The following is a 129,129-nucleotide window of genomic DNA, read 5'->3' as shown; positions in this document are numbered from 1 at the left end:
ATATGTGATATTTAAGCAACATGGCATTTTTGACCTAATTTTACTATAACCAAAGGTCTATAGAAACTTTTGGTTTATTATATATTAAGCACTTGTAACAGTGGCTGAAAGTTGGTCTATGAGCAATTAATACTATTAACTAAAACAGTTTCAAATATTCAGTAAAAATGCCATACACTTAAATCTGAGGCAACTGAATACAATGCCTGTTAAGAGGTAACGTGTGTGCTGTCAATCAGGATAGACAGTTGTAGATAATAGTACCGCGAACACCTACCTGCCAAATCAAGTTCATTTTCCTCCCCTGCACCTTTCAATGACATCTTTAATACACTTAAACATAGTAATGTGTCAAGTAAAATGTTAAGATTCATTTAGAGCTTATTTCCTGTTGCAGAACATAATTGTGATTGTAATATTTGCCTCGTGTTATAAGTCATCTCAAGATTCAATTAGTTTTAAAGGCAAAAGACTGAACATGGTAAAAATGTAATATTAACCCTAAAAAGTTAGCAAGGTCGCCTAACCAAAATGCAGATTCCTGGTCCTCGTCTGCCAAATCCAGATTTAGTAAGAAATTGCTATTCTTATGCATCCTGTGAAATTCAGATGTGTACCAATTGAAGAACCACCTGATGAGGTTACTGCCATAGTCCTTTGTAGCTCTAATATTCTGTGTCTGACAGAAAGGAATAGATATACCTGACCAAACCATGTAAAGGTAGCTCCTGGGATCTGAATGCTGATACTCCCTATAAATTGGCAATTAAAATGACCATGCAAACTTACATGATAAAACAGAAATCTCTGGATCAAATATGAACTATACCCTCAGACTTATAGCAAAAGAAATAAAACAGCATTTATTGAGTACCTGTTAGAGGCAAAAGCCATGCTAAATAAGAATAATGACCTTTGTCAAACTGAATCAGAATTAGCAGATTTCCTAAGTCAATGCTCACTTAATAATCACTTAATCATCATCAGAGTAAGACAACTGAAAATAGTCAAATAAATAATGATACACCTAATGGATTACAATGAGGAAACAAATTATGGTATATCCAGCAAACAACAATGAGGAAACAAATTACAGTATATCTAATAGATAACGATAGGATGAATAGTGAAATAAATTTTGGTATCCCAGTAATATTTATGAGGATGATTGAACAAAAGAAAAACTTCTTAGAATTTTCAGTCTTGAAAATCTAATATTCAAGAACACTGTCATAATTAGATATTTTAAACATACATGTAAAAAAATGCTGAGAGTAGGCGCATTTGTATAGAAGTTTAAGGATGATTTTTAGGCCTAAAATTTTCAAATTTGCAACAATGTAGCTATATTACATTATTATTTACAACAAATTTACTCTTAAAATATTATGAAAGAAGATAAGCAGTCAAAACTGAAAAGAATCTGGTTCAGGAGTAGCCATCTCCAGGGAAGGAGTGGTCAACCTCCCACCCACCTGTTTCCTGAAGAGAAGGACAAGTCTGGCCTAAGGGTCATCATCCACCATGGACCAGCCACCCTGAGAGGAGCTTGGGAGGGTGTGCAAAGCTCTACCAGGCCACAGCATCTTCAGGGAGCTCAGGGAGCTTATAGTGCAGTTCCAGCGGCAGAATAAAATAATGTGTGAACAGAATTTTAAATTACATATCCTCTGAGGATAACAGAAGACACTATTAATTAATTACAGGGAGTCTCGGGAAATTAACCTTTGTCTCTCACACAGTAACTGATACTTGGATTGAACTGGCCTCTTTCGATAGAGATCTCATTTCACCTTCAAGCTCTCTGTCTAGCTCAAGGCTTCTTCTCTGGAAGTCACATACTAGAACAGCCTGGTACTTACCAAGCCAGGAGGTCCACTGTGAGTGTTCCCAGGGCCTAGGCTCAAATGTGGACATACAGCAATGGACTGAAGACTTGGCCATTCCACAACCAGCCCACTCTTTAGAGGCTGATCACCAGGCCCAAAGCACACTCCTCACAACACTTCTTGACCCTTGGTCGAGTGAAGGTCAGCCACCTCTGACTTGTCGGAGTGTGAAAGGGAAGAAAATTGCACATGAAAGAGAGAAGAAGCAGGTAGCCAAGATCTGGGGAGGGGACATTAATCAAGTCTAGTAAAAAGGGTCATTTAAAATTCTAAAATCAATACAGCTAATGCACTGGCAAAGAGCAAAGATACCTGAGCAATGCTGAACACATTTATTATCTTTAATGCCAAAAGACTTTTTTATGCTATTCCACTTAATATCACTGAAAAGGAAGTTCAGAAATTGGATTATATATAAGAAAAGTTGGAAATGTCATTCTGGGTCAGAACAAAAATCCATCTAGATGAGTACTTTGCCTTTGACAGTGGCACCAGGGGAAATTTGGGAGAAAGAGCAGTTGGCACTTCTCGTGAAGCCAGCCTCAGAACTCCTATTTAATAACCCATTGTAAATCTTTTTTGCACATAGATGTATCTAAACCCTTCCAGAGTCCTCTATCTGTTTTGAAATATGTTGGTATTACAATACCAACAGGAGAGAGCTAATGCTGAATTGTTAGCTCAGCTTCCTAACCCTCTGATCAAGTAGCTAAAATATGTTTTCTATCCTTGTGCCTGGATCAGCCAGGGATTCGACAACTCCATATCCTTAGGGAGCACAGTAAGTGCAACGATGGGGCCATAGACAACCCATAATGATTGACTTATCCCTGCTGTTCAGTGAAATGAGCACATAATTTGTGGTCAGCAGCCAAGGCTATGAGTACCAGCTCTGCCATTGACCAGCCCAGGGCCCTTGGGAAAGTCTCTTAAGTTTTTTGAGAATTTAGTTAACACGCCTGCTCTTAGAGATTTCCATTACCATACCTATCATCTCACAGAACTGCTGGGGGTACCAAAACAGGCATGTGTGAAAGTGCTGAGTAAAGTATGGGCAATAGACTTGTCATCACTAGGTCCAAAATTTCCTGGCCAGTGGTAGTAACCTCTTGATTTATTTTCTGATCACTGGCCCTCTAATTTAGGAAGAAGAGAGTGTAGAATTTACACTTAATTAGCACCACTCTCTAAAGTGGTAGTCTATCGATTTTGAGTTATGCCTCCTTATCAGTAAAAATTTGAGTTCTTACAACAAATTTACTTACTTATATATGTTATGTATACATTATGGTGCTAGTTTATGCAATATAAAACCTCTACAGAAAAAAAATTTGTAAAGACAGAAAATAAATACACACAGAAGGGTCCATAGTCCAGTAGATCATTCTGCACGCCCCTGGGATGCATGCACCACCCCCTCCCATTTTAGAGAGTATTGCACTAAACAAGGATGGTCTTCAGGTGAGGAGGAGCATCAATGAACTCCTGAAATCGCATGTTAAATACATTTTGTGGGTATGTGCATTTTTCTTGGAAGAAAAGTCCACAAATTTCCTGTGATACTCCTAGGGGTCCGTGTCCCAATTAGACTTTATAAGCCACTGCACAAAAGAAGTATATCCACATCATTAAACCTTGGATTATTTTGAACTATGATTTTTTTTTTTTTTTTGACGAAGTTACACTCTTGTTGCACAGGCTGGAGTGCAGTGGTGCGATCTTGGATCACTACAGCTTGAACTCCCAGGTTCAACCTATTCTACTACCTCATCCTCCCTAGTAGCTGGGATTACAGTCATGCACCACCATGCCCAGCTAATCTGATATTTTTAGTAGAGACGGGTTGTACCGTGTTGATCAGGCTGGTCTCGAACTCCTGACCTCAGGTGATCCACCCTTCTTGGCCTCCCAAAGTGCTGGGATTACAGGTGTGAGCCACCGCACCTGGTCTGAACTATGACTTTCATGTCTCATCTTAGGTGTCTTACTCAGAGCATGCTGCTTCTCCTATCCTAAGACCTGAGAGAACCAACAAGCACCAGTCCAAATTTAAATAATGGTTTGTCTTCTATTCTTCCACTTTTCTGGTATGAGCCCTCTGTCCTATGCTTTAACAAGGCTTGACATATACCTTATGAACCTGTACTTTGTAACATAAAAATGCACCAATCTTCAGAACCTTTTTAAAGAAGAGCAAACAAACTCAGTAATGGGGGACAATTAATTGAGCTATGCCTTTTAGGTAAAATGTGCATGTATTAGTTTTTTTAATTTTGAAAAGTGATAGAGTTTAACCTAAAAATTATTGCAATTTCTGGCACTGTAAAACGTCTTGAGGACAATACTGTAATTGTTCTCCAGGGATCCTCAAATCACCTAATAGAACCAAATCTTTTCATCTGATTGCTCCAAAGCAAACCTATTATTCTGAGCTCCAGACATAGGAATAATTCTGGCCAAAATTAACAATCCTACTGGAATCTAGAAAGGTGTCCTTAAAATTGAGATTCACCATAAATTTAAAGACATTTATAAGCAAAGCACACAATGCATTTTTACTATCAAAGTGAACATAATTTTGTAGTGTAGTATTGCTCTTGGTGTCCAATGGCTAATTAACCACAATAATGATGAAATAAAACATAAACAATATCTTAAAAGTGGAATCGATTAATGCTAGGCAGAGTAAGAACACCTACTGCCAAGTGGATGGACCTATCTCTACAGTATGTCAATTCGAGTTCAATGCTCCCCCTGCTGGCTGGATAACAGAACACCTCAGTCCTTTAACAGTGCCACGGGCATACCATTGGAGAATGAAAATTCCAATTTAAGAGGAGAAAATAGAACAGCTTCCTGTGCTTATATCCTGTTAACTCCAGACACACAGCCTTCTCCTCAACTTCCATAGGGGTCTACCTTCATGTTCTCAGTACTCCCTATTTTACTTTCCCTCTCTGATCTATCTTTAATATTTCTCCCATGGAGCCAATAAATGGAAGCCACAAAGAAACAAACATAATCTCAAACAAACAATGAACTTTTGGAGGCGTAGAGCTGTCCGATGCTACAAATATTGACCCAAGATAAAGTGAGCACCTTTAAGGATTTAAGTAAAGGGTGGGTGGATTACATGGAACAGAGACAAGAGGGTGTGATAGAAAAGAACCAGTGTTTAGGAATCCAGAGCTATCTGGATTTGTATGCTGTCCACCATTTCCTAATCTAGTAAATGGGGATAATAATAACACTATCCACGGGACTGTAAGGTTCAGAGATATGAATGCATAGCAGCTTGCAAGGTTGGCGGGACGTAAGCACTCGGGAGCATTAGAACCATCACTATCATTATCCCCTCAAGCCTGAATCCTCCCTAAAAGCCTTTAATTCCATCACCAAGAAAAGTAACCACCTTTTCACAAGTACTATCTTCTCTAACAACAGTGGCCTAAAATGATAGCGCATCTACAATTCAATTATACTGCAATTTCCCTTACCACAGATAGCTTCCAGCAAAGTCTCAAATACTCATAATTTTGGTGAGTCCTTCACCACAACCCAATAGAAAATCATCCAGTTTTTATTAAAAGCATAAAAATCTCTCCAATTTTTTGCAAAAGTAAACCCACAATCCCACCTTCACAGTCATAAAATAAAATTGCTGACAAAAAGAACAAATTTGCATTTAATATTTAACTGGTCTCTGCCCTATGCCTTTAGAAGTGTGTCCAATTTTGGAAAAAAAAAAAGGTTTCTAAGCTTAAAAATGGCTCCTTTGCTTACTTGGAAGCCAGTTCTTCTACACAAATAGACTGTAACACATACATGTTAAATTTGCCAAACCTCTGACACTTAATTTTTACTTGATTTTCTAAAACTTTGTGGCTGGCTGTAAAAATTCAAAGTCAAGAGTTTATCAGCATAAGAAATAATCATAATTATTAATGTCCTCAGAGAAATTTCTTGCCCTATATGAATTTACTAAAGGGCTTTAAACATATTAAATCACCTATTACTGCTAGTGCTTTGAATGTTTATATGAGTCATATTATAAGTGGATCCACTTCAAAGAAACATAGAAGCAGCTTTGATTATAGATATTTTCAAAATGGTTTTTCAACACTGATTATAGATCTACTTTCCCTTATAATACAGAAGTTTTAAATCATTTCTAAAAGTTTATCAGTATAACTAGAGTTTTCAACTGCGACTTTGTTCATCATGATAAGGTTTGTTCCTAATCAAAATAATTTAAAAAAAAAAAACCTTCCTCAGATAGTATCTAGAAAATTGCCCATTTAAAAATTTCTCTGAGTTATTCACAACAAATACGTACTTTTATTTACAACTGGGAATACTTTTTAAAATATAGTGAATTTATGGTCAGTTTTAACCTCCACATGTTTTCTTAGACTTTCTTCCACTAAAATATCACAATAAATGGTCACCTTGACACCATAAATTATAAAAAGCGCTTTGCTTTCCTTCTCTCAAGCTTGGGAGGGCTATGTATCAAAAACAGAACAAAGTCCACTAAATCCTTTGAACCATTGAAGAGAGAAAGACAAATCAATGACAAAAATGATGTGCCTTCTCACCAATACACAAATTAAACTGCATACTTTGTAAGATGTGTAGGGTTATTGGTCTTTTTATTATCACTTTTGTGAGGTATCTGCCAAGTAAGTCTAATTCAGTAAAATAGATTGATACATTGGGAAAAAATCTCTAGTCTGCATTCTGGGTTGGGAAGAAAATCCTGCAGACTGTTTAGTCATCCTATACCACTCATATTTTTATCTAATTGGTCTGAAATATTATTTAAAACTCCCTTGGTGATTGTAATTTGCAGGAAGTCTTGAGGAAAACTGTACGAGACTAAAGCCACAAGGTTCTGAAACCCTCCCTTAAAGTCAGTGGCAAAGTTGAAAGTCTGTGCCTATGTGCCTTTTTCCAGGAAGACAGAGTATATTGTACTTCTCTAAGTTTTTCCAGATCCCACACAATATTTACCAAACCAGAATTGCTAGGGGTGGACCCAAGATATTTCTATATTTAATTAGTACACCAAGGTGGTTCCCATGTACTCTCAGAGTTTGAGAACCACTGGTATATTAACATCATCATATTTTTAGGTGATTCTATATCCCTCTCCCCAAAATGTTTAAGACTACAGCTCTCAAATAGTGGGCTCTTTAAGCTGTTTTAAAAAGAACATGTAATGGCTCATTGAACATGTGAGCAATTAATTTGGGAACAGTTGCAATATTACAAATGTGATTACTTATTGCAAACCCAATTAATCCAGTGAGGAAGAATGTTAATTACAAAGGAGTGTGGAAATTAGCATGAGTGCATGACTAAATGCCTAAAATCTGACCTATTATATTGTCTGTCAGGTAATTTACTTCAAAAATACTTCCACAGTTTTTATGTATATATGTGCATGAGGGCAATGAAGTAACATTAATCCACACTCCAGGGCTGATTGAGTAATCTTGGACATATCCTAATTAGGAAAATCCATAGCTTTAGAATTGGCTATTCTGGCATTTCAAATATCATTATTAAAATCTACACCAGAGGGTGTGTTAATTAGCATAAAAGATGTCAATACTAATTTTTCATAGTTGAAATATGGTCTTGAAGATATATGGAGAACTAATAAATATTTAACATAATGAAACTTAGGCTAAATCGTGCTCTACTTGTGACATGCCACTTGGTAGCAAGATTGACAAGGAAAGATATATAGTCCTATCTATCTTCAATCACCAGAGATGACTTAACATTTACCAAAAACTCTTGAATTACTAAATTAGCTCAGATCACTTCAAAAGATGACTCCAAAAAATGGGAAAATGGTACAAGATGGCCAAGAAAATGACACACAAAGCAAAACTGTACTGAATTGATTTAAAAAGCGAAATGAAATAATGCTCAAAACAATAACTACATTTCTCTAATGAGCAATGGAATATCAATAAAAATGAATCCAGATATAATAGAAAGCAATCGGGAAGGATGCCAAAGTTCCAAAGAAATCATCTCTCTTTCTATGGGAACAGCCAAGATTTACTAGGTGCTTTTATGGCCCTTCCCCTCTGGGCATAACTGAAAAGCTAGAGGAAGAGCCTTAGCCAAGCTGAGCCACTCAACTCCTCTCTTTTGAAAATTTACAAGTTGCAGTGGAGAATGGCAGGGAATAATGGAGGCATGATAATGACAGCACTCTACAGATGACTGTGAACTTTTGCAGATGAGGTCACAAAACAGTACTAGATTTTTGGTTGTTCTTTCAATTATGAAATAATCCAGTATCCTTCTACTAACTTTCCTTTTTGCTTAAGTTAGAGAAAGTTAATTTCTGTTATATAAAACAAAAACAGTTTTAACTAATATACCTAGTAAACAGGACATGGCAAAAATGGAGGAATACAGGACCATCTTAAAGTAGAAATAAGAGTCACAATTTTTAATGGTCTTAAAAAGTACCCAGAGAAAGAACATTGTTGGAACACAATTCATGGATGTTTGGCATTCCTGCATGTTTTGCAAGCAGAGACACTGATGACCTTCGTTCTGAAATATCTGTTCAAGGATGTTTGTATAATGATAGTGTGCAACCTTGGAAGAGAGAGTTAATGTCTCCCTTCAGAGGAGAGGTTACTGTCCACTATAATCAAGATAATAGCTCCCTGCAGGGCAAATGTCCGTCAGGTTTGCTCCCAGCCCATTGTAGTTTTGGGTTCCATATGTTGGTGTTTCTCAATTGCAACACATCCATTTGGATTGCTCTGCATTTTCCCCAAGGGACTTGGGGAAAGGGGGCCTGAGGCAAATATAAAGCTTTTAGTTCCCTGCCTTGCTGGAACAAAGTCTTTAGTCTCTGACCCAGAAGCTGCATGCCTTCCGCCAACATCTATTAACCTGTGGCAGGCTAACATCTTAGCTTTAAAGTAGAGAAAATTCCAGATCCTTCAGAGTTCTTGACAAACATTTCAAAGAAGAATTTATAACAGAATGAAGCTTCATCCGTTCTGTATTCTTGTCTTTCAAGTTGCCTAGCAACTAGTTGGTCACCATTGATCTGACAATCTGCAGTAATGAACGACCACGCTATATAGAAAAGTGTAATTGAACTACATGCTTCTAGATGGCAGATTGTCTGATTCATCTCTGTATCTCTATCACCTAGCCCAGTAATACAGACTCTAGACTTTGTGATTTTATTGTTGCAGGACTTTTCCTTAGTTTAGCTAATGACAGGGTTCTTTGTTTCATGGCCACAAAAATTCAGGCTTGCAGACAGTTTGAATGGTGAGTAAGACAGGGTTTTACTGGGTGAAAAAAGAAGAAAACGGGAAACGGGGACTCTCCCTAGGCCAGAGTCCCTGCTAGAGTACTTCTCGCTTGGCCATTTGAATTCTAGGTTCCACATAGGAAGAGGAGGGGTCAGACTACTCCCCTCTGCAAACAACGTGAACTTCTGTGTCTCCACCCCAATGCACATTCCTCCTAGTGTGCAGGCTGGTTGGAGTTTTTCCAGGGACCCCCTCCCACCTGGCTATCTCATTATGTTGAACAATTGTTAAACAAAAGAGGAAACCATAAAAATGACTGCTGGAATACGTATAGAGTTGTAGTAACTAAGATAGTCCAAAATCTGTAACATAGGTACTTTACCTTATAATCATCTTGTATCTTCAGGTTTATTTAAGCAAAACTAACAGAGATCCATTCAAGGAAGCTCAAGTGACAGGGACATACATAGAGAAATAAGAGCAAGAAAGGTAACAGCCTACTGAAATCGGAGCTGCAACGTGGCTGCCTCTCTATTTATTTATTTTTTTAGAGACAGGGTCTTGCTATGCTGCCCAGGCTGAAATACAGTGGCTATTCATGGTGCCATCATAGCACACTGTGACCTCAAATTCCTGGGCTCAAACAATCCTCCTGCCTCAGCCTCCCAAGTGGCTGAGACTACAGGCTCACACCACCATGACAGGCTTGGCTCTCTATTTAAGGTGGCTTCAGAGACCTCAGGAGCAGGAGTTCGTGACTTTTTCAACTCTTTCCTCTACAGCTTCACCACTAATCTGGTTCATTCACATTCTGCATGTTTTTTTCATATCTGCTGTTAATTGGCTTTCATCATCATCATTATTATTATTTGTCATTCTGATTTCTAAGAGAGAGATTGTGATACAGTTCATAAATCCCTAGACAGCCTAGTAAGTGCTGACATTTGGGTAAGTATCCCATCATGAGAGTTGTGTGATATAAAACATAGCCACCTAGACATCAGAAGCTCTGCGTGGGCAATTTTTAAAGGGGGCAAGTGTATGAAAGACCATAAATAACATCTCTATTACAAACTGCATCACAAAAGTTGTAATGTTTTACAACTTTTCTCAATAAAACAGAAACTTAATTTAATTCAAATACTTTGTATTTGAATTCCTGCTTCGTATCTACCCATCTCACACTCTTCCTAGCACTCCTTTCTCCTTGAAAATGTATATGTTGGTCAGGCCTGGTGGCTCACACCTATAATCCCAGCACTTTGGGAGGCCGAAGCAGAAGGCTCACTTAAGCCCAGGAGCTTGAGACCAGCCTGGGCAACATAGTGAGACCCTGTCTCTACACAAACTTAAAAATTAGCCAGGTATGGTGGTGTGCATCTGTACTCACAGCTACTACAGAGGATGAGGCAGGAGGATTGCTTGAGCCTAGGAGGTAGAGGCTGCAGTGATCATGCCACTGCATCTCAGCCAGGGTGACAGAGTGAGACTCCATCTCAAAAAAAGAAAAGAAAAAAATATATATATATATATGCTTCTTCATGCAATTTGAGCATTTTGTTTTTAGATAAAGACTTTAAAGGGTTCTTAGACATCAATTTTTTTAATGCTTGTACAGAAAAAAAGAGGGGGTGGGGGAGACAAAGAACATGAATAACAAAAAATGAAAGGTCATTAAAATGCACAAAAAATGTCCAATTACTTTAGAAATTAAAGAAACACGAAGTTAAAAAGCTCACTTCATCTCTGGCTATGTTTCTTTTCAAAATAATAGGTTGATAAGAGTTTAGACAAAAGATCACTCTCATCTACAGTTGATGTGGTATAAATTGGTACAAAATTTCTGGAGAGAAATTTATCAGTATATATGAAAAGCCTTAAAAATGTTTATATCTTGGACAAGGAATGAATGCTAATAAATTAATATTTGATTTTTTTAAAGACTTTGACCCAGTAGAGTCCATATGAAGGCTTCTCGTAAAACTGTGAGACTCAAGTTTTCTCTCTACTGCACAAATCAGAACAGCACATAGCTGTCCTCCAATGCAGCTGTCTGGGGCAACCTAAACTTGAAGGGAGAGCTGTGTGGGTCTGAAGAACAAGCACGTGAATCACAGAAGTCTTCTAACTTTGGGAAATGCCATGGCTATTTGCAGCGCAAAGCTGACAGAAGGAACTAGAACACTGCAGCTCTCAAAAAGCCACGCAAATACACTCTTTGAACTGGTTCACATGACTATGTGCAAATCCAACCCTCTGAACAGGTGTCATGCAAAGGAGTCTGCAAAAAACACCAAAAGGTTATTTTTCTAAAATCATGTTTTATTGCCTTCTCTTCCAATGAAGGCAACCCCCAGCTGGGTATTGGGAAGTCACAGCCCCCTTCTTCCTATATCTTAGCATGGGAGTGATAAAATTGCCTGAAAGAAAGACACTACAACAGCATTAAGTCCATGTGCAAATATAATGACTGACTCTCATATCATATCTCAAGCACAACAGTTGTCATGGCCTTATTTATAACAAAACATTGGAAATTAACCAAATGTCTAATAATAGTGGATTGGTTTAAGTAGATATGGTGCATCCATTTGATGGATTGCAATCCAGTATTTTAAATGTTCTCAAAATATACTTATAGAAGAAAATTAATAGCTATTTGCTAAAATAAACAAGTAGATTACAGGGGAGTTGCATCCCATGCAGGAAGTTAGATTTTAAAACCAGCACATAATGGAGAAAAAGTTTTGCATAATCAACATTACCCTTGAAAATCTCTAGGTTGGAGACCAAATACCATAACTTACACGCAGCTATTCTTTTAGTATTAGAATACATGGCTCTTTCTGTGATTGTGCATCAAAGTTGTTGGCTTGAGTATAGACCATGTTATAAGAAAAATATGTATTTTTGCCATCAGAATCATAGTCACTGTAGCAAGTTGCACACACCATGTGAGACACACAGAAGCTGGAATTGACCAAGAAAAAAGCAAATTCCTATCCCCCATTTCATGCTTATTCGAAAGCATATATTCATGAGCTAAATGAAGAGGAATTTTAAAAATTTAATTAAATTAATTGTCTCTCTCACACACAGAGTAAAATTCATCTAAGTGAATGTGTGCAGTGATTATCTGTGTAAATCATTAGATACAAGTTCAAGTTTGTTTAAAAATTTTTATTTTTTACAGACATGCATAAAAATTCAGAAAGGATGTAGTAAAAATATTAATAACCATTATCTCTAGTAAGGTGATGCATATTGCCAGGGTTTTTTCTTTAATCTGTCTGCATTTTTCAAAAAAAAATAAACATATATTACTTTCATTATCAGAAGAAACTAGGATTATTTTTAACTAGCATTCACAAAACATAGATGGTATATTTAAAACTAAGCTTTATTGTGCTACAAATGCAGGCTACATGTAGAACAATATATAGTTTTGATGTACAATTTCTGATTCAAAATAACAAGCACTTTGTTAAATTACTGCTAAACATTATGGAAACATGGGAACACATTATGACGCAGGATGTTTCAATCAACAAAATTTTATTCGTCTCCCTTGGTAAAGCAGTGTTATTAGGGACTATTGAACAGAACACGGAGACAGCCTCCTTATATTGAACTGGATGTTAAAATACACTTGTCAAGGAAAAAAAGATTCTGTCTAGATATGGATTATATAAATATACATACAAAAATCTATAGAAAATTGCCCTAGGGGGTCCTTTCTGAGTGTTTAGACATTCCTAATCTTCCTGTGCTTCCGTGATATATTGTTAAAATATCTATTATAGCAATATTTTCTCTGCTTCATTCTCAAAAGATGCATAGATGCATTCAGGTAATGAGGGAAATTTGTTACTGAAACACATATATCACTCTAGTAAGCCTGTTTTAATGATTGAAAAAAATGTATGTTTCATATAGAAGGATTTAAAAGACAGTTTAGTTGAAATGGTTCTTTGATTATGTAAAATCACTGGTGGTTGATTCATTGTGTCAAATTTGAAATGAGATTAAATTGTAAGAGTAAGTTTTAAATTCTCTGCATTAAACTGAATTAATAAATTGAGCAAAGACATGATTCAAATAGGATTGAAAGGTTCTGTTAAAACCAGACTGTTTAGGTCCATTAGCAACCAGCTAAGAAAGAATATCTTATCAGAAAACAGCGTAGGCTGTGGAAAATTAATAGTGCTAGACCCAGTCTTGGTGTAGAATTACATGGAAGGGATTAGGAAGTGAGGGGAAGGTAATTAAGTAGAAAGAACAGCCGGAAAGAACTGAAAAGCCAAAGATCAGATGGTCCTCAAGTTGAGCCCCTCACCATCTGTTGGCAATCATCAAAATTTATTTGATCTTATTGTATATTTACTTTGTGAAGGAAAGGAATAAAACCTCATTCTAATGAATGAATAGGTGAGATCAAGGAGAATACCCATTATAACAGAGCTCATTATTACAGCAAGTAAAATCATTCCCATTGCAACATAACAAATACAATTAATGTAATCTAATTGTTCCATCTTTGTCCATGTCCCTAATATCAGCTTCATAAAAAGATTTTCATGTTTTCCTGGCCCTTTGTGATTTAGTTGGAGCACTTTGTTTATAATTTTACTGTCATTGTTTATTGTATGTTTGTCTATACAATTGCTCTTATAAAATTTCTGAGTGACTGCATGTATCCATCAGGAAAAGTAGGTCAATCAGCCACTCAATGTTTCCTCTTCTAATCTGCATTAGCACCTGTGATTTCAGTATCGGTTAAGGGGGTTACTACTATTTACCCAGTTATACAAAACAGAAAATACAATTCTTTCCTCTCCCTTACCTCTGGTTCTCACATCCAATCAACTACCATATCCTCCTAAATGTTTTTCTATAGCTTTACTTCTTTAGCCTTTGTTTTCGGGGCTTCCTCCCTTCTTTTTCAGCCGTACTGCAACTTTTCACTTCAGCCTTTCACCTTAATTAGTTACTGCCTGCCTCTTTTCTCGTTCCCCTCAAACCCATCTTCCATTACACAAAGAAAACACAAATCTGACCTTTCAACTCCCTGTTAAAAGATTTCTGTTTCCACAGCACTTGCAGGATAAAGTCCAAAGGCATTTGTGTAATATGGGAAACCCTTAACCACAGTGTCCCCTATTTCAGCTCTCTAACTCTTTTCTCCCATCTCACAGTTTATGCCCTCCAGCAATACCAGAGAGTAATTTATAAAGCAACTACTAATAAATAATTAAGCAAGCAATTTTTATTATAATCAACTCATGACATGCCTCAGGGATGAGTATTTCTATTCATTCTTAGGTCTGTGCTATGCAATAGTATTCAAAAATTAGCTGCTAGGGTTTTAGACTGTGAGCCTTGCAAGGCAGGCAGACCAAACTATACAGCCAGCTATCACATGGGAGCATCTGTGCAAGAGGTCTCCACACAGCTCAGCAAGACAAGCATATACATCATCATATCTCTGAATACATGTTAGTATTGCCCACCAGTCAAGCAATATGCAGCTGCACAGGAGAGCTGTGTATTTTCCTTTATTAAAAAATGATTGAGACTGTCATTCTTTGCCTAGTGTCATCTTTCACATACCTAGCAGCACACTTTTAACGTGCCGGATATTTGAAAGCTTTATCAGAAAAGGCTGGCTGCCTCATATCAAGTGTTTAATTTAGTTCTGAAGTCGCTTGAGAAAAATGAATTGATGTCAGATTTTTAATTTTAAAGTTACATTTGCATTGCAGATGGACTATTTAACAGTTCACATAATCAATAAATTTACTACTTCAGCACAGGACATGTTAACGAGAGACGCTAGGATCTAAATTAGTGGTTTCCTTTGAAAATTCACATCATGCTTGCTTGCTTGCTTACTTAAATCTGTTAATCATAAGAAATCACCGTCTTGTAATGAAAAAATAAATAGCTGAATGTTTCCACAAAGTAGTCAGCTTCTTGGACATGATATTCATTTATTTTTAAGGACTAACATATCTTGATCAGTAGTAATATTCTACCCCACTCACCCCTCCCTACCAACCTTGCAAAGAATGTGCAGATCCAAACTTCTAAAACCTGTTTAAAATGCTATTTCATTACTGTGCCAAATGCTAGCGAACAAATATTTTTAAATGTATTGGGTATTGTATTAAAAGTAATTAATGGCAAAAACCACAATTACTTTTGAACCAACCATACAAATGGGCACTGAGCTAGTAAAAAGTGAGTATTTTGTGTTTTAAAATTATTCATGTTTCTTTTTATAAAGAATAGATAAACTTGTTTTATTGAAGAGCATTATACATTTTTATCAGCTTTATTGAGATATAATTGACATAAACTGCACATATTTAATGTATACAATTTGATATGTGTGATATATATATGTGTAGGCTTTATGATTTCTAGTTAAAAAGTTAGAAAGGAATGAAGAAGAAAACTATCCACTATATTCACAGTACTATAATCACAATTAAAACTTTAGAACATGCCCTTCCAAGTTTTTAAAATCTATTCATATACACATATGAATAAAATAGACATGTGCTTCCATTTCTATCAAATTGTGAACAAGCTGCATATATTAGGTTGTTTTTTTTGTGTGTTTTTAACTAAAGTTTTCATAAGTGTTTTTTCATATTACTAAATATCTTTCTAAAGATCATTTTTAATGTATATATATATCACATACATTTTTGTTTATCTGTAGTAAAATAATCACAAAATGAATGATGAAGAAAATAATCACCTATAGCCACCTATAACCTATAACCACTACTTAAACCATAAAAATATAACCATATAAGTAACCATGCATATAATCACTATTAAAATTCTAAAATATGTTTTAATACACTTATATGAATTTTAAAATATATATAATTATATATAAACACGCTTTTATTTTTACTAAAATATTAATCAAACTATAAGTATTATTTTATACCCTGATTTTAAAGAAAATTTAATAAGCAGTTTATATACTTGCAATTTTTCTTTTACAAAAAAGTTGAAAAAATACAGAAATGAATGAAGCCAATTATCACCAATAACTGAGGTAATACAGACAATCACTATTTAAACTTTGGAATATATCCTTCTGGACAGACATAGAAAAAACCATTTTATTATTAAATTCTATTTTTAATTTAAATTTTATATGAGCATTTTTCCATGTTATTATATGTCTTCTTAAGAAATAATTTTAAGCAGCAGAATAGTTTTATAACATGAAGTACTTTTGATAACATTGGATATAATAAAATATTTTAAATCTTGGCCAATTTTATAGCAAAACTTTTCATTTTTAAAAAACATACAATCTTTTGATTAGTATTGAAGTTAAATGTGTTTTTCAAATGCTCATAGACCATTTTAAATGATGTCTTATTTATTTTGTCCATTCTGTATGCTATAAATAATTTTTCCATTTTATCATTTCCTTTTATGGCAATTTTCATACACATGTTTTCCTTTATATTTTTTCTTCATAATTTTTTTCTTTGCCTTTTTGCTTAAGCTAAATATTCACTTATATGGTTTTTTTGTTTTTTTTTGGTTGTTGTTGTTGTTGTTTTGTAGGGATGGAGTCTTGCTCTGTCACCCAGACTGGAGTGCAGTGGTGCGATCTCTGCTCACTGCAACTTCCACCTCTTGACTTCAAGCAATTCTCCTGCCTCAGCCTCCTGAGTAGCTGGGACTACAAGCTCACACCATCACACCTGGCTAATTTCTTTTGTATTTTAGTAGAGACAGGGCTTCACCATGTTGCCCAGGCTGGTCTCAAACTCCTGAGCTCAGGCAATCCACCCGCCTCGGCCTCCCAAAGTGCTAGGTTTACAGCTGTGAGCCACCATGCCCAGCCTCACTTATACATTTTAAAGTCGATTTAATTTTGAATTTGAATTTTTAGCATCTGGGATTTATTTGTTATATAATGTAAGGTGACCAAGCATGCTTGTACATGGATTTGAAATTACATCTTTATCACATAATAAATTCTTATGTATGCATTTGAATTTAAAATTTGTGCTAGTGAAGTGATGAAAGCTGCAGTTCAATCTCTAAGCTTTTGTTCCTTTTGTATCTGTTTAGTTAAATGTGGCATTGATTTAGGGTGATACTTTTTCTTTTTTAACACTCCACAAAGCACCAAAGATACATTTCAATTTATATACATACATATAACTATTTTTCCTCTTTAGGTTTATATTTTCTTTTAAAGCAATCCAAGCTTTTTGTAGGAAAAATGTAAGTAAAATTGTAAGGAAGCAGAAAAATTATTTTGATCTCTTTTAATCAACAATAACCACTGATAACACTTTGGCATATTTAGTTTTACAATTTTTTTCACTTTTTCTTCTTTGTGGAGGATACAAGAGATGTAAATAAAGGTCTTTAAATGGTTTCATAATGATGATTGTTTTATGCTTCTGGTAGAACATTAACTTGATTTGTAATAATGAAGTTTTTAATCCTCCTAATGGGATGTGAAACATATTTTTTAAAGAACCTAAATGTACAAACTCATATTCTGAAAACAAAAAAACAAATGTTTTTTGAAATTACTCATTAAAATGGAAATTCTCTGTTTTCACCAGCGGGTGGCAATCTCAACATATACACTGTTTGGTATTTTCGACAGAACTGTTTATTGCAAAGGGGAAAACTACCTAAAATGTCTGACAACTGTAACTCCAGCAGCTGTTGTTGCCCTTTAGTTGTTGCGCTTAAAAAAAGAAAAAGAGAAACCCGCAGGAGTAATCACAAGTAAGAACATTACACAACATGGAACAAAATTACCCTGGTTTAACGTGGGCTTGGTGAAAATAAAAGCTCTGTGTTAAAATACTATTCTTCATACGCTTCTAAAAAATCCAGTGTTTTAAATATTTCTAGAAAGGACTGAAATTTACATCAAATTTCCTACAATTACGTGAGTTTTAACTATTCCAGAAAAAAAAAAGGTTATGGAGGATATAACTGTGATGTATAAACAGCAAACTTTAATGGTTAGCAAAGCATCCAAAACACATAGCTAAACCAACATTACAGTTAGGGGCATTCAGGTAGTAGAAAGCTTTAAAGAGTGGGCGCATCCACATGGGAAAGACCTGCAAATAGCTGTCTGAAGTTGCATTATCTCCTATTTGGAAACAAAAACAAACATAAAGCTAAAGTAATTGGTTTTTTAAAGTGCAAAATCCAATAATCTCAAACATCAGATCATGAAAGAAAGCAGTTTGGGGCATTTCACCTATGTTTTGATCTACATATTTATATACTCAGTCCCCCATTTCAAATATAATATAAACATGGCGATTTTTTATTTCGCAGGTAAACCATATACTTTCTTACAGTGGTAATTAAAACCAAATGGCAAAAATCACTTGAGAGTGAGAATCCCCAGAGTGCAGGGCAATCTAAAAAAGAGGGTACAGTTGGCAGTAAAGTTACAGAGTTTATCTTCAAACCAAGAGCATGCTCTCAGACAGCTCAGAGCGTTGAATCCACTCTGTCCAACCCAGTTATCTCCTGGTGATTATAACACCTGGCCTCTTGGCTCTCTGCAGTGTGTTAGTTTCACTTGTTTCTATTCCATTGCTCTAGAGCCTACTGAGTCTGGGGGACAGGGCATAAAGTGAGTTTGATTCAGGATTCAGCAATGCTTATGCCCCCCTGGCAAACTGGTAGGCACTCCCTCAAGAAGCTCAGTTGAGTAAAAACTAAGGAGACTTTAGGAAGAGCTATTTATGCAAAGAAAATTGCAAGGATGACAAAATTGACTTAGAAAAAAAGCCATAGTAGCTGTAAGAGTAAAGATACTAAAGTGTGGTGACTTTTATTGGTAATGACCCCTAAACCAGCCTTGGGAATACGTATTCAAGCCTGACTGTAAACAGAAATCTAAAAACTGCAAACCTCTCCAACAACACCTAACATCAAAGAAAGAGAAATTCTCATCTGCTGTATCATTCAGTTCTTTCAACTATTTCTCATGTAATGCAAGTTTCTAGACCCTCCCATCGTAATTACCCTCCTATGATATCCTCTTGTTATTAGTGCAATTCTTAGGATGTAGATTCCCATAATTAAACCCAATATGCTAGCAATGAGCCACAAAGTAAGGCTTCTATAAGCTGTACACTTATCCGCCATTAACAGAACACAATATTCCTTGAGCTTTTTTAGTATTGACCTAGAGCTTTCAGTAAGTATTTATCAGGGGTCAGTTTAATTGTGAACAGCACTAAAATAGGCAGTCTACTTGCTTACACACTGTTTAAACCATATTCAGCAATCTGCAGGGGATTAAAATCACCTCAATAAATGGAGATGAAGGAATTAATGCACGATCAAGTACCAAAATGAGCATTTCAGATTCCAAGAGCTTTAATAGTTCAGAGTCAAGGAGTAGTTACAAGGCAGACAGGACTTAGCAGCTAACATTCACTGAGTGTTTATTTGGTGCCAGACCTTGTTCCATGTACTCCAGTAGCATGAGCTCATTTAATCCTCACATCGACCCTGTGAGTTAGATACTATTATTATCTCCATTTTACAACGAGGAAACTGAGGCTTAAAGATGTTAAATAACTTGTCCAAAAGTACACAGCAAGTAATTGGGAATATCTGGGTCCTGAACCTAGACAGCCTGACTCCAGAGACACACATAACTGCTCTGCTATGTATTCTCCCTACACAGCTGTGGCACCATCAGTCTCAGTCATGCCTGAAAAATCAGAGGTGTCTCATTTAGCCTGGTTCATGGTCACTGCTTTGTGATCTTCAGGGACTGCCACTTCCCAGCTCCTTCTTTAATGTGAAACCAGGCACACTGGCCGTAATGAAACAGTCTGAAGCTTCATCACATCTGTGTCCACTGCATTCATGAGGATCCAGCCTGTGGTGGCAGGTGAGGGCTTCATGAAAATGAGCAGCATAAACATCAAAATAATCCATAGTAGAAGATTTATGAAAAGAGTTGATATTCCTTCCGATTTTTGATTTGGGGATAGTAACAGATAATTCATAACTATTTACATCTTTTTCACTTAAGTAACAAGCAAAACGATGCAGATTGTCTGCTGGACATTGCAATAGATACCATAACTATTCACTGCAGGGCTTTAGGAGATATTTATGGCTCTTTAGAAGCAGATGCACTTTTTAAGATTTTTCGCTGTGACTTAAATTTTGAATTCTAACCACTCAAGGCTATACTGAGAGAGGTGAGTATGAAAACTACTACACAGAAGCAAAAGGAAATACACGAAAAGCCAAAAGGAAGAAAGACTTTCCCCCAAATTAGTTGAAAATATGTATGCTAATTGAAAGCCAGTAACTCCAGACCTAATGGGATAATATTCATAACCCCAAGGGAAGATGCTTTGAATAATGATAAATTAGAAGGAATTCATTCTACAGATTTAAAATATTTCTGTACTGTTCTTAGGGGGAAAAGCAAAACAAAAAATTTGTCAGCAAGCATATGAATAACCCCTATTAGACTAATGAAAAGTGAAAAAACTACCAAGAAAAGGTGATCTTATGTCCTTTGTGAAACAATTTAAACATTTATCTAGACAAGTACCGTATTTAAGGAGCCAAATTCTGCCTCAAAGGGAACCAGCTGGCCATGAAATATAATCTCTTTAGCTGGATGGAGGATAAACAAAGTTTAGTCCTTCGTGCAGAACATGCAATGAGGATAGAAAACACATTGCCCTGGGATTTGTCCTGAGCAGGTGTCAGCAGCCTCTGTGAGATAGCTGCCAAGTCTTTATTCACTCTCTCAGGAACTGGAAGAGGGAGGGCTTCTGGTATCCTTAGGTCACACACATGCCCAGAAGTGGATGTACTTTGAGGCAGCGAGGTTACACCTATAAGCCAAAACACTGGAAAAATACCTGGATCGTGTTTGCTGCTCCACGGAAAATGTGGGGCTCAGGGGTCCCCCCCTCCCCCAGGAACCTCTCTTCCCACAATCCCAGTTACTGTTCCTGGAGTTTATTTAGAGGCCTCAAGAATTTCCTTTTATAATGCAAGTACCCTTAAGACAGATGGCACCTATATTTATTTTTGCAAAAGATATAGAGAAGCTGTGAGCCAGGTAACACAGTAGACTAATTATGACCTTAAGAGAACAACTCAGTTCTGTGTGTTTCTCCAGTCCTAAGAGTCTGCATGTTGGGGGCACAGTGACAGGTTGAGAGTATTGTTGATTAAGAAAGCTAGTGGAGGCTGGGTGTGGTGGCTTATGCCTGTAGTCCCAGCACTTTGGGAAGCCGAGGTGGGAAGATCGCTTAAGCTCAGGAGTTTGAGACCAGCCTGGGCAAGATGCAAAACCATCTCTACAAAAAATACAAAAATTAGCAAGGTGCGTAGGCCCGTGCCTGTAGTCCCAGTTCTTGGGAGACTTAGGAGAATTGCTTGAGCTCAGGAGGTTTAGGCTGCTGTGAACTATGTTCTCACCACCGTACTCCAGCCTGGATGACAAAGTGAGACAAAAAAAAAAAAAAGAAAGAAAGCAAGAAAGAAAGGAAAGCCAGTGGCCGCTTACATTGCTGTTTTAGTTTTCTATGTTTATCTGTGTTAAGGCCTCAAAGAAAAGGTGTTATACATCAATTCTGAGGCTAGAATACTATATTACAATAATATTTTGCATATATTTATGCTACTGGGTAGGTCTGTAAACAAGAATAATTGAGATCTGACCAGAAGCAGAAGCAGTGCACTGTATCTGGGATTTATGGAATAATAAACAATATGTTTGGTTTACCTCTAGTTTGTGAGCAAACAGAATTTTTTGTAATTATTTACCTATTCACTAAAGCCAAATGGAGCAATGTAATTAAAGTTTTCCAGGTCTTCGTAATAAATAAAAACAGTCTCAAGTGCACTTGGATTAATTAAGGAAACATTTCCTTTTTCCTTTTTCTATTTTACTTTCTATATAATTTTCTTTTTTTAGTTTGATTCTAAATAAGTGTTCTTTAGTCTATACATAAATGAACAGAAATATTATGTGAGATTGACGACAGAAAACTAATTAGAAACTTTTACAAACCTTTATAATTTGATTAGTTCTCTAATAAAAGAGAACTGATAGCCACTTTCAGATTCTATGATTGGAGTTAAAAACCTAAAAGTCTATTCTCTCTGTGTCTTCCGTACTCAACCATAACTATGACATTTTGTTGTTCTTCACTTCCCAATATTCATTTCCTCCTTTTTAAAATTAAATTGCACAAACTTCCTTCCAGAACTATTTCTCCACCCTCAACTATCAATCCATGTGTTTTGGTTGGCACACCGTCCTAGTTCTTATAAAGAACCATAATCAGGCTCCCAAATAGCTGTCAAAAATCTTTGACTAACTTTCAAGAGAAGCTATTTAACTTCCAGAAATAATTCAATTAAAGATAAAAAGAAAGTGTGAATTTAATCAAACATGATATACAGACAAAATATCAGCGTTCTTCCATGGTACAGTATCAATGTTTTGATCCTAAACATGTTAAACAATTTGGTCTCCCAGGAAATGTGATTTCCATATAGTGCTATACATGGATGAGAATGATTCAGAAAAGCCTTCAGGCTCCAAATATGAAGAAGAGTTAGAGTCAATATTTATGAAGCTACAGACATAAAATGTCATTGCTTACATAAATTTATTAACATACAGGTACTAAACATTATTTATAGATTCTGGTTCTAAGATTTATACTAAACCTCCCTACCAAACCAAAGGAGAAGAAAAAAAGAAGGAAGGTAAGGGTAAGGGAAAGGGAAGGGGAAGAGAAAGTGGAAGAGGAAGGGGAGAAAGAAAGAAAAAGAAAAAAGAAAGTAAGAAGGAAGGAAGGAAAGAAAGAAAGAAAGAAAGAAAGGAAGAAAGAGAGAGAGAGAGAGAGAGAAAGAAGGAAGGAAGGGAGGGAGGGAGGGAAAAGAAAGAAAGAAAAGAGGGAGGGAAAGAAAGAAAGGAAGAAAGGAAGGAAGGAAAGAAGGAAGGGAAGGAGGGAGGGAGGGAGGGAGAGAGAAAGAGAGAGACAAAGAAAAAGAAAGAAAGAAAGAAGAAAGAAAGAAAGAAAGAGAAAGGAATGAAAGAAAGAAAAAGAAAGAGAGAAAGAGATAAAGGAAGGAAAGCAAGCAAGCAAGCAGGCAAGAAAGAAGGAAGGAGCCTTAATAAGAGAAGAAACTTAGTGGGCGTGAAGCTGTGCATCGTCACAAAAAGACTGGCAGACATAGAAGTGAACCAAAACTACAGCCATAGACTTAGGAGGCATCCATTGTGTGGAAAGCCATCATAATTGAAAGTCATTATAAGCAGGAAATGTTTGAGGCCTTCACATCTGGAGCATGTCAGAGCTGCTGTGCTGAGAAGTCAAGACAGCCACCCTGAAATAAAATACTAACCTTGCCATAGCCATGTCATGTTCTGTAAGGAGAACTACATTATTCCTACAAGGATTCAAATTGGATCCCATGTGGGAGAATGTTACAGACCAGCACATATCCAGGAGAATTCTGTTATAAACAGCCAAATAAGACTTACCAACCCTTGGCAACAGTGGGAAAGATTGTTAACACACTCAGCCTCTCACCTCACAAGAAAGAACTTACACCTGAGGAAATGAATTAATAAAAAGTATTTCAAAGAATATTTAATACTATAAGAGAATTAAAGCAGAGCATGTAATCAAATAATAAAATAAGAACAAGTGGTTATGAAATAAGAATAAATAGTAATACAAATAATCAGCTAAAGGTTTTAGAAATTAAAAATATTAAGGCGGGATGCGATGGCTGTCACCTGTAATCCCAGTACCTTGGGAGGCCAAGTCAGGCAGATCACTTGAACTCAGGAGTTCAAGACCAGCCTGGCCAACATAGTGAAACCCCACTCTACTAAAATTACAAAAATTAGCTGGGCATGGTGGTGCATGCCTATAATCCTAGCTACTCGGGAGGCTGAGGCAGGAGAATCGCTTGAACCTGGGAGGCCGAGGTTGCAGTAAGCTGAGATCGTGCCACGACACTCCAACCTGGGTGACAGAGTGAGACTCTGTCTCAAAAAAAAAAAAAAATATATATATATATGTATATATATATGTGTATATATATGTGTGTGTGTGTGTGTATATATATATATATATAAACACACAATTTAGTAAACAGACTGAATAACATGGTATTAATGTATCTACTAAAGAGTAAATTGGTAGCTGGAATATGTTGCTGAGGAATTCTTCCAGAGCATAAAACAGAGGTAATGAGATGTAAACAGTGGAGGAAATTGTAAGAGACACAGCAAATAGATCCAGGAGCTCTATCTTGACTTAAGGAATTTTCCTAAGGGGGGACAAAAGACAAAAAGGAATAGCTATATTTGGAGCAATAGAGGCAAAGAATTTTTAAGAACAAAAAGTGATGGGATTCCTCTGTCAAAAGCATTCCTCACGTGCTACCAGAAAGTTAAATTCAATGGGAAAAAAAATCCAAACTGGAAACGTTAGAATAAAATTTCAAAACACAAAGTATAGAGAAGAAAACACTTCTATTCCTCTTTGTTTTAGCCTACCTAATTGGTTTTCTAACACCTCTTTCTTTGGAGTCAGCATCATGACCAAAGGCAGGCATGGAGGTGAAGGGATTGTGGGGCAATGGGGCCAGCAATGGACTTAAGGCAGTAGCGGCGGAGACAGGGGCATAGGGTGGGGAATAAAGGGACCATGAGGAGTAATGAGGGAGCTAATTGCCAAAGAGATACTACTGTGGTCTAGAGATTAGGTACACACAGGAGGCTTGAAGAAAGAAAGAAATATAGTCGTATCCCCCATAACGCAGCTTCTGTCAACAAGGAACAGAATATAGGAAGATAATCCCATAAGATTACAAGAGAGCTGAAAAATTCCTATTACCTTATGATGTCATAGCGGTTGAATTCACATGCTTGTGGTGATGCTGGTGTAAGTAAAGTTACTGTGCTTCCAGTTATAGAAAAGTGTAGCACATACAGTTATGGACAATACATAATATTTGATAATAATAAACGACTGTGTTACTGGTTTATGTATTCACTACATTATACTTTTTCTTGTTATTTTAGAGTGTACTTCTTCTAATAACTTTTTTAAAGTTAACTGTAAAGCAAGTTTAGGCAGGTCCTTCAGGAGGTATTCCAGAAAAAGGCATTGTTATCACAGGAGGTGGCATCTCCTTGTGTGTTACTGCCCCCGAAGACCTTCAAGATGTGGAGGTGGAAGATAGAGATAGTCGTAATTCTTCCCCTGTGCAGGTCTAGGTGAATGTACATGTTTATGTCTTCATTTTTAACAAATAAGTTTAAAAAGTAAAAAAAAAAAAATTTTAAATAGAAAAATCAGATACACGAAGGATAAAAAAATATTTTTGTATCACTATACAATGTGTTTGTGTTTTAAGCTAAGTGTTACGAGTCAAAAGTTAAAAAATTAAAAAGTTTCTGAAGTAAAAAAGTTACAGTATGCTAAAGTTAATTTATAATTAAAGGAAGAAAAATTTTAAAATAAATTTAGTGTGGGCTAAGTGTACAGGGTTTATAAAGTCTACAGTAGTGTGCAGTAATGTCCTAGGCCTTCACATTCACCACTCACTCACTCACTGATTCACCCAGAGCAACTTCCAGTCCTGCAAGCTCCATTCATGGTAAGTGCCCTCTACAGGTGTACCATTTTTTACCTTTTATACCATATTTTTACAACACCTTTCCTATGTTTAGATACATAAACACTTAGCATTGTGTTACAGTTGCCTACAGTATTCAGTACAGTAACATACTGTACATGTTTGTAGCCTGGGAGCGATAGGCTATACCATCTAGCCTGGGTGTGTAGTAGGCTATACCATCTAGATTTGTGTAAGTACACTCTATGATGTTCACACAACAATGAAATTATCTAATGAAGCATTTCTCAGAATGTATCTTTAGGCCAGGTGCAGTAACTCACACCTGTAATCGTAGCACTTTGGGAGGCTGAGGCAGACGGATCACCTGAGGTCAGGAGTTCGAGACCAGCCTTGAACCTGGGAGGCAGAGGCTGCAATGAGCCAAGATTGCACCACTATACTCCAGCCTGGGTGACAGATCAAGATTCTATCTCAAAGCAAACAAACAAAGAAATAAATACGAAAAAGAGGGAGGCTAGAAAGGACCCTGAGCTGTCAAATTGAAAGTGGAGGTATCCACGTGAACATGTTTGTTTCTATATGTTTATAAAGCAATGTGTATATATCCATATATGTGTATATATATGTTTATATACACATATTTTTGTTATTTTTAAATATTTTAACTTTTTACTTTAGGTTTAGGGGTACATGTGCAGGTTTGCTATATAGGTAAACTTGTGACTCAGGGGTTTGGTGTACAGATTATTTTATCACGCAGGTACTAAGCATGGTGCCTGACACTTTTTTTTCTTTTTCTGAGCCTCTCCCTCCACCCACCCTCCACCCTCAAGTAGGCCCCAATATCTGTTGTGCCCCTCTTTCTTTCCAACACATATATGTTTTATTCACTGAAAGGGTCTAGAAGTAGTGACAGTCTTTCAGAACTAACAATGAATATAAGTGAGTGCCTAGATTTTAGTTTCAAAATTTCATCTTCCACTGAAAGGAATTCAAGATTTTTGGGGAAATAGCTGATTCTAAGACGGGAGCAAGAAAAGCACAAAATGAGTCTGAAACATCTTGTTGTACCACAAAGTAAGACAGTACTAAAAGAATAACTAGAGCCAGCTCTGAAGGAACTCATGCTGGCCACACCTTGAAAATTTGAGTATTAAAAAAATAATAAGAATTGATCACAACCCAATGAATAAAATAGAAATCCTTGAGTTGATATATACATACATACATACATACATACATACATACATACATACATACAGGATAAAGAAAAGCTCTTTCTTGGTAGAATTCTGTTAATAAAAGCAGAAAGAAAGAGAAATATAAAATTATCACATAGCAACCATCATAGTGGTTTGATGCCAAGTTTTCTTGATAGAAGTTAGAAGAAGAACAATACATTGGTATAATCTAGTATCTTCCTCCAAAATCTTCAACACTTACAAAGGGAAAAGGGAGACTTTATAATGGAGAAATCTTGCAGAAACCAACATGATTAAGATCAGCATTATCATTCATGGGACAGGTCAATATTACGTACCTCCAGATGGGTGCACTGAGAAGAACACAGCATCATATCTGTGGTATTTCCACCAAGTCAGCTAGGTCTAAGTCTGGACATAAAGAAACATCAACTGGACGCAGAAAAGGGACATTCTATAAAATAGAAGTCCTGTCCTTTAAAACTCTCAAGTTTATAACAAACAAAGACTGAGGAATTTCTCCAGACTGAAGGAAATTAAAGTCACAAAACTAAATACATCTGAACCTGGACAAGTAATGAAAAAAACACATGCACATACACACACTTTTGGAACATCTGATAAAATTTGAATGCATATGTAGATTGGATTGTAATGATGCCTAATACCAGTTTTTGCTTTGGATTACTATATAGTCATTATGTAGAAGCGTGACTTTATTCTGGGGAAATATACATTTAAATATTTAGATGTGATGGAGCATCATGCCCTTAATTTGCTCTTAAATTATTTAGAAAAGAGTAACAATAGTTAAGAAGAGAGAGTACAAATGTTAACAACCGGGGAATCTGGATAAAGAGGATATGGCAGTTCTTTTTTTTTTTTTTTTTTTTTTTGGCTGGAGTGCAGTGTTGAGATCATAGCTTACTGCAGCCTCAGACTCCTGGGCTCAAGTGATCCTCCCCAGGAGGTGGGATTACAGGTGCACACCACCATACCAGCCAAATTATTTTTATTTTGTGGTAAAGACAAGGTCTCTCTCTGTTGATCAGGCTGGTCTCAAACTCCTGTCCTCAAGCAATCCACCCCACACCCCACCGCCTGGCCCCTCTCCCTTCCTCCAAGTCTCAGCCTCTCAAAGTACTGGGATTACAGGTGTAAACCATTGCACCCAGCCTGGCAATTCTTTGTACTGTTCTTACAACTCTTTTGTACTTGGAAATTATTACAAAATTTTTTTTTTAAGTAGAAAAAATTCTAAAAGCCACAAGTGAAAGAGAAAAAAGATTACTCACAAAGGAAGAACAACCAGATTGATATTAGGCTTCTCATCAACAATATAAGAAGATAATGAATTCACATTATCAGAATGTTAGAAGAATCTAACTTTAAAAATATAAATCTATATGCAGCCAAGTTTGCCCCAAAAAGTGAAATTAAGACACTTTCATACATAGAACTCAGAAATTTTACCATCCTTTGGTGATCTTTGAAATAATTGCTAATAGCAACATACCAAACCAAAAAAGTGGACTAGAAGGAATTAATGGTATTCAATAAGCAATAGACGTCTTGTAAATCTTCATTGTCATATCCATGTAAGTACTAATTGTTTTTTAAATTTGCCTTTAATGGTGACTGGAGCTACAATCCCAAATGATTAAAAAAATAGATTTAATAAGATGGGAGTTAGGGAGTTCAGGTGAGTAAGAAAGACAAGAAAGAAGGACAAAACAAGCCTAGTTCTTTTTTCTTTTTGGAGGGGGGGAAGAAGAAGATAAAGATACTCTTTACTTAAAAAGTGTGCATGCTAAAAATGTGAAGGTAACAGAGGAAAAAAGCATCAAAATATAATTTTCAAAGTTAAAAGCATGACTGTCATGGAAATATAGAAAGAACACATGTTAAAGATTTATAAAATGTCTTGTTTTTTTTTTTTTTGTAAGCATTTAAAAATGTTAGAATAGGGCCAGGCGTGGTATCTCACACCTGTAATCCCAGCACTTTGGGAGGCTGAGGCAAAGGGATCACTTGAGCCCAGGAGTTCGATACCAGCCTCAGCAACAATGTGAGACATGGCCCCCTCACCAACCACATATTTATAAAAATAAATAAATAAATAAATATTTAAAAACAAAAATGTTAGAATAAAATTGCTAGGTTAGATAATATTAAGAAAAATTATCAAAAATGTGGAATTAAAGCAGCTATCCTTTCAATGTTATAAAGGGGCAAAGACCTAATCAAGGGTTACTTAAGGCAGGTTCTACAAATGTTTTCCGTAGAGAACTAGAGAATATGTAAATATTTTTGGCCTTGCAAGCTACAGGGTCTCTGTTACAACTACTCAACTCCACTGCTGTAGCACAAAATCAGCCAAAGGTAATACGTGAACTAATAAGCTGGCTAGGTTTGGCCCATAACAAGCTAGATTTGCCCTGCAGGCTATAGTTATCAACCCCTGATTTACAGAAATGTACTTTTTTGACTCACTGCTTATCATTGATTAAGGGTCCCAGATTTAATTAATTTACATATTAACTTTTACATTTTTTCCAGTGGAGGTGTAAATAATTTCATTTGGTAGAAAACAGCTTCAAACGTTGTGGTTTGTTATCCTGTAGACTATTAGACAGTTTTATTTTTAAATTTTCTTTGAACATGTTATTAAATGACAGAAATATGTAGCTCCCCAAATGTTATTTGAAGTTGTCTTAATATTTTACTCGTTCTCTCATTAATAAATGAGTTGAATAAAATGTTTGTCATATAAACATTTTTTATGAGAGTCATAATTTTACCTTTTTGAAAATTACATTTTAACAATACAAAATGTTCTCTAGGAAAAAACAAAACAAAACAATTATGAATAGGATTATCATTCTTAATGGACAAAAATCTACAAATTAATATGTAACTTCATAGTGTCTAAGCTATAGTCAAATAGTAAACAGCAAATTTAAACATGGGCATATTCCTCTAGATCACTAAGTAATCTACTTTCCTTAGTCACCTCCAGTATGACATGAAAGGATATGCTTTATTCCCTCTGCCTTATTTCCCCGTTTTGGGATAAATTTTTTTTTTTTTTTTTTTGAGACGGAGTCTCGCCCTGTCACCCAGGCTGGAGTGCAGTGGCGCTATCTCAGCTCACTGCAAGCTCCGCCTCTGGGATCTTGCCATTCTCCTGCCTCAGCCTCCCGAGTAGCTGGGACTACAGGAGCCCACCACCATGCCCGGCTAATTTTTTGTATTTTTAGTAGAGACGGGGTTTCACCGTGTTATCCAGGATGGTCTCAATCTCCTGACCTCATGATCCACCCGCCTCGGCCTCCCAAAGTGCTGGGATCACAGGCGTGATCCCACCACACCCAGCCTTGGGGAAAATTTTAACAAGAGAAAACAATGAGGAAAATCTTTATTTTATGCAACATAAAAAAGGACATGAGAAAAAGAAATAAGAATTATAATAAATTTAAAATTCAGAATGAGAAGGTAGAAATAATTCTAAACATAGCAGTAATTATGATAAATATGAATGAGTAAAATTCCCAAAATAGATTTAACCTAATCAGTCTCTGTTAACAAATTTGAGTGTTGTTAACATGACATACAAATTAAAACAACACAGGCAGGTTTTTAAAGAGTAGGAAAAAAACATACCAGGCAAATTCTTTTTTTTTGAGGGTACAAGGTGGGTAGCTTAGTTGTCATACGACATATAGTACTGGTTCCTAAATCTGTCTGTGAATCAGAATTATCTGAATTGCTTGTAAAGACTCCTGGGTCTGACTCCAGACCTACTGAATAGGAATTTCTAGAGAAGTGATGTCCAGGAATCTCTCATTTTAACCAGCTCCACAAGTGGCTCTTGTTCAGCCCTCTAGGCCTTAGTCTGTGGACCTCAGTTTGAAAATCACTAATAAAGACAGGAACGGAAGCTGAGTATCTCCTCCCTGCTTCTGCCACCAATGCTATGTGATCTTTTCAACCTATAAAGTTTCTCCATTCTGAAATGTCCAATGACAATAATAATTATAGAAGCTCCTCCTTACCAAACACATGGAGATAATCTAGGAACAAACTAGGTTATACCACAGTGTTGTGCTTTGAGCTTTCTGGAAGAGGCATACTGTAAATATAAGGGCTTATGACTGCAACTACTTCTATCTGGGGATTTTTTTTTTCAATCTAAGATGAACCTGGTGATACTAATTGGTCACACAGCACACATATAAACAATACAATTGCTAAATGCAGTGAGACCCCAAACTAAGAGGGTAAAGGCAAGGCCAAACACCAGCTAGACAGAACTGGTGGGGTTTTTTCCCCTTGTTTTCCTTTTTTTAAAAAGACTTCAAAATACAAATCCTTGTGTCCCAGGCTAACCTCCTTTTATTATTTTCCTTCCAGCTTTTATTTTAGATTCAAGGGGTACATGTACAGATTTGTTATATAATTTGTAAATTATGTGTCACAGGGGTTTGGTATACAGATTATTTTGTCACCCAAGTAACAAGCATAGTACCTAATAGGTAGTTTTTTGATCCTCACCCTCCTCCCATCCTCCACACTCAAGTAGGCCCCGGTATTTATCTTTCCCTTCTTTATGTCTGTGCGTACTTAGTGTTTAGCTCCCACTTACAAGTGAAAATGTGCAATATTTAGTTTCTGTAAATTAGTTCAGTCACTATTGAAAGTTGTTTGGAGATTTCTCAAAGAACTTACAACAGAACTACCATTCAACCCAGCAATCTCATTACTGGATATATACCGAAAGGAATATAAATTATTCTACCATAAAGATATATGCACATGTGTGATCATCACAACACTATTCACAAGAAAAAAGTCATGGAATCAACCTAGATGCCATCAACAGTGGACTGGATAAAGAAAATATGGTACACATAGACCACAGAATACTATGCAGCCATAAAAAAGAATTAAGTCACGTCCTTTTCAGCAACATGGATACAGCTGGAGTCCATACCAGGCAACCTTAATAAAAGGAAGGCTCATGTCAGACCAAAAAAAAAAAAAAAAATTCAAGGCAAAAGTAAATAAGAGATGAAAATAAATATTTCATTCATGTAAGAGTCATAAAATATTAAGCACCAATCAATATAACATTTATCAGAAAAAGAATTATAACTCCTAAAAGAAACTAATAACTTCACAGGTACAGTAGGAATCTTTAAGATGCCTGTCTCAGAAAGCAACAGATAAAGCATATTCAAAATTAGTAAGTAGGCTGGGTGCGGTGGCTCACGCCTGTAATCCCAGCACTTTGGGAGGCCGAGGCAGGCGGATCACAAGGTCAGGAGATCGAGACCATCCTGGCTAACACGGTGAAACCCTGTCTCTACTAACAGTACAAAAAATTAGCCGGGCGTGGTGGCTGGCGCCTGTAGTCCCAGCTACTCTGGAGTTTGAGGCAGGAGAATGGCGTGAACCCGGGAGGCGGAGCTTGCAGTGAACTGAGATTGCGCCACTGCACTCAGGCCTGGGTGACAGAGCAAGACTCCATCTCAAAAAACAAAAAAAAATTAAGTATAGACAATGTCTGAATAACGTAATTTAACCCATTTAACCCATTTATTTGCTAACATATATAATATACATATATATACATATACATCAGTGAGTATATTCATGTATGTTTACATATATATGAATACATACACTCTGAGAATAATTTTTTTCTAATACAAATGAGAAACTTACAATGAATAACCATGTGCTACCCACAAAGGAAATTTCAAAAAATTAGCAACAGAAAGCCCTAGTATTTTGCACAGCATGTTCACTGCCCACAATACAATGAAATTACATATATACCACTAAGAGATAGCCAAAAAGTAAAAACATATGAAATAATAATAAATGAAACATTTAATTTTTTTATTTTCAAAACTATCTTTATATGGTAGTGCATTTTATAATTAATGACATATTAAAGCTGACGAACTATATGCCCAAATAACTTATCCAAAATTCCAAAATCCAGAAAACTCTAAAAGTTTCAAGTAATTTTTAACTCATTTGACAGCAAAATATAACCTAATCTGAAATTATTTAGTAGCTACAGTTGATCTTAATTGACAAGATGTCATATAAAGCCTTTATTTATTCTATACAGTGTGGATATTCATGTTTGTGGCAAAAAAAAAAAAATGTGTTTAAGCAAGCAGTGCTGCCCCAGGTGCCTCTGGAAGAAGTTGCATAATAAATCCGCATCTGTGATATGAATTTATGTTACTATTCTAAAATACAAAAATTTTTGAACTCTAAAATATACATCAGACTTCAAGTCGTTTGGGTAAGAGATTCTAAGCCAGTTTAGCATTTCTTCTGTATTTTGAACCTAAGAAAATCAAGTAATGAGGACAGCTTTTTAGCTCCAATATTTGTTTTCTACCTCCTAAAACTTCCCAATCAAACACTTTTTTCTGTGGCAAGACACCAATTTTGTGGCTATTATAATATGCAAACTAAAACTATTTCATTTTTACTTCCTTTCATTCATGCAGAGAATGATGGAATGCAAATATTTTCCCTTGCCTCGAGGCAGGGTTCATATATTAAGAAAAAGAACTAATATTTTGATTGTTAATGATTCAGCCTCTATGGGTAATGAGCCATCAAGGTTTATTGTGAAAAGAACAGGAGAACTGAACTTGAGGAAAGAGACAGTGCCTGTGTTGGAAATGTGAATAGAGAGGAATGGATTTTCCTCGCCTCTCCCATGCTTAGCTAAAAGGTAGGTAAGAAGAGGTGAATAAAGGAAAGAGGGTACCAGAAGGAGCCCCTGGAGCTCATGAGCCCAAACAAGGTAGAAGAGGGCCTGCTGCCTGGAAAGAAACAAATGGATGGACCTAATTAAGGGCTACTGCCAAGAACACTACGCAGTGCCCAGGTATTAAATGGAAGATGAGTAAGCAGGAGTCTGCACTTGTATGAGAATGTCACTATCCCAGTTGAACCTCTCATTAACAACAAGAAGGACTTAATTAGAATACAGTGCTTCATCTATTGATTTTGGGCAGGGATGATGCCTCCTGGATTATAAGATTTTACCAAGTCCTGTCTGAATACCCTATGGAGAAACCCCCCTTCTAATTACGACACTTCAGAAACTCCTTCAAGCCCAAGAGAAGAGAGATAAAATCCTGGATATCTAGTGAAGTAGCGATGATGGGAAAATCACTCTGCATTTTCTCCACAGGGGAAGGGGTACAGAATTGCACCTAATTTTATTTTGTAAGTGGCCTAGGAAACTGTCCTGCATCTGAATGATTTGCTAATATATAATTGTTTGTGCTTCTAGCTATTCCACTCCCTCTTTATTGATATTCGTTATCAGAAATGTGGACAGTTTTAGTTACTATATCAATCTATAAACTTTGAAATAAAGAGTGAAATAAGGAATAGTGTTAAAAATGATTGCAGCGTATGCAACAGTTTTAATGCAAAAATAGAATTTGTATAAGCACTACTAAAACAAACAACAAGAAAATCCGGAGCAATCTCTGAAATTTTGTAGACCTGTTTCCTGTGTTGAGTGGATCTATATTTTAAGCCTAGAGAAGGAAGCAGACTCTTGTCTTTCCTACTTTCACGGATCATCATTTCGCCTGTTCTATCAACCTAAATTCCATCTACATCTGAATGTATATATGGTATGAATTATAATCATTTTCAAAAAAGTAAAAGCTTGACTCTCATACGAATTATGATGAACACGTCAAAGATGTTATTTAACTCTTTAATTGATCGAGAGACCTACTGCAATGGGTTCAAAAGAGACCTCATAGAAGACAAATTTATGAATCCGAAATATTGAAATGAATTTGCAAAACTGACTTTTCCACAGGAGAAAAGGGGTTTCCCCTCATAGATAGAATTTCTTTGCATGTCTATAGACAATAATTATTTGCACTGCTACCTGTTTCAAGTTAACTTTACTGTATACAGAGTAGTAAAATAGCTTAGCTAAAGACAAAATCGCATATCCCTAAATGTTCAATAACCCCCAAACGCTGTAGCATTGCATTGAATTTATATACAGTAATCTCATTTGTGCATTCCAAAGTCTTAAATTTTCCCTTACAAACAACATTTTTATATAATCTTTACATTTTCATAGCTACTTCTGCAATTCTATAAGTCAAGCCGAAGCTTCTTTCTTAAAGGAAATGTTCATTTTTCATGCAGATTACAATAAAATGTTAAGTCTCTTGATAATTTTCAAAGTATCAATGATAGTGAATAGGAAAAAATTATTTCCTGTTCTGATATGTAATAGCTATACTTACAGTTTGCAAAACCTTAGACAAGGGTAAGAAAGAGAAAAATAATTAGTCAATTTTTACTTTTGTTGAGACAGGGTCTCACTCTGTCACCCAGGCTTGAGTACAGCGGTGTGATCTCAGCTCACTGCAACCTCTGCCTCCCTGGCTCAAGTGATCCTCCCACCTCAGCCTCCTGAATAGCTGGAATCACAGGCACACACTGGCTAATTTTTTGTATTTCTGGTAGACATGAGGTTTCAACTTGTTGTCCAGGCTGGTCTCAAACTCCTGAGCTAGAGCAATCCACCTGTCTCGGCCTCCCCAAATCCTGGGATTACAGATGTGAGCCACTGTGCCCAGCCAATCATTACTTTTAAAATAATGTTTAGCAGAAGCAGCATCTTGATAGTCATCAACAGCAATATCAATAAATATTTTATGTGCTATGATATTTTTGGATAGAAGATTAATAAAATAATTCAATTCTCAATAAAGTTTATTCAGATAAAATGTAGCAAGTAATTTAACTGTATTAGAAACCTTTTAAAAAGAACTGGGCCACTCAAATTGTCATTCCTTAATTTTTTTTACATTCTAAGATAAAAATATAATAAACTAAATGCCAGTAGTAGCTGATATATTAACAATGGAGCACAATATTAGTACAATAAAATTTTTTCTTTAATACATTACACATCACTTATGTTGAGGTCCTTTCTATGCTGCACAAAGAAATCCAGCCTGCATTTACAATTTTAAATTATTATATTCTTGTGTAAACTTTATAGTCGATTTATAATTTGGGATTTATTCGGTGTCAAGCCTTTTGATCACAAATGAAACTCTAAATTGAAGCACCATAAAAGTATCTGATTAAAAAAATTACTCACTGCTATGACGGAATTATATTGCAGAATTATACTGCAGCAAAAAGTAGGGATTTTCTTGTATGTTTTTCCAAATAATTGGGAAAACTCTGCTTGCAGCTATTTCAGAAGTGCTCATATCAGAGCAATTCTTGCCCAAGTTAACTATAAAATGCATGAAACAATAGTCTGACAACATTCAAGAGCACTTCCAGCAGACAGGACTTGAGAAGCAGCAGCCAGGGAGAGAAGGCAAACACACTAAAGTGAGCTTTTGCCCTGTATTTCCCTTCAAGACATCTGCAAATTTGCACCTGAGAGAAACAGAGATTAAAAAGAAAGAAAAACCTGGCTTACAACACTCTCACTGGGCTGAAGAAACAGAGTTTGGGGGTGAGGGCATGTAATAGAGTTAAAATTTGGAGAAGAAAACACATAAAAGTAAGAGTGAAATTCTGCATGCAATTTCCTTGCAAGGGGTGGCCATTCCCAAAACTGCATATACACAAAGCAAGACTCCTAAAGATCTAGCAGAAAGTACTAGTATGCCAAAGAGCTAAGCAAAGATTTCAGCAGTATGGTAGTACCAAGGGCATATAGATTATAATTCAGGGCTCACAAAAGTAGAGGGGACCCAGGAAACACCCCCATGATTTCACATGAGACCATAAAAAGGTTATACCTTAGAAATAAAAAATAAGGAATAAAGGCAAATTAAAACTAGACCAGTTCCATCACAGTATAGAATTCACTCTTGGAATCCACTCTTGACTAGATAAAAGTGACCTGTTATGTCTCTGTCTACTTGCCAAAATGAAATTAAATTATCTTTGGGGAAAGATATCGTCATCTAAGGCCTGTATAATTTTTCATACAGAATCTCTAGTATTCCATCAAATATTGTTAGGCAAGATAAGAAATTGGAACATATAACAAAAAACTAGGAAAAATTTGAGAATTAAATGGAAGTAAAGATGACCCAAATAGTGGAGCTATCATTAGAGACCTTAAAATAACATTATGGCCAGGTGTTGTGGCTCATGCCTGTAATCCCAGTGCTTTGGGAGACTGAGGCAAAAGGATTGCTTGAGCCCAGGAGTTTGAGACCAGCCTGGGCAACATAGTGAGACTTTGTTTCTACAAACAATAATAAACTAATAATAATGTTTAAGATGTTCACGAAAATTGAGAAAAGAATGGAGAATTCATAAGAAAAGAGGAATCTACTAAATAAAGTGGAAATTGTAGAAGTGAAAAAGATAACTGAAATAAGAACCCAATACTTGGATTTAAAAGCAGATAAGGCAAATAATAAAAACATACATCTACATAAAGACATGTATGCAAATGTTGATAACAGCATTATTCAAAATAGCCCCAAACTGGTAGTAATCCAAATGCCCATCAGCTGATGAATGGATGAACACATGAGGTATAGGCACACAGTAAAATATTATTCAGCAACAAAAAAGAGTAGACTGCTCATGTATTCAACAACGTAGATGAACCTCAAAAAAATGTTATGTTAAGTGAAAGAAGACTGACACGAATGGCTATATAGTACCATTCTATTAATAGTAAATTTCTAGAAAAGGTAAACTTATACACACAGAAGTAGATCCACAGTTGCCTAGGGCTATGGGCGGGATTGGAAATTAACAACAAATGGGCACAAATAAATTTTAGGAAGTGATGGAAATGTTCTAAAACAGAATTGAGGTAATGTTACACAAACACACAAATTTACCAAAATTTATCGCATTGTACAGTTATATTTGGTTAATTTATGCTATGTAAAATTATAAATTATATCAATATACATTTTTTAACTTTAGCTGACTCCTAAATGATGCACTTGCCAGACAAAATCGAGATAAAGATTCTTAACAATTAACTGTGATTTTAGCTGCCACACAAGAGACAGCGTTTGATGCTTGAGTCCACCCAAGTTTAATATCTGAAAAAAAAATCAGAACTTTTGGAAGACTATAACAGAATGCACAATATAACCCTGACAGTGTCCAGAGTATAGAAATTACTAAATGTATTTTTAAAACAGGAAATATTACTTTTCTTGAGAGAAAAGATAGAATATTGGTATACTAATGTTGGTAAATATATACACCAACCCTGGATGATACAGAAGTCGGAATTAGTAGGCAAAGATTTTAAAGCAGCTATTATAACTATGGTCAGTGAAATAAGGAAAAATATGTTAGCAATAAATATAATAATAGGAAATTTCAGTAAAGATAAAGAAAATATGAAATATTTTGCAATATTTATTAAAATAAGCTAATGAATTCTAAAACTAAAAAATAAAAAGTCTGAAATTTTAAAAAGAATCATTATATAGGTTTAGCAACAAAATAGAGATGACAGAGCAACTAGTCAGTGAACTTGATAATACAATCGAAATAGTCCAATCTGAAGAATAGACAAAACAATTAAAAAGATTGGAAGAAAGTGAGCAGAGCCTCAGAGAACTCTAAGACAGTATCAAAAGATGTAACATATGTATAACTGGAATCACAGAATGACAGGAAAGAATGTGGCAAAAAATCTTTGAAGAATTAGCCAAATTTTTCCAAAATTGGGTAAAAGGCATAAATATAAATCTTGAAAAAGCTCGGTGACCCTCAAACATGATAAATGAAGAAGCTATGCGTAAATACATCGTAGTCTTAGCTGCTGAAAACCAGAGAAAAAGAGAACTCTTGAAAGAAGCCAGAAAAAGAATAACATAATTACATAGGGTTCAAATGATCCCAGATTTTGCATCTGACACTGTGTAGGCCATAATTCCATAAACAAATATCTTCAAAGTTCTGGAAAAAAAGTGTCAGTTCAGAATTTCATATGCAGCAAATATATCCTGTTGGAATGAAAGTGAAATACTATAATACAATTTTCAAATAAAAGAAAACTAGGAAAATGTGTCTTCTAGCAAATCTGCTGAAATCCTAAATAAAATTCTTCAGACTGAAGGGAAATTATACCAGCTGAAAACTCAGATCAGGAAGGAATGAAGATGCCTGGAAATATGATATCTGGGTAAATATAAAAAACTATTTACTACTTAATCTCTTTAAAATATATCTAGGTATTTAGGTCAAAAACTATAAAACTTACTGAGGATTTATAGTGTATGTGGATGTAATCATATAATATATGATAATTGTGCCATATATAATGCACAATACATCATGATATATGATCATATAATATATCATTATATCACATAAAGGATAGGTGGGAGAATACTAAGCCTATATGACAGTAAAGTTTCCACATTTTGTGTAGACTAAATGTACCTATTAACTCTAAATTAAGAGTAAAAAGTTATATATATTAACCCCCAGAGCAACCACTTTACCTGGGATTATAATCTCCTAAAAGGCAAGACCTTTGCTTTGTTCACTTTTCATTCTGAAACACTAACCACAGAGTAGCAAATCTAGTGAAACTGAATAGAAATAATGAAACAATATTTGTTTAGGTGTTTTGAATCAACTTTTTAAAACTGGAATTGCTCACAATCGAAGCATAATTCTATCCATAGCACAATGTTAAGCATATAGAAAAGGCATAATAAATGCAATCATGATAAGTAGTAATGTTCTTAATGATGTCTTTGGAACACAATAATGTCATAAGTCATACTTTCTGAATCTTCAAAGGATAATCAATTTATATTTAAATATAATCAACTTATATTTAAGAGCATGTGTTTTCAGTGCCCAAACTTGGGCTTGAGTTTCACTGATTACCTACATGACTTCTCAATTTATTTACATGTAAAGTGAGATGAGGATTTTAAAAGCTTACTTTACAGACCTGTTTAGAAAATTAAATGAAATTTCATGTAAGTTGTTTGACATAGCACTTGGTACAAAGGAAGTGTTCAATTAATATTGGTTGCACTTATTGAAGGAAGCTTTAGGATTGATGATAAAAACTCGTTAAAAATGTGTAATCCATAGCTAATCATATGTAAATCAACTCTGTACTAGTCAGAATATCTGATTAATCAGAATTTTCATTCCCAAACTTTGGGAGATCACTGTGTTATTTAACTCCACCATGTATGAAAGCCTCCACATTTTCAAACCGTTAACAAATAAAAAACAAGAATGGTGCTACTATCTTATCAGATGAAATAACAGCAACACGGGTCAACAATTCCTTAGAAAACCCCATGGGATCTGATGTCCTTTGGAATTCAGAATGTCTTGGATCTAAGTAAGTTGTGAATTATCTCATGTAACAACCCCAAGGGGTATGGCAGTAGCTCTTAATCAAACACATTAATAGTTCTACCATCATACATATGAATATTCATGCAAAGTGTGATAAGTGAAGTTTATAAGTTGTCACAGATCACTTCGGTCAGATCTTGCCAGTGAATGAGTTTGCTACAAGATGAACCAACTTTTTTCAGCTTTTCAATTTTAGAATTGCAAATAAGGGATTGTAGACTTAAGAACACAAACACATTGCATTAATCATGAGCCAGGCATGTTCTAAATGCTTTACATATCAACATATTGATCCACAACAAGCCTATCAGGTAGACATTATGATTATCCCCATGTTACAAATGGGAAAACTGAGGCACAAAAAGGTTAAGTAACTTACCCAAAGTTGCATACTGAATAAGGTGTATATAGAATGAGGATTCTGTTCCGGAGCTTATTCCTTAATCATCTTGCTGTGTTGGTTCTCTGAAATCTAATTTATGTCCTAATTATCTGTAAAGTAATGTATTTAAAGGTCATCTTAAATAACAATTTCTAAATTCAGCTGGATATCAGTCAGCGTCTGGCCCAAGGGACCCTTAAGACTATAGAAAAATTTTCCTGCTCTGCAGGCACCCTTGCACTGTGAACAGAAATAGAAAACCTTACTCAAGTACCAATATGTACAATATTCACCAGTATGTACCAATACCACATTTGTTTTTCTCTGCCATACTGGCAGTGAAAGAAATAGCAGGGGTGAGAAATTGGTGGGGGAGGCGAGCAGAATGAAAAATAACACGTGAAAAGCAATAGAATCCCAAGTGGGTAGCTTTGCTCATTCCCATGTGTTCATTTTTACTTTTGGAAGAACAGGGTGGCAGGTTGTCTGGGCTTGACTAGAAGTCACATTGCATCGAGTTTCCTGGACCTCCTCTTGAGGAATTACATAAAAGTCACATTAGAATGCTGGTTATTGATTTAGAACATTTCTCACCTCTAATTCACTGAATGATTTGAATACAACGTGAAAAGCTTTACCAGAGTTTTCTGTATCTTAAATTCAACTACAAACATACAATGGCTTCTCTGATGTCTCTGTAGTGACTGTAACAAATCATCATCTCTTCTTTGAAAACCAAGTGATCAGCACTTTCCAAATGTAATTTCTGTGTAGGTATATAGTAGCCATATTCGGTTCCCATATCTACTGTTTAGCTGATTGGCTTTACAATATAGGACATTACAGTTGAAGATACATTTTTTAAAATTAGATGTTTTCATTGCTAATCAGAGACACAAAGTATTTATTGTGTCCTGTATCCCAGATATAGTCAAATCTAGACTATGCCTAAAAAGTTGAACATCATTTTAATTATATATCTATATTCCTATTGGAAAACAATCTGCCTTATTTTATACTCTTGTTTTAGTGTTCTCATTTCATGCCCTGGGCCCCCAGGTAATCACAACCTTAGCTCTTACATTTGAAAGACAAGTTATGTGAGATTAGATTTGATTCTGCTTGGTGAAAATCTTAGTTCGCTGTAATATTGTATTTATGGTATCCAGAGATACATACATACAGAAGGTAAAGAAGTCTAAGAATCAGAGGGTACAAGAAACTACTAATTATAAAACAATGTAAAACTAAGTTAGATGGATCCATCTTAAAAGATCTGGAAAACAAATGAGAATATAACAATAAGTGAACCACCTCCAGATCCCGGCTTGGCATACCATCAAGAAGTATTTAAAAAAATTGCTTAAGATCAAATGGACAAAGTGGAAAAGAACAAAACTATATAGATGAAACTTTCAAATAACTCAGTAGCCCCTATTATCTCTCTCCCCAAGGGCAGAAGAGCCATTACTGCTGCTGTGGGAGAGTGAAATATTCTTGTCATTGCAGAATTGAACCAATCTCCCTCTCGTATGGGTGATCACAGCAAGGGTAAGTACACTAAGTGAATCAGGGAAAGAGATTGCCGGCAGGGATGTCTGCAGACAAGGCATGAAAGAGCTCTCTTCTGGGTTTTATCAGGGCAATCACATTAAGGTAAGAGAAACTTTCAATCAACCAGGAAGAAAAGGTTATTATCCCAGAAGTCCTCTTTTTCACCTGGTACAATTCAACATTATGTGGTAAGAAGAAAACTAGCACTTGAAAACCACAGTGGGCTAGGCACCTTGATGGGTATGTTGTTTGTGAACTCATTTGATGTTATAATAAGTTCTGTGATTGGATATCTGCTCTCTTTATACTGATGAGACTAAAGCAAAGACTCCAGGTAACTCATCCACCATCACTCTACTAGTAAGCAAGAAGATGAATTCAAATACAGATCTGTGTAACTTCATATGCCCTTCCCACTGCTCCCGGGAAACTTTTGCCTTCCAGATTCCCTCCTTCTTTTCTTTCTTCTCAAAAATACAGACTCATTCACCTCTCTCTAATAAGACTCAGGAATTCTCCAATCTAGAACATCCTTGCTGCCCCTCAAAAAGAGACTTCTCTTCAGTCGAATGTTTTCCCTTGAACATCTTCAGGAAATGCCACCTATAAAGACACTTTGGAATGGCAAAGAGGAGAGTCAGGACAAAAAGACAAAACTCTTTAAAGATGTGATTTTCTGAAATGGAGGGAATGGATATTGTTTTTATTTGTAATACAAATGAATCTTTGTAGTTTGGGTTTAGGTCCATTCTAGATCACCCCTCAAAGTGGTACCTGTGGACCCAGGGGTCAATCATGGCCAACAATGCCTAGGCTATAGATTCTGCAGAAGTTGCTGCTACACAAGGGTCTGCGGATGCATCTGGGGATGGGGGATGTGGAAGTGGACATTGAGCAATCCCCAAGCCCTTTCCTTTACTTTCTTCACTGACCTTTGTCACATACCACACTTTACTGGAAATGTAAGGAAAAACAAAATTAGTGTGGGGCAAGAAATTTGAAACTATATATTAAATATGACTTTCCCAACAGTCCAGAGGTCAACCAGCTACAAGCCACAACAGAGCTTAATTTCATGTATGTTCCAATGTAGTTTGCACAATTCAAGGTATCACCTTTGCAGTTACTAAAGCATGCGAGGGTCTAGAATCCAGGGATAAGTGCATGGACAGTGTTTACGCATATTTCATCCAGTTGGTAATGAGGGATGATGAAGTACTCTCATTACCGAATACTTCAGAGACCAGAAATTTTTCAGACCTTCAGATCTAGCATCTCTTCTGCTGCTCAACCAGATGACCCATTCTGCCTCCTTTAACAGTAAATAACAGTCAATACATTTTTTTCATAAATTCAGTATGACTCAACTTTGTTAAGCTCTCAGCTTTTTGAGAATAAGTATGACTTCTATGTGCTGCCTAAATACACATTTTTTAAATTGTGCTTATCTTCATTTATACCTCATTTTATATAGGACACCTGGCAAGAGCAAAAGTTAATAGTAAACTTCTCCTGTACTCAGTACATAAAGGATTACAGTTTTCCCTAAGGCTGGGTGATGATGGAAGATGGACCTTTAATGGTTAAACTTAGCACACAGTACTGATGAAAGGAGATATAAAAGCGAGAGGTGAAGCTCTCAGGCCGATAAAATTGACTGCATCCTGAGATGGTGTTAACTGTTAAAGAATGTTTACTGAACCTGTTTCTTTAGTTGTGATTTTATGTTCATCAAGTAAGCTTCAGGTCATAATTGACATTTCATGTTCACTTATCTACACAGACAGAATGGACTGTTCATAGACTATAGTTCTCTGTTTAGTGGAACACTTCTATTTCCCATTAAAAATTAATGAATTGGCACTCAATTTTAGATATCAGCCTCGTGAGTTTGGTTTCCATGAATCTATCACTGAGAAATGCATCCATTCTCGTGAGTCGACAAAAACTTTAGGGCTTCAAGCCTAGACAAGCTCAGGGCCATATCTGTTGATAAATTCACCAAAGTAAAGCCCCCATGCAGGGTACTGTGGGGTATCTGGAGAGCCAGCTGCTGCCACCTCTCACTGACAGAGTCTGTCTTTGCATTCCTATTGCTTCTGAGCAATGATGTTAACTATAGCAGCCCATTAATTGTTGGCATCCTACTCAGCACAGGAATCTATCACAAAAAGAACATACTCTTTACCTCTAGTTGGGGAGGACAATGCACTTTTGTTGTTTTCCCAGCCCACCTTGTGTCAGTTGTCACTTTTAGTGGGAAAAACTAAATTAAAGATGGGAAGGTCAGTAATCACCACCCTCCCTGAGCTACCAAGCACACCAAGCTAATACATAAAATAAAACACTTTAAAAAATACTCCAGACTTACAGGCTTTTTCCAATTTATGATACATGTTGACTTTTGCTAGTTTTCGTAAAGAAATACAAGATTATTTTCCTGTGCAATTTTCCTCGGTCCTGAACATCTGAAAGCAGACAGATTTACAAATCTATCATCAAGGTAGGATACTGTAAATACATTTTATTCATGTTTACTCATGTTATCTAGAGAAATGTTTGCTTTTCCTACTGTTTCTGGGAAAAAGTGAGAGCTCTGCTTTACAGGACTACCACAAACAATAGTAATGTAATTTCATAACAACCAACATAAAGAAGCACTTCTTTATCATTTTACAGATTATTTTGAATTCAATGAACTGATATTAATATTTCTTAAGTCCATAATATGCACCTAGATCACCCCTCAAAGTGGTGATTGATGTTATAATAAGTTCTGTGATTGGATATCTTCTTCTCTCTTTATACTGATGAGACTAAAGCAAAGAATCCAGGTAACTCATCCACTATCACTCTACTAGTAAGCAAGAAGATGAAATTCAAATACAGATCTGCGTAACTTCATATGCTTGCGGGGAGAAATCTCGAAGTTTGTATTCATGAAAATGTTACATTTGAAGTAGGTTTTATCTGTTTATTTGAAATTATGTTGAAACAGAGACAGCTGGGGGTCTTCATTGGTTGTCTTATTGCTACCACAAAAAGCCAGCTTATTTTCTAGAAAAATGAAATAAGATTCATAAGCCTCAGTTCTAACTATATGGTGGGCGAGAGAATTAAGATTTAACTCAAACATCTCAGCCACAGAAGTCTTTTGTGGTCCTAGTGGTCGTTAATAACCCTTGAAACTTATTAATCGAAGCACAGTATGCTTCTGTTGCTAGAAACTATGCAGCATCACCATAAAGCCACCCTATCAAATTCATCAATAAAACCTTGAAGGAGGCTGAGGGAGGAGGATCGCATTAGGCCAGGAGTGGAGTTCATCCCACACACTGAATTTAGATGGCTTAGATATATTTTCTTTTTCTTTCTTTCTTTCTTTTTCTCTTTCTTTCTTTCTTTCTTTCTTTCTTTCTCTCTCTTTTTCTTTCTTCCTTTATTTCTTTCTCTCTCTCTTTCTTTCTTTCCTTTCCTTTCTTTTTTTCTCTCTTTCTTTTGGACAAGATCTCACTCTGTCACCCAAGCTGGAGTGCAGTGTAGATCATGGCTCACTGTAGCCTCAGACTCCTGAATTTACGTGATCCTCCCACCTCAGCCTCCCAAAGTGCTAGGATTACAGGCATGAGCCACCATGCGCAGCCTATATATTTGTCTTGGTATCTTTGTTACTTTCTTTCTTTGGTGTAGCATTTTTAATCTCCCTTCTGGATCTCATCTCAACTTCTGTTTATCCAGTGTCTTTCATAAAGTCTCTCAATAACTCCAAACTGAACTGTCTTCTCTAGTCTCTGTACTTTCTTGTCTAGTCTCTGTGACTTAATATACAGTAGACACCTGTCATTAGCCATTCTATTTCTTCATTGCACTCTAACCTCCTTTTAGGAAGTAATTTCCCCTCTATGTGTATGATCAGAGTTGGAGATCATATTGGGGGTGTCTGCCTTGTGAAGTTCCCATCTCTAAGTACAGTCATGAGGTGGCCACACGACCTAACCTCAGCCCATTGAATGCTCCTGTCTCATGCAGTGAATATGAGCAAGTGAGGCAAGAACAAAATGAATGGTTGATAGTCACATACAATGACGTCAACATAACAGCAGAATCAACATAACAGCAGGCTGTTCCCACCATGCTCTGGTAGCTCTATTTCAGCTTCTCTGCTCTTCACAGCTCCCTGGTACAGCTCCCTGGTATCCTCCATATTCGCAAGCCTGGCCCCCTACCTAGACTGCAACATGTTTTCAGAGTACCTGTTATCTTTCAAATAACCTCAATTTTTGCTTAATTTAGTCAACGGACTTCTGTTGCTTGCAACTAATATTCCTTACTAGTATGCTATATAAATCAGCACTTGCTTATGTCTTTTCCCTAATTTTTGTATTTAATTTTTATCTCACCAATAGAATTTCAAGTTACATACTTAACATTTAGTAAATACTGACAATCTTAAGGTAATAGAAAACATAAACTGAAGGGGGATTTAAAAATAAGTTATACTGAAATCAATTAATTCAGTTAATGAGAATATTTTCTTATTTGTCTTTATGCAGATAATCATTTTTTGTTATTTCAAAGGAAAACGTTAATAGAGAAATCTGCTACCCCATTCTTTTTCATGATGATGAGCCTGGTATGCTTCCAAATATAGTTTGTTCTTGTAGCTAACACGTGACAACTAACTTGCTCTAGTCAGTAAAGCCGTGCCTTGAAGAAAAAGGAAAGAAAAAAGAAAAAAAGAAAGTTATAAATGAAGAAACAGACACTATACCTAAAATAATTTGCCACAGTTCACAGAGTTGGCAGTGGAATCACGACTAGAACAAGGATTACCCGTTCTGCTGTTTATTACTCTTTCTACCAGAACAAGCTTCCTTCTTGTTCATTAAGTGATTTTTTGAAAACATTAAGACTAAACTATGAATCATATTCTCAGATAATATTCAAAGAGAATATAATATGCATTCAAACAAGGAGCCCTAAGAGCAGTTACAGAGCACTCTAACAAAACAATAGAACTTCATCCGTCATTTTAGGACGTCATCTTGCACAGCTAATGGAACACAGGAAATAATTCCCAAGAATGTGCCAAAGAAAGTAATTTCCCATAAGAACCCAAGGAAATATACTGCTATAGTGACGACTGCAATAACGGACATGCAATTCATAAGCCTTCATTTATCATAAGCTTTATAGAGTTATTTCCATACTGAACAGAAATTTTTTCTCAGTTTCTTCCATGAGACAGCTGCAATACTTATGTTCCAAGACTAACTAAAAGGTATCATGTTGGATTCAGAGTGACTATTTGCATAAGTGTAGCAGGTAGAAGTTTAAGGGTTGTGCTGAGAGGTCGGTAATTCATATTAAAGAAGCCAGAAACATTGCCGCAAGAAAGCTAAGCACATGTCCCTTACAGGCTGCACATTCTTTAACATGTTTTATAGAAGAACGGTGCTCTAATGAGAGACGATGGGCTTACTGCTCCTGGCAGAGACTTATATCTCTGGAGTTTAAAGACTTCTATCTCTTTAAGTCCAAGAGGAAAGGTTTCCTGTTCTGGGTTTTAAATCAGAAATATCAAAGAGCAGAACTTTTAGCCACCATGCCTTCATTATTTTCTATACATTTTCTACATGCTACTACATTAATTGTTTCTATGCATTTTCTATATGCTAGCAAATTAATACCTTTCTCTTGGCATGATTAGCATGAACTATTTATAACAACACTTGGGTCTATTGTTTCAATCTTTTAAGCAAATAATATCATCCAGACCCTAGATGTTAATTATAACTACTTAAGTACGTACACATGTTTGATGAACAAGAATTTAATCCTTGAGTATGGAGAGCTAAGTGAGATGAAAATGGAATAGTATAAATGAATTTTTTGTAACTATCTAGGTATAATAATAGCAATGAGGGCATAAGGAAACAAATGTGAGATGTCTTAGTATTTTCTTGCCCCTGAGACCAGAATTATTTGGCATTGTATGAATGTGTGATCCATTAAATAAAATTAAGTTAACAAATCCAGAGTCTTCTGCAAGAATACTAGGGCCAAGAAAATGCTTAAAATTTTTTTTGAGGAAAGCAAAATAGCAATCAAAATATTCTACCACAGCACATAGGGTCTGAACCTTTGCCCATTTTGCTGGAGGTATCTTCTGTCATCGCCCACGTCACCTCACAAACACCGGCTGTTTTTCTTAGCTGTAACCTTCGGGTGTTTTACACTTTTTTTTCTTTTCTTTTTTTTTTTTTTTTTTTTGAGACAGAGTCTCTCTTTGTCACCCAGGCTGGAAGGCTGGAGTACAGTGGCATAATCTCGGCTCACTGCAACTTCTGCTTCCTGGGTTCAAGCTATTCTCCTGCCTCAGTCTCCCGAGTAGCTGGGATTACAGGCACGTGCCACCACGCTAGGCTAATTTTTGTGTTTTTAGTAGAGATGGGGTTTTGCCATGATGGCTAGACTGGTCTTGAACTCCTGACCTCAAATGATAAGCCCACCTCAGCCTCCCAAAGCGCTGGGATTACAGGCGTGAGCCACCCGGCCCGGCCCACGTGTTTCACGCTTTTGCTCCAGAGCTTGGAATGAGTGGCTGTTTCTTATCACGGAAGCTCTCAACCCAAACAGGCCCTCCTGACAACCAGAGCAAATGTAGCCTCCTACTACTCCCTTCTTCATAGTTACTTTCTACTCATTATTCTGCTTCATAGCATTACCACCAAACAAAATGATCCCCCTTGTTTGTAGTTTATTTATAGTTGGATCTCTATGGAGGAACAAACATGAAACAGTTTTATTTTTTTCCAATCACTGCCTTTAGCCTCTCACTGTGCAATTTTCCTTTCCTGCCTCTTAACAATAACAGGCTGCTCTCAAAGCTGTTGGGTCACTTTCTGTTATTAAAAATCCACCTGAGTTCATTTTTATTTTATTTTATTTTTTTCTTGAGACAGGGTCTCAGTCTGTTGCCCAGGCTGGAGTGCAGTGGCATGATCATGGCTTACTGTAACCTCGACCTGCCAGGCTCAGGTGATCCTCTCACCTCAGCCTCCTGAGTAATGAGGACCACAGACACACACCACCACACCTGGCTAATTTCTGTACTTTTTTTGTAGAGACTGGGTTTTGTCATGTTGCCCAGGCTAGTCTCAGACTCCTGGGCTCAACTGATCTGCCTGCCTTGGCCTCCCAAAGTGCTGGAATTACAGGCTAGTTCATCTTTAAAGCTGAACTAGTTGTATTCTCTTTCTCAGATGTTTCTTCCTAATATCCCTCATTACACCTCTTCCCCATTCCTTCCAATACTACAGCTTCTGGAAAATAGAGACAATTAACGAAAATTAGCTGAGGTCTATGTACGTGGCTGCCTGTTGGTGGTTCTCTCTTTGTTATTGAGGCTTCTCTGGCTAAGACTACTCGGCCTTTGATATTTTCTTGCAGTAAGCCTCCAACTGCTGGTCCTTCAGAAGACCCTGAGAGATTCCTGACACAAACAATCCCACTCTGGCTTGCTTCTTCTAATCCTTCAACAGTGGTTGCCCTGATGGTACCCACAAAGCACTTGATGTCAAGATCCTCACCAAGTGAGATACCAGGAAAGATCAGACTTACGCTTCTGTAATAAGCTAGTGACCAAACTGAAACTAGAATCAGCATGGTGGTGGTGATGGTGGCTTCTCCTTTCCCTTTGTTTCCTTCTCCTCTCTCCTCTTTAATTCTCATCAGTTCTCTCCTCCTTCTCCCCTTTCTTGTCCTCTCTCTCTCTCCCTCTCTTTCTCCCATCCCATCGTCCCTTGTTCCTTTCTCTTTTCTTCTCTCCCCCCCTTTTTTCTTTCTTCCTCCTTCTTTCCTTCCTTTACACATAGATCCAAAAAAGTGTACCCCATATTCACATATAGGGTAAACAGAGGAGATTATATTAATTTAAGCTGAAATTTTGAAATGTTGTGATGCCAGAATAGCAGATTAGCCAGTTTAGAATAGACCTTTGGTATAAAACTGATCTTCAAAAAATACCTTTAGCTGAGCAAACAGTAATATTGCTATAAAGAATCTGGCATTGTTTATATATTTAATATGAAAAGAATGCATGGTCACATAATTGTCTTTACACCAAAACTTTTTAGAAGAGGATAATATTTCCTCAATCCCTTCTACTTTCCTTTCAAACTCAGAATATTTTCCTACCAAATTCACGCTAGGAAAAGAGACGGGTATGGAGCAATGTCTCCCTTGATTCACTTTAGGATTTTCCTAAATTTCCTTCTGAAATTTTTCTATGGATCCATGAATAATTAATTCCTGATCAAGTGCATCAAAAAAAGATGGTATATTCTGAGTCAATTCTGAAAGGGAAAACAAGGAACTTAATCAAGGGCTCCAAGTCAGAGCCAGCACACTATTTTCACTTAGATTGCATGATTATTTGAGATGGCCTTAAAAGGGAGGGGCTAATAATAATGGATAATAATATTGGATGGTAACCCCTGAAAGAGACGATTTTTCTTTTTTCTCAGGTATAAACATTTTATTATACGCTTTTTGACATTATAATTAAATATGTAATTATTATTAGCATTTTTCTGAAGCTCATACATTTAAACATCTTCTCTAAATATAACCAATAATTCAGAAAATCATCTACCTACTTCAAAAGCTCAGGCTAACTTTACCACCTAAAAATGCACCAATAAAAAAAAGGCACGTATACGTTCATTGTGGCACTATTCACAATAGCAAAGACATGGAAAAAATGCACTAATAATTTTTACCAGAGACTGATTTAAAATGTCACCTATTTCTTTCTCAGACCTTGTGTTTCTCTTTTCTTTAATAAACAAGCTTTTAAAGTTAGAACTATACTTGGTTTGCTCCTCACATCTTGTCATTCTAATCAATGCAATCTTACTTCCTCTGCCACATTTTTTTTTGATATAGGTTTATATGGTATAAATGCAATTTTGTTACATACATAGATTGTGAGTGGTGAAGTCAGTGCTTTTGAGGTATCCATCACTGGAATAATGTATATTGTACCCATTGAATAATTTCTCTTCATCCACACCCTTCCCCGCTATCATTCAATGCACTGCCACATTTTTCTGATACTACTCTCATGAATGTCATCATTGCCCTCCCGGTTAACAAATCCAATGGATTGTTCTAGTTGTTATCTAACTTGACCTCTTTCAGGCATAAAATAATGCTGAATCCTCATCCTTTGTACATCTTATCCCCTTTTACCTCTTGCAATTTCACATTCCTGATTTTGCTATAAATTTCTCAGGTTTTTTTTTTTTTCTTTTTGTTTTTTTCTCTTGTTTTTTTTTTGAGATGGAGTTTTGCTCTCTCACCCAGGCTGGAGTGCAGTGGTGCAATCTAGGCTCACTGCAGCCTCTGCTGCCTGGGTTTAAGCGATTCTCCTGCCTCAGCCTCCCAAGTAGCTGAGATTACAGGCACATGCCACCACACCCAGCTAATTTTTGTGTTTTTAGTAGAGATGGGGTTTCACCATGTTAGCTAGTCTGGTCCCTGACCTCAGGTGATCCGCCAACCTCGGCCTCCCAAAGTGCTGGGATTACAGGCGTGAGCCACCACACATGGTCTAATTTCTCCAGTTTTTAAAATGAGTTATTACCTTCTGATATTCTCAGCCCCCTCCTCTTCTGTATTTCCTTCTCTACTCCTCTCCTATGATTCCTTCTCCTTTTCTCTCATCTTTTTCTTATGTTATCCTCTTTATGGGAAGACTTATCTTTAGCCAAACTTATAACTTATGCCCATGATACCCAAATTTATCATTTTTAGCCCAAACCTAGGCTTCTCACCTGAATAACCAATTCTAGATAGCATCTAGATAGCATCTAGGAGACAACATCCACTTGCTGTTGCCCAAGACAAAAATATCTGAGAAAAATCTGAATCATCTCTTTCTCTTCTTTGTTTTCCATTTTCGATGATCACCAAGCTCTATCAGTCCATGTCTTAAGTATATTTCAAAATTTCTTCTTTCCATAGTCATGACCGTTGGCCTAGGTTGAGCAATGGGCTAGCTTTGAAACTCTCTCAGTGATCTTTTTGATGTTTATCTTATATAAACATTCCTGAAAAACCCATCTATTGTTGGGTTTTGCTGCCTTCTAAGAAGCAGATCTTATCAGATTATTTCCCTTCTCAACATTGCTCAGTAGCTTTCCATTAGCTACAGAATAAAATTTAAAATTCCTTTGTATGGCTTAGAAGACCCTTTAATTACCCATCCCTTTTTATCTCTTGTAATCCTTATCTTTACTACCCGTGACACCTTATACTTCAGAAATTCTAATATTTTCTAGTTTCTGAATCTCAAGCATAAGATACAGTTTCACATTTGTTTCTGCCTTTGTGCATGTTGCATTGCCTCTTTTCTTCTAATTTGCCTGACAAACACCTACAAATCCTCCAAGTGTCCTCTCAAGATCTGTCTCCTGTGTGGTGTCATCCTCAACTTCCTTAAGTAGATTTTCTTTCCCTAAAATGCCATTACACCTACTCTATTATAGCAATTTTTCTCTTTACATTGGTTTTTCTGGCTCCCACTTCTTGAGAATTGAAACAATTTCTTTCTTTTTTTATTGTTTTTATTTTTAATTTTTATGGGTACATGGTGCATATATTTATGGGGTACATGAGATTTTGATGCAAGCATACAATGTGTGATAATCGCATCAAGGTAAATGGGGTATCCATCACCTTAAGCATGTATAATTTCTTTGTATTATGTACATTCTAATTACACTCCATTAGTTATTTTAAAATGCACAATAAATTATTGTTGACTGTAATCACTCTGTTGTGCATACTAGCTCTTATTCATTCTATCTAACTCTAGTTTTGTACCCATTAACTATCCCCAAGTCCTCACCATCACCACCACCCAACTACCCTTCCCAGCCTCTGATAATCATCATTCTACTTTCTATCTCCATGAGTTCAGTTGTTTTAATTTTTAGCTCCCACAGATGGGTGAGAACATAAGAAGTTTGTCTTTCTGTTCCTGGTTTATTTCACTTAACATGTCCTCCTGTTCCATTCATGTTATTCCAAATGACAGAATTTAATTATTTTATTTTTTTATTATTATTATACTTTATATTTTAGGGTACATGTGCACAATGTGAGGTTTGTTAGGATTTAATTATTTTTAATGGCTGAATATTACTCCATTGTGTGTATGTACTATCTTTTCTTTATTCAGTCATTTTTTTTTTTTTTGAGATGGAGTTTCACTCTTGTTGCCCAGGCTGTAGTGCAATAGCGTGATCTTGGCTCACTGCAACCTCCGGCTCACTGCAACCTCTGCCTCCCAGGTTCAAGCAATTCTCCTACCTCAGCCTCCTAAGTAGCAGGGATTACAGGTGCCTGCCACCATGCCTGGCTAATTTTTTTTGTATTTTTAGTAGAGACAGGGTTTCACCATGTTGGCCAGGCTGGTCTCAAACTCCTGACCTCAGGTTGTCTGCCTGCCTTGGCCTCCTAAATTGTTGGGGTTACAGGCATGAACCACCATGCCCAGCCTCATTCATCTCTTGCTGGACACTTAGGTTGCTTCCAAATCTTGGCTATTGTGAATAGTATTGCAAAAAAAAATGGGATATCTCAAAAAACATGGAGATAACTCTTCCATATACTGATTTCCTTTCTTTTGAGGATATGCTAGTGGTGGGATTACTGGATCATATGATATTTCAATTTTTAGTTTTTTTGAGGAACCTCCATACTGTTCTCCTTAGTGGCTGTACTAATTTACATTCCCACCAACAGTATACAAGGGTTCCCTTTTCTCCACATCCTTGCCAGCATTTGTTATTTTCTGTCTTTTTGGATAAAAGCCATTTTAACTGGGGTATGATGATATCTTATTGTAGTTTTGATTTGCATTTCTTTGATGATCAGTGACGTTGAGCATCTTTTCATATACCTATTTGCCATTTGTATATCTTCTTTTTTGTTTGTTTGTTTTTGAGACAGAGTCTTGCTGTGTCGCCCAGGCTCGAGTGCAGTGGCGTGATCTCGGCTCACTGCAAGCTCCGCCTCCCAGGTTCGCGCCATTCTCCTGCCTCAGCCTCCCGAGTGGCTGGGACTACAGGCGCCCACCACCATGCCCGGCTAATTTTTTTTGTATTTTTAGTAGAGTCGGGGTTTCGCCATGTTAGCCAGGATGGCCTCAATCTCCTGACCTGGTGATCCACCTGCCTCCGCCTCCCAAAGTGCTGGGATTACAGGCGTGAGCCACCACACCCGGCCTGCCATTTGTATATCTTCTTTTGAGAAATATCTATTCAGTTTTTTGCCCATTTTTAACTTAGTTTATTAGATGTTTTTCTATTGAGTTGTTTGAGCTCCTTATATATTCTGGTTATTAATTTCTTGCCAGATGGATAGTGTGCAAATATTCTGTCCCACAAAGTGGGTTTTCTCTTCACTTCATTGATTATTTTGCTGTGCAAGAGCTTTTCAGTGATCTCATTTGTCAATTGTTGCTTGAGTTGCCTGTGCTTTTGAGGAGTTACTCAAGAAATCTTTGCCCAAACCAATTTCCCAGAGAGTTTCTCCAATGTTTTCTTTTAATAGTTTTATAGCATGAGGTCTTAGGTTTAAGTCTTTAATCCATTTTGATTTGATGGTTGTATACGGTATAGTTTCATATGATATAGGGGTCTAGTTTCATTCTTCTGCATGTGGATATCCAGTTTTCTCAGCACAATTTATTGAAGAGATTGTCCTTTCCCCAATGTATGCTCTTGGCAACTTTGTCAAGAATGGGTTCACTGTAGATGTAAGGAAGTATTTCTGGGTTTGCTCTTCTGTGCCATTGGTCTATGGGTCTGTTTTTAGCCAGTACACTGTTGTTTTGGTTACTATAGCTCTGTAGTATAAATTGAAGTCAGGTAATGTGATTCCTCCAATTTTGTTCTTTTTGCTCAGGATGGCTTTGGCTGTTCTGGGTTGTGGTTCCATATAAATTTTAGGATTATTTTTTCTATTTCTTTGAAGAATGCCATTGATATTTTGATAGGGATTGCATTGAATTTGTAGATTGCTTTGGATAGCATGGATATTATAACAATATTGATTCTTCCAATCCATGAATATGGAATATCTTTTCATTTTTTCATGTCCTCTTCAATTTCTTGCACCAATGTTTTATAGTTTTCATTGGAGAGATCTTTCTCTTCTTAAGTTAATTTTATTCGTAGGTATTTTATTTTATTTGTAGGTATTGTAAATGGTGCTACTGTCTTGATTTATTTATCAGATTGTTTGCTTTTGGCATATAAAAATGCTACGGTTTTTTTTGTTGTTGTTTTTTCGTTTTGTTTCGTTTTGTTTTGTTTTTTAGATAAAGTCTAGCTCTGTCACCCAGACTGGAGTGCAGTGGTGCAGTCTCGGCTCACTGCAACCTCCACCTCCTGGCTTCAAGCGATTCTCCTTCCTCAGCCTCACCAGTAGCTGAGATTACAGGTGCGTGCCACCACACCTGGCTAATTTTTTGTATTTTTAGTAAAGACAGGGTTTCACCATGTTGACCAGGCTGGTCTTGAACTCCTGTCCTCAGGTGATCTGCCCACCTCAGCCTCCCAAAGTGCCAGGATTACAGGCGCAAGCCACCGCGCCCGGCCCTTATTTTTGTATTTTTAGTAGAGATGGGGTTTCACCATGTTGGCCAGGCTGGTCTTGAACTTCTGACCTCAGGTGATCCACCCACCTTGGCCTCCCAAAGCACTGGGATTACAGGCATGAGCCACCACGCCTAGCCAACTGCTGATTTTTGTATGTTGATTTTGCATCCTACAACTTTACTGAATTTATCAGTTCTGATAGTTTTTTGTGAAGTCTTTTGATTTTTCCAAATATAAGATCATTATCATCTGCACACAATGATAATTTGATTTTTTCCATTTTATCTAGGACTTCAATACAATGTTGAATAAAAGGGAACTCTTTTTCAATGTCACAGAACTTGAGTTAACAAAATGATTACTTTTTTAAATGTTTTATTCTGCTTTCCTTTATTGCCCCCAACACTGTATAAGTCATTATCCTAGCTCCCATGAAGCAATCCACCAAACAAGTAGGCAATTGCCACACTTGTAATGAATGACTTCTGAATCCTATTTCCTAATCATTTATTACATCCAAGAAACCATGAATTTGTGTAGTTTTTTCCCCTAAGGTAGTTTTCAAATGTATCTTACTGCTTTCCCATCATCAAGCCAGTTGAGGTTATTGTAAGGAAAGAATTGTGCTTCAATGTAAAAAAGTATGTATTATTTAGATCATAAACTTCCAGGTATTTGATTCTTGTCCTTCATTGTGCTTGAGCTATTTACAACTCTGTACATTGTAGATAACTGATAGCTATGTACCATAATTATTGTCTATGAAGTGTAATTCTCTCTGGTGAAGAGTCAACTGGCTTGCCTCGTTTCCCATCTGTCCCCATGAAGCCAGTCTTACCTTTATTAGCACATTTATTTAAATATTCTTGATTTATAATTTTTAAAAATTCCTCCTTGACTTTGTTGTAACACCTCACCTGTTTCCTCTTGAGTTAAACAAAATCTTTAACATGTTTATTTTTATATTAATATAAAAGTTATGACTTTATCTTTTATGAAAAATTTATTTTAACATATTAAAAAATGATTTACTGTCACCTCTAAACATTCAGGATCATCAGTAGTATGGTCCCTTTGGCCATCCTACTGCTCATGTAAACTCTTTGATACTAAAACAGCCTATATCAGGCCAAGAGACATGAAAAAATCCTCAACATCACTAATTATCAGAGAAATGCAAATGAAAACCCCTGTGTGGTACCACCTTACTCCTGCAAGAATGGTCATAATCAAACAATAAAAAATAATAGATGTTGGCATCTATTCTTTATTATTATTATTTTTTTGAGATGGTATCTCGGCTCACTGCAACCTCCGCTGAAAGGGGAACACTTTTATACTGTTGATGGGAGTGTAAACTAGTACAACCACTATGGAAAACAGTGTGGAGATTCCTTAAAGAACTAAAAGTAAATCTACCACTGGATCCAGCAATCCCACTTCTGGGTATCTACCCAAAGGAAAAGAAGTCACTATATGAAAAAGATACTTGCACACGCATGTTTATAGCAGCACAATTCACAATTGCAATAATATGAAACCAGCCCAAATGCCCATTAATCAATGAGTAGATAAAGAAAATGTGGTATATATATACCATGGAATACTACTCAGCCATAAAAAGGAACAAAATCATGGCATTTGTAGCAACCTGGATGAAATTCTAAGTGAAAAAAACCAGGAAAGGAAAACCAAACGTTGTATGTTCTCACTCATAAGTGAGAGCTAAGCTATGAGGATGCAAAGGCATAAAAATGATTTAATGGACTTTGGGGACTCAGGGGAAAGAGTTGGAGGGAGGTGAGGGATAAAAGACTACACATTGCGTACAGTGTACACTACTTCGGTGTTGGGAGTACCAAAATCTCAGAAGTCATCGCTAAAGGACTTATTCATGTAACTAAACACCACCTGTTCCCCAAAAGCCTATTTAAATAAATAAATAAATAAGCCTAAATCATCATTCTCTAAGTATACCATGGGAGTTTTTGTTTCTTTTTTCTGGCTCTTAGCTAACTCTTGATGTCTTGTCTCACTCTTGTCCCCAGCCAGACCTGGGGACAAGTGTGTACATCAGACGATTGATTTCATAGTCAAAAAAGCATCTCATGTATATCTAAGTCTGATTGTACATAGTCAATAAGTTGTTCTTCATTCATAAGAGTCGTATTTAGGGGGCAGGCGTGGTGGCTCACACCTGTAATCCCAGCACTTTGGGAGGCCGAGGTGGATCACCTGAGTTCAAGAGTTCAATACCAGCCTGGCCAACATGGTGAAAGCTGTCTCTACTAAAAAAAAATATGTATATCTACAATATACATATAGATATACAAAAATTGGTTGGGTGTGGTGGTGGGTGCCTGTAATCCTAGCTACTCAGGAGGCTGAGGCAGGAAAATTGCTTGAACCCAGGAGGCGGAGGTTGCAGTGAGCTGAGATCACGCCATTGCACTCCAGCCTGGGCAACGAGAGAGAAACTCTGTCTCAAAAAAAAAAAAAAAAGTATTTGGGTAGTATTTGGGAATCTGCTTTTATGATGTGATCATGTAGTGACCTCTCTCAAGATATAAAAGGGATCCGTTTCTGTTGGGTGAGAGAGAATAAAAAATCTGGTTTGTTAGCCCTCTTTTTATTTACTTGTCTGTTCGACTATTTGTGAGCTCAACTCAATCAGGAAAACATTTTATGCTCACTAAAAGTAAAATGTCCCTTTGAGATCTGCACTAGTGATTTTTATGGTTCTGTGTTTACTGTTGACTCATGATTGAGGCTGTAGAACTGAAACTTCGAGTTCTCAGTCTCAGTAAGTCTATCTGTAATTATGAAAAACCTTTACCTCTCATTGCATGAGTTTGACATTTTTCCACCTCACGTATGTAAGTAAATTAAATTATAAAGTCTCTCAAATTTAAATAGCTTCTCTCTAATTGGTTCATAGAGAAAAGTAAGCACTTATATAACTGGCATTCACAAATTTTTCAGGAAATAAAGAAATTGTTCTTTTAAAACTAGGCTTAAAAATTATTATGGAAATCTCGAGATCAGAAGCAGGTTTGTATGAAAACATGAGTTCATATTATAAAGGTGAATCTTCTGAGTCATATATTTTATATCAAAAAATAAAATAAAGGTGAATCTTTTATAGATTAGGCCTATTTGATAACTTTTGATTTGAAAACAGCTATATGACTCTTCCCTAGTTTTATTGATGGGGTTGAACTGGTTTTCCATTGTCACATAACAATATTGCCACAAATTTCTCAACCTTACGCCAAAAACATTGGTAAACTTACAGTTTCTGTTGATTAATCAAAGCTCAGTCTGCTACAGCAAGGGAGAATACCACCTTGAGAGATCCTAATAATATCTCAAAATGGGAACGTAAGAGGAGGATATTTATAAGGCTTAGGGATCTAGGCTTCAGTTGTTTAAGGCCAGTGTATCAAGACAAGAAACTAACTAAACTGGAGAACAGTTCATGACTTATAGTTTAGGATTAGGAGACCCAGAAAAGCCAACTTCTTGACATAAGCCTTGATAAGTAATTTTTCTTTTTCTTTTTTTTTTTTTTTTTGAGACAAAGTCTTGCTCTGTTGCCCCCAGGCTGGAGTACAGTAGTACGATCTTGGCTCACTGCACCCTCTGCCTCCTGGACTCAAGAAGTGATTTTCCTGCCTTGGCCTCCCAAGTAGCTGAGATTACAGGCACCTGCCACCACACCCTGCTAATTTTTTTTTTTTTTTTTTGAGTTGGAGCTTCGCTCTTGTTGCTCAGGCTAGAGTGCAATGGCGAGATTTCAGCTCACTGCAACCTCCGCCTCCTAAGTTCAAGCAATTCTCCTGCCTCAGCCTCCTGAGTAGCTGGGATTACAGGCACCTGCCACCACGCCTGGCTAGTTTTTTTTGTTTGCTTTGTTTTGTTGTTTTTTGTTTTTAGTAGAGACAGGGTTTCACCATGTTGGCCAGGCTGGTCTTGAACTCCTGACCTCAGGTGATCCATCCGCCTCTGCCTCCTAAAGTGCTGGATCAGGTGTGAGCCAACGTGCCCAGCCTTATTTTTGTATTTTTAGTAGAGGCGGGCTTTTGCCATGTTGGCCAGGCTGGTATCGAACTCCTGACCTCAAGTGATCCGCCCAGCTCAGCCTCCCAAAGTGCTGGGATAGCAGGCATGAGCCACCATGCCCAGTCTGTAAGTAATTTTTTTAATAAGCTGCATATTTGGCCAGATAAGCAATCTATTATCCTGATAGAAGAACCGCTTGGCCAGATGAAAAAACTATATAGATAAGTTGCTTTTCAGGAATTTCCTGAAGCAAGTAGTAAAGTTATATATTGGTTTATAGCTTTATATTTCTGGGCAATAATTTCTTAAACAATAAGTAAGTCAAATTAACATGGGGGAGTCTCCGTTCTAAGTCCCCACATTAAGCTGTGTGAATACAAATGGTCTAAATTCTTAAATTAGAATACGGTAAGTTGTAGTTTGTCAACATAACTAAGATCCTTATTTAACTTTAAATCCTTAGTCTATTCTTAGATCAAGTTATTTAATAGATAACTTGGACACCTAGATAATTTTTAAGGGAAATAGAATACTAAAATTTGGTCACCCAACATATTTTGAATATATACACTTTGTTTCTTATAGTGGATATATCTGTTGTTCGTGTTAATGACTGTGTTTACCTTACTAATGATTGTGTTTACTCTGATTTAAAGGACGGAAAAATGGATGTGGGTAACTCTAAGAGGTGATTTCCTTAGTTTTGTTAATTTGCTAAACTGTGTATAATACATACTTCTATATCCCCTTCTAGTTTTCTCTATGAAATAGAAATCAGCTACTTTGACTGAAAGTTAGAATTTATACAAATAATCAAAGACTATACTAAAGCAATAGTAGCAGAAAAGTGTGATTATGAATGCGAGGTAATGGAAATATTTTCTGTCTTAAACTAAAAGGTTTGGTTCTTCTAGAATGCGAAAACAAATTGTGTAAAACAAATCTTGAATAGATATAGAAAGTTGTAAGTAGAAAACAATTTATTTGCCTCACTGCAAATAATGAGTTGAAAAAGAAACAATAAAATATACTCAAATGTTGACAACATTCCCTCAATTTTGACGAGTTTATTTGTAAGATTGTTTTTTAAATAGGACAGGCCAGTAGACAGAGGCTGCAGTCAACCATAAGCATGCACTGCACTCCAGCCTGGGTGACAAAACGAGACCCTGTCTCAAAAAAATACAACAGAAATAGGGCAGGGTGTTCAGTTAGGCAGCACGTACACTAACATTGGAATGATACAAGAAGGTTAGCATGGCCTCTGCACAAGGATGACACAAAATCATGATGTGTTCCATTAAAAAAAAATAGAGCAAGGAGCTAATAAATCCTTTCTTGCTAAGTACTATATTAATGTAAAACTAGAATTTGGTTTTCTATGTACTAAACTAACAGTGTATCTCAAACTGTTTGGTCTGCTCTTAACAAAGGGTAGTAAAAGTTTATGCCTTTACATTCTATCTGGCCTGACAACATAGCAGAAATTCCATATCCCATCAAAACAGTTTTCTGTATTTTATGGTCATTTCTTCAAGCCCTTGATTATTAAGCAGCAAAAACTTAAAGTTCTTCATTTGCTGAAAAGCTAAGACTCCTTTCTTTTGTGTCATCATATTCTTGTTATTTAAAATATTGTATTGTCATTTTGATCAACAGATATTGAATTAATTGTTTATCAGGCACATCTGACCCTATATTAATAGGTGATCTAAAGTACTCCAATAACTCTTGGTTTTGCTTTCCCACAATCACATCCTAGATTCAGAAAAATAAAAATTAGAGGATTTTCTTCACACATAAAACTATCTTTGAAATTTCCCATAAGACCCCTAGAAAATCATGAAGCTTTTTTCTTTTGTTTTATAAAAGTAGAGATGTACCAAATAATTGTTTTCTTGACTTTCTTAGTTCAACACTATTGTAAGAATTGATCAAAAGAATAGTCAAATTAAAGGATACATTTTATTTTTTTAAATTTTTTTGTTATACTTTATGTTCTGAGGTACATGTGCAGAACGTGCAGTTTTGTTACATAGGTATACACGTGCCATGGTGGTTTGCTGCACCCGTCAACACGTCACCTACGTTAGGTATTTCTCCTAATGTTACCCCTCCCCTAGCCCCTCACCCCCTCAATGGGCCCCGGTGTGTGATGTTCCCCTCCCTATGTCCATGTGTTCTCATTGTTCAACTTCCACTCATGAGTGAGAACATGCGGTGTTTGGTTTTCTGTTCTCGTGATAGTTTGCTGAGAATGATGGTTTCCAGCTTCATCCATGTGCCTGCAAAGGGCATGGACTCATCTAAAGGATAAATTTTATAAATAAAATATTACTCACACATTTATTTCTGAGACTGTACACATTACAGAATAAATTGGAAGGCCCTGGATATTTGCCTGTGCTCTCACTGTTCATAGTATTATTTTACTTATATGAAAAACACTGATCAACTTCTTATTAAAAAATTATGTATTGCACCGTGACTGTAATCCTAGCACCTTGGGAGGCTGAGGCAGCCGGATCACCAGAGGCCAGGAATTCGAGCCCAGCCTGGCCAACATGGTGAAACCCCTTCTCTACTAAAAATACAAAATTAGCCAGGCGTGGTGGTGCATGTCTGTAATCCCAGCTACTCTGGAGGCTGAGGCAGTAGAATCACTTGAATCCGGGAGATGGAGGTTGCAGTGAGCCGAGATCATGCCATTGCACTGCAGCCTGGGCAAAAAGAGTGAAACTCGGTCTCAAAAAAAGAAAAAAATAATTATGTATTGCACCTCAACAGAGAATTTTACTGTCTTCAATTTTGACCTCATCATACAAAGCCCACCCTAGAGTCACATTTGAGAATAAATTGAGATGGGAGAGTTCTTTGGACCCCTTCTCGGGTGACATGGGTGTGGCTCATTTACTCAGCCACCACACAAACCCCATGCAGGAGTGGGAGCATGCAGGCAAGGGGGTGCTGGTGCCTGGGCGAGCGTTTTTGGGCTCCAGCCCCATGGTAGCACCTAGGGATGTGTTACAATTAATGCTCTTTTAGCAGTTGCCATCCATGGACAGCTAAGTGTTAACCAGCTCAGTGGAGAGTTGGGGCAACAGCTTTTTATAACCTGTTCTCTTGGTACCTGGGTCTTTGTCCCGGCATCCAGGAAGACAGGTCACACAGACTTGAATGATGGTGAATGCAGAGGTTTTATTGATTGATGGAGGTGGCTGTCAGTGGGATAGGGAGCTGGAAAGGGGATGGAGTGGGAAGATAAGCTTCCCCTGGAGTTTGGCCATTCCCAGCCAAACTCCTCTCTGACCGTCCAGCTGCCTCTTTGATATTCAGATGCTTCTTTTCTTCTCTCCTTCTCTGCTGGGCTGCTTTGCTCCTCTGCCAGAGGAGTTTGGGGTTTTTATGGGTACACAGGATGGGGGCATGGCGGGCCAGGGTGATTTGGAAAAAGCAACGTTTGGGCAAGAAAACAGCAATAACTATTCTCATTTAGAGTGGCAGTTTCCAGGCTTGAGGGTGGAGCCTTTGCCAGGGAACCACCGTCTTCTACTCAGTATTTCCCTGCCTCCTGTCCATATCAAAATGACATTTAATCAAATACGGAAAGCTCATCATTAAGGAGCAAGATGTGAAAACAGTGACTACAAATTTCACTGCCCACTCCCACTCAAAGAAAAAATCAACCTGGTTTGTGGTCAAAGCCTCACAAGTGATGAGCAATACCACTTATTAGCCAGCCAGGGACCTCAAGAGTATTTGGAGACTTCAAGTAGAAAGAAATTCACCAGAATCTATTAGTAATGACAGTGTAAACTTGGTGGATAGAATTTTGGGGGCTTGGTTTTGTAGTCTTGGGATAGAAGAAAAAAATAACGGCTTTTAAAGAATTCAATCCTGTATTCCCTAATGAAATTACCTGACAGAATTTAATTATTTGGCCTCTGTAGTTGCTCAATACTGAATGTTCAAGGAAGTATATACAGTTAGTTAATACCTCTTGCTATGTGAACTATGTGAACTATCATGACAAAATATGAAACTAGCTTTATATGTGAGTGATCAAGAATAATCTCCAGAGGTTATTTATGATCACAAAAAGAGGCTGTTAAATAAAAGTATTTAAAACTTGGAAATAAGGCAAAAAGGTAGCTTGGCAAAAAGGAGGAAACTTCAATGTCATAGTTTTTTTTTTTTTTTAAACAGGCTTAACCAAGGATTATTTAATTATCTAAGGGAATGTATCTGAATTTGACTTGGCTATTTTATGTTAATTAAATATCTGATCTCTGACAAATGTGTTTACTTTTAGATATAGCCAGGAAGAGAACAGATTTAACAGGGACTGCTTGTGCATTTACCAGTGACAACGAAATTTGAAGGAGGAAAGAATTTTTTATTGAGTATCACCTAGATGTCAAGAACTATACATTACTCATTGAGTCACAAAAACAACTTTGAGTGATAAGTGTGATTATCTTCATTTTACAGAAAGTTGAAGTTCAACAGGTAAAATGATTTGCCACATTATTTAGCTAGTAAATGGTAGAGCCAAATGTCAAATCCCAAATGTTCTTCTTTCAAAACCTACACTCTTTTTCCACATTATTCTACCCCCGTAGTAAAACCTTTTTTCTAATGACCACAAAGTTATACCTGCCACTTCTCCAAACTGAAAATTATATCTAAACGTCAACAAAAAATATACTAGTTAGAAAATAAAAAATTTCATGATGGGAAATGTAAGTATATATTCTGTGTGCATAGAATAAAAGATCTATGAGTCATCTGCTACAACTCACTAAGTGTTTAGTTGAAAATTGCTCTTTATCATCTAGCTAGATAGCAATTAGAAGTGTGAGGGACAAAGTATCCCTTAAGAAAAATTGGCTAAAGAATAAATCATTTAAAGTGCTTTACAGACATTACCTAATACATTTTCATACAACCCTGTGAGCTACACAGCCGTACACAAAAGCAATCCTAATTTGTTTACAGGCATTCAAAGGTGATACAATGTAAAATGTAAGGCCAAGATGCTGCTAACAGCATTAAACTTACCTTAGGCCTACAGCAGTGCTGGTCATTTCAGCTGAAACACCACTAAGTTAATTAACCTCTATTTTTTTTCTTAACCTGCTTAGTGAAAATGTCAGTACCATTTGGGCCATGAGGCTTTGCAACTAGGCAGGTCATTTAGTTTTCTTCTCCGCTTCCAACTGCCCCTCTTTGACCTGATCAACGGTTAACACCCTTTATTTTAGAAACAATAGGAGATATTCATATTTACCATCCTTAAGGGACTGGTAAGTAGTCTCTGAAGCCACTGTTTAAGCCAGAAAAAGAAATCACCTTTGATTCTCCCTCTCTCTAATCCAATCCATCAGCAAGTTATGTCAATTTTACTTCTAAAATCCAATCTGTCCACTTTTCCCTCATTTCCTCTGCTTCCACATTTGCCCAAGCTATTAAAACAAATGAAGCCACCAAGGTAAGCAGTGAAGAGTTTTCTTGGAAGTACAAATATTTGGTAAACACTACAATTGGTAGCAGAAGGAAATGAGATAGAAGAGAAGCTAAAACAGTGGGAAAAACAGAATATATCTGATATAGGAAGAGAATTTAAACAGAAAGAATCAGAGACCTAAGGTTGAATCTCAGGTGCTTCCAATCTGAAGACAAATAGGACATGTGTGAATTTGGGGTGAATTTGGGATGTATTAATTATATTGAAGACTACTGTACCATGTATAAAACTTTTACTTTATACAGCTTCCAAATGATTATGGAGAAGATTTCTGTATCATTTTTTTCACTGTGAAAACTTCCAGAATGAAAAAACTACAAACAAAATAATTGAGTAATACTTTAGGATTTCTTTATGTTTATTCTCTTGTATCAGTTTTTAACTAACTGAATAAATACAAATTGGATATTTGGGTTTTATTTTTGTTTTATTTTGGTAGGGGATACTCAACTTGATTGAAAGATCTAAAGGCTGATGTTCAAATTCATTGTGCCAAAAATAAGTCTTTTTAAAGAAATCCAAATAGGAAAAGAGGGAGTTATCTCTCTTTTTTGATGATATGATTCTATACCTAGAAAACCCTAATGATTCTACCAAAAAACTCCTGAACCTGAGAAATGACTTCAGTAAAGTTTCAGGATACAAAATCAATGCACAAAAAATCAGTAGCATTTCTATATACCAATAACATTCAAACTGAGAACCAAATTAAGAACACAATTCCATTTGCAATAGCCACAAAAAGAACAAAATACCTAGGAATACATCTAACCAAGGAGGTGAAAGAACTCTACAATGAGAACTACAAAACATTGCTGAAAGAAATAATAGATAATACAAACAAATGGAAAAACATTTCATGTTCATGATTGGAAGAATGAATATTGATAAAATGTCCATACTGCCCAAAGCAATCATTGGATTCAATGCAGTTCCTATCAAATTACCAATGTCATTCTTCACAGAATTAGAAAAAACTATTCTAAAATTCATACGAAACCAAAAAAAAAAGCCTGAATAGCCAAAGCAATTCTAAGCAAAAAGAACAAAGCCAGAGGCATCTCATTACCCAACTTCAAGCTATACCACAAGGCTGTAATAACCAAAACGGCATGGTATTGGTACAAAACCAGACACCTAGACAAATGGAACAGAATAGAGAAGCCAGAAATAAAGCTGCACATGTACAACCTACTGATCTTTGACAAAGTCAATGAAAATAAACTATAGAGAAGGAACACCGTATTCAATAAATGTTGCTGGGGAAACTTGCTAACCATATGCAGAAGAATTAAACTCAAACCCTACTTCTCACCATATACAAAAATTAGCTCAAGATGGATTGAAGACTTAAATGTAAGTCCTCAGCCTATAGAAATCCTAGAAGAAAACCTAGAAAATACTCTTTTGGACATTGACCTAGGCAAATAATTTATTACTAAGTCCTCAAAAGCAAATGCAACAAAAACAAAAATTAAGTGGTACCTAATTAAAGAGCTTCTGCACAGCAAAAGAAAGTAGCAACAGAGTAAACAAGCAACCTACAGAATGGGAGAAAATATTTGCAAACTATGCATCTGACAAAGGACTAATATCGAGAATCTATACGGAACTTAAACAAATAAACAAGAAAAAAAAGCCACTAAAGAGTGGGCAAAGAACATAAATAGACACTTCTCAAAAGACATAAAAGCAGCCAACAAACCTATAAAATATGCTCAACATCACTAATTTTCAGAGAAATGCAAATCAAAACCACAATGAGATATCATCTCACAGCAGTCAAAATGGCTACTACTAAAAAGGAAAAAAATAACAGATACTGGTGAGGTTGCAGAGAAAAGGGAACATTCAAGTACTGTTAGTGGGATTGTAAATTAGTCCAGCCCCTGTGGAAAGCAGTTTCGAGATTTCTCAAATAACTAAAAATAGAATTATCATTCAACTCACTGATTCCATTACTGGGTATATACCCAAAGGAAAGTAAATCATTCTACCAAAAAGACACCTGCACTCACATTATTTATCACAGCACTATTCAAAGACATGGAATCAACATAGATGCCCATCAATGGTGGATGAATAAAGAAAATGTGTTACATGTATACCATGAAATACTACACAGCCATGAGAAAGAACAAAATCATGTCCTTTGCAACAACATGGGTGCAACTAGAGGCCAATATACTAAATGAATTAACACAGAAACAGAAAACCAAATACTACATGTTCTCACTTATAAGTGGGAGCTAAACAGTGGGTATACACGGATATAACGATGGGAACAATAGACACTGGGGACTCCAAAAGCCAGATGAAGGATGGAAAAACTACCCATTGGCTACTATGTTTACTATTTGGGTGATGAGTTCAAGCAAAGCCCAAACCTCAGCATCATGCAATATATCTACGTAACAAAACTGAACATATACCTGCTGAATTTAAAACATTTTTAAATAAAATAATAATTTTTTAATTAAAAATATCTTTTTTAGTCTTCCAGAGGAAATTATTCTCTCATCTAGGCAAACAAAAATTTAGCTTGGAAAATATTTCTTTACCTCATAATCTTAAAAATTTTTAAATGAAAAGTGTCTAAATTTCCTCCAATATTCTTCATTAAATTATCTTTAATCTGTATTTAAGAAATATCATGCCAAGTGCTGTGGCTCACATGAGTAATCCCAGCACTTTGGGAGGCTGAGGCAGGAGGGTTGCTTGAGCCCAGGAGTTCAAGACCAGAGTGGGCAACATGATGAAACCCTGTCACTACAAAAAATACAAAAATTAGCTGGGCATGGTGTCCTGTGCCTGTGATCCCAGCTAGTGGGGATGCTGAGGTGGGCAGATCACTTGAACCCAGGAGTTCGAGGCTGCAGTGAGCTGTGATCACATCACTGCATTCCAGCCTGTACAACAGAGCAAGACTCTGTCCCCACTCCAAAAAAAAGAAACATTAATATTTACTAAATTCAAGGCATACTCATATATTAAAACAGTGATCCCCAACCTTTTTTGGCATCAGAAACCAATTTCGTGGAAGACAATTTTTCCATGGACCGGATGGGCAGGGTGGATGGTTTCTGGATGAAAATGTTTCACCTCAGATCATCAGGTATTAGTTAGATTCTCATAAGAAGTGCGCAACCTAGATCTCTCCCATGCACAGTTCACAATAGGATTCGTGCTCCTGTGAGAATCTGATGCCTCCACTGACATGACAGGAGGTGGAGCTCAGGTGGTAATGCTCCTTCACCAGCTGTTCACCTCCTGCTGTGCAGCCTCGTTCCTAACAGCTCACAAACTGGTACCAGTCCATGGCCCAGGGGGTGGGACACTCGTATTAAAAGATAATTTTTAAAAGAAAATAGTATGACTTTCAAACAGATATAAAGTGAACATGTGTCGAAACTTTTATTTATTTAGTTCATTAATTAGAGAACCAGTAAGATGTAACAACTGGTTTAAAGAAAAATTCAAAGAACCACACATATACAGGTCAGCAGAAATTGTGAAATAAATTTGCTCAATAGATGTAAAACTTGAAATCTGTTCAACATCCAGAGGGCAATAGTCAACTGACTCTCAAATGAGAGACAATTTGCATTTCTATGGACAAGAATCATTTGCATTACTACAAGTATTAGATAATATAGCACAATTATGTGCTATAGTTATTTTACAGCAATGTAAAATAAAGGTAAGATACACAAACCCCCATAGAATCAGATAATCTGGACAATGCCTAATTTTCCACTGATGACAACCATATTTTTTTCTCAATTTCTAAGTTTTTCACATGTTTTCCCTACATATAACAAGGACTAAGTCCCTGTGCCCCAATGTATAAGTTTGGAGAGAGGGGGATGAGGAAAAGGAAAATAAATGCAATAACTGAATAGTTTATAAGGTTCAGTGGGATATATGCCAAAAGACAGAACGGATAATTTCCCAATTACACACCATATGCACAAGTAATGAAGATATCTGTTCTGATTGGATGGTGTCTGTGTTGAAGGCATACTTAAGCATATATAGAAACAAAATACTATGAGAAATGAAAAAAGGAAAGATTTATATTCCCATAAGGAGGTATGGCACAAGTTCATGGAAAAAGCAAAATGTAGCAGGTCTTTAAAATAGAAAGATTTTAAGTAAGTAGAATATAAGATGTGGGTGGGGGGGAAATATTTCAACTTAAGGGAATAGTAAGAGAAAAGCCACATATATAATGTTCCTGGCTTGTAGTTTAGCATGGTTTGAAGAAATCAGAGCTAAGAGAGAAAGGGAGATTTAGGCCAAATCACGGACAATCTTAAACATGTTGACAGGTTTGTTATTCATTTTGTTCCAATAAAGAACCACTAAAGATTTTGAGTAGGTGCATGACAAGATCAAATATAAGTCTTAGACAAAAAAATTCTAGCAGCAATTGGAAAAAAAGAGATTGAAAAAGTAAGAAACTAAGGCAAGGAATCCAGTAGAGCCTGTTGCAATGGTCAGGATAGAGCCTAAACCAGAGCATTCTGGAGAGGAAAAGAAAAGCTTTGGGGAAGGCAGAGTGAATAGGATATGCTGATTCATTAGATAAGTGATTCCAATTTTTGTGACTGTGTGTTCACATTTGTTAAAAATTGGAGCATGCACTCCTCCAACTTATAAATTGTAGTTATAAATTATAAATTATATACTGCTCTACTAATGTACTAATACAATACATGTAATTTGAAACATTCATACATGCTCACAAACTTTTTTTTGCTCTCTCAAAGAGTAAAGATTTAATTGATGTTTTGGGTGCTTAGTTTCTGTCTTGCTAATGTTGATGGCTTTGTATCAGTAGTAATTCTCAAAGTACTGTACATTTACAGCAAGGTCCATAAATTCTTATTTCAAACAGTTTTGGTAATTTTACTTTTTTCTGATACCTTACAGATTTAAGTGGCCATGATATATATCATACATATGATATATATATATACACACACACATACATACATACTTTTTTTAACCATATAATGTAACTAATAAAGAGTTGAGTTTTTTGGTTTTTGTTTTTTTTCTGAGACAGGGTCTCACTCTGTCACCCAGGCTGAAGTGCAGTGGTGTGATCTTGGCTCACTGCAGCCTTGACCTCTTTTGCTCAGGTGATCCTGCTACCTCAGCCTTCTGAGTAGCTGGGACTACAGGCATGCACCACTACACCTGGCTAATTTTTATCTTTTTTGTAGAGACAGTGTTTCACTATGTTGCCCAGGCTGCCTTGAACTCTTGAGCTCAAGCACTCTGCCCACCTTGGTCTCCCAAAATGCTGGGATTACAGGCATGAGCCAGCATGCCCGGCGTAAACGTTTTTGGTTTTGTTTTTTGGTTTTTTTTTTTTTTTTTTTGAGATGGTGTCTCACTCTGTCACACAGGCTGGAGTACAGTGGCACGATCTCAGCTCACTGCAACCTCCGCCTCCCAGGTTCAAGCGATTCTCATGACTGAGCCTCCCGAGTAGCCAGGACTACAGGTGCAGGCCACCATGGCTGGCTAATTTTTGTATTTTTAGTAGAGAAGGGGTTTCACCGTGTTGGCCAGACTGGTCTTGAACTCCTGACCTCAAGTGATTCACCCATCTTGGCCTCCCAAAGTGCTGGGATTATAGGCTTGCACGCCTGGCCAAAACCCTATACTTTAGATGAGTAGAAGGCAGAGTAGAAAGAAGATGAGTCAAAGATTAGCAGAAATGACTTGAAGTATAGTGTGCCAATGAACTAAAGGGAAAATTAAAAGGATGAACAAGGTTTAGAAGGAAAATAAAACTTGTTTTCCAACATATTGAGTCTGAGGTACTATGAGAGGCATTGAAGCTGTCCCTGAGGTATATGAAAATGAGAGGACCATGAGAAGCCAGGTTGCACGTGTGAATCAGGAGTGATAGTTGAGGCCAACTTACAATTTAGGTTTGCTAAGAAGAGAAATAGGCAAATGAGAAACCTGAAAAATGCTTTTAAAAGGGGCTTTGAGAAAGCAAGAGGAATCTTCGGAGATGCATGAGAAAGGTAAGAGGAGAGATTTGAATAAAGCAAATATTTCAAGAAAGCTGCACAGCTAAGAAGGATAAAGCTAAGATAAATACGTTGAATTTGGTAATTTAGGATGTGGCCCTAATTTGAAAGAGTGGTTTAAGTAAAGTAGTAGGGACATAAGTTAGTTTTCATGTAAAGAACTGACAAATAGTAAAAACAATTTTTTTTAATGGAGAAAGTAACCACAAACTCTTCCTTCAGAAGTCTGGTGGTGAAAAAAGAGAGATTGTGTGGTGCATTAAGGAAGATAGGATGCATGTGGCAAACAATGAAGAGGGATAAATTAAAGGTAGAAATAAGGAAGGGGAATTTAGGAGACCAGATTCTCAATGAAATGATATTGGTATAATCATACACACAGGTGAGAGTGACAGTTTTGGGAAAGGGGAGGAGGAATTTTTCTTTGAATCAGAAGGGAAAAGATAAAGTGTAGCAGTTTGTTTTAAAGTAATACATAGGGCCAGCTTTGTGGCTCATGCCTGTAATCCCAGCACTTTGGGAGGCCAAGGTGTGTGGATCACCTAAGGTCAGGAGTTCGAGACCAGCCTGGCCAGCACAGTAAAACCCCGTCTCTACTAAAAATACAAAAATTAGCCAGGCGTGGTGGTGCACACCTGTAGTCCCAGTTACTCGGGAGACAGGCAGAAGAATCACTTGAACCTGGGAGGCAGAGGTTGCAGTGAGCCAAGATCACACCACTGCACTCTAGCTTGGGCAACAGAATGAGACTCCATCTCAAAAAATAAAAATAAAAATAATGCATAGGTTGACAGAGTTTCTGTCAGATAGTTTCTGTCTCTCTTTAAAATATTATTAAGGTGTGAGGTAACCTGCTGAGCATTAGTAAACATTCTGGATAGCTCAGGGGTAAGGAAATAAACATGGAGCCGCTAACTAGTTTTTAGCAGGAAATGACATGAGATTTTAATTTAAGAAAGTTCTGTCTGGTAAGAGGTATGGCAGAATGGCAGTAGGGTTGGATTTTCGGGTGACCTGAGAAAGACGAGTAAAAGGATAAGAAATGCAGGAAAGAAATCATCCCTTAACCAAGATAACAGCAAGTGGATAGAGAAGGGGCAACACAGTTGAGAGTTATTTAGAAGGAAGCAAGGATGACTCAAACACTTGCTTGGATAGCTGGGTTAATGATGAAAACTTAGGCATAAAGGTTGAAAGTAGATAAAGGAGAAGGAAGGTGATGAGTTTGTTTAGGAAATGGTATATATTAGGTATCTGAAGGATATCCTAGTAGGCAGATGGTTCTTACAGCATGAAGACAGATAAATATGGACTGACATAATCAGGGGTGTGTGTGTGTGTGTGTGTGTGTGTGCACGTGCATGTGTGTGTATAAGGAAAGTGATCCCATGCCAGTGGTGGGACCACTAAATATTGACTAAGTGATCCTAAGATCACTTAAAAACAGCAAGAAGTGGGCTGAAAACAGAGTCTCTGCTTTGTTTTAGATGGATACCAAATAAGGAAGAAGGGTCAACAATGTCAAGTGCCACAAAATGGTCCAGGAAGATAAGGAATATAAAGTGACCCTTGGATTTAACAACTAGTCATACCACACAGCCTTGGTGAAGAACAATGAAATGGCTGAAGACAGAATGCTAATTGAGCCAGTGAAGGCGGAGAGTCAGCACTGCTCTTTCTAGATGTTTGCCAGAGGAGGAAAGAGTTGATGAGGTAAACACACAGGAACAGAGTCCATGGGTGTTTTTCATTAAAAAAAAAATTTTTTTTTGGAGGAAGGCAACAGCAAGGTGATAGGGAGAATTGGAAGACACAGAAAAAGAATGATTTGCATGGGGATAAGTGATGGAGGAATCAACATCCTCAAGAAAGGAGGATAAGAAAAGATTCAGAGCAGAGGTAGAGAGATTGGCCTTAAACAAGAGAAGAAAAAGGAGGTTCACAAGCTATTTACAGTATTTCAGAAAGCCTTCTGGAAATTGCAGTTAATAGAATGTCAAGTTTCTTTACTTTTTGCAGGCATTAACTCAACCCTTTGGGTTAACACTGGTTATTGCATGTTGATCAGAAATTCTAATTTGCTGTTGATGACATCATAGAAATGTCGAGGATGTGATTGGCAGACCATATATTGTTGGCAGAGTTATCCGGTTTTTACAATATCTAATTCTTACAACATGTGATCAACCTCCGATCAGAATGACAGCCAAAATTAAAAGACTATTTGCAGGGAACAGTGCCTAAGTGTTTGTACACTTATTTAACTTTATTGCTTATTAGCATTACATCCATGACAGTGATGTATGTGATTTCATATAAGTGACAAAATCTTTCAAGATATGAAGTCCATGGATGAAAACATAATAAAGAGTCCTTGGATGAAGAGAATGGGAATGAGTAGACAAGATCTCTACAGTCCCTTCATATCTAATATTCTATAATTTTAAGAGGAGCCTATAAGCACAAGTTCAGGAATGGCTAAATGGGAAAGTTGTAAAGAATACTTGACAACACCCCAACTAAACAATGACTCACTCTAAACAAGGCAAGGCAAGTAGAATGGCAAGCAATGTAAATAACCATTCCCATCTGGAAGGCAGCACAAGAAAAACCATTTAAAAAAGGGGTGGGGTGGGAGCGAGAGGAGAGTAGGGATAACAAGTGCTTTATTAAGGAAATGGAGTGCTGGCTTTATTGAGAATCACAAAACATTAACCAACGTTAGCAACGGGGATGATTGTCATAAGCACATTAAAAACAATTTTTTTTGGCTGGGGGTGGTGGCTCACGCCTGTAATCCCAGCACTTTGGGAGGCCGAGATGGGCAGATCATTTGAGGTCAGGAGTTCCAGACCAGCCTGACCAAAATGGTGAAACCCCTGTCTCTATTAAAATACAAAAATCAGCCGGGTGTGGTGGCGTGCACCTGCAATCTCAGCTACTCGGCAGGCTCAGGCAGGACAATCATTTGAACCCAGGAGGGGGAGGCTGCAGTGAGCGAAAATCACGCCACTGCACTAGAGCTTGGGCGACAGAGTGAGACTCCCTCTCAAAAAAAAAGAATTTTTTTTGGCACATCGACCTAGTCAAACTTGTGTAAATACAAGTGAGAGTCAGACTCTTTTCTCATCAACACCTACACTAAGTTAGGCTCCTTCTGTACCTTCCACTCGGAGCTTTGGTGTACTTTTACCCACCAGAACTGGGGAAACTGAGGACATTAAAAAAATGGTTTAAGAGAAACTGGCCAGAGCAGTGAGTTAAGTATTAAGACTGGTCTTACTCCTGGGTTGGATGCCAGCAATCCATCGGCCAGCACCATCAACTGGACCCATCAATCCAATCTGGCCAGCACCCAGGGGCAGCCAGACTGACCAGCCAGGCCACGGATAGCCAGACAATAATCGACCTTAGGGTGTCCTTCGCATCCCGCTGGGCGGGTTCTGGGAGTAGAAGGCTGAGAAAGGGGAGTGTTGGGGAAGGAAGGAGTGGGACGATGTGTACTTTTCTCCCGGAACTGTAGTTCTATTGCCCCAACCTGGGCTCAGGTAGCGGCCAGTAAACTAGGAGACAGCCCTAAGGCTCGCGTCCGGGCCAGGCGGGTACCCCTAGTACTCTCTCCTCTCACCCCTATGGCTCTGCCGCAGCCGCCGCCGCCCGCCGGGGCGCGTGACCCGGTGACCCCGGAGCACTGGGCATCCGGACCCCCCTCGCAGGCGCAGCCGCTATTAAGGCAGGAGGCTAAAGAGGAGGAGGAAGGGGAGGAGACAGGCGTCCAGGGCGCTTGGGGAACCGGCACGGCGGAGCAGCGGCGGCGGGGCTGGGGGGAGGCCGCTGAGTCGGCCGCGGCCGAGGAGGGGCAGGCGGAGGTCGGGGGCGCCGCGGCCGCGGGGTCAGGTTCCCCAGCGGGAGGCGCGGGTGGAGGCCTAGGGAGCTGGCGGCCGCTCCTCGCCTGGCTGCAGCGGCGGCAGCCCCAGTGCTGCCCCTGTGCGGCGCCCCTTCCCCGCTCCGCCGCGCACTGTTGTCATGGAGGAACCAAGATGGCGGCTCTGGCCTACAACCTGGGCAAGCGGGAGATCAACCACTACTTCAGCGTGAGGAGCGCCAAGGTGCTGGCGCTGGTGGCCGTGCTGCTGCTCGCAGCGTGCCACCTCGCCTCCCGCCGCTACCGAGGTGAGCGGGCCCTCCCCCCTGCCCGGGCAGGCCGTGGGGGAGGCGGCGATGCGTCGGCTGGAGGCCGCCCCCGTCGCCCAACACACGCCCACGCGGCCTCCCGCCCTCCCGGCCCGCGGGGGAGGCGGTTCCCCCACGTGCCCCCAGGTGTCCCCAGCAGCGGGCCGGCGCCCGAGGCCAACTGAGTGGACCCCAGTGGGGGCCACCACAGGACAATGGCTGGTGGTTCTGGGCTCCCCGAGCCGCCCGCGCTGGGGTCGGGGGCGCCAACCCTGGACCTGGCCCAAGGTGCTGCCGAGGTCCAGCTCCTGAGCGGTCTGGGCTTGGGGAGACGCGCCAGACCAAGGGCTCGCGTGCAGGAAGTCGGACAGGCGGTCCTTGGGGGCAGCCCGGGGCGCATGAAGCCCAAGGCCGCCCTGCAAGGGGCACCGCTGCCAGGAGTGGGGTCGCAGGTCCTGCTTCTTAAGGGTCCGGCTCTTTAGCCTTCCTTTAATTTTGCCTCTGCCCTGTAACACCCAGTCTGGGCTGTTGGACAGCGGCAAGGGCCGCCCCCATTTTCCTTTGCCAAAAGGGCGACAGCTGGCAAAAGATGCCTGTGGCCAAATGGAAGAGGTGCCACCCAGCTTTTGTGATACAGAATCGTTTAAAGGCCTCGAAGTGCACACTTTTTACAAAGTTAAGGCACTAGAGCAGATTTTTGGAAAGAAGTTATGGGTTGACAGGCGTAAAGGTGGGCAGTTGAAAGCAAGTTGTAAGCAGTTTGAAAGCAGGCCTTGGCCATGGGTTTTGAAATTGGTGTAAAGGGGAAAAGGAAATATGACCTTATTTCAGAATGAATTATCTTTCAGTAATCAAGGGATATTTACTTGTCCTCGTTGACTGTTTTTTTTCCTTTGTAAAAATGTCACTGGGAGTGAGGCTAACAGGCAGAGAGAAATTAATAATGATAGGATCTCTTATTTTTGGCTCTTAATACTATCAAAGCCATTATCTGGACAGCTCTTGGTGACTGTGAGATTAATCAATCAGTCAAGATATAATGTGTAATGGACAGGTGCAAATTAGCGCTGTGCCCGTTTAACTTTACACCTACTTTGGCAAAATATCCATAAACGGGGTGCTGGAGTCTGCGCCGTATTCTCATCCCAGGAGATCTTTCAATTTTGGTCAGTTTTGCTACTTTATTTCTTCCAACTCCTGAGAATTAAAAATATTATACTCTAGAGCCATACTGGGTGAACAGCTTTTAGTATACTAAATTGATTTTAAAAAGTAGATTCTTTTTTTTTTTGTTTCATCTTTTTTTTTTTTTATTATTATACTTTAGGGTTTTAGGGTACATGTGCACAATGTGCAGGTTTGTTACATATGTATCCATGTGCCATGTTGATTTCCTGCACCCATTAACTCGTCATTTAGCATTAGGTGTATCTCCTAATGCTGTCCCTCCCCCCTCCCCCCACCCCACAACAGTCCCCGGAGTGTGATGTTCCCCTTCCTGTGTCCATGAGTTCTTATTGTTCAATTCCCACCTATGAGTGAGAACATGCGGTGTTTGGTTTTTTATCCTTGCGATAGTTTACTGAGAATGATGTTTTCCAGTTTCATCCATGTCCCTACAAAGGACACGAACTCATCATTTTTTATGGCTGCATAGTATTCCATGGTGTATATGTGCCACATTTTCTTAATCCAGTCTATCGTTGTTGGACATTTGGGTTGGTTCCAACTCTTTGCTATTGTGAATAGTGCCGCAATAAACATACGTGTGCATGTGTCTTTATAGCAGCATGATTTATAGTCCTTTGGGTATATACCCAGTAATGGGATGGCTGGGTCAAATGGTATTTCTAGTTCTAGATCCCTGAGGAATCGCCACACTGACTTCCACAATGGTTGAACTAGTTTACAGTCCCACCAACAGTGTAAAAGTGTTCCTATTTCTCCACATCCTCTCCAGCACCTGTTGTTTCCTGATTTTTTTTAATGATGGCCATTCTAACTGGTGTGAGATGGTATCTCACTGTGGTTTTGATTTGCATTTCTCTGATGGCCAGTGATGATGAGCATTTCTTCATGTGTTTTTTGGCTGCATAAATGTCTTCTTTGGGAGCCGCTGTGGCTCAGGCTGGTTGCCCTGGCACTCGGGGAGGCGAGGCTACACGTTCGAGGCTAACCTGGCCAATATTGATTAAAAAAAAAAAAAAAGTAGATTCTTTATAACCTTTTGGCCTCTCTCCAGCTCTCTCCAGATCACAGCCATATGACCTTGCAAGGCCTTGGTTTATCTACAATCACGTAAAACTAGCAATGTTGATGCATTGATTTGTGGTAGTTTTGAGGAAATATTTCTTTCAACTACTGTTAATCATTTTATGCCAATTTGGTATAAAAAACAGTAATTCAATTTATGTGATGGTAGTAGAGAGTTTTATAACTACAGTACTGTTGTCCTAAGATAAACATCTAGTCCGCTTCCTTTTTTTTTGTGCTTTTTATCTTTTGATAACCTTGGACTACTATTATTTTTAGATTATAGATTTCATCTTATCAAGATCTGTCATTAGCAGGGAGAATAGAATGTCAGATGGGGACTTATGAGTCAGTGTAGCAATCTGGGCTTGTTTATAAAGTCTTCTCCAGAAGTAAGTCATCAGTTTCCACAGGTACTTTAGTGCCTTGAGTGAGAAGCAGTACACCTGGTGTGTGTACTTGCCCAGACTGAATGTCAAGAATTTGAGCTGAAGACTTTGGGAAAAATAAACATCTTACCAGGATCATCTTCATGCTTTGGCAGTATCAAACTGAGTCAGGTGCAGTGCCCTTCACACAAAGATAATCATACATTTGACTCACATTAATAACTCTTTAGGACAGAGGTGGCCAATCTTGGCTTCCGTGGGCCACATTGGAAGAAGAAGAACTGTCTTTGGGCCACACATAAAATTAACACTAATGATAGCTGATGAGCTTAAAAAAAATTGCAAAAAAATCTCGTATCGTTTAAAGAAAGTTTACAAATTTGGGCTGCATTCAAAGCCATCTTGGGCCTCCAACAGCCCAGGCCACGGCTTGGAAAATCTTCCTTTAAAATAAGAAAGGATCTTACATTAGATGAAGGGAATTAGGCTGTATATTTGGATTTTGAATGTGTGAGTATGAGTGTGCTGAGGCAAGGTAGAGTGAATGCAGTTTGGATATACATATTCAGTATCTCTTGCTTTACAAACTACCGAAAGTAAAGGAAAGAATTACCCACTACAGAAAGTAAAGCTTGCTTGGCGAATACTGTGTGCTAACGTTGAGCACTTATATGTCAGGGACTGTTCTACTAAAGGTTTTACATGTTTTAACTCATTTTGTCTTTATAACCATTCTATGAGGTAGATACAATTACCATATTTCACCCCCCCACACACTATTTTTAACATCTCTGTAATCAGGGTGAGTCTTTAAAACTTTGATTGCATGTCAAAGTTTAATTGGTAACATTTTTTTCTTACTATGACATAAAATAATCATGTGTCTAATAATCAGTGGTCTTAGATTCAGTGAATTACAGTATTATTTCCATTTTAAATATGAAGCATGACAGATTAAATAAATTGCCTAAGGATACACAGTGACTGAGCTAGGATTTAGATCCCAGTTAGTCTGTCTCATGCCTTGTGTTACAGTCTTTCTCAGAACTTCTTAGACATTGGGGAGTATAGAAGATAGAGGGAGAAAGCATTTTCCAGGGAAGCATGGGTTAAACAACTTAGAAACAGTAATTCAGGCCGGGCGCAGTGTCTCACGCCTATAATCCCAGCACTTTGGGAGGCTGAGGCGGGTGGATCACCTGAGGTCAAGAGTTCAAGACCAGCCTGGCCAACGTGGTGAAACCGCTTCTTCAATTAGCCGGCCGTGGTGGTGGGCACCTGTAATCCCAGCTACTCAGGAGGCTGAGGCAGGGAGAATCACTTGAACCCAGGAGGCAGAGGTTGCAGTGAGCCAAGATCGCATTCCAGCCAGGGCGACAGAGCAAGACTGTGTCTCAAAAAAAAAAAAAAATCGACTTTATTGTACCAGCTAAGAGTTTTTCTATTTTTTTTTCCAGTCAGGAGGTAATTTTCTAAAAGTTGTTTGTGTAAAGCTTCAAAATCTGACCTGAGCCTACTTTTTGTTACCTGTGTTTTTTCCTTATTTTCCCCAAATTCCAGGTTCACAATCTAAACGTGCTTTGCCCATTTACACATCTCACAGTTATGTGATTTTCTCTGCCTGCAGTGACTTCTCTCTTGAAAGAAAGTATAGGTTTTTCCTTCAAGGCCTGGTTCAAATGTCACCCCCACAGCAGTAGGAATTAGCAGTTCAGTTCTGCCAGCAACTTACACATACTTATTGTGTTATATTGTAATAATTGGTATCTGCCTACCCACACAAACTGTTGAGCTTCCAAGAGTATCTTACTCATCTTTAAACCTTTAAATCATCAGAGCCTAACACACAATAGGAAATCCTTAAATAACTGTGGATAAATAGATTTCAAAGTCCTTATTTCCTTTTATGTTCTTTTGTGGCTTTAATTGAATTTCATGTTCTAATCTCAATTTTAGAAAGTAGGCGTTTTAAAATTATTAATATTATTTTCACATAATAGAATGACATTTTGAAAATAATTACTAACTATATTTTTTCCAACTGTTATCGATTTCTAACATTATGAATCTCAAAATGTCCATTATTTGATTACAGGTTAAAAATGTCATTTCTGTGACAAGTGGCCAATATCTGTAGCCGTAAGGATAGTTCTGGATAAATTTTAATTTTTTAAATTAAGTTAACTTCAAATGCCTTAATTTTGTTGAAATCAAATTCTTTTTTTTATCACTAAGCATATTAAATGCCAGTGCTAAATGATATTTGATGTTCTGGAGAAAAGTAAGTTGAAAGCTTCAGAAATCAGAGCAAGAAAGCAGCAGCTCTGGGTCTCTTAGCCTTTTTTTTCTTTGACTGTTAGAAAGATCCTGATCTTTATGATACCACTTGTAATGAGACTCTCCTTGCTTGTCTAACGATAAATTGTAATGGTGATTTTCAGCACAGACTAAAGTATAACTTGCTGTATCTTAGGCAAACAAAATATTCTATGGACTATACTGTAAACTTCATGATCTGGTATTTTAATGGTTGGTAGTAGGAAACACACAGTTTTAGCAGGATGATTCAGTCTAAATTTAGGTGCAGTGTGCCAGAGATACTCTCTTCAAAGGAAAACATAAGTTGGGGTTTATGTGGGCCATCAGATGTTTCCTTTAGTTGTTACATTTTATTTTTCAGTTTGTTTTTGTTTGTTTGCTTTTAAGTATTTTTCTTTTTTTTTTTTTTTTTTTTTTTTTTTTTTTTTTTTTTTTTTTTTTTTGAGACGGAGTCTCGCTCTGTCGCCCAGGCTGGAGTGCAGTGGCGCGATCTCAGCTCACTGCAAGCTCCGCCTCCCGGGTTCACGCCATTTTCCTGCCTCAGCCTCTCCGAGTAGCTGGGACTACAGGCGCCCGCCACCACGCCCGGCTAATTTTTTATATTTTTAGTAGAGACGGGGTTTCACCGTGGTCTCGATCTCCTGACCTCGTGATCCGCCCGCCTCGGCCTCCCAAAGTGCTGGGATTACAAGCGTGAGCCACCGCGCCCGGCCTTTTTTTCTATCACAGAAAAATCATGCATAAAATTCTGAGATTGTAGATTGACAAACCAGAATGCTTTACTTAAGATAATAGAATAAAGAGGAAGACAGCCATTCATCCAGATAATCTTGGTGTTGGAGATAGCTGAAGTAGATAATCCTGTCTCTTTAGTTTCTTTTTGTGCGTGTGTGTTTCTTGCTTGATTTATCTGAGCGCTTGGCAACGTTTATCTCACATTAGTTGTGTTAAAATAGCTATTAAAATTATACTAGACAATTGAAAATAACAACCGAAGTTTTGTTTTGTTTTGTCTTTGGTAAATTTGGAAAGGAAAATATATGTCAACAGATACTTGTATATAGTGTGAATATTAGAGGTGGCACATTAAGATCTAGGTTTACATTTAGTGATTTGATTTTAAAAATTTTCCTTCCTGAGAAAAGAAAACTTGTTTTAGAGTATGAAATTTTATGGAGTTTTTTCTGGATCAGGTTAATTTATTTTAATCAGGTTATAATAGTAGTAGTAATTTATTATTACTACTATTTTTATTATTTTGCTGACATACAAAAAAGTCATTCTCTTCTTGCTTTTACAGTTGTCTACTTAGCAATCCTTTGTATTAGATTCTGTTAAAATAACTGGTACAGTTCCTGTCTTTTGACTGGACCCTAGCTGATATGATACAGACACATATGGATTAATTTCAGATACAAACCTTGTAAAAAACATCTTTGCATTATGAAATATGTTAAGTCATCATCAACTAACATTCATTAGCAAATTAAGAATTTCTTCCATGGAAAGCTCAGTATTCTCTAAAATACTGTGTTTATAATGCCTTTGGGTTAGTGACAACTTCAAATCTTATTTTGCTATGGTGTTTTGTTTTTTTTTTTTGATACGGTTCATCAGATTAGAGCTATTGTTTTCCATCAACTCAACAACTGAGAAACAAGCTGTGGGTAATAGTATTGACTGGAGGCAAAAAAAGTTGTTTGCATTTTAGACACGTTTTCTGGGGAGAAACAACTGGTTATTTTGAGATACTGGTATGGTGTTTCCATCTCTATAAAAACATATTGGTAACCCATATAGATGCATAATCCCAGACACTGAAGTTTGATTAAGGTGTGTTTCTGTCTAGGCTTTTAATTAAAAGACAAAAGACAAATAACAACACCCCCCTCCCCCCAGAAAAGGGGAGGGGAGAAAGAAAACAGAAAAGAAAAAGAAGAAAACCTTAAAGGATTAACACCTAGTTATTTACAACTTACAACTTTTTAAAAAAATAGATGTTTTGCTAACTTTTAACTTGGTTTAATAGATTTAAAGAGAAATGCTATAAATATGGAATTTTCACCTTAATTTTAAACATTTACTAGGTTTTAATAAGATTTTACCATATGGCCATTATAAAAGAATGCTACAGAAATGCTATTTGTAGAAAAATAACTTGTGTGTTTCTACAGTTTTTTACTCATCCTTAGTTATTTATGTAGCCTAATTTTGTTTTTTAGAACTAGAATTAGTTTTTAATAATTGGGGAAAATGAAGAACTAATTATTTGTAGTTTACTTAGAGACAGGTTATTAAAAAATCTTTGAAATACAAAAAAAAAACTGCTCAGGCCGCATATATAGTTAACACAAATTTAATAATTGATAGCCTGCTTTCCTTAACCAGTTTCCCATCAATAAGATAATGCAACATTTTAACTTTTCCTTCCTGTTCTACTTTAGAATTTATGACATAGGAAACAACAACACTTTCAATATTTATGCATACTTGTCTTACATTTGTATCACCTTTTGTCTGTATTTTGGCTAGATAATGAGTAACTAGATTGAGAAAAGAGATGTGTTCTTCTACTTTAAATATCTTTGTGTCTTCCTTATCTCTACCCTGAAATGCTCAATATCCTTTTTGTTCTGCAGTATTCTTCCTCCCAGACTCGTTAGCCTGACTTTAACTAAATGTCAAGTATAACTTGCTATTGACTATTAATAAAGAACTGGAGATTAAATTAAATAATATTTTATTATATCCCCATAGTTAACCTAAACATCTCATTCTGCCCCCCCACACACCCCCGTCCCACCCCATTCATTTGACATGTTTGAGCTTAAATGCCTCCAAACTCTGTTTTAACCCCTTTGGTCATGTATGTACAGTAAAATGCCCAAAAGTGTAGAGCGACTCTTTGTCTCAATTTACCTGGGACTGAGGAGTTTCCTAGTTTACGGAACTTTCTGTTTAAAACTAGGTCTCCAGGTATGCTGATGCACTATGTATTATAGTAGTTGAATAGGAAGTCATTTCCAAAGTCTTGTCTTTTTATCCCTTAAACTTTTTTTTTTTTTTTTTTTTTAATGAGACAGAGTCTCGTTCTGTCACCCAGGCTGGAGTGCAGTGGCATGATCTTGGCTCACTGCAACCTCTGCCTCCCGGGTTCAAGCGATTCTCATGTCTCGGCCTCCCGAGTAGCTGGGACTACAGATGTGCGCCACCATATCCGGCCAATTTTTGTATTTTTAGTAGGGATGGGGTTTCACCATGTTGGCCAGGCTGGTCTTGAACTCTCGACCTCGAGTGATCTGCCCACCTAGGCCTCCCAAAGTGCTGGGATTACAGGCGTGAGCCACCGTGCCTGGCCTCCCTTAAACTTTTCATTCTCAGCTATAAGTAGGAGTGATATTCAGATGTAAAGGCTAATTTAAGGTTGAGATGATGTCCCCGGAAAGAAAACCTGAAGCAGAAGGAACTGCCAAAGCAAGGAACGTATCATTTAGGAGTTAGGTGAAGTATAAGCCATCAGTGGCTCTTGTCCTCTTGAATATTAATGTATTAATATTTACCATGTTTCTCATGAATGGGAAATGTGAACCTGGATGGTATAGTGAAACAGGGAAAACTCTACTTTTTTATTTCAAGGAACTTATATAGGGTCAAGATAGCCGATGTGTAAAATTTTAACTATTGTTTACAACACTGTTGTGTACTGTTCTAGGCAATGATTCGTGTGAATACCTTCTCTCAAGTGGCAGATTTCTTGGAGAGAAAGTTTGGCAACCTCACAGTTGTATGATGCATAAATACAAAATCAGGTAACATTTCTTCATTCTGTTGTTTTCTTTTTCAGGGTGGATCTTACTATGTAGTGGAGAGGGGTTGGTGAAACAGTACTTTTCTTCTCTATGTTGGGGTAGAGACTTGCTGACTGAGTGTAGGGCTGATTGCAAATGAAGATTTCCCTGCCCACTAAGGTTTTAGGGAAGGGCTTTGGCCAATCTGCTTTATCTCAGGTGTGTGATAACTAGGCCTAAGGCAATAATCCTTGAGCAAAAGACTCTTGCTCTGGCACCTGGATACCTATCTTATGGAGTTATTCTAAGGATTAAGAGATAGTAGATATAAAGCACCTAATACAGTTAGAGTACATCTTAAACATGTAATGAATCGAGCTATTACAGAGAGTTAACTGATTACAGGAACGTGGAGTGGTAAGTTAAACAAACCTGGCCACCCGCTTATAAAGTAATATAATGATATGTGTAACAATCTGGATCAACTTTCTTCAAAAAGCGTGTGCTTTGAAATGCCAGTATGGCTGATTTTACTTATTTTAATTAATTTTTCTTTGTTGCTTTCAGTGAAGCAAAGAACTGCCTTGTAGATAAACATATTGCATTTATTGGAGATTCCAGAATTCGTCAGTTGTTTTATTCTTTTGTAAAAATAATTAATCCCCAATTCAAAGAAGAAGGAAATAAGGTAAAATTTGTCTATTCCCTTCTGTAGAGTGTTTTAGAAGTTAACCAACTGAATAGTTACAGGAGGAATGTGTCTCTCCAGATTGAATAGGAGCTGAAAAAATTTTACTTTGATTTTCAGAAAGGTTGGGGAAAAAGAGGGATGACTTGCTTTAATGAGGGAGATGACAAAAAGAAGTGGTGGCTAAAACATTGGCAAGCTTTTTATGATAATAACCTAAACTTTTAGTTTTCAGAAATAATAAATTCTTACCATGGAAAAACTTTTAAGTTTCCTTAGAAGACAAAGAGAAAATATCACCCCTTATTCTCCTGTTAGTATTTTTCCATGCTTCTTTTTGCTCATCTCTTTTTTTAAAAAAAATACTAGTAATCTTTTAATATGTGCAATTTTATATCTTGCTTTTTTCTTCACCACTTATTCACCATTATATAATCAACTTAAATATCTTCTTAATGGCAACTAATATTATTGAGTGGATATAATGTAATTTTATATAATTTTCCACTTTTTAAAGCTTTTTGTAGTTTTCTTATTTAATTTTGCAGTTAAAAAAGACATTTTAAATTACTTCTTTGTGTGAAAACGTTGCTTTTTAAATTATTTCCTTAGGGTGGAATCTAAAATTCAAATATTAGGTTAAAGAACGTAAACATTTAAAAATTATTAATTATGCTGCAAAATTCTTTAAATTTATACTAATTAGCAATATATTTTGGGGCTTAATTTTCTGCAAACTTTCTGGCATTGGGTGATCATGCTGTAAATTAAAACAGCAGTGCAATAAGTTTCTGTTACTGATTTTGTTAGGAAATTTGTTTAAAAAATATAACTTTGAAAACTAACAAGGATTTTTTTTGTATATATTAATTAGTTCATTATTTTTTGGTGAATTATCTCATCATATCTTCTGTTTATACCTTTTTAAGTGATCCCAGAGTCTAATCATCGTCTTTAAATACTATGTGACTGGGGGAGAGGAATAGCAAAGCGGGGAAAGTCAAATACAAGAAAGTTTAGAATTGTGAGGGGAGTAGCTCATGAATTTATGAAAATCTGCCTCTGGTAAAGAGTTGAAAACTTAGAGCCTTCACAGCTAAGTAGTTATTAACATAGTGACGATGATACCAGGTCCTAAATCTTTAGCAGCTATTCCATGTGAGAATGAAAATAATGGAAACAAACGATACAGTCAACTTTTCATTTTATTTGCTATCTGTATTTTCCATTTGCATTTATAGATATGAAATTATAGAGAAGACTCAGAACTATTTAACATGAAATTATTACAATTTAAAGTGAAAAATTTTAAATAAACTTTTAATAATTAAAAAAATTTTTAATAGAGATGAGGTCTCACTATGTTGCCCAAGCTGGTCTTAAACTTCTGAGCTCAAGCAATTCTTCCATCTTGGCCTCCCAAAGTGCTGGAATGACAGGCATGAGCCACTGTGCCCAGCCTTTAGTAAACTTTTAAAAGGTAGAGAGATTTCTGATTACTATGAAGGTTTTAATATTTCTTGGCTTAAAGTTGCATGACTTTCTAAAAATTCGAATAATGGATTTGACAATAGGTAGTTGAAAAAAGCTATAATGGTTTAGTCTGCAGCCAAAAGTAGATACAATATGGTACATTGTTTCTGAGCCCTAGTTACAACCTTAGGTTTCCAGTTTTTATAGTCTAGAATGCCCAGTTATCCCAAGATTATCAAACGAGATATTAGACAAGATTAATTTATATGCATTTAAAAGGAAACAAAGATAGTGTGTCCCAGTCTTAAAGAGACAGTTTTCAAGAAAATATTTAATTCAAGCTGCTAGTGGAGCATTTGCCAAATTATGTGTTACCTTGTCTCTGCACACCTTGAGGACAGAAATTACATATCATCATTATTATTTTTAAATATATTTCTTGTACCTAGCATAATCTGGCATATTATAAAAGCTTATTAATTTTATTTAAAGCCTGGTATGAGTATGTCTGGGTAGAATAGGAATATTGAAGATAATTCTTTGTTTGAATTTGATTTCTTTTGTGTATTGAGGCAAATTTTTTAAAAAAGAGACTTTAGAGGTGAATGTTTTCAAATTATGCTTTGTGGGAGACTAGTTCTGTGAGAAGCTTTGGTCAAATAAATTTGGGCAGAGCTAGATATCATATATCCCTCTTAGATAGTTTTAATTTAGGCTGGGATATTAAAAACTTGAGAAGTCTTACAATAAAAAAATCCATTTTGTGTTGCTTCCAGCCATAGGGCAGGTTAGATACTCTGGGGGCTCTTTCTACGTCAAACCAACTGGAGCCTAGGTTTAAAAAATACTGTTGATGGACTGGGTGCGGTGGCTCACGCCTGTAATCCCAACACTTTGGGAGGCTGAGGCAGGCGGATCACGAAGTCAAGAGATGGAGACCATCCTGGCCAACATGGTGAAACTCCATCGCTACTAAAAATACAAAAATAAGGCTGGGCGTGGTGGCTCATGCCTGTAATCCCAGCACTTTGGGAGGCCGAGGTGGGCGGATCACCTGAGGTCAGGAGATCGAGACCATCCTGGCCAACATGGTGAAACCCCATCTCTACTAAAATGCAAAAAATTAGCTGAGTGTGGTGGCATGTGCCTGTAGTCCTAGCTACTCGGGAGGCTGAGAGGCAGGAGAATTACTTGAACCCAGGAGGTGGAGATTGCAGTGAGCTGAGATCGTGCCACTGCACTCCAGCCTGGCAACAGAGTGAGACTGTCTCAGAAAGAAAAAAAAAAAAAAGAATAGTAGCATTAAAGTTGTGAAAGTAAGTTTCAACCTAGAATTGTATACCTGGGATTAAAATTTCTGTGTTCCTTAGATGTATTATAGGACATTCTCAGATATATAAAAATGATGAGGTTTTACTACAAAATAGACTTAACACTAAAGTAATTTCTGAAAGATAACCATCAGGAATGAGGGAAATGTTCAGAAAAAAATTATCTGAAATATAAGAAGCAATGGTTTAAGAAAATAGTAAAAATGTATATAAATCTAAACAATGTTTGTATAAAATAATAATATCTTGCACTTAGTGAAAAGACAGAACTAAAGAACTGGCTAATAATAGCATATATGTCAAGGGTAAATGATCACAATTAAAGTGTTCTAATGTACTCTATATTCTCTAAAATATTGTTTTTTTTAAAAACTTAAGTTAGGGCCGGGCGCGGTGGCTCACGCTTGTAATCCCAGCACTTTGGGAGGCCGAGGCGGGCGGATCACGAGGTCAGGAGATCGAGACCACGGTGAAACCCCGTCTCTACCAAAAATACAAAAAATTAGCCGGGCGTGGTGGCGGGCGCCTGTAGTCCCAGCTACTCGGAGAGGCTGAGGCAGGAGAATGGCGTGAACCCGGGAGGCGGAGGTTGCAGTGAGCCGAGATCGCGCCACTGCACTCCAGCCTGGGCGACAGAGCAAGACTCCGTCTCAAAAAAAAAAAAAAAAAAAAAAAAAAAAGTTAAAGATGCACAGTAAAACTTCAAGAATAAGGACCAAAAGAATAGAATTAGAATGTATAAATTTCAACCAGAAGAATAAAAAAATTAAGCAAAAACCAAACTCATCTAATGCCAAATGTGTATTTTATACACATGCATATACCATACATACACATATGATATACATATGCACACACATTTATATGTCTATGTAAAAAGCTGTTTTTGCATATATTATCCATATATGAAAAAGCTACATATATGTGGCAGGGAGGATAGAAATTAAAAAGTGAGATGGTAAAGCCAGGCACGGTGGCTCATGCCTGTAATCCCAGCACTTTGGGAGGCCAAGGCGGGTGGATCACGAGGTCAGGAGATCGAGACCATCCTGGCTAACACGGTGAAACCCCATCTCTACTAAAAACACAAAAAATTAGCCGGGCGTAATGGTGGGCGCCTGTAGTCCCAGCTATCGGGAGGCTGAGGCAGGAGAATGGCGTGAACCTGGGAGGCGGAGCTTGCAGTGAGCCAAAATTGCGCCACTGCACTCCAGCCTGGGCGACAGAGTGAGACTCCATTTCAAAAAAAAAAAGAGTAAGATGGTAAAAACATTTATAGTCAAAATAAATGCAAGTAGCCTAAACTTGTGAGCTAAACACAGATTTTCAGATTGCTCTTAAAGAGAACTTTCTGCTGCTTAAAAAGACATACTTAAAATTAAAAGGACATGGAAAGGTTTTAATTAAAAATGAAAAAGGATTCACCAGATAAATACTAAAGAAAGTTAAGTCATATTAGTATAAGGTAAATGGATTTTAAGGCAAAAGCATTTTCAGGGATACAGAAAGTCACTTTCTAACGACAAAGAGTTCAGATAACGAAGATTTTAAACTTGTAGGCATCTAATAAATTAGCCTTAAAATTTATAAAGCAAAAATATAACTACAAGGAGAAATTGGCAAATTCTCACTCATAGTGGGAGAATTGCATACTGCTCTCAATTAATGATAGGACAAGCAAATAAAACTAGTAAACATATAGTAGAGCATTAACATGCTTGATTCTATAAGCTTATAGCTCAGTAATTTAGAAAATATACTTTACAGTCAGGGAATATGTTTGTTTGAAGCACACGTGGAACTTTTAAATTATTTTTATTTTTACTTTTTTTTTGAGACGGAGTCTCGCTCTGTTGCCCAGGCTGGAGTGCAGTGGTGTGATCTCAGCTCACTGCAAGCTCTACCTCCCGGGTTCACGCCATTCTCCCGCCTCAGCCTCCCCAGTAGCTGGGACTACAGGCGCCCGCCACCACGCCCAGCTAATTTTGTTTCTGTATTTTTAGTAGAGATAGGGTTTCACCGTGTTAGCCAGGATGGTCTCGATCTCCTGACCTCGTGATCCGCCCACCTCGGCCTCCCAAAGTGCTGGGATTACAGGTGTGAGCCACTGCACCTGGCCAACTTTTTATTTTTAACGTGTATTACACCATTAAGCAAGTTCCAACAATATCAGAGAATTGGTGTCATTCTTTCTTTAAGGTAAGTTACTTTATATCAAACTTAACCTGATAAAAATTCTAGAAGCCTACAGTAAATGTTCTTAATGGTGAAATGTCAGACGTATTTCCATTAAAATCAGGCAAAAGACAAGGATGTTCATTACTGCTGCTTCTGTTCAACATTGTATTAGAGATTCTAGCCGAAAAAGGTAATCTAAAGATGTAAGCATTGGGAAGAAATAAACTTAGGAGTTCATATGATACAATTCTCTACATAGAAAATCTCAAAAAATTTATAGAAAATTTACTAGAAGTAATAAAGATTTTAATAAGGTAGCTGATAATAAGATGTACGTACAAAAATTGTGATACCTCAACAAAGCTGTTAAAAATTAACACATATCTACATGCCAACAATGTAAAGTTCTAAAGGCTTTTAAAATATACCGTGTGCAATGGTAATGGCAACAGCTATATGTTACATAGGAATAAACAGCAAATGTGGAAGATCTGTATGCAGAAAAGCCATAAAAGTTTATTGGAAGACAGTTCCAAACGACATAATTAGATGGAATATAATATACTGTTTCCTTGGATGGGAAGACTCAGTATTGTAAAGATGTCAGTTATTCCCAAACTGATCTGTAGGTTCAGTGTAATTCCAACAAAATCCTAACAATTTGTTGTGCAACTTTACTGATGGATTCTAAATTTTTTATAGAAGGGCAGCAGACCAAGAATAACTACAACAAATCTGAAGAACAAGATAGAAAGGATTTGTTCTGCAATATCAAGATTTAATTTTACCTTGTAGTAATTAAAACAGTGTGGTATTGGTATAGAGTTAAACAAAGAAACCATTAGAATAGACTATAGAGCTCTAAAATAGAAACATGCATATAAAATGACTTTAAAGGTAACAGAAATGCCATTGATGATCCCTGGGGAAAGGAAGGTCTGTTCAGTTAATTCTGCTAAGGCAATTAGCACATGGTAAAAGTTGAAATTGGATTCCTACCTCACACCATCGAGTAAAATCATTTCTAGATGGATAAGTTTAAACTTAAATATGAAAGTAAAAAATATGAAACCTTTAGAAATAGAAATAAAATGTAGGAGGATATCTTCATTATCTCAAGGTAGGGAAACATCTCTTACATAAGAAACAAAAAGTGCTAACTGTAAAATAAAAGATAAATTCACATACCTTAAGATAAAGAGTATCTATTCACCAAAAGATACCTTAAAGAAAAAAGATAAGCCACAAATTGAGAAAAGATAATTTACAACATATATTCAAGAAATATCAGAAACTGCAAATTAATGAAAAAGATAACCCAGTAGACAAAAGGTGGGGGTCAGGGAGCATGGCCAGGCATTTTACTGAAGTGGAAGTGAGATTTTTTTATACCTACTATAATGGCAGAAATTAAATCTGACAATGGCAAGAAATATGAAAACAGACCAGATGTATTAGGCTGTGTACCAGTAGATGTCTTAGAAACTGCTAGTGAGAGTGTAAATTGTTACAAATACTCCAGAAAATAATTTGCATTATCATTTGATGGTGAACATTTTTATGACCTATGGATCTATGGAACAATTAGGGAAATTCTTACTCTTTTGTTAAGAGACATATCCAAGAAGATAACCATTAGTGCTGTTTATAATCTAGATAGTAATGTATCGGTTGACCTGTACTCTACAAAAATAGTAAATGTGATACTTGATGTTAATAAAAATAGTATTGATAAAATAAACTGGTATCTACAAGTTTTTAAAGGCTAGGGAATGTTCTAGGTTATACGAGATTAAGAGATGTGACAACTAATTGTAACACGATTTTAATTGGATTGTAGATTAAAATAGAGCTATATAAACGATATTCTTGAGAAATTGGGAAAAACTGAATATGGACTGTGTATTAAATGAGATAATATTTTATCATTGTCAAATTCCTTATGTAAGAGAATGTTCTTATGGGTATGTGCTTAAAGAGATACATGCTTAAGTATTTAAGGGTGAAATGTTATGACTTTAATGAACTTTCACATAGTTCAGCAAAAGAGAAAAACTATAGAATATGTATGTGTAGAGAGGAAGAAAGATAAAGCTGGTATGGGAAGTGTTAACAGTTGGTAAAAGGTTTTGGGTGTTCATTTAATTCTGTCAGCTTTGCTATAAGATTGAAAATTTTTAAAATTAAAAGTTGGAGAGAAAGCCAACAACATTAAATAATGTATCATTTAAAGATGCATATTTATGTGACAAAAACTAAAGAAAGTATAAACACACAATTCAGGAGAGTGGTTTACTTTGGGTGAAGCAGGGAGTTAAGACAGGGAAAAGACCACATATGTGGTTCAGTGTGTTGGCAATGCTCTGATCTGTATCATGGATTCATGAGTGTTTATTTAGTTCTACTGTGCTTTGTGATTTTCATATATGTGACTTTTTTGTATATATCAAACATTATATTAAAAAAGGAAAAAGAAGAAAAAGATGGAGTTGCATTAACTACTGTATACAAAGTAAGATAAAGAAAGTTCATGACATTATTTTTCTGAGGACAAATTTTTAAAAGGTTGAGGATGGGGTAGAAGGAGGAAAACACCTGTGTGATTTTGTTTGACCCAGTATATCCCAGATTTATTTCACCAAAGAAACTTACCTTAAAGTTTCATTGAATTAATAGTCTCAAGACTCCTTTTGGAAAGTGATGTTTTAGAAGCATCAACAAGCATCTAAAAAGTTAACCTGTTGATAGAACAAATTTTGTTTCATGGAGATTTCAGTATAAATACTATTGGTCTGTTTGAATTAATGAAAACATTTCAACTTTGATTTTAGCAACAGCATTAGCTTCTTACTGACCACCTTTACCCCTTTGCCACCTACGATTTCTATTTTTGAAAGGAATGCCATTCTTTATGTAGAACAGTTGGTTACAAGAAGTTGTAGTGTTCACATTTCAATTTTTTCTACAAATATGGACTATTTATATACTGTTTTCAAAGTGAAACCTATAATAACCTAGAGTCATGTTCTTCCATTCCTGTCAGTCAGGGCCTATACTAGTACACTGGTGAGAATGGACTAGATGTTGCTACAGCAACAAACCGCTCTAACGTCTTAACAAAACAGAAGTTCTTGCTTAGCGTTGCATGTCCTAGGTGGGCTGGCAACAGGCTTTGCTCCACACAGTCATTCAGCAGTTCCTACTACTGGAATTTTTACTATCTTCTAGAGTATCTTGGAATATTCAGCTTCCTGAGGCTGTGCATCAGTTAAGTTAGAGACTAGAGAATTGCCTTGGGAAATTCAGCCTGGAAGTGGCGTATGTCACATATATCCACATCGCATTAGCCAAAACTAGCCGTGTGGCTCTGCCTAACTGGAAGGGCCTCAGGAAATGAAGGGAAGCAGTCCGTTTCTGAGATAAATAATAATACAAGTGCTGGGCACGGTGGCACATGCCTTGTAATCCTAGCACTTTGGGAGGCTGAGGTGAGTGGATCACTTGAGCCCAGGAGTTTGAGACCAGCTGGGCAATGTGGCAAAACCCAGTTGCTACAAAAAATTTTTTTTAAAAATTAGCCAGGCATGGTGGTGTGCACCTGTGGTCCTAGCTACTTGGGAGGCTGAGGTGGGAGGATTGCTTAAGCCCAGGAGGCGGAGGTTGCAATGAACCGAGATTGCGCCTCTGTACTACAGCCCAGGCAACAGAGTGAGACTCTGTCTCAGAATAACAAACAAAATCAAATCAAACAAAAAATAATAATACTGGAACTAAATTGGAATCCTGGCAATCTTGGCGAAAGGTAATTTATATAGACATGTTTATGTATCTGTTTGCTGTTGAAATTTTATCTTTGAACTATATCTTAGATGTTGAAAATCACATGTAGACAATTTAACTAGTGTCACTTACTTTGTTATGTTCTATGTCGGTTTTTTCTCCTTCGGGTTGAATGTATAGATAATTGAGATTTGGTGTGTAAAAATAAATCAGCAAAAATATGCATAAAAATAAATCAACAAAGCAGCTAAATGGGGCATTTTTTATATAAATGTAATCTATACATTAATGTTTCTCTGTCTCCTTTTATGGCAGCATGAAAACATTCCTTTTGAAGACAAGACTGCATCAGTTAAAGTGGTAAGTTCATGTAATAGTAAGCTAGATGTTACAATGTTGAAACTATATTCATTGGTTAATTGAACATACTAAGTATATTTCAATGTATTCTTGAGAGTAGATAAGAATATTAGGATAGTGGAATAAAAGTTTGTGTGAGTTGTTTTATGTAATGGTCTCAAAATTTTATTTGGAAAAAATAATCTTGCACATGAATTTGAAACCAGTATGTGTTCTGGGTTAATGTCCATAAAAGAATATATGTGAATTTTCTGAATTCCCAATCAGTGAGAATTCAGTGAGGATCAAGACAAAAATGGCCTTGACCTAATGAAGATTGCAGGTCTTTATAGTCCTCTACATGCAAATACAAGTGGGACTAGGATGGCAGAAAAGAAAAAGAGGGGCAATGGGAATGTACAGAGCAAGGAACTGAAAGTCATTTTCCTCCCTGCAGAAGTGATATTTTAACTGAGGCTCCAAAAATAAGTAAGTTAGGCAGGCTCAGTGGAAGAGTTTGTGAGCATTATAGACAGAAGGAATAGTATGTGTAAAGTCCTAGAGAAAAAGGAGAACATAGAGCGTTCCAAGAGCTGACTGAGGACCAAAAGGGAGAGCAAGGGTACAAGTGGCAGGAGAAAAGGCAGAAGGGACAGGTGGAGATCCTGCACCTTCTTAGCAACTTATAGGATTTTAGATTTTATTCTGAGGGCAGTAGAAAGTCTCTGAATACTTAAGCAGGGGCGTGGCAAGATCAGATTTAAGTTTTTAAAAGATTGCTCTGGCTAAAATGTGGACAGTAAGTTAGAGGAAGACAAAAGTGGATTCAAGGAGAACTATTGTAAGACTTTCCAAATTAAGATAGGAATTGAAGATGTCTTGGACAAGGTAGCGTTTTACTTTTAAGTACTCTGTAAGAGAATGTTAATGTTTATTTTGAATGGTGGAATTAAGAGTTTCTTCGACTTTTGTTTTACTTCTAACATTTCTCTTTTAGGATTTTCTGTGGCAGCCTGAAGTTAATGGTTCTATGAAACAGTGTATCAAAGTGTGGACTGAGGTCTGTATTTAAAAAACATAGGCTTTTTTTTTTTTTTTTTTTAAGCAGCCAAATGTTAAAAGTCCACAAGCATATTTTTCTTCCCTTTACTCACTTGTCCCACTCTCCTATATTTTATACCTGCCTTCTTGATAGCAACTAAAGTGTGCTGGACTGATTTTAGCACTTTATTGAGAAGAGAATGTGTTGATCCAATATCTCTGCCCCATTATTACCATTCTAAGCATAAAGCAGATTATGTTTACACCAGACTTTCCATATTTAAAGTCTTCTGTTACTGCTATAGTTCAGCTGATTCAAACCCAGGTAATCTTCCCAGCACAGTGTATATTCTCTTGTGCATTTTTCTGTTTTCTCCTTCAAACTCGTGTCCAGATACTTCAGGAAACTTTTGTTTTTATAGCCTTTTTTTCCTTTCATTATTATATTGGTGACCCAGCAGGCAAGACTAACATGTTTTAGCTCATCATGTTTGGAGATAAATTAGATGTAAAGGTAAGCATGCTATTAACCTCAGAAAACTCCTAAGTTCTCACAAGTCCATTTTACAATCTCTGTAGTAGTTTCCATACAGCCTTTTGTCAGGCCTTTAATTAAACCTGTATTCTTTCCCAGAGACATTTGTATTTGAGATGGATAAAACAATATTTAATTTTATTGACCTTGTTTTGTTTAATTAATTTCCCTGCAACAGTTTTTTGGTTTGGGATTTTTTTTTCTTCACAATAAATATTTAGTATTGCAACCACATCATACAATAAATAGGCTTTTGTAGGATCCTGTGGGAACCTAGCTACCATTTCTAACCTTGTTTCTTTGAGCAAATGTTTTCAAAAAACAAACATGTAGACAACTTCTAGAATTCAAATTTCTGGTAAATTGAGGTCTACAGTGTGTTTTGGTTTTGTTGATATGTTTTTAAATGTCCAGAAGTGTAGAATAATGTTCTATGTATATTTGAAATTATTTAAGCATATGTTTCATATTTGTGCTGGACTGAAAATATATTTATTAAAGTAGTAGAAGTTCACAATTAAACATTAATACACTACAATTTGTAAATCCTGCAAGATCACAGAAAACCTTTATAGGCTATTTACTAAACTGGAGATATATTACATATCCAAAATTTCAATTCTCATACATTTGTTAAAGCTAGTTTTGGGAGCCTTAGATTCTGTTGTAAAACTCATTATGGTTGTTGAGAAAAATAAATATTTAATTTATTTAGGTAGATAACCACATGGTCACCTGAGATTGATTAGTTGATGGTTTTCATTCACTCAGTAGTATATGTGGATATATGTATTTACTTTTTACTCTTTCTGTAGTAAGCTGCTAGATCCTGAGGATTTGGAGACCCACATTTTTGTTGTTAATGTACTATTGCCAGCTTTGTGCTGAGTAATAGGAATGTGGCTGGGAATTAGCTCCAGTCTCAGCCCTCAAGGAATTTGCAGTCTAGTAGATGGTGACTTACTGATGAATAACGACCTAAGAAGGCAAAGGCTAACACAGAATTGAGCTCAAAGGATTATGAAAGCACCATCGATAGACACTTAGGATAGGAGGTGGTGAGAGTATTGGTAGTTATCTAAGAAAATTTTATAGAGGAAATAATATTTGAGAACTATGAGTTAGGAAGAAGATACACTTATTAACTAGAATAGCCTTATAGAAGCCTACAGGCATAAAAGCAAAGTTGAATTGAGAGGACTCTAAGTAGATTGTTATTCCACAGATATTTCTATATTCTAGGCACTAAGCTAGACACTGTTGATATACTCGTTAATGTTATAGAGATCCTTCCCTCAAAGAGCTAGATGAATAACACATGTAGATACTTAAGCAATGTGACACGTGCTAAAATAGGAAATGTAAAGGGCACAACAAACAGGATTACAGTGGATAGGCCCTAAGTGTAATTTTTCTTAAGTTTTCAGGCAAAGTGGTCTTGAAGGTGAGTGTGGGGAACGAGAAGTGGGTTTATTTCCTGCAAAGGAAACAGCGTGTGCAATGATGCTGAAGATGGAGTATAGCCTATTCAGGGCCTCTCCAGCAGTTTTAGTGGAGCTGACATACAAAATGCTTCTTTATCTGTATTGGTTTTGGTTGTTCTTTTCATGTGCTTCGTTTTACAGGGAGTTGACAAGAGATGAGGAAACAGGTACTACATTATGAATGATATCCTAAGCCATACTGGGGGAGTGGATTTATTTTATCTATTTTTTAACTACTTCTAAATACTTCAGGGTGCATTTTCTGAAAATAGGTACATTGAATTGAATTGACGGTAGTGGAGAACCATTGACAGTTTTAAGCAGGAGAATGATGTGATACAGTGGAGGAGTGGAAGGAAATTAGGCTAACTTGTAAAGAAACTGGCAGTTTAGATGTAATTCTGTAAGTGAATGGAAGTCATTAAGTCTGAGCTATTGGATGGATTTGGGTAGTCTTGGTACGGATTGAGGTAATATTTGAAGTTATTTGAATGGAAGAAATTAAAAAGGCAGAGAATTTAGAGATTAAAGAGGAGAGGGCTTGTGAGGAATGGAATTATCAAGGAGATTCTGAGAAGTGGCAGTAAAAGGAGTAGGAAGAAAACCAAGGGAGGAAGGACTGTAAAATCATATACAGGAGAGGTAAGGATTTTAAAAGATGGATAGTCACCACTGTCACTTTGAAAACTTGCTAAGGTGGAATGAAGCTATAGCATTTGGCAATCCAGAGTTCACTAATGGGCTCTCAGGACAGTTTTAATGGATAGTGAAGCCCAAATTCAAAACAGAAGTTGAGGCATAAATGAGAGATAAAGAAATTGGCACAGTGAGGGCAGAATACTCTTTCAGTCTTTTGGTTACAGGTGTAAGACAGGGTTCAAGGAAAACTTTTTGAGGATAAGGATGATTTAACACTTTTAGGTTGAGGGAAGGAAAGAGATTGGAGGAGGAGGACAAGATTGATACTATGAAAGTTGGAGGACATAATTCATGGATCATAGCTCCAGAAGTGAAAAGGGAGGAAATGTAGACAGAGGAAGGCGTTAGCCATTGAGAAGAATAGGGACATATTTTCTTTACTCTCTTGTCAGAGGAAGATAGCTGGGGGAGTATAGAGAAGTTGTAAGAATGAAGGAAGGAAGGCAAGAGCACACTTACCGGATGAATTTTATTTTCTCTACGAAGTTTGAGAATTAAACTTTATGCTGAGAAGGAGGGCAAGAGAGACTGTATATGGAATGTAAGGTTTGGGATAACCAATGTAAGTTTTGGGAATGAGAAAGTTTTAGGGATGAGGAAAAAATATTTAAAATTTTGTATTCACTGAAAATTCTTTAACAGTGTAAAATGAAGCATGCTCAACTGGAAATGGTCATATATCTAAAAGAAAATGGATTTATTTTGTTATTTTTCTCTATATTTGTAGTATTTTACAGTAAGCATGTATTACCTTTATAGTGAAAAAGTAACTGTCATTTTTTTACATTGGTCAATTTTTTATTATTAAATTTCATGCTTGTTCTTAATTGTTTCTTGTGTATATGATTGCAATATCAGGTCTTTGATGTGGTGATAAGTGTGTGATTCAGAAGTCAGAAGACTTAAGTTCCGACTTACCTGGCAGGCCTCAGCAATATCCTATTTGCCATTCTGAGTCTGTATCTTTGTTTTATAAGAGATGTATAATACCATCTTGCCTGCCCCACAGGGTGGCAGGCAGGAATCTATATTACAATGAGATAATTTAAGAGAAAGTGCTTAGTAAGTTACTAAGTACTATATACTTGTTATACTATATATAACATATAGTTAGCTGCAAATATAATTGTGCTGTAATATACTATTGCTATATATTATAAATGGTATACAGTAGTCCCCATTTATCCATGGTTAATATGTTCCAAGACCCCAGCATGTGCCTGAAACCATAGATGGTACCAAACCCTATGTGTACAATGTTTTTTCCTATACATACAAAAGTATGATAAAGTTTAATATATAAATTAGGCACAGTAAGAGATTAACAGCAATAACTAATAATAAAATAGTACAATTATAACAGTATCTCAGCATCACTATTTTTGAGCTTTGGGGTCATTATTGAGTAAAATAGGGGTTACTTTAACACAAGGATTGTGATGCTGTGACAGTTGGTCTGATAACTGAGATGGGTAAGTGACTAATGGGCAGGTAGCATATACAGCGTGATACCCTGGACAAAGGGAGGTTTCACATCCCAGGAGGGACAGCACGGGATAGCATGAGACTTTATCATGTTACTCAGAATGGCACATAATTTAAAACAGGAATTATTTGTTTCTGGAAGTTTCTATTTAATATTTTCGGACCTCAGTTGACCACGGGTAACTGAAACAGTGGAAACTAAAAGCATATATAAGGGGGGGAAATACTCTAATTTGCATTTGGTGAGGATTTTTAGGGATCTCTACTTATATTTTTCCACATGTGGTCTTTAATAATTATCAGTTTATTTTGTTAAATACGCATTGGATTTCACTTTCCCAGAAGATTGTTTTGCCACTGACCTTGTATTTTATTTAACACTTACACTGTGTGCCCTGTAGGCTTCCATGATTACCTTTTAATTGACTGACATAATACACTAGAGCTTTACTCTAAGCATTTTACTCAGAGTTCAGAATATTAGGTCATGTTAGATTTCAGTGGTGCTTTTTTTTTAAGAACACCAAAGAATTAACCATCCAAATTTCTGTCATCCTGTATGTATATGTAGCGTTTCAAGATTTTAGGCATTGGATATCTGTCTTGTTATAACAATAATAAGCAATAATAATAAGGAATTCTAAAAACTTAGAATGAAATAAGAAGGAAGAACTTACATTTTAAGGAAAAAAATTAAATGATGTTACTTGTATTAATTCCCTGAACTGAATATAATACTATGATAAAGATTTTTCTTCCTTTAGGATTCCATTGCAAAGCCACATGTGATTGTAGCAGGAGCTGCCACAGTAAGTTATCATCTGTATTCTTACTTAATGATTTTGTTTCATGTTTAAGAACATGCTAAGAAAAAGTTAATTTGTATTCAGAATTCTTGATTGTACCTAAATTTTTAATTCCTACTTCTATTATGATTAGATTGATGAATTTTTAATAAAAAGACTGGAATGAACTTAGGAAACGTACTGTTAAATATCAGTGTTTTTTATATCTAAAATTGTATTCTTGAATGTTATACATTGAAAGTATAGTTTTATAACAGCTTTTTCTAATTGCCTTCATATATTTCATGAAATAATTTGACCGAATTTTATTCTAATATTAAATAAAATGAGAAATATCTAAAATAATAACACTTGTTACAATAGGTAAATTATATACTTTGTTTGTGATAAATACTAAATTAATGCATGATTTGTACTTCTTTTAGTGGTCCATCAAGATTCACAATGGTAGCAGTGAAGCGCTTTCTCAATATAAAATGAACATTACCTCCATAGCACCACTTTTAGAAAAATTGGCAAAGACTAGTGATGTTTATTGGGTCTTACAAGGTAAGGAATGAGTAATGAAAAAACGTCACTTTGTGTATATTTTGAAGCATGGGTTTTTATTATCTCCTGTTTCAAGAAGCAGAATTACTGCTTTATGAGAATTAATTTTGAAACAAAATTTGCAAGATTAGAGTACACTTGAGTTATTTGCTCTCCTTTTTCAAATGTAAGGAACAAATTAATAAATATAGGTGAAAAATAAAAAATACCCTCCAAGGAACCTCAGCAGAATGGCTATAGAATGTATAACAAAAAGATAAGTCCTAAAGGCAAATGACATTTGGTATCTCTGATTTTTTTTTCTTACAAAACATATTTATTGTGATTGGGAAATATATAGAAAAAATATTATCTGTTTCATAATTTTTTTATTTTTTTTTTTGAGACAGGGTCTTGCTCTTTCCCAGGTTGGAGTGCAGTGGCACGATCTTGGCTCACTGCAACCTCCACCTCCCAGGCTCAAGCGATCCTTCTGCCTCAGCCTCCCGAGTAGCTGGGACTACAGGTGTGCACCACCACACCCAGCTAATTTTTTGTATGTTTGGTAGAGACAGGGTTTGGCCGTGTTTCATAACATTAAAGTCATTAGAAGTAAACATACTTCACCCTGCTTCATTATTTACTTAATAAAGTCATTAGAAGTAAATATACTTTTTAGCAAGCAATGGGTTTCTGAAATAATAAAAATAATTAACTAAAATACACTTTTGAATTGACAGAATATGTTTAAATTGACACCATCTAGTTTGTGCTTGGTAACGAAATTCTTAGTAGACATTAGGGTAACTCATTTTACGAATTTATCGAATGTCCATTATTTAATGCCTAGCACAATATGCAATGCCGTGGATATTTTAGCAATTCACGTTTTTTGTCAGGAATTCTTATTACTTCCAACTTGAATGTCAAGATGAAAGGAATAAGAAAAAGGGTAGTGATGATCTGTTCCATAATCTCTGTTTTATTCACAGACTCATTGTTAACCTTTCTCATACTAAAATGAGGAAAAATTAAATTTAAGTTATTTATAGTAAGTGATAAGAGAATAGGCAGACCTTGAGCCTCAATATATTATTACCTCCTGATGATATGAAGAAAGTTTACAGAATTAAGCAGCGACAAGAGAAAAAAAGATGGGCAGCTATTTTTAATTAAGCAATCTTCTATAACTCATTTTAGATTTCTTGTTATCTGTTATAATTCAGCATCCAAAAATGTTAAACTCTTAAGACATGCTGGAGCATAAAAATATTTCCCCAAATCTGTGTACATAAAGATGGGACAAAAGTTCTTTAAATTTGAGAGGGATATTGCTTGACTCAAAACTTGAATATAAGTTTTATTTATATTCAAACTTTGGGAAATTTATTGCAAACTTTGGGAAGCTTTGTGTAAAAATGAATTATTAGGTACCTGGTATCATCTCTACTTTTAAAAATGACACGAAATGTGGAACAGCTAACTTGCATGATCACAATTTTTACCAGTAGGGATTTTTAAAATGTGTTTTTAAAAATGTGTCTCACGTGCAGATCCTGTTTATGAAGATCTATTAAGTGAAAATAGGAAGATGATCACTAATGAGAAGATAGACGCTTACAATGAAGCTGCAGTCAGTGTTTTGAATAGTAGCACCAGAAATTCTAAATCAAATGTTAAGATGTTCAGTGTTTCCAAATTAATTGCTCAAGAAACCATCATGGAATCTTTGGATGGCTTACATCTTCCTGAATCAAGCAGAGAAACTGTAAGAAATTTTTACATATGTCAGTAGATGGAGACTATAGTATCAATTGCTTTAAGCCATAAGTCATTATAACATGGTTATAAATAATTTATTTTATTGCAATCTTAGTAACTTGTAGTTACTGTGTATAAAGATACATCTAGAAATAATTTTGCTTTCTATCATCTAGTTGAATATATACATAAGAGTTTTGGTATACTCTAAGAGAGAAGTTAGGGAAGAGGGGAAATTAAACTTCATTTATTGAGTGCTAATCACTGTTAATATACATTGTCTCCTCAGAAGCATGTATGTTCTCAGCACACACACGTAAAAACTACTCCATGTTCCCCTTACCTTAAACCTTAAGCTTACAAGATTAAGCTTCAGTGAAGAATACACTTTTTAATGCTTAAAATATTTTTTATTATTTCCCTATAGCTCTTCTGGCCAGGTGCGGTGGCTTATGCCTGTAATCCCAACACTTTGGGAGGCCGAGGCGGGTGGATCACTTGAGGTCAGGAGTTCGAGACTAGCCTGGCTAACATGGGGAAACCCCATCTCTACTAAAAATACAAAAATTAGCTGGGTGTGGTGGCACACGCTTGTAATCCCAGCTACTCGGGAGGCTGAGTCAGGAGAATTGCTTGAACCCAGGAGGCAGAGGTTGCAGTGAGCCAAGATCCCGCCACTGCACTCCAGCCTGGGTGACAGAGGCCGGAGTGGGTGGATCACTTGAGGTTAGGAGTTCAAGACTCCATCTCAAGAAAAGAAAAAAAGAATTCTTATAGCTCTTCTGTCCTAAGCATTATTCAAGATACAGAGTACATACTGAACAAATCCAAGTTGACCTATGGAAAGGGATTTAGGTTAAGTATGAAGGAGAACTACGTAACTATAAATTTTCACAAACAGTGGAACAAATTAAAGTTTTTCTCTGATTAAGCAGTGGTTCTTAACCTTTGTGAGAGTTGCATAAGCCCTTTGAGTATCTGATACAAGGCAATGGTTTTGTTCTTCTCCTGCAGAATAATGTGTATGTTTGCATATATATATGGTTCTCCATATACATAAAAGGGCTTGATGAACCCCCTAAAAACTGGTTAAGAACCTTGCAGTGGAATTTGCAGGCTAGTATCTGCAAGAGTGCCAGGCATAAAACCACCTGCAGTCTCAGGGCTAAAAGGCTGAGATTTCCTCAAATCTTGATTATGTTGAATGTTTAGGCTTATATAACTGATCATCTAGAGTTCCACAGATGCCTAAACTATGAAGTTTTTATAAAACTAGAGTTTGACTGAAGCTTCAACTAGACAGACTCAACTTTCCCAGAATAATTTTATTATAATCAAACCATGTTGAAGGTTCTAAATTTTATTTAACATTAGATATCTTAAAACTTGTAGAATCCTAAATGGCCTATAAACTATAATCCAAATGAAAGGCATATTACAAATATTGCTAGCTAAGAATCAATAATTTTTTAGTGGCAGTTATTTTATGCTTTTTTTTTTTCCACATTTAAACAGCAGACTTTATCTTAAGTGGCCTGGTATCTTCTGTTTTGAAAGTCTTCTAATTAAAATTCTTTGGTCCTTGATGTCTGTCAGCATTTTTTAACTAAAGGTCACAACCCATTAACAACCATGAAATTGGTGTTGGAAAAAAAAAGGAATAGAATAGAACAATCTCAGAGTGCATTCCAAGTAGTAGGGATAGGTATTGTTTCCTGTAAATGTCCTGGGTCACATTATAAAATGAATTTTGTATTTTGGTTCATAGCCCCAGAAGTTTGAAACACCCTGAAATAGCTGTTACAGATGGAATGAATACCATTATTTGCATGATTTGGGAAATGGTAGCAAAAGATACGAAAGCATTCTGGTTTCAGTGCTAAAAACTCAGTAGTATTCACAGGAGAAAATTTAATGTGAAATACGTCACTGACAAGATAATAACCAAATAACTTGATTTGTTCACAGAGTGCGATGATTCTTATGAACGTGTATTGCAATAAGATTTTGAAGCCTGTAGATGGGTCCTGTTGTCAGCCTCGGCCTCCTGTTACTCTCATACAGAAGCTAGCTGCTTGTTTTTTCACTTTATCTATTATCGGATATTTAATTTTTTACATAATTCATCATAATGCTCATCGGAAGAATAAGCCGTGTACAGATTTGGAAAGTGGAGAGGAAAAGAAAAATATTATCAATACCCCTGTGTCTTCATTAGAAATACTTTTACAGTCTTTCTGCAAACTTGGCCTGATTATGGCATATTTCTATATGTGTGACCGTGCAAATCTGTTCATGAAGGAAAACAAATTTTATACACATTCATCTTTCTTTATTCCAATTATCTACATTTTGGTTTTGGGAGTATTTTATAATGAAAATACTAAAGAGGTAAGAGTCATTTTCTTTTTAACTCATGTTACCCTTCTTATCTCATTACAAACTGTGTTAAAGAACTAATACCATTTATCATGACAAAATACACAAACAGGTATATAGATGAAGATGAAGGAAGATAGTAGTTACACTTCACTTAGTGGACTCTTAACTATTCCTTTTTCAGAACAGTTTGGAGAGAGGTCAGAGTCATGTGAAAATTGTTGAAAAGTTGGGAAATACGACACGTGAAAAAGATTTCATGACTTAATGTTATTTTGCCTGCTTGTTGATGGAGAAAGTTGAAGTACTTCTGATTTTATAATGGTCTTCAAGCATGAGATACTATTACCTTTTATAAAGTAAAATAATATAATTATGTTAACAAATGCCTATGCACACAAACATATTTTATATTTATATATTTATCAGTCAGACATATATACATACCAATTAGAACTTAATGATGTGGCCACCACTACTCACAGTATTCTGATTTTCCTATTTTAGAATTGCTGTCATGGCTCAGAATATTTGTGTAACTTCTTTACAAGGCATGATTTATTTGAATTACTGAATTCTGTTGTAAAACATACCTCTCCTGTGAGGATTATTAATTAGTTATTCATCTTCAGTGAGAATATACTGGGGAAAGTAAACTGTAATAATAGAGCTTTTTTTCTGTCAATAAAGTGTAGGGGAAGTGTAAGATCCTTTTAACTCTGAAATTCTGAAGAAAATTATAGAATGCCATCTTTAGATTTATAAATACTCACATCTGTCATAGTTTAATTTTAGTACATTGTCGTTTAATACAAAACCAAGGGGATCAACTTAAATATTCAGTATCTCTTCAGTTTATATTTGTTTTTCAGATTCATATTATATTTAAAATAGTTTTGCACTATCTTTTAGCAAGAAATAAAATGACAGTCTTTAACTGTTTCTCACCATCATCAAGATTCTTTTGACAGAAGCATTAGCTTTATGTCCTATAGGAAAACTTTTAACATACTTATTATATACCATTAAATAATTTCTTCATGATAAATTTTAAAACAGATTTTGGTTCCTTTACACAGACTAAAGTATTAAATAGAGAACAAACAGACGAATGGAAAGGCTGGATGCAACTTGTGATTTTGATTTATCACATTTCTGGAGCAAGTACAGTAAGTATTTGGAATTTAAGTTCAGAAAGTATAAGAAATGATGTCATTTTAATGTTTCTTTAAGGACACCAGCTTTTTTGTGTTTTATATTCTCTACCAGTTATAGACCCTTCTTATTTCCCACTTAATCTTTCTGCCTTTCCATTTTTCTCCTAACTCTTTGATAAAATGTAATTTTAAAAGCAAAATTTTTTTTTTTAAAAAGATAAGGCAATAATTGATTTGTATTTACTTGGCCTTAATTTTTAACATAATAGAAATAGCTGGTATCTAAGGGTATTTTTTATGCCATCTTATTGAACAGCTAATTTGAAGTTATCAGGAAACTTTGACGAGGCCAGGTGTAGCGGCTCATGCCTGTAAACCCAGCACTTTGGGAGGCTGAGGTGGGTGGATCACTTGAGGTCAGGAGTTCAAGACCAGCGTAGCCAACATGGTGAGACCCTGTCTCTACTAAAAATACAAAAATTAGCCAGGCATGGTGATGCATGCCTGTAATCCCAGCTACTCGGAAAGCTGAGGCAGGAGAAACACTTGAACCCGGGGATGGAGGTTGCAATGAGCCGATATTTTGCCACTGTTCTCCAGCCTGGGTTGCAGAGCAAGACTCTGTCTCAAAAAAAAAAAAGGAAAAAAAGAAACTTTGAAGATGATAATTATAAAAGATTTAGAATAGGCAAGTTATTATCAGAAGAAATCAAATTTGATTATTATAGTTTATGTTCTATCCTTTGTTGTCTTTTAGGAAGTTTGACTAGCTATTTTTTACATTTTTAAAGTTTAAAAAACTTGCAACTCTCTTGCCTCAGTATTCAAAGAATCCAAATACAGGTGGACCACCATTGTAGACTATGTAGGGTGTGCCATACTTCCTAAGTGCTAAGTAGTATTATCTCCTTTGTGGTGTGGAAGACCCTTCCTTTGGTCACTTAGTGCCTTTTGTACCTGGAAAAAATAGTTTTTTCCTTCTCCATAGGTGTCTTAAAAGACAGGATTATTATGATCTCTGGCCACTTTGGATGTGGCAGGGCTAGAAAAAAATGTGTGTTCTGAGTTGTAACAACCCAGCTACATTACAGTTACAACAAACTTTTGTGGCTGAGCCTAACAGCCACTTTTCACCCAAGTTTTTATAGTGAAGATGCAAACTTTCCATAAAATATGTTTAAAAATTTTAAGAAATTCATAATTTGGGAACTACTGAACTGTTTTTTATTGTTCTATTTGCTTACATCTGTAAATGGTATGTGCATCAATGATAAGTTCAAGTTAGAGAAGAGTGTTGCCCAGAAAGGAGTATTTTGAAGATTTAAGCAGCATTAAGAAGATAAATAACATGGTTACTAGTGTTTTTCAGGTATCTCTAACAATTGAAGGATGTCTTTCTTCATTGCCTCTTTATTATTTTCAAAAATTATTTATGATTTTATGAATTATTTATTTGAAGTGTAGAAGTCAGAGAAATGAAGTATAAATGTTACTAAAATTATTTGGCTATGATATGTATGTTTGTTGCAACAGTGAAATTCCTATGATGCTGCAGCTGACGGGAAGCTAGTGAATTTGAGTCATTATGAAAGAGCCAAGATAGTGTAAATGATCCAAGGCAAGGAGAGATGGAGATAGTAAGACATAGTTGATAAGTCCAGCTAAGAATTTGTAGGATAAATCCAGAGATTCTCTGAGAAGTAAGTAGAGATGAAAATTGAATCCTAAGAATATCTCTGATGGATGAATAAAGACTGAGTAATGGGAATTTGTTTTAAGAAAATACCACTTAGAGACATAATTAATTGCTGACATATTAAAGGGTGATACTACTGTTTAAAAAAATCAGGTAGAAAGAATTAATGGCAGATTAAGTTCCTCAATTCAGTGATTCCAGAAAGGATTTATATCATAAAAGGATGAAGGCAATTTGGTATTCTATTATAATCATTTACCAACCTAACATTCTAATATATCTTCTTATACTGCATCCTAATATATTCTAATTTACAATTTTAAAAAATCTCTGTTCTGGAAGGACATACTTTTCACTAACAGATCATTTATAATGATTAACTAACATATCCCTGTTCTTTTATATAGGATGTTGTAGTTAAAAAATTTGCCAAATCTACATAGGCAAAACATTATTAGTATAGGTTATAATGTATTTGGGGACTTGATTCTTGGATATTTGAGGGATTACTCATATTAAAAACTTTTAACTGTCATGATTATTTTAATTAATATTTTTTATTTTGAATAAAATATGTCAAACTTTAGTTGTGTTATGTTTTTATGCTAAAAGATAAGAACTGTATCAAAACTTCTAGAGAATTATTAAAATAATCCTTATGGTCTGACATTATCATTGTTAGTGTAAACATTATCTCAAAGTATAATATATATGAAATATAGATTAAATGTTGTAAATTTAATACGAAGAGAATAGTAAGTTTGGTATATACAGTAGGTGATTTTGTGTTCCATTGGTTTTTTTTTTTTTTTTTTGCCCTTGGAGAGTTTGTAAGTAACTTCCATGGAAAGACCTGAATGAAAGGTCATGAGAGTGTATGGGGGACTAGAGAAAGAGCAGAACTGGAAGTCAAACTAGCTATTAACTCTAATGTAAAGTTGAAATTTCATACATATTTTTAATACTAAATTTTTGTTGCAAGTAATACAGCAAAATAATAATTAGAGAATTTTGAATATGGATCATACAGTAAATACTGTTACATTCATACTAAATTTCTTGGGTATGGTAATGATAATGTGGTCATGTAAGAAACCATCCTTTTTTCCTAAGACATAGGTGGTGAAATAGTTTAGGAGCACTGTCACGTGGTCTGCAACATACTTTTAAAAGGTCCAGCATACAGCATGTAGGTGTCCATTGTACTAGTACAACTTTTCTGTTCATTTAAAATATCTTAAAACGTTGGAATAAATATTACATGAAATTTGCAATAGGCTGACATTGGCAGGAACTTGGAAAATTGTTGTTACAGTATTTAATTTTGTTTAAATGAATTATACTTACTGTTTAAATGTAATAACCAACCCAACTTTGTAGTTCCAGCCCCAGTCTTTAAGGGAGTTGAAAGCATGTTTTATGGAGAGTGCTTAAAGTAATTAGGAATGATTAACCTGGGTTCGACATCTGTTTTCAAATATTTATAGAGCCATCAGATGTAAGAGTGAGTTAGCTCTGACAGACTCTAGAGCTAGACTCTCTGCTGTGCTAGCCCCATTCACTGCATGTGGCTATTGAGCACTTTGTAGCTAGTCAGGATTCAGATGTGCTGTAAGTGTGAAATGTATACCATGTTAAATACGATTAATTATGATAAATCAGTACTAAATTCAAAAACTTTATATAAAAGAATGAAAATATCTCATGTTGAAATATTTTGAATATATTGAGTTAAATAAAATATATTTATTGAAACTAATTTTACTTGTTTCTTTTAACTTTTAAAATGCTCTGGTAGCCTCATTAAAAAATTACTTATGGCTCACATTTTATTTCTGTTGGACAGCGCTGCTCTAGAGGGCTGAACTTGGTAGCTTTTACATATAGTTAGGTTTCAACTTTTCATGAAAAGGATCATTATAGCAGTTAATGACCATCTAAAGGTGGAATGGATTGCCTTGGGAATTTGTTTTCTGCTATTAAAAGATGCTTAGACAATCCACGAAGGGGATATTTTAGAGTACACTCAAGAATGAGGTAAGGGCACAGATTTGGATTAGATAAATTCTGAGGTTATTTCACTACATTTCCTGCCTCCATCCTTGTGATTCTAATATGTTACACGTACCTCATTGAAAATTTCTGATCTAATAATAAGTCATTTAAAAAGAACTGATGATGAAGGGCAATAAATAAAAACTCTTTGTTTGATATGTAGATGGAAGGTGCTATAGGAACTCAGGAAGGAGAAATGACATTCATCTGATAGTAAAAATTGGAATTTTGAACCAGGCTCTGAAGAAGAGTAGGATTTGAATAAGCAAAATGCTTAGGGGAAGAACATTCCAGGGCAAGAATAAACAGGTAAATAAAAGAGACTTGACAAAGGAGTACAAGAAGGATCAGTTTAAGAGACAGGGAATCTTTAAGTTTGCTTAGAGTGGAGGCTGTGTAGAAGAACTTACGGTCTAAGTTCATGTTTGTTTGTTTGTTTTCCCCAGAAAAAATATCCGTCCAAAAAGAAACATGAATTCAAGGATTTTTGCAAAAGATGCATACATTTCAGGACTTATAAAATCTATTTAATGTGTCTGCTCAATTACTTTATTGAGCACTCAGCCTTAAAGATGACTTTAAAAAGCAGTGTATGACCAGGCGCGGTGGCTCATGCCTATAATCTCAGCACTTTGGGAGGCCGAGGCGGGTAGATCACCCGAGGTCAGGAGTTCGAGACCAGCCTGGCCAACGTGGCAAAACCCCATCTCTACTAAAAATACAAAAAATTAGCTGGTGTGGTGGCGGGTGCCTTTAGTCCCAGCTACTTGGGAGGCTAAGGCAGGAGAATTATTTGAATCTGAGAGGTGGAGGTTGCAGTGAGCCGAGATCACGCCACTGCATTCCAGCCTGGGCGACAGCGTAAGACTGTCTCCAAAAAAAAAAAAAAGGCAGTGTACAAGTTATGCTGTGGAAATTGTGATTGTACACATAAAGGATCAGCTGGTGGTAGATAGGTGGAATCACAGTGTTCTAAGATTATGAGAATTAGTACTAGTAAATGAGATAACATTTTTTGGTGCCTCCTATCATATGTGGATTTAAATGTGTTGTATTTCATTCAACTTAGAAGTAAAGATGTGATGCTCTGAAATACCATAATAAATGACATTAAGGGACTTGGTCATGATGAAGACAGTGATATAGGAGCATAAAACAAAATTGTTTTGTAAAGTAAGAGTGGGAGGGAAATAATATTCCTAAATTATGTTTACACTGGATAAAAATGTGAATCCATCTTGCATTCAGGATGTATGACAGTTAATTATAGCTATCATATTAAATTTTAATTGGGTTCAAGTTAATGTATAAAGTGCTTCACATTTATTATCTCATTCATCCTTCACAAGAACTCTTCAAGGAAGGAAGGAATAGTCTCATTTTGCAAATTGGAAAACTCAAAGTCATATAGTTAGAAAGTGGCAGAACTACAATTTGAACCTAGGTCTCTCAAATTTCAATTCTACATTTTTGTAATCCTTGCTATAATGACTAACTTTTGAGAATCAACTTTGTGATTGAGCTGATGCCAAATGCTAATAATGATTATGTTTGTTAAATGTACTTGTTATGATAATCCAAGGTGTAGTTGATGCCAACATATGTTTTACCTGTTTGTCAACAGTTTTTGCCTGTATACATGCACATTCGAGTTCTGGTTGCCGCATATTTATTTCAGACAGGGTATGGGCATTTCTCATACTTCTGGATCAAAGGAGATTTTGGAATCCATAGAGTATGTCAGGTAGGAATGCACTGTTACTGCCTTTTCTTTCAGTTGAACATACTTTCTTGAGAAAGCATTAACTTGAGAAAAAAATACAAATATAGTCATTATAAGACTGAATAATTTGAATTTATGAAATAGCACTGTAAAGTTGTATTCTGTGTTCTATGTTTAGTATTTCAAGATAAATTATTAGTGAAAGAAGGAAAATATAATTTAATATATAATAAAAGCACTGGTACACAGGAGACAGCATTGCTGATTCACTTTAGTTTTGTAGAAATAGACAGTTACCTGGAATTAGTATAATGTGCTATGTTTTCTTTCTCTGAGAAGAGGATGAATATTAAGTTTCTACCTAGTGCTAAGCAGTTTCTAAACATTATTTCATTTACCCCCACATTACAACCTTGAGTTGTTATCTTTATATTTACAGATAAGGAATCTAAGGCTTAGAAAGCTTAAATAATTTGCCCAAGGTCACATAGTAAGTGGTACAGCAGTAGTAAAAATCTACCTAAATTCTGTGTTTTTTGAATGACATCAAACTGATATCTGAAATGACTCTTATGAAAGTCCCAAAGACATTTTTAAATTTGAGTTTTGAGTAATACTATTTTGTATCTATGACAACTCTTAATTTAATCCCAAATGGGGTAAGTCAACATTAAACAAAGATGAAATGGACACTGCTTTCTAAAGATAATCTCATCTATGCTTCTAAACTATAGCCCTCAGAAGGATGACTTTTTTCTCTTTTAGCAAGATGACAGTTACAGCCAGAGGACAGCTCAGGTTGGTGCTTTGCTGGGATTTAGTTAATGTAATGATGTATATGTATTTTATATTCAACTCTTTACAGTGATTGTAAAACAAATGTAATTTAAGGGATTAGTAATATATACTTGTACAGTCATTATTAAGTCTTAGCCATTTATACTCTGTCAGAGAAAATCTGCCTTTGCTGTTCGTGTATACCTAGAATGAAAACAATTACTTAGAATGAAACCATTTTCTTCTCCTTTTCAATAGGTTTTATTTCGTCTCAATTTCCTGGTAGTGGTGTTATGTATAGTAATGGATCGACCTTATCAATTCTATTACTTTGTCCCCTTGGTCACTGTATGGTTCATGGTCATATATGTTACTTTAGCACTATGGCCACAAATAATCCAAAAAAAAGCAAACGGTAAATATGCTTTCTTACTAATGTTAGTAAATATATTTTTTCAATGTGTGAAATTTCTTTTTAGTTGCTAAAGGATATTTTATTAAGTGATGTAGACAGTTTAAATTTATATGTAGTTTTGACATTCTGAAATTCTGTTCTTAAACGATATTTCTAAAATGTTACAGCTAAATAAAGTAATGTAACAGTGGAGAATAATAGTTTACATTATGTGTGTCTTTTCTTTTTTAAATTTAAATTCTTCAAAACCATTTTACATATTAACTAATGCTACAGTTTTTAAACTGTCTTCTTATACAGAGGCAGAGTGGAGAGAGCTGGAAGAGAGAAGGGAAAGCCAAATAGGCCTCCATGCCACTATGTTTTGCTTCAATCTTGGCAGCTCTACTTTGATTTCTTATGTATATATTGAGATTTTGAGTAAATATTTCTTTGCAAAAGTCTTGTATGTCAAACACAATTTAAAAGCACTAATATAATGTATTTTCTAGACAAGCTTTGAAGCAGTTATTATCAACCTGTTTTACATATAAGGAACCTAAATACCCAAAAGCTTGTTATTTTCTAATTTCACATGGTTAGTTACTAATGTTCAAAGTGAGGCCACAGTCACTTATCTTAATGCTTTTTTCACCCTCAAGATCATATCATTAAAATAAAATCTTCCTTTTTTTGGAAAAATAATGTTTTATTTTAAAAAATATATTTAACTTGACTCTTTCAACCAAATATTATATGTCAAAAATATTTTTCCATTGGCTTCCAATATAACATCAAATAATTTTTCAGGAATGAGTTGAGGTCTAGCTTCTATTAAAGTCCAGTAGTATCTTTGGACAGCCTCTGTAGTTTAATTTCTCTATACAAACCCAGCATATTAATCGAATAAACTATCAATATGTATAAACTTTGAACACATAATTTTAAATATGCATATGTTAAAATACATTTTATGTTTAAACTCTAATCCATTAGGGGGTTTAAGCTTTCTCCTTGGAACTTTAATGTTTAAGCAGTATCACCTAAGTCATATTCAACAGGAGTGTTTGTTAGAATTATATTGAACATCTTGTTCCAGATTTTGCTGTAGCTTTGAATAATGAATAAGTATAATTGAGTCCAGGAGGCATTTTAAAATACATTTCTAATGGATGAACAGCAGGTGTACAGGGTATCAGTTATGCTTTATAGCCTCATTCCTAACAAGAATCCTTTGTTTTTCTTTTTGTCCTACTTGTAATTTATACTAACTAGATATATTTTGTGTATTCTGGTAAGCATTCTTATATTATTTTAAGAACTATTCAGCGTGTACATATATCAAATAGAGAGTATTTAATACGTTGTCTAATATAAATTTATTTTTTAGTAAATTAAATATTTTCTCTCTTAGGAAATTGTTTCTGGCATTTTGGCTTACTGTTGAAACTAGGCTTTTTGCTGTTATTCATATGTTTTTTGGCATATTCTCAGGTTTGTACAATCTTTTCAGTTTATATTTTTTAATATTTTAAAGTTCAAGTCTATTAAAGCATGTGAGACGAGTCAGAGCTTTTTTTTAGCTTCATTTTTTAATGACTGTAATAAAAGTGTCACTCTGAAGTTGACTACTCAGTGTAGTTATTGTGAGATATATATACTTTGTTACCACTGTTTTTGTTGTAAGAGCAAGTTAAATAAAGCTCTTCCTCTGGCACTTGTTCAAGATCCATTTTACTTGACTTTGATCAATCAAGCATTTATTGAATGCCTCTTATAAGACACTAGTCTAAGTGGAGATCAAAATTTTCTTGACAGAATTTGCAGCTAGTTTGTGTATTATTCATTGCGTCAAAGTATTGATTTTTCCATAACTACATAGAGTAAAATTTTAGCAGTTAGTACAACCAACTTAGGAGCAAAGGGGTTTGTGTATCTACAGTATGTTTAATTAAATAAAACTTTTGGTCTTTTTTTTTTTTTTTTTAGCTCTAACCTTGTATTTTTCTGTTCTGATGGTTGAGATTTTCTGTTATTTTAACAGGATGGCAATCTTGCTACCTGCTGGTTAAATCCATCAGGCATACGTATTATTTGGGCAGCATGATATTTACAACAACACATTTTAATTCGAATGCCTATAGTTGTGTCATATTCTGCAGTGTACTCACATCTTCAACACTCTGTTTTGTACCTGGCTATATCACGTGGAAGGAAGTGCCCTGTAGGCATTTTGTGTGCATGTATAATCCTATGCTGTTTGGGTTTTTTTTTTCTTTTTGTAGACTTTTATATTTGTTTTTATACTGAAAAGTCTTTAAAGCACTATTATTTCTGCCCGACACTCAAGCTTCTTTATAGAAGATAAATAAGGAAACAACTAACAAATGTATAAAGAAATAGCCAGGTTAGGGCAAGAATTTCTTGGTAGTTATTCATTAAAATTCCCAACACTCTGTGGATACTGCTGAGGGAAAGAAAGAAAAGCTGACTAGAGGTTCAATATAGGGATTAAGAATGTTTCCCTAGCTTTGGGTCAGTGTTGACCACTGGACAAGAACAAAAAGCCCACTGTCTTTCACAAAATAGTGCTTAATATTTGTTTATCGATCACATAATAAGAAATTTTTAATTAGAGATAAAATTTTAAATTGTGTATATGTCATATATAATCATAGATATGTTACATATGTATGATCCATAAGATCATATATTTTATCTAAGAGGTACATACCTAGTGTATATCTATATTCATGCTGATATATATACATACATATACACACACTGTATATGATCTATAAGTACTTCAGACTTCAGATTGCCACTCTTGGTAAAAATCATCCTTAATTTTCTGACACTTAGATTTTGATATAACCTATTTTTAATATGCTATGTGCATTTTAAATTCTGTGGTTAAATGGAGACGGTTGCATTTTATTAAAGTAATATTATAAAGTTCTTCTGAGTTAAAGACTCAACATTATCTAAAATATAATATTATTTTCATCGTTTTTCTTTGTTTTTTAATAGCCTTTTTAAAAATCACGATGTTAAACTTTTTATGCCGTAGCATTAGGTCTAATAATGGAGCTTTCCTTGATAGAGTTCATTGTGATTCTTTATTCTGAAAATTGAAGGTTTTGTTCTCTTCTTTGAAAGGCTTCATTAATGTGTGGGAATGTACCCAAGACTTCTGCCCCTTCATTCCCAGATTTTCCAACCTGTCAGATTCATAAGAGGGTACTATTCACTAACTTTACCAGAGTAAAACTGTAAACTTTGTTTCAAAGGCTGGTAATGGAATTTGGGTATGGTTGATTGAGTAAGGTGACTAATTCAGAGGACTCTTTTAACTCAAATAGTTAATTATAGATTATTGCGGACATTTGGAGAATGATAACTATATTTTAACTTTTAACAGTTGTTATTTGGGATACTGATACCATATTAGCTGAAATATTTTGTATTTTTCTGTTTGATGAGTAAATACTAGTCATTTTGTCTGTGAGATTAAAAATCTTATGTAGAATGATTTTCTAATTACCAGATTTTTTGATTTGGGGGCTTAAGAAAATTTTACACTCTCAGTAGCCTTTCATGTGAAATGAAAATAAGTTTACCAAGTTTTAAGTCATCTTTTTTGGTCATTGGAAGATAAATTTATTTTCAAATTTTTAAAATTTCGTTTGGAATACATTTCAAATGAAGTGATATTTTCAAATGAAATAAAACAGAATTTTAATATTGTGAATGACTCTTATATAATCCAAACTTTAGAAAACTATAATCTATAATAGAATTGCAAAGCAAATACTGACTTGTACCATCTTAATTTATTTTCTGGATTCCTTTTCTCAGGGTGCATTTGAGAAGATCTTTTCTCTTTGGCCATTGTCCAAGTGTTTTGAACTGAAAGGGAATGTATATGAATGGTGGTTCAGATGGAGGTTAGACCGTTATGTATGTATTTACTTTGTGATATTTTGTCATTTCAAATTATACTGTTGGAAAATGATTGGAAATTTTTGATCTATCTATACTTAGTTTCAGAATAAAGAAAGATGTTGATTTAGTAAATCAAAGCAGTCCAGCAGTCCACTACCCCCTGCACTCCTTTCTTTACAGCAGTGAAAGGGTATGCATGTGTATATATGTATCTGCTGGGAAATATTATTTTAAAATGTTATCTATAACATGGCCTTTGTCTGACTTATAATTTTGATTTATAGGTGACTTGTATATATGCTTCAGCCATTCAAAACAATATTTATTGAGTTTCAGTATGTGCCCTAGATGTTGATGCCATGAAGTATACATTAGAGAAAGAAAGAAGACATCTCAGCAGGCTTCTAAGCTTTAAGAGTCTAGTTTAAAAGCCAAGATTACTATTATAAGAGGATACTAAACTATGCAATATAGATTTAGTGGTAGAAGTGTGCAAAGAAGAAAGAGCAGTATCTTGAATTAGTCTATGAACTTGATCTTGAAGAAGGGTTAAGGTTCAATTGGCCAAGAAAACGTACATCTAGCACAGCATTTGGAAAACAGATACTAAATAACTATTAATTACTTCATTCTTTCCTTTTTTCCTTTCCTTTTTGACTCATCTCTTTTTTCCAACAAATGTTTTCTTAGTGCCTATTCTTTGCCTTTCCTAGTTTCCAACACCTATGCGTTTTTCCTGTGTACTACATTGCATTTCAAAACCACATCTGAATAAAATCTTTGCTAAAGTCTGCACATCAAATAATTTTTAAATTCTCAACGTTCTCATTAGAGCAGTGTATTGTGATACGACTGTCCTCATCTATTTAGGCTGCTGTAATAGAGTACCATAGATTGGGTGGTTTATAAACAACAAAAATTTATTTTTTACAGTTTTAGAAGCTGGGAAGTGTAAAATCACACCAGCAGATTTGGTCTGGTGAGGGCCCACTTGCTATTTCATAGACACTTGACTTCTCACTCTGTCCTCACATGCTGCAAGGGTCAAGGGTGCTCTCTGGGGTCTTTTTTTTTAAAGGGCATGAATCCCATTCATGAAGGCTCTGACCTAATGACCAACCAAAGGCTTTACCTCCAAAACTATCACACTGGGGATTAACATGATTCAACTTACGATTTTGAGTGGAAGGAAACGTTCAGTCTATTGCAATGGTAGTTCACATTAAGTCTTTGTTTAAAAAGAGAAAGCTCATGTACTTTCCGGTCTACCATATTTTATTCACTTTTATGAGCATACACTTCTTTTCAGAATTATGACTTGGTGGTGTTATTCTTTGTTTTATTTGAAAGGACTGATATAAAATGTGTTTCATCTTTGTTGGGTGCATTTGAATTTTATCATATGTCTGTAGGAGAGTTTATTATTTTTAAATTGTTTGGAGAGTTTATTATTTTTAAATTGTTTTTATTACTTCACTTGCCACTGAGACTGCTCAGAATGAACCAGCGTTATCTCATATTGTTCCAAGAGATGCTTGCTTGTCTGTTGCTGATGGTTTCTAACAATCATCGGCTTTATTTCATTTCTTGAAGTTTCACTCTTGAAGTCCTTCATAGACACTTCAAACTTTAAGCTTTTAACCTACCTACTTTTATCATATATTCCTCACTAACCAAATATTTTTCCTGTTTTTTTGAAAAGTAACTGTTTAAAACAAATTTTCTCTCTTTACTTTTCAGGTAGTTTTCCATGGAATGCTGTTTGCTTTCATTTATCTGGCTTTGCAGAAGCGTCAAATACTTTCTGAAGGAAAGGGTGAACCTCTTTTTTCAAACAAAATTTCAAATTTTCTATTGTTTATTTCAGTAGTTTCTTTCTTGGTAAGTTTTGAAAACTTTCCAAAATTCTAAATGGTATGGAATATTAACATTAAGTTATGGAAATATAATCAATTATTTTTAATAATCTTTTATTTTTTCTCATTTTTCTTTTTAATATTTAGAAATTTTAATACTTCTCTTCCAGTAATTGATAGGATAGCTAGACAAATTTAGTAAAGTTATAGAATATCTTAAGGACACGATCAGTTTGACCTGATGTTAGAATAGGTAAGCAATAACAGCAGAATACACATTTATTTCAAATGCATGCAAAATGTTTGCCAAGATAAACCATATTTTTATCTATAAAAATAGTTTCAATAATTTTTAAAAATTGTTTATTTTTAATTATGAATATATATTCATATTTATGGGGCACATGTGATATTTTGATATAAGCATACAATGAATAATGATCAAATCAAGGTAATGTTAAATGCTTGAGGCGATGTATATCTCCTTATTTTTCTAACTGGACTTAAATTCTAAAGAGACTATATATAAGTTAAAAATGAAGAATAAATGAGAGCTCAATTAAACGGGAATTTTAAAAGTTGCAGTAAATTTGGGAGAAAATATAATGTAAGGTGTTTCATATGGAGAGCCATCACTGTCTTTTGATCACTATTTCCAGAAAAGCACAGACTTGTGCACCTCCCTCTGTGCTTTCTTATGTTTGGACAGTTGAGCATACCAAAACAGGTGATGAGCAAACTTGCAAGCAGTTTTTACTGATAGTTTTTACGTAGCATAATGAAGTATAATGTTATAAATAAAGAAAACTGTAAAAAAAAAAAAAAAAAAACACTGTGAAGCTTATGCCTCTTCCAGACTTGCTTTTGTGAACTTTTCCATACATTTTTTATTTTAGACCTATTCCATCTGGGCTAGCAGTTGTAAAAACAAAGCAGAGTGCAATGAACTCCATCCATCTGTTTCTGTGGTACAGGTACTTATCTTGATTTAGAGAAATTTTTACATCTTAATTCTTGATAAGAAAATGGTTTTTAGAGGCAGAGAGATTTGAGATTGAACTCCAGAAAATGTAGAGAAGTTACTTCATCTTTCTAAGCCCTTCCTTTCTCTGTAGTAATAGGGATATTAAAATCTCTTTCAAAGGGTTCTTGTGTTTAATATATGGAAATGATGTAGCTCAGTATTTTTGACTTAATCTGTCCTTAGAAAATGGTGGCTCACGCCCGTAATCCCAGCACTTAGGAGGCTAAGGCTAGTGGATCTCCTGAGGTTAGGAGTTTGAGACCAGCCTGGACAACATGGTGAAACCCTGTCTCTACTAAAAATACAAAAATTAGCTGGGCGTGGTGGCGAGCACCTGTAATCCCAGCTACTTGGAAGGCTGAGGCAGGAGAATCACTTGAACCCAGAAGGCAGAGGTTGCAGTGACCTGAGATTGCATCACTGCACTCCAGCCTGGGCGATGAGCAAGACTCCATCTCAGACAAACAAACAAAACCCAAAATTAATACTACGTGCTAGATATTATGCCAAGGGCTGCAGTGGTTACCAAATCAGACATAGTTCCTACTCTTATAGAGCCTACATTCTTTTTAGCATTGTACAGCTTATGCAATACTTTAATTATAATAACTCATTAAATGGTTTTATGTTTAAAGCCTTTGGTTAGGTCTTACATTCATGATTTTCACCATTTTGTATATCACTTATACTATTATTTACAATGTTTCTTTAAATGACTCACAACCTGTGCTATAGTAAGTACCTTATGTATGTTTTCTCATTTAATGTTCACATCAACCTTTCAGAATAAAGCTTATCTCTATTTGTGTAAATTAAGAAAAAGACCCACAAGATTAAGTGCCTTGCCACAAGTCCCAGAACTAACACAAGCCAAAGACTAGATTTAAACTTGAGTCTTTTTGATGCTATTGCCCATGAGAATCACTCAATTTAATTATACCTGAGTGGTTCACTTTGGTTCCTTTTTCCCATATTATCTCCTCCTCCTTCATCTTTTATGCATCCTAGAGACTTCTTAGATCCTTTGACAAAATGCCTAGGATGATCAACATTGAATATGAGTTTTTCCCTGAAGTGTGAACAGATTTGTCAATCCTTTTGTGAGAGAAAGTTTCTGGAAAGTAGTTGTGAAAGTGGAGATACTTTTTTTCTTTACAGTTTCTTGCTTTTTTATAAGGAGGGTACATTCTAAGGAAAGGATTCTTTGCTTGGTAAGCTGGTTATTGGATGTGAGACAATGATTAACATGGCACATGTATACATATGTAACAAACCTGCACGTTGTGTACATGTACCCTAGAACTTAAATAAAAATAAATAAATAAATAAAATGCAAAATTGTTCCACCGAAAACGAAAGATTGTTCCACCTGGTACAAAAGGATAGGGGAGAGGAGTAAAGGCCAGGATCCCAAAAGCTGGAGATTCCTTCGGGAGAGAAAAGATCCAGAGAGGAAAATATATTACATGTGAATATAGTTCAAGACATCATTCGCCAGGCCATGCAGAGCAAACGTGAAGACATGTTAAAAGCCATACCGTTTCCCGTACTATCATGGCTGTCAGCAGAAGGAGGATTTTGAAGGGAGTCGAGAGGGAATGACCGTCAACCAAGCAGATACTTTATGAGAGCAGCAAAATTATATGATTTTGTGAAGTGTTGCTACATAAATATGATAGCAACTTTTTCTACACAAAGGGCCCTAGGCAAATTTGTAATTTTTCCAGTATACATAAAATTGTTCAGCCATGTACTACTTAAAATGTTCATTGCTATGCAGCATACAGACCATGTGTTGAGAAATCCAGTTTGGGTAGACTCTAGAACAAAAATAACTTTCTAATGCTTTTAGAATATAAAAAGACCGTTGTATATGTGTCAGGTTCACAAACATAAAGAATAAGGTTGTCATTTAAAAGAAAGCTTTATACAAAATACTTTTCAATAAAGAGATTATTAATATTTGCTTTTGTGCTTTTTCTTTAGATTTTAGCCTTCATCCTAATAAGAAACATCCCTGGATATGCCCGTTCAGTTTACAGTTCATTTTTTGCTTGGTTTGGAAAAATTTCATTAGAGGTTGGTACATTAATATTTTGCTTATCTTACACGGCCAGGTGTTACATGTTTGTGTATGTACATGTGTATGTGTGTAAATATCACACATATATGTGAGTATGAAAATCGGATGTACTTTTTTCTAAACTGAAGCTATTATGGAATTACAGGGAAAAGACTTAGAACTTTCAACAATACTGAAGTATTTTGGAATGTTTTTTAAGCCTTATTTTTAAATGACTAGATATAAATTACTTGCAAAATATTATTTATGTTGTGTTGAGCTTTCAAGCACAACAAAGATGCTGAGATCAAGAGAGAAAAATATTAGACCAGGTATATAAATGAAATCAAACTGAGGGGATTTTGATTTTTTGTTCATCTCCATAATTAAATATATTACTGGAATTCAGTTTATTGATGCATACCATAATAAAATTTACCCTTATTATGATTGGAACTTGTGGAAGAAAATATAAACTCATTACATTTTGTGTAAGATACATAATATGAAATTATCTACAAAATCAGTTTGAACAGTAGGTTTTAAAATGTATTCTGAGTAGTCCAAGGTTTATTATTTGAAATAGAATGTTTTAAAACAATTTATATTGTAATCATAACATATATTTTAGAGTATTAAGATTTATTAAATTGTCTCTTAAAATAGGGAAAATAAATTCCTCTTTGAGTTCTTGAATAATTGTTCTATTATTTTCTTTGGTTTCATTTATAAGAGAGATTGTATTAGCAGTTGGAGTTCTAAGGAGTAGACTGCAGTGGACTTTTCAGGGCCAGTAGTGAGACAGAATAAAATGGTTTTAGGAAAGCCTTCTAATGTTATTATGCAATCAAATGTTTAAATTAGGAAAAACTATAATTTATTCATGGACCCTCTATAAATATCTGACTTAAATATTTTTTCTCCTAGCTATTTATTTGCCAGTATCACATATGGCTGGCAGCGGACACAAGGGGTATCTTGGTACTGATACCTGGAAACCCTGTGCTCAACATCATTGTCAGCACTTTCATATTTGTTTGTGTGGCACATGAAATTTCTCAGATCACTAATGATCTTGCACAGATTATTATTCCTAAAGATAACACATCTCTCTTGAAAAGGTTGGCATGTATAGCTGCATTTTTTTGTGGACTCCTCATCTTATCATCCATTCAAGATAAATCAAAACATTAGGTTCCAAAAATTCTAAAAAACCTAAACTCTTCAGGCTACCTTTGTGTGTCTCTAGAAGAGAAAAGCATCTATCTGGAGATATAAATGTATATGTAAATATAAACGTTTGTGGCAAGAGGACAGTTCTGTGACATCTGTTGAACATGTGTGGTTGTATATATTGGAAATGTACATATCCAATTGAAATACTAAAAAAAAAACAAACAGAAAACCGGAATGCATTGTATAGGATTGCATGTGAAGTCTTTTCTACTGAATCTATATTTCCATTTGTAAGTAATTTTAAGTTAACATATGAAGGCAGGGAAATGATTACCTTTCCAGTAAAAAGTATAGATAATTTAATTAGTGACACCACCGAGTGTTTTGATATAACTAAATTTGTGGTAATAAGACTGTCTGCACCTGTATTCATTGTGGAACTTCCTATTTCATTGGAAACTTTCTTACTCAAGAATGACGGCAGTATTGTTTTCTTATATGTGCAATGAAGTGGAATGATAAACAGTATGCCTTTAATTTATATGTGTTCTTGTTCTGATGTTATGTTTCCTGAAATGATTTTTCTTCCTAACTGTGGTTTTCAGGTATGCAAGCCTAAATCTTTGTACACTTTGTCTCACAGAATAGTTCTGAGGCTCCATGACAGGGTTTTGTCATTGTTGATGTTATTGTTGCTTCTTTTTATAAAAAAGCCAAAATTTTTTTTCCAATCCAAACGTTAACCTGTTTCCTTTCCTCAAGCTATACCAGTGTAATACCAGTTACCCTGTGGATCCATTTAATATGTTATCCCCACTAATTAATTTTCATATATTATTTCCAATATTTGGAAAGCTCTTTATAGCCATTTGGTATTTCCTATTACCCACCTCCTATTTTAAATATTTATCAGTCTAAACTTGTGCAGTGTAGTAAACATGCAAATTGTTGTGATTGAGCTGTATTACCATAAGTAGAATTTTAAGTAAACTGGTGAATTTGGGCAATAAATGTTTTTGCTTTTTGTTTGATTTTTTTTTTTACAAGCTAACTGTTAGAGGTATACATTTATTTATCTGTTGTAAAGATTTGATTATGATTTTAATGTTTGAAAGATTGCACTTGTTTGCTTTTACTATGTGTGGGTTAAAATATATTTTCTGTTCACAGTATATGAAAATATGGAGTAATTTAAACAGTAAATAAACATTCTGTGGATGCTTATTTTTGTATTGGCAAAGTATCAATTAAACTATATGTGTTCATTTTCAAAAATGCTGGATCCATTAATGATTGGTTCAAACATCTAATTATTTCCTCAACTTAAATTTGCTTTTTAAATTGCTTAATATGTAGGGGTAGATTACCAAATGATAATTGGATAAGGAATCATTTAGTTATCAGAGCTTCAGAGGGTCATCTGCCTTCCACCAAGAAAGTTTAAGCATTATGATTCATTAGTGATTTTGCTTGAAGATTTTAAAAATGTAATTATTATTTATTTAGCACTGGATTTATGTGCTACTGATATACCTCCATTAATAGAGGAATATTTCTTGGACAGAAATGTGTGTTCTTTCCTTTTCTCTCTTCTTTTGCCCTTACTTAATCTTTTGACATTTCCCAGATAGACAATTGTAATGATTCATTGCTCTGCCTCCTAGACTGCAGCCTTATAAGTAGAGAATAGTATAGTTATAAATCAAAAACTTCCAAGTACTGTGATCACATTATTCTTGTTCATGTAGCTTGCCAATGAGTAGAGTGCATTTTAATTTAGCTTGTAAGTTTTATCACCTGAAAAAGATTCTTCTTGATGAAACAATTGAAAAAGAAAGATGACCAGTCTCCCTGTGTATTTTTGGAAGCACTTATGTCTTCAGTAGTGATGCCCAAGTGAATATATGCTTTTCTCTCCTATTTGAACTGAAGCCTAAAACTTACCTGGTGAGCCCTGTTTCTTGATCACATATTCTTATTTAATATAAAGCACTATTTTTTACATATAATTATATAATAATTTGTATAATTTAAAAATAATTTATTTGTAGCTAAAAATATATTTTATATTTGATTTTCTTAATTAGTCTTAAAAGGTTATGGTGGAAGTTGCCACAATGATAGCACCTATATATATGGTAAATGTCTTAATATTTTCTGCATCGACTCAGATACTGACCAGTTGCATTACTCAATCATACCATTCTTTAGAATAAGATTTTTAACAAGATGTTTAGATATGCTAAAGTTGAGATAAAACCACAGAGGTTCTCTAAATTCATATTTTCTGTAATAGAAATCACAGTCAGAAATCTACCATCTGGCTTTAAAAGGTACTTGCTTGACTGAATTCTACCTCAATCGTTCCTCCTTTCCTTTGCCAAAACTTCCCATTTTTGTGGATAGCCAATAGAAGCATTAAACATTCAGCCCACCTAAATTAATAATGTTTTACAAGGATGTGGAACCCAAGTTCATTTATTATTCTATTCTCGAATGACTTTATACTAAAACCTTAAAAAGGGAATGCATCCTAGATATAGTCAATTGATATCATAAACTGGGTGTGTTCCATGGCTTGCATTGCAGACAATTCAGTGTTTTGTGTAATGAATTGGATGTACCACATGGGAGTCTGCTGTATAACAGGAGATTAGGTAGTATTGTACTTACAGATTTTTGGAACAGTTGAAAGAAATTCAATTCTTCACATCATTAAAGAGAAAAATTACCTTTTTAGCTTAATAGTGAAGACTGAAATAAAGATTGACAATTTTGGTTGGCAGTTCAATCCATCTTACCACTTTGAATATTTCTCTGCAAAGACATTCAAAAATGATTGCATACATTTATGACTTAATTTGTTCATTCTTAGAATAATTGTGATTTGGGGAAACTTATTTGGCAAGGTGTATTCTGGCTCATTTTCTTATACTAAAAATGGTTTCCAGAAAAGGAAGTGGTGGTCCAAACTATATTCCCAAAATTGTGGTGTTTGATGACTGATTTCCAGAATAGATTTCTGATTTTATTTAATGAATGAATGAATTTTTTGAGGCAGGGTCTTACTCTGTCACCCAGGCTGGAGTGCAGTGGCGTGATCTTGGCTTACTGCAACCTCTGCCTCCCGGGTTCAAGCAATTCTCCTACCTCAGCCTCCTGAGTAGCTGGTATTACAGGTGCCTGCCACCATACCTGGCTAATTTTTGTATTTTTAATAGAGTTGGGGTTGGTTTCACCATGTTGGCCAAGCTGGTCTCCAATTCCTGGCCTCAAGTGATCCACCCACCTCAGCTTCCCAAAGTGCTGGGATTACAGGCGTGAGCCACTGTGCCTGGCCTGATTTTCTGATTTTAAATCTTACAAAAATTTAATGGCACTATTTGTTGTGCCTTTCCATATTAATAGTCATAGTAGAAACAAGGAGACACAAATGGAAGCTATTTAACTGGCATTCAATATGGTACCAGAACCTAAATATAACAATATTAGAATACCCAAATTCTGTATATATGTCTGTGTATATATATATGTGTGTGTGTACATATATACACACATATATACATATATACACATATATACATATATACACATATACACAGACATACACAGAATTCGTGTGTGTGTGTGTATATACATGTATATATGGAATAATTTCTTTTAAAATGCAAATACATGTATGTATACATACATATATATACATATGTACATATATATAGACATATACATATATACACACATATACATATATACACATATATATATACACAGACATATATACAGAATTTGTGTGTGTGTATATATGTATATATATGGAATAATTTCTCTTAAAATTATGCAAATATTTATGTTCAAAAGTAACCATTATGAACAATTTGGGGGCAATAAGAAATTGAATAAAATACCCTTTGTCTTTCAGGGATTCAGCAGTAAAATTGCCCTGAACATCTGACATTTCACATCTTAGTAAAAAAGATATTAAAATTGTTTTACTTTTGTTTTGTTTTGTTTTGAGAGGCAGTCTCGCTCTATTGCCCAGGCTGGAGTGCAATGGCGCAGTCTCGGCTCACTGCATCCTCTGCCTCCCAGGTTCAAGCAATTCTCCTGCCTCAGCTTCCCAAGTAGCTGGGATTACAAGTGTGCACCACCACACCTGGCTAATTTTTATATTTTTAGTAGAGACAGGGTTTCACCATATTGACCAGGCTGTTGTCGAATTCCTGACCTCAGGTGATCCACCTTCCTCGGTCTCCCAAAATGCTAGGATATAGGCGTGAGCCACTGTGCCCAGCCAAAAATGTATTAAAATTCTTATTTGGAATTCAAAGTAAAACTAAGAAAAATGTCATAATTAAATATATTTTCCCTTTATTTTCAAATTAAAATATCTTCAATATTATACATGCCTGTGTTATATTAAAAGCTTATACGATCATTCAGTAAAAATAAAGCTTGATTCTGTATCTGGCAGTTTTGTTGGTTTGTTTGGTTGTTTTAATTCTTAGGCTTTGTCTTTCTTCTTTCTATCCATCCTTAGTACTTGATTTTTGACTGTAGCCCTTTCATAAGTAGGCTAGTATTTGTTTTGTTTTGTTTTGTTTTGTTTTTAACAAGTCACAGGGTCAAAGTCCTGCTGATAGACGGAATGAATATGCCTTCCTTCATAAGACTAGACTAGAGACTAGACAGGTTTTTGAAGATAACTAATATTGGGAGTGGCATGATGTGTTTTTCTTAGGTTATTCAGGAGAAAATAGTGGCAGTTATTTCTGGTGTTGAGAGAAAACTAGAACTAAGAATTCAGCACTTTCTTTCCTTGACCCCTTCCATTTTATCCCCACCTCTAGACCTTGTCATTGGGAGAGACAAAGTGATGGAAGAACATTTAGTTGAAGTCTGAGGAATCCAGTACTTTCAAAGTATGTAATGCATAAGGCACATGGAACTGGAGCCCTTTCTCAGAGACTGCAAAATTTAAAATGGAAACTATAAAGAAGTAATACCTGGGCCAGAATATCCAGGAAAAGTTTTAGAGTAACGGGAGAAGTGGGATTTGTAAAGTTGTATATTTGGATATATTATTAAGTTACACTAATATCAGTGTGGAATGGGTGCAAGAATATATAGATTAATGGATAGAATCAGAAGCATAAAAACAGATTTTATCAAAAGATATTAGAATAAGGTAATGGTTTGATTTCACATTACTGGGGAAACGTAGAAATATTCTTTAAATAGCCCTGGGACTATTGCTTAATTGAGGGGTGAGAGTGATAAATTCCCATTCTTACTTTGTATACCAAAAGAAATGTAAAATGATTAATAGGTTTAAAGACATGTAATATAAACAGTAGAAAATATAGGTGAACATCTCATTCTTAGATGAGAAATGACCCATTAAGGCTAAAAGGTAAAACCAGAATTGCTACATCTATTACATGAAAATTAAAAATTTCAGTATGCCAAAAAACATAATAGAAAAAATACAAGTGGGAACATTTTAGAACATTAATATTTGATAAAAATTTAATGTCCTGGTTCATGACCAGCCTGGCCAATATGGCAAAACCCCATCTCTACTAAAAATAGAAAAAATTAGCCAGGCATGGTGGTGGGGGCCTGTAATTCCAGCTATGTGGGAGGCTGAGGCAGGAGAATCGTCTGAACCCAGGAGGCGGAAGTTGCGATGAGCCGAGATCACACTATTGCACTCCAGCCTGGGCAACAAGAGCGAAACTCCACCTCAAAAAAAATTAATATCCTAGGTATATAGAGAGCTCTTATAGTTTAGAAACACCAAGCTGTTTTCCAAATTTCAGTTGGTTCCTAATTCTATACAGAAGGTCACTTCATTCAAATACCTCAGTGTTCGTTACATAAATAATTTAACTTGGAAGAACATCAGGAAACCACAGTACTCAAAGTTAGGCTTTCTATGGATGCTTTTTGGGAATTGCAGGGAAGGGAAAGATTTTTTAATGGCCACTGTTTAGTTATGCCTTCCTTAAACATTTTCCAGACTAAAATTAATTAAGACTAGGTTATATTGAGCAGAACTTTGGAACCTAAATGGCCCATCTGTCT

The 129,129-nt window shown here is 36.0% G+C and overlaps 1 protein-coding gene, 1 long non-coding RNA gene and 1 other non-coding gene across 4 annotated transcripts; 2 read left to right on the top strand and 1 right to left on the bottom strand.

The window, feature by feature from the left end:
• Positions 1–61,374: 61,374 nt before the first annotated feature.
• On the top strand, positions 61,375–61,478 carry LOC116809840 (U6 spliceosomal RNA). Its single transcript, XR_004370019.1, has one exon. It is a non-coding gene; the product is annotated as a U6 spliceosomal RNA (small nuclear RNA).
• An 865-nt stretch (positions 61,479–62,343) lies between these two features.
• Positions 62,344–93,030, bottom strand: LOC131380695 (uncharacterized). Its single transcript, XR_009208791.1, has 3 exons — positions 92,996–93,030; positions 91,532–91,566; positions 62,344–62,477 (listed from the first exon to the last, which is right to left on the bottom strand). It is a non-coding gene; the product is annotated as an uncharacterized LOC131380695 (long non-coding RNA).
• Positions 75,468–128,369, top strand: CASD1 (CAS1 domain containing 1). Of its 2 annotated transcripts, XM_032761036.2 has the most exons (18): positions 75,468–75,924; positions 84,598–84,694; positions 85,241–85,361; positions 94,439–94,483; positions 95,460–95,522; positions 100,471–100,515; positions 100,938–101,061; positions 102,594–102,808; positions 104,770–105,192; positions 106,260–106,349; positions 111,713–111,832; positions 112,847–113,003; positions 114,397–114,476; positions 116,841–116,942; positions 118,668–118,808; positions 119,680–119,757; positions 121,794–121,886; positions 122,797–128,369. In XM_032761036.2, the coding sequence occupies exons 1-18, from the start codon at positions 75,792–75,794 to the stop codon at positions 123,061–123,063; spliced, it is 2,394 nt and encodes a 797-aa protein (XP_032616927.1). In that variant the 5' UTR covers positions 75,468–75,791; the 3' UTR covers positions 123,064–128,369. The 2 variants fall into 2 exon arrangements, with proteins under 2 accessions (XP_032616927.1, XP_032616929.1); XM_032761038.2 differs by lacking the exons at positions 75,468–75,924; positions 84,598–84,694; positions 85,241–85,361 and adding an exon at positions 90,246–90,364 and having other exon boundaries at positions 122,797–123,547.
• Positions 128,370–129,129: the final 760 nt, after the last annotated feature.

This window comes from Hylobates moloch, unplaced genomic scaffold (assembly GCF_009828535.3).
Source record: "Hylobates moloch isolate HMO894 unplaced genomic scaffold, HMol_V3 SCAFFOLD_1, whole genome shotgun sequence".
NCBI lineage: Eukaryota > Metazoa > Chordata > Mammalia > Primates > Hylobatidae > Hylobates > Hylobates moloch.
The sequence above is the reverse complement of the archived record's forward strand: the minus strand, read 5'-3'. Positions and strand labels throughout refer to the sequence as shown.

Bases quoted from the DNA above. Each gene is read 5' to 3' on its own strand.
- CASD1 (XM_032761036.2), top strand. From the start codon at position 75,792: ATGGCGGCTCTGGCCTACAACCTGGGCAAGCGGGAGATCAACCACTAC. The intron at 102,809-104,769 runs GTAAGAAATTTT...ATTTGTTCACAG, and splicing joins CTGAATCAAGCAGAGAAACT to AGTGCGATGATTCTTATGAA. The intron at 114,477-116,840 runs GTTTGTACAATC...TCCTTTTCTCAG, and splicing joins GTTTTTTGGCATATTCTCAG to GGTGCATTTGAGAAGATCTT.